Source organism: Perissodus microlepis, chromosome 2 (genome assembly GCF_051167445.1).
Source record: "Perissodus microlepis isolate ML-2025 ecotype Zambia chromosome 2, ASM5116744v1, whole genome shotgun sequence".
NCBI lineage: Eukaryota > Metazoa > Chordata > Actinopteri > Cichliformes > Cichlidae > Perissodus > Perissodus microlepis.
In genome coordinates, this window is record NC_140462.1 from 22,508,486 (window position 1) to 22,633,012 (window position 124,527).

Sequence of the window (124,527 nt, forward strand, 5' to 3'; positions counted from 1 at the left end):
AATAAATCAGGAAGGTAGAAGAAGTGTGGTTAATGCTCTTGAAGTGGAATATTTGAACCCTGACCCAGTGATCTCTCTCCTTGCTAAACCCAGATGCTTCCAAAATCTCAAAGTTTGTGGCAGGAAGCCCCGAGGGCAAATTTCTCCCATTGGCACAAGAAAACATAAATCCCTTAACCCCCCCACCACCACCACCACCACAGATCCACGAAAAGGACTCATGTAAGGAGGTGCTCCAACAGGTCATTTACAACAGCACTCATCTCTGATTCTGAGCACAACTTTTCGTATCTTAAATTCACAAAGTGACCCATTTTACTCTGAGCTGATTTTTAGGAACTGAGATGTTCTTCCAGGGAGTGTAGAGAGGTGAATATCCAGGCCACAGACAAGAGGAGAAAGAAGGCATGAGTAACATTAGTGGCCCACAGATGGGCGAAGGTTTTCACAATCTGCGGGACTAATGCAGTGTTTTACTTAATCACACACAGATTTGACTGAACTAATCATCTTAGACATGGGAACAATGATGGAATCACCTCGCTTCACAGAGATGAGACCAAAAATGTAATCATGTTTTTTCAGATGAAGTGGAAGAAAAAAGATGGACTCATTAAAAACACATCAGCTGCTGCCGTGCTGCACCTGCTCTGTGGCCAAATTCATTGTCATCCGGCTTCTTACATGAGCAGGAAATGTGCTTCTCATCTTCAGTCATCTTTGTTTGTTTGGAAAGACGTCAGAGAAAAATTCCAGCGTCATGCGGTCGATTGCTCGTCTTTAGCGTCGTGCTGGTTTGTTTTTGTCTTTTCTGTGTTTGAGTCATCCACTTTCAGACAGTTGTGTCTCAAACACCGGTTCCTGCTCTGTCCCGTCTGTGTTTCCTTTGTTTCTACTACATTTTGTATTCTAAGCTATACTGATTGGAGTTTCTGTCCTGATGTTCTGACCTCTTACACCGTCTCCACGTAAGCTTCCTATTTTGGTTGCACTTGCTCCAAATTTGAGAAAAGTTGGCTGAGCGTGTGCTCTGTCAGGTTTCCTTCTGCAGACAGACTTATTTTGCATATTTAGATTTGTGCAGGTTTTGAAAGGTGAGTCCATCATTTTTTCTTGATATGGCAAATAGTGTGTCGTTCAGTAATGTAATAAAACATGTTTGGTGTGTTTAATGAGGCCAGGATGCTCGGCTGTTAAACACACATAGTTTGTGCTGTATCTGTCATATCTCCATATGCTGAATAAGAAGGGGAACGAATAGCAGAGGGGAGATGAACATGACTCCATTAAATGTGCTGAGTGATGTTTGATTTTTAAAAATCTTTTACCAAAGAATGCCCACATTATAAGTTAGAAATCTCACAAAGAAATGACAGAGTGGGTGAAGCTCCGTGTCATGGCGGTGCTTCACTTCCTGTAACTTCCTGTAAGCTGTCACAGTCGCCAAAATGAACAAAGAGTTCCAAATTTAACTTTGGAGTATAAAAAAAGATTTGGGGTGACAGCTGTTTGTGAAACATGTAGCTACAGGCCTCATTTCCTGATTTTGATGAAAAATCTGCTGCTGAGCTTCTGAAGTACCAAAATATTCTCTATATTTTTATCTTCATGCAGAAGATTAGAATGCATTCCCATCCATAATTATCCTGCGTTCACAAGATAAAAATAATTTGTCTTCCTTAGAGGATTTGGTATGCCCACACATCATCCCGCTGCTGCTGCTGCTGCTAAGCCCAAACATGGATGAAAGCTGGATTACTCAGATCTATGTTCCATCCCTGGTCACTCCATCTAAAATCAGTCCAACCTGACCACCTCAGAATCCGCTGATTTCTTTGTTATACAGTCTCTCCACCAAATCCTCCCGTTAACAATTAAAAAATTCAGAGACACAGGGAATCATGTCTGGATGATGTAAAAACTTTAACAGAGCTTAAATGTTTCTCACTCCCAAAGATTTCATGTAGATATCTTGTGAAATCCTCATGAAGATCTGAGGGAAGAAACAGTGAAACTGGAGCCATGCCTGTGAACTTCAACAGCCTCTGAAAGCATTCACAGTATGAAGGTAAAAAAATGTACGTGGCTTCTTTAACAAAATGATCCTTGTGAGCGCCACGTGCTCCGGTCAGAGACGTTATGAGCAGAGATGGGCAGTAACGTGTTACTTGTAATGCGTTACTGTAATCCGATTACTTTTTTCAAGTAACGAGTAAAGTAAGGGATTACTATTGCAAAAACGGTAATTAGATTACTGTTACTTTCCCGTAGGAACGCTGCGTTACTAAAACCATGATTTTTTTGAGAGAATGTCTCATGACAGTGACGTAAGCAAGTGCGACGTTCGTCACAACAGCTGTGTGCAGATCAACAATGGATAATATATCGAGTGCGGGAGAGAGTATGAGCATGCAGCGTTTAAAGCGTGGAAATACTGACCTTACTTTGAGTTTGATTCCATAAAAAGTGACAAAAACATTAGTGTCCGTTGTGCGTGGGAAGAAAACGTAGCACAGAGTGTGCTACCACGTAATGGGAAATTCACAGAGAAACTCATGGATTCTTCAACTCACCGCTGCGGCACACCTGCACCAGGGTAAACCTCTGCCTACCCCACTCCTGCTTTACAGGTGAAAATAGAGCAACAGGACCGCTAGTCTTTGATTTTATTTATTTTCTGCTGTGGTTTACTTGCATCTATTTGAAAGAGTGGGTGTAAACCAGGGGCGATTCTAGGATCAGAGCTTTGGGGGTGCTGAGCACCCAGAGAGCTGCCCATCCAGGCAAGGTAAACTTTAGTCGTCACGATGAGACTTCTTCCCTGTCTCTGTCAGTCCCTGCATCCTTAAATGTCTCCCGTTGTTCCCTCTGACTGTCCCCTTGGTGCATTTAAACCCCTGGTCCTCCCTGTCCTCGTCCTCTGTTGTCTTCATTTCCATTATCAGTCATCATAATTTTACCATCTCTGTGCAAGTCTGCAAATTTCTTTATTAAATCATAAGATTCTTAAATTCATCAAGTCTCTCTGTGCCTGGGTCCTCGTCACAAAACATGACATCACTGTTTTGTACATTTTAAAACAATTTAATCCCCACATTTGTGAAAGAAAAGCAAAACACTTTTTTGAAAAGTCTGTAACAAACCCATCAAATCTGATCAAGGTTATTTAAATGCTGCAAAAGAAGAATGGATTGGAATTTAAAAAAAATACATATACTAATAATGGATTGCATTTATATAGCGCTTTCCGGGGCCCTCAAAGCGCTTTACAATTCCACTATTCATTCACTCTCACATTCACACACTGGTGGAGGCAGCTACAGTTGTTGACAGAAGCGAGGCTGCCATATCACACCATCGGCCCCTCTGGCCATCAACAGTAGGCGGCAGGTGAAGTGTCTTGCCCAAGGACACAACGACCGAGACTGTCCGAGCCGGGGGCTCGAACCGACAACCTTCCGGTTACAAGACGAACTGCCACGATCTTTGAGCCACGATCGCAGTTTCCTAACCTTAATTACTGGGAAGAATAATGAATGATGCTCACTGTGAGTAAAAAGTAAGCTGGGTGCATTTTTGGACAGAGATTCACTTTTAAAGTGTATGTATAATACAATACAGATACATAAAAATACACTCCAAAAATAGAAGAGTCCTTGAAATGTACAAAATATTATTAAAAAATGTAAAAAACTGAGACACCTTAGCCTCTGGTACAATGTATACAATGTATGAAAAGATCTTTACTGCAGATACTAATATGGCTCTGCAGATTTTTTCTTTTCTTTTATCCTATGTCGCCTCAGCTTGAGGTTGGTAAATCTGTCTATCACATTTTGGTGTTCAAGTCTCTCAAGCATCTCTTTCTCAACTGACATCACAGCCAGGTGCTGGAGTCTGCTTTGACCCATGGTCCTTCTCAGCCAGGTATGGAGCTGACTCAAGACACTAAAAGACCTCTCACAGCTCCAGCTGCTAACTGGGTTTGTTAGGGCAACCTGAATAACAGTTTTCAGTTTGGGGAAGATCTGATTATCCAGAAGATTGTGCAATGTTAACATATCTGGGATGGCACCAGCCTCACTCTTGAGCTTCAAAAAGTCTCTGGCAACCATGACTTCCTCTGACTGAAGCTCAATATGGTAATGCAGTGCCAGGGCTGACAACCCAGTTTGTTTTGCAGACTGTGTATAGCAGCTTTAATATAGGGACAACACAACTTCCAGATTGTACGAGTAAAATTAGTTGTGTTTTTTTTCTTTGCCAGTTTAACAGTTTCTGTTGTGCCTGTTAGTACTCCCTGTCTGTTTTCTTACCTGGTTCTTCCTGACCTTGTACTTTCTCCTCATGTTCTCCTCTTTCCTCTCTCCCTCTTTGGACTGACAATCATACACAAATAGATTGTATTCAATTAGATTAAAAAATACTATTAAGATCACTAATAAAAAAACTCCTCTCTCAGTTTACTTTTAACCAAAAGGCAAACATTATCCTTTATTGATGGATCATTTGATTTTACACTTTTACCTGAATGTGGCTCCTTTTTTTGAAAAACCTACCTCATATCCATTATGAACCTGGCTGTCTCTCTGTACACAAACAAACACACACACACACACACACACACACACACACACACACACAACAGGAGTTATAAGGTTAATGGGCATCCAGTCAGTTAGCTAGTTAGTACCTTGGGTTCAATATCGGCACATATGACAAAATAACCAGTTTCTCTCATTACATTTAAAACAGGACGGTGGTAACAACAGTAGGCTGCGGACAATGTTACGTTTTAGATTTTAAATAGGCTGCATACATTTAAATGGGAGCAACAGGACGGTCAAATGTCGCTGATTTTACTACAGAGCAGGACGGATTGTAGGGTAGCAAACATAGTCGGAAAACACGTTTTCAACACTGCAGGTTACCTGGTGTAATATTTTTCAGCTAAAAAGAAACATGGCCTGACTCCTACCTAACTATATAAAGAGTAACTGAAGGTTAAATGCAGCTAATATGTCCTGTTTTAAGCCAGACACTTCCACCTCTGCTCCGCTGCGTCTCAGCCACCATCGCTCTGGCAGCAACGGCGCTAGAGTCAGAGCAGGGGAGAGCTGGAACAAACCACTTTGGGAGGGGTTATCTATACTTTTGTTGTTAAAATGTTCCATCTCAATTATGTACTGTATGCTTTTTATATTTTTAGTAGTGTGTCCCACAAACAGCAAATATTGTCAAAAAAGTAAGAAATCTTTGGGGGTGCTTTGAAAAAATGGGCTAAAATCGCCCCTGGTGTAAACACAAAAAAATTATTTTATTTTATGTGCTGGAATGTGCAGAAAATAGGTTTAAATGTTAAACTAATTTCTTCCAGTCAGAGAATGTTGCATATAATTAAAATTTTGCTTGATGCATAAAGTTAAAAGATTAAAACTAATAAAACAAGTTTTAAAAAGAGACTTTTCCATTTGATTACATTTTGTATGATGGATTATGCAGAAAAAGTAGAATTGGACTCTAAGATCTATCGCTTTATCACCTATTCAGGTTGTAAATCGTGTTTTTAAAAAGTAACTAAGTAACTAAGTAATTAATTACTTTTGAAAATAAGTAATCAGTAAAGTAACAGGATTACTTTTTTGGGGAAGTAATCAGTAATTAGTTACTGATTACTTTTTTCAAGTAACTTGACCAACACTGGTTATGAGTGATATAATTATTGTAGAGGTTGAGGGATTTATCATTGTTTTGCTGTTTATTTGCTCTGATTAGTTTGCCAAGCTCTGGACGGTCTTCTGTAACTGCTAACTATTGTGTAACTAATAGTCAAACGGCTAATGCTAACATGTGCACTGGCCAGCTTAGCATTTATGTAACTGTTTGATACTTCAGTGTCATTGATAAAGGACATTTGCTTCCTCCTAAAATGTTGTTCGGTGTTATGAGCGTTAACGACTTCAGCTGTTAGTGAGGGGAGGAGCTGTGTGTCTGTGTGAAGCTTTGCCTGTCATGGTCCGGAGTTTGTGACTCAGTGTTTATGTTTCAGTTTATTATTATTCTGGGTTTTTGTGTTCCTTTTTCACGTTTCATGTTCCTATGTTCTGAGTCCCCCAGTCTGTGTTAAGCTTGTGTGTTGTGTCATTACGTGTATGTGTTTCCTGTTTTATTGTGAAGTTCTGGGTCTTATGTGAGTGTTTTCAGTTTGCCTCCCTGGTCTCGTCACGTTAATCACTCCCAGCTGTGTCCCTGTGTAATCTCCCTGTGTTTCTCTGAGTGTATTTAAATTGTGTCTTCTGTCTTAGTAGTTGCTGGTTCGTCTGTGTTGTTCGGCTCAAAGAGACTCCTGTAATTAAAAGAACCCCTGGAAACAAGGTGCCTACCTGTGATAAGTGCAATGTGATTTATCATAGATCCACTTTCCTGAAACAAGAAAGCCTTTTGACTTGAAACGGTCAATCAGACATGAGTCTGAACAAACTGATTGTTGGATGATATTTTTTTCCAAGGTTATATTTGTAGTTGTTTGCATATTGTTATGAATGTGTTACCCTGGAGAGATGTGATGGCACTTCTTATTTCTTCTTACCGAGCAGCTCTTACTTTGTGCAGACCAGTGTTGGGTAAGTTACTTTAAAAAAGTAATTAATTACTATTACTCAGTAGCGGTTTTAGATACGGGCGACACGGGCGGTTGCACGGGGCGGCATCACGGGCATCGGCAAAAAAAAAAAAAATGCTCGTACTCATGCTGCCCCGACGTTAGCCAGCGCATATTGTGACTGGCATAGGCACCGATCGGTTTTCTATCGCCCATTTGCTGGGAGTAAGGGCGCCCTTCGTTTGTGAGGTGCGCCTGCTGCTTGCGGCGCAGGGAGGAGAGGGCGGGGCGGCGGGGGATTCTCTGACCGGCTGGAGCTACATCTAATAACCAACTCGCAAAATAAAACAAAATAAAAACAAACCAACAAACACAAAAACACCAGACATTATAATACAGACTTATAATTTGCACCGATGGTTTTTTGAAATTCTATAAAGTGAGCGCGAGAGCCCTCGGTGCACCTGCTTGCTGCTGAAGTCAAAGTAAACTTTATTGTCATCTCCGCTACAGTCCAGTATATAGAGAGACAAGACGATGAGGCTCCAGTTACAGCAGTGCAAGTAAACAAACAATATATATAAGAAGACTAAGAAAATAAATATACACTTTAGGGCTAGGGGTAAAGGGATCAATAACAATTTAAAATTTACAGTTTGATGATTTAAAGTCTCACACACAACCCGTCGAAAGGGGAGGGGGGCCCTGCTGCTTCCAAATAGAGCACATTCCATTCATAATGCTGTAAATCCAAGTCCATTATGTATTCATGATTTGAATCCTGGGTTGTGTGAAATCTCAGAAATGCACCCTAGACAAAGTGAATCTGTGAACTAAGGTGTAGGTCTATTAGGTTATGTTGTGGTGATCCTCGAGTTGAGGGATGGGTGTTCGTACTGGAGTGCAAAATTAAAACCAATGGAAGATGGACAAGAAAAGTTCAAAGCCATCAGGTCCTCAGTTTAGAAAAAAGAGAAAAGAAGAGGAAGAGAAACGAGCAAAAGATACAGTAAGTAAAGTAAAATAAAATTTTATTTATATAGCACCTTTCAAGATAAAATCACAAAGTGCTTTACAGAGGCAGAAAACAGATATGACTGAGTCCACAGATCTCAAACTCAAAGGGAGCGAGTTCCAGAGTCTGGGAGCCACTGATACAAACAGCTCTGTCACCTTTTGTTTTTAACCTTGTATGCGGGACAACCAGCCCTGGTCACAAGAGCCAATGCAGCTGAATCAGCAGGGGAGTGGCATGGGAGTATTTGTGATGCTTTGTCAGAAGCCTAGCAGCAGCATTCTGAACACCCTGCAGTCGTTCCAGGGAGGCATTACTTAAGCAAGTAAACAAGGAATTACAATAGTCTAAGCGAGATGAAACAAAAACATGAATAATCATTTCCAATTCGGAACGTGACACAATGGGACTCAGCTTAGCGATATTTCTTAAATGGTAAAAACAAGAGCGAACCAAAGATTTAACGTGTGTGTCCAGCGTCAGAGCTGGATCAAATGTAACACCAAGGTTCCTAATGGATGATTTAATATAAGAAGCAAGAGGGCCTAGATTTTTAACCACGAGGGGAACAAATTTCTCAGGAGCAAAAATAATGACTTCCGTTTTATCAGCATTTAGTTGAAGGTAATTACCAGCCAGCCAATCTCTAACGGAATCTAAGCAGGACTGCAGGATTTGGAGCTTAGAAACATCAGGTGGCCTAAAAGAGATATATAACTGAATATCATCTGCATAACAATGATATGAAATATCAGAGTACGAGCTAAGAAGTTGCAGAAGAGGGAGTAAATACAACAAAAACAATACTGGTCCCAAGACAGAGCCCTGAGGTACCCCATAGGCAAGAGAGCTGACGGAGGATCTGAACTTAGAGGTAGCCACAGAGAAAGATCAATTTGACAAATAGGATTTAAACCATTCCAATGCGGTACCCAATACACCCACCCAGTGTTTTAATCTATCTAACAAAATAAGATGATCAACAGTGTCAAAAGCAGAGGTCAGATCCAGCAACATCAAAACAGTGCACTCTCCAGCATCATAATTCATCAAAATATCATTAGACACTCTAAGAAGTGCAGTTTCGGTAGAGTGAGCCTTACGAAAGCCAGATTGAAATTTATCAAGAATGTTATGTTCACCTAGAACAACTGTGAGTTGCTTGGCCACAACCTTTTCTAAAATCAATAAAAGGCAATTTTGAGATGGGTCTGTAGCTGGAAAGCAAAGAAGGATCAAGTTTAGGTTTTTTAAAAGTGGGTGAATGACAGCCCTTTTACAGTAAACAGGGACCTGACCAGAGAGTAGAGATGCATTAAGAATTTTAAGAACACTAGGACCAATAGACTCAAAAACATTTTTAAGTAAAGACCCAGATAAAATATCAAGGATCTCATTGAAGTGACCAGCTTCAACAACTCAGGTAAAGACACTGGTGAAAATCTTTCAAATCTGACAGGCTTAATAATAATAATGGATTGGATTTATATAGCGCTTTTCAAGGCACCCAAAGTGCTTTACAATGCCACTATTCATTCACTCTCACACTGGTGGAGGCAAGCTACAGTTGTACCCACAGCTGCCCTGGGGCAGACTGACAGAAGCGAGGCTGCCATATCGCGCCATCGGCCTCTCTGGCCAACACCAGTAGGCGGTAAGTGTCTTGCCCAAGGACACAACGACAGGACAGAGAGCCCGGGGATCGAACCAGCGACCTTCCAGTTACAGATGCGCTTCCCAACCCCCTTAGCCACAGTCGCTCACTTAAGTTAAGGAAAGAACATTTTCACAGTCTTCATTCAAAGAAATAGGGACAGCAGCAGAAGCCAGAAGAATCTTATGCTGTCGTTTATCAGGTAAGCAGATGTGTCATTGGACAATGGCATATATCCTGAAACAATCAGAATCAGAATACTTTATTAATCCCTGAGGAAATTATGTCTGTTACAGTTGCTCCAAGAAGAAATGGTAAAAATAGCAACAGTAACAGACTAAACTGCAAACAATACATTATGTTACAGATTTTAATATTAATTAGTCATTGTCAATTGTTGATTTGTCCTGTTCTCATTGTATGACGAATTATGATGGCTGTTTGTTAGCCGTTTGCATACTATGCATACTCTCTCTCTCTTCATATGTGTGTGTGTGTACAACAGTGTTATGTTAATGTACAATCCTTAATATGTTTTGTCTGTGTGTGTGTGGGGGGGGGGGGGCGCCAGAGGGAGTGTTCGCCCAGGGCGCCAAACAGGCTAGGACCGCCACTGCTATTACTAATTACTTAATCAATATTGTATTTAAAATACTTATCTAATTACTGTGTCTGAAAAGTAACTTAATTACTCAATAAGTAATTTAACTAAATACTTATTAAAATCCCCATAAACCTTGAGTGGACAAACAATAGAAATTAAACTCTTTAAATAATAAATAATTTAAAAAAAAAATAAGAGTCAACATGAAATAGTTTAGCCTTTTTGCTTCCTGAATCATCTTTATTACATTCTACAAAAAAAAACATTCTTTAATAATTACATTTTTTAGTAAGGAATGTAACTTTCTTTAGCTAAGAAACACAATTCCAGAATAACAAATATATTTTTCTGCAATATATCTGAATAACAAAAAAGCTTAACTTAAAAAATGTTAAACATGACATATTTCACGCAATAAACATTAAATTTTTTACATTTTCAAAGCAATGAGTAACATATTCCTACATAATGTATGTAATCATGTCATGTGATTCAACAAAGTGAAGTTAACTCTGAACTTTGGTTAACAAACAGAATTCCTCTGAAACTTCCTCAAACCAATGAGCACCATATTTCCTGCATGCTGTATGCACTCGTGTTTTCCAAAACATTTTTTGTACTACTTAGCTGTGTTGTTTTTGAAAAAGTTGTTGTATCTCATTAATGTAAGTCTCTCAAAGCGTTCACTTGACAGTCTGTTCCTTCTGGGTGTAAGCACAAGATTGCCAAGGCTAAAAAGCCTTTCGACTGGTGCGCTTGATGGTGTGGCTGTGTTGTACCTCAGTGAAATGGCCTTAATCCTGGGAAACTGGCTAAGAACACCCAGCTCAGACCCAGCAGATTTCAAATATTCCATCACCTTTGTTTCAGCAGAGTAGGTACAGTCGTCCTCCTCAAATGAAAAAAGTCATCAGTGGAGTTAGCAGGGTTCTTGTGATCTTGAGCAGGTTGTTGGTCTTCAAGAGACAACCCATGGCACTCTGTAGTAAGCATTGCCCTAACCATGTCTTTTTTCTCTTCTTCTCTGATCCAGCGTAACTTAAATTTAGGCAAAGTGACTGCAGCCAGGAGAGCTTCTTTATTGTCCATCATTGAGGAAAAGCGCACCTTGATCACCTATGAGAAAAAAATACATCAGACACTTCACATAAGAGCATGATAAATAAAACAAAAATTTATTTTAGGGTAAGGCTATATATAGATTACCATAACAATGATATCAGGGAGGGATGCTGTCAGCTTAAGCTCGTCCTGCAGTGCCAGCGTCCTGGACATTAGAATCTCCAGAGTTGGAAGAAGGATTCCAAAATAGCAGTTCTCTTCTCCTTGCAATATGTCTAGTGCAACAGTGAGTGGCTTCATCACGATACAATATTCCTTTAGGAACAGATACTCCCGATCAGTGAAGCATTTGATTCCAAACTGAGTACAGACAGCATTTAATTCAGCAAGGGGAATGTCAGTGATCCTGGACAGAGCGTCGTGAAATGAATTCCATCGTGTTGAAACAGGTACCACGAGTTTTTTCTTGAAAAAATTATCTGCCAACTCTGAAGCAACAGAAGAACGGTTTGCTTTTGTCCAAATTGCAGAACACTTTGAAGTTGCACTTCTGTAGATGAATTTTGCCTCATTTGCTTGAAGCCATTTATCAACATCATGAAAAATTAAGTTCAGTGTGTGTGATGCACACCTTAAGTGTGGAGGGAGAGAAAACTGTCCTTCAGATTCTGTGGAGAGGGTCTGCTCAACAGCTCAACATCAGTAAATGTCACCTCTTCATCAGAGTCCGATTCCTCATCAGAGTCTGATTTTTGGAACATTCTAAAAGCTTTGATAAAATTGGACCCGTTGTCTGTCACGGTGGCTGTCACTTTAGAGTTCAGTCCATAAGCCGAATGTACTTGCTCGATTTCATTGCCGATGACATCATATGTGTGTCTCCCTCGAACTCTTTTACATGCTAGCGCTGCATGTCCTCGTACAAAAGTAGAAGGATCAATCCAGTGTGCCGTCATTCCGAGAAAACTTTTGTTAGGGCTGGTCCAAATGTCAGCAGTCGTGGAAATATATTCCAAACTCTCGAATGTCTCTTTAAGCTCCATTTCCATGTCAGCATAACACTTATCTAAGTAAGTAGAAAACGTTTTTCGATCATGCAGTGCTGCTTTTTTGCCACACACAGGTATTTTGTTTAATATGCACCTAAAAGACGGAGACTCTACAGTACGCAGCGGTAGCATCTCTTCCACAACGTAGCCTGCAATCATTTTCTTAAGCTCACCTTCAGACACTTTCTGTGTTGCTGAAGTGAAATCAAGTTTCGTCTGCTTAGCAGGAGTTGCCGCGGTGTTATCCATGGATGATGAAGATGGCTCACTCAGAAGGCTTTGTCTGTGCTGCCGTGTCAGGTGCTTCAGCAGATTACTCGTGCTATTGACAGCGGCCAATAATTTTTTCTCCCCAGGACATAGCTTACATATTACTGCTTGTTTTAGAAAAGTGAAGTGACGGGAATATTTCCATTTCATAAAACAGGCCCTCGCTTCAGCCGAGTCCGACATCTTCCGCTGTAGAATACGACTATGCGGCAAACTGGCGCGAAATGACATACAGCTGCACTACAGCGATGTTAAAGCGGCAGAGTTTATTTTTACCTTTAGAAGATAAATTATTGAAATTAAATAATGATTTTCAGCGAGTTTAGTTATTTTACAATGTAACGCAAGTACATTGTAAGTAACTGTATTTAAAATACCTAAAAATGAACAGTAATTAGTTACTCTACTTTTTCAGTGGAAAAGTAATTTAAATACAGTAACGCGTTACTAAGTGTTACACCAGTGTTACACCCAACACTGGTGCAGACTGAATATAAAGGACCAGAAGCAAAAACAAAAGCTCACCTGTTTTTGAATGAAGTACAGTACGGACTGAATGAGGAGACAGATCTAGATCATGCGCCTTCCCCCAAAACAAGAGCAGAGGAAGAAGAAGGTGGAGGCTGAGGTGTGAGAAGACAAGATGGCACCCTGAGAATCTGAATCTTTCATTTCCACATCAAACATAACGCTCACTAAGTCTTTGGATTTTCATCCAAACAGGCCAAATACTCGTCTGCCTCATCTCACATGCACTTTGTTGGTGCCCGAGTCTCCACTGTGAATAATGTGATTCAGTGCTTTTGATGCACACACACACACACACACGCTATGTATGCAAATACACCTGCATCTTTGAGATGATAGCTGGAGCATGCTTTATACTGTACATTATTATTGATGAGCGAGAGTCGCTCTGCTGTACGAGGCACAGAAAGCCTCATATGTCAAGAAAAACACAGAAAAAGAGATACAAACAGCGACCAGTTGCTTCTTATTTACATCTTCTACGCACAAATTCCTGTCAGTGATTTCAGGGCGCATTTATTCAGACCCCGAGGCATCCGCTCGCCAAATTCAATCAAGAAGAAGCACAGAAGCACACCTGGAAATAAGGAATTTATGCATGATGACCAGCAGGCGGGGGGGGGGGGGGGGGAAGCAACAAATGTCTGGGCCAATTGTAAAATCTACTCTCAGGTCAAGGAATGAAAAAAATTAATCTGCTGAGTCACTCTGAGTGCCTGCAGAGCAGAGAAATTTCTCATGAATGCCCACTCAGGTCAGAAAAACAACTCGTACAGATCATACAGAACTGGTTTCATCTGCGTGATGAAAGCAAATATTTAGCTGCAAACAAGCATCAGCAGCCACGGCTGAAGCCTGAGGCACCCAAACCTCCTACAGAGGCAGCACTGAGCCAGTCCCATAGACTCCCAGGAGGGAGCATGTTCACAGCCTGATATAAAAACTGCTTTGGTCTCCAAATATCGTTCATTATATTAAGGCTTAAAGTTTGCATTATTAGGGGTGTGGCCTCTTTGACTGGCAGATGGATGGTGACAATTTACTTTTTATTCGTTAAAAATGTTCGACTTGAGTTTAGGTTTTAGAGTTGCTGTGTCAGTCATAAGCGCTCATCCGAGAGGCTCTTTAATCCGTCACCATGGAGGAGGTCACTCACTGACCCACCCTGTCACCGTCTGGATTGGAAAAGGTTGCCTGAGCTGAGGTATGAATCCTCACACCCTGGCATCAGCAGGTAATCACTGTATTTGTGAGTACTATATGCTCTTTCTCAGTCCCAACTCCTCATCTCCATATCAAACCTGCAGCAGCCGTCGTAAAGACACTTTTAAATACACAATGATCTTTCTGGCATTAAAATGAAATGTGTAGCTCTCAAATGGTTTGTTCTCTATATTCCGATGTGGGCTTTCCGAGCCTTTTCTTGCTGAACGGTCCCCTGCTGTGGTTGAAAATTACAACACCAAGTAAACAACAAAGGGCTGAAACTTACTGTAAAACTCCATAAAGCCTCAGGAGGTGGAAGATTAAGGCAATCATTTATTTTCTGTACTAACAGCAATGAACGATTAAATAAGCAGTTCCACAAACATTCAGTAATAGTGCTCTATTTAAAATTACTTCTGTGGCTTATTATATGTGAGTTGTGCAGGGTTGAAGCTTTGCTCACAACTGAGTGGAATCTTGGAGTCATTTTGGGGTCCATCTCTAAGGTCAGATGTCTGAGTGGAGACGTTTCAGTGAAAGTCTGCTGACTCCAGCGCTGACTTGTTCTTCATTGCCATCAATGTTTTTCTGCATCACGTGCTCCATAAAGCAGCACAGGTGTGTGTATCTCTGGGACGTTTGTGCTACTCCTCAGCTGTTCAACTCGCTGCTCATAAAAAAAAAACCACACACACACACCCTCTCACACTGGTTGTAGATAATGAGAATGACACCCGAGGTGCTGAAATAATTGAAGATGTTTGATGTCTTTCCAAACACACACACACACACAAACACACGCACACCTGTGCACATAAATATGAACTCCCTATATGTTTGATCCTTGATTCTAAAATCCAGCAGGCCACCGCCTAATATGGTTGTGTGTGTGTGTGTGTGTGTGTGTGTGTGCAGACTATGGCAGGTTTGCTCTGCTGGGGTTTACACCTTTGCCCTGTTTGCAGTGATTCACCGTAAACTGAATCACTGCAAGAGTGTGTGTGAGCCGTAGCCTCAGTTTCCTGTTCTTACTAACAGCAGTGACACCGACGTGGTCTTCTGCTGCTGTAACCAGTAGTTGTTGACACACAGCGGTCTCCACTGGATGTTTTTTCATTTTGAGACGTTCTTTTGAACTTCAGCAGGTTGCCTTCATCACATCTTCAAAGCAAGTCATCTGTCTCCATTCATCCTATCCCAGCCTCCTCTGCATGTCCTGCTTCACTAAATCCAGAGGCTGGACTGATCTAATCTGTATTTTTATAATGACAGGCCCTGTAGCGCACACTCCAAACACGGGAACCAGCAGTGTTATTTCTCCCCTCTGTGACTTTCTCATCTGTCTAACATCCATCTGACAGCACAGGCAGCTTCACAGCTGAGGTCTAAAGGCAGGAAGTAGCACTGCACACTTCCTGTGTGTGAGTGGTGGTCTGGTCCCTTCCTATTCCAACATGACTTCACACCAGTGAACAAAGCATGGGCCATAAAGACTGTAAGTGAAGGTAGACAAGCAAATACTCTTATTATAATATAATACATAAAATAATAAAATACTTTTGGCAGTATAGTGTATATGATTTTGTTTCCACACACATGCTCATACAGTCATGTGACAGAGAGTTTGTACCTCACTCCGGGCAGAAAAGAGTCCACCCCATGATAAGTTCAGTGATGTTTCCAGTCTGTTGCTTCACTGTGGAGGAACTTTGGTCACTGTTCTTTACATTACTTCGATTCATTGAGGTTTTTAGGTGTTGATCCATTGGTAATACCTCAAGTCTCCACTAGAGGGATTCAATACAGACGAGTGAAAGCGAAAGCTGTGTGTCAAGTATGTTCATTTATCACCCCCCCCCCCACTACTATTTCTCCTGTTTAAGGTTATTACAATGCACAAAACTCGTGTTACTTTTAGTCCGTCATCATTGTTCATTGTAAAAGATGAACTGTGCGCTGTTTATTTTGCTGTGTAAGCTAGCTTTCGCTATCGTCCCACCATATTGCATGATGGTTATTTTGTCAGTATACTCAAAGTATTATTTCAGTACTGTGAAAAGTGTCAGCCAAAATACATACATTAGGAAGATGTGTTTCATGTTGCTGTAGGAGAGTTCTCGTCAGTTAAAACAGAAAAGAAGAATAACTTAGTTAAGAAACTTCAGTCCAGAGCCTGAGTGTATCCATGCAGAGAGGGCACATCTCCTCCTCACGGTGAGTTAGCGGGACATCACTCTTTTGTCTGGTCATTTAAAAAAAAAAAAATGGAATAAAAAATTAAAAACTCAGTGACTACAGTAGAAACTGATGGGACCAAATGTAAGAACGTATCGACACAAAGTTATCACCGATTGTGTCTGTGCTCTTTTCCAGTGCTGTCGGTCCAGCTCAGAGGAAGATTCAGAGCTGTTGCTGGTCCTTTAATAATGCTCTAATAATGCTTCTTATGAGTTATTGATCACCGCAGCTCAAATATGTGAATTTCTTTCCAACTTAACCATGAAAAGTGAAGTGATGTGGATCGTTGACTAAATCCCATCATTCTTCTCTCTACATGTTACCTCCCCTTGCCCGGGCCCGTCACACTTCCACAGTCAGTGTATTTCACCAGCTCAAAGCTGTGATTCGTAGCTGAGAAACTAGAGAAGCATCTGGCTAACCTACCTGGCTGACATATTTTTACTGGCTCTGGGTCATATGTCCACCGGTTATGTCTTTCTACAAGACATATAATATAAAATTTTAACCAGCAGATTTTCAGCATTTTTACCTCCTCTCACATTGCTGCACTGTTCAGGAACAATCAGCCTATTCCCAGGTTTCCTGCAGTGTCCTGTGCAGGAAGGGTGTGACCTTCCTCACCAGGAATAAAGGAATAATGAGAGTCATATTCTTATATGAAGTATTATATCGCACTCATTATGCTAAGGAAGCAGGGTAAATTGTTGGCTGAGGAGATGCTTAGTCATTAGCAAGTGTTTCAGGGTCTGTGTGATTTGGCGCTGAAACATCATCATTGTAATCAGTCAGATCATGTCAGGCTGTCAGGATGATGACATAATCAGGAAACTGTGGGCATCAAACAGCTGGTGGGAAAGCCTCTGCTGCACTGCAGACGGAGCAGCTTGATGTTTGGAGGTTAAATGTAAGATTACTCTTTGTAGAAAGAATTAACCACTGAAATAAAACCTTCCACAGAATGCAGCTGCTGTGATTTGTGCAGTCTGCCCTGAGTATAGAGGGATGGATGGACAGATGGACTGACTGACGGGTGGAAGGACTTAATAACAGATGGATGGACGGATGGACTGATTGAATGATTGATGGATGGATGGGCGGACGGATAGAAGAATTGACAGATGAATGGATGGGTGGATTGACGAATGGATGGATGGATGGACAGATTGAATGATGGATGGACAGACAGATAGACGATAGATGGACAGTTGGATGGATGGACGGACAGATGGATTAAATGATGGATAGACGGACGGGCAGATGGATGATGGACAGACTGATGGACGGATAAATGGACGGACGGATAGACGGATTGACAGATGGATGGATGGATGGATGGGTGGACAGATTGAATGATGAATGGATGGACAGACAGATAGACGATAGATGGACAGTTGGATGGATGGACGGACATTGGATGAATGAATGGAAGATTGGATTGATGGATGGACGGTTGGATGAATGGATGGACAGATGGATTAAATGATGGATGGACGGACGGGCAGATGGATGATGGACAGACTGATGGACGGATAGATGGATGGACGGATAAATGGACGGACGGATAGACTGATTGACAGATGGATGGAAAGTTGGATAGATGGACGGCTGGAAGGATGGTTGGATGAATGGACATTGGATGGATGGACGGACGTTGGATGAATGGATGGACGGTTGGATTGATGGATGGACGGACTGTTGGATGGATGGATGGATGGATGGACAGACAGATTAAATGATGGATGGATGGATGGATGGACAGACGGACGGACGGATGGACAGACATAGATGGATAATGAGTGCACACAATATCAGCTGAAGTTTCACCTGTAGTTTTAGAAAACAGGAGTCACTAACTTGAAGTGGAAGTAGCCGAAAGCAGGTTCACCCAAAACAGACACACCTTATCAGGTAATGTCAAGACTCGGCCAGATAAGAGCATTTCTTTTAAAAGGGGAGTTTAAAACATGCACACGCTGTCTTGCATTTATCTCTCACGTGCTGTCGTCCCATCACACTCTCACAGCCTCAGTCTGCAGACGAAAGTGCTCGTATCTCGTTTTCTCTTCACTACATGTCTTTAATCATTTCAGGAACATGACTGAGTCTGTGGGGAATCATTCATCATCATCATATTGCAGCTTCTGCTTGTTTTTGCAGCGTTTCATGTCTTTAAACACGCTCCACTAACAATCTAGATGAATGCACTTTTCATTCCGGGAAACTGCTCTAATTCTTCACAAAGCGAGCCCTGTTGCATTTTCTTCTTTGGTGTGTGACGCCTCCATGAGGAATATGATTGGATGTGCTGGGCGATGGTTCCTGTAGGTGAACCTGTGAAGAGCACCTTCTTCTAAGCAAACTGCAGGCAGTCCATGATCCCTCCACAGGTTCAACTAGAGAAACTGACAGTTCTGCTTCCTGTGCAGTGATCTTGTTTATCTAAAGCTGGGCCTACACTGCAATTTTTTTAGTCACGTTATTCAGCTCCTGCTCAAACTGTACGACTGAATCGCAGGGGTTAGAAGTTCATAGGTCACAATGCATAGTCTCATACTATACGGCCTGATGCTCTGACGTGACCTGATTGCTCACTCTGTGCGTCCATAATAACATGAAGTGGTAACATGAAGTGTTACAAAATCTTATAACACAAAATCTGTCTCTCGTTCTCCCTCTCTGTCTTTCACTCACACAGACATACACACTCACACCACCAACTTTGCTAAACTGCTAAGGAAAAACATTGACCAGGCAGCTGCAATCGAGCAGCAATTATGTGGCGGGGTGTGAACAGCGGTGCCGCTGCAGGGTAGGCGTACGCACCTGCAGGGCATCCGTAACCATGGCTTGCTGGGTTAAAAGGCTGAACTGAGTCCTATCATGTTGTTGTTATTGATGTGTGTGGCTGGCAGCGGGAGAACTGCAGCCGAGTGTGCACAGCATCTGTGAGAAAAGTGTAAATAGTGTGTGTCTGTGAAGGTTCTCAGTCATCCAGGTCATCGTACCTCTCTGAGAGGTGAAACGTCTTCAAGCAACTTAAAGAAGTCCAGACGCTTTTCTTTGCAAGCTCCTTTGACTAAATAGTGTGTGCAATAAGGTGATGCTTAAAAGCATGTTCATGTTGTTGGGTCTGCCGTGGTCATTACAATCATCCATCCAACTCTTTTCACGGTTGTTGCAGTCGTGATAATTTTGTGAGACCACATCAAAAAGGCACGGATGAGCTTGCCAAAGTTCTACAAGTTGGGCCTCCATCGATTGTGTCCAGATCACACGCTGCACTGCCGTGCTACTCCATCTTTCTCACTTCCATTTCTGTGTTTGCGCATTCACAGCGTGAGAGGTTGTGTTAAATCGGCTCATGGCACTGCTTTAACAGTGCGATGCCCTCACGAGGGGCACCCAGGATTTCAAACAGGTTTGATTTTCTTATGACCGTACAATTGCTGATTGGGAGCTGGTCGTGAGGTGTTAATCGCTTCTCATTACCCCATGTATACTACACAATGCACGACACATGATTAAGGCAAAACTCAGGCCGATCCCCAAAATGGTCGCATGACTGAAAAATGTCTCAAAATGGGCCACAAATCGCACAGTGTATGCCCAGCTTTAGTCATCTTGGCTCAAGCTGAACTGAACAGGTATTTCACAAACTGTTGAGAGACAATTAGGTTTTCGCACTGATCAAAGCCCGTTGATCATTGTCCATGAGTGACATTCACAGAGAGTTGGGGAATGGCTGCAATCACAGCATTGTGACAGATGGTGACAGATGTACCCTTAGGCCTCCTCCTCAATTCAGTCTTTCCCTTTTCCCGTAAATGCCCTTGACTCCCCACTCAAACCAGCGTTCCTCAGCGTTGGTCTTTGATCAGTGGTTGTTGATCAATGGTCATGACAATTTGCATATTAATGATCATGGAAATGACCTCCCAGCCCATTGTTCATTCAGTGGTGCTAGTTTAGTCATTGTGCAAAAGTACTGTTTATAAGGTTGGGGAAAACTGCAGTCAGCTGAGACTGAAGAAGTCACCTGGACGAGTGACGAAATGTTTCTCCCACTGAAAACGTCCAGATGAACAGAATCAACCTTTTGGGATTTCCTTACCTGGATGATTGAGCATGCATCAGGATATTATTGAGACTTTACCCTACATTATAAAGTCATTATAAAGTCCCTTAAGACAACTGGTGTTGCAATTTGCTGCTATTTAAACAAAATATAATTGAACTGATAACTTGACTACAGGTTTAAGGTCCTAAAACAGACCTCTGGGGGACACCACTTGCCCTGTTAAAGAGGAATGGGGAGATTTTAGTAGTTTTAACAGTAAAAGTTTATCATCGTGCTGCATTCCAGATGTGAAGATCAAATTCCTGTGATAACACTAATCCTGTCTGATGAGGGCTGTTTTTCCACCTGGCCTGTTCTGACTGGAACAGAGCGTGATATGGTCGGTGTTTACAGAAGATAATATCTTTATTCATATTCTCTTTACAATATTGGAAAACAAATGGACAGACAGCATCTTAATAAAATCTCTCAGAGAAAAACATCAAGGCAAAACATGGGGATGCCCACATTGGTACAAAAATAAACTTTATGGATGAAATGAATACAAACAACACATGTCAATACATTCAAGTGATTCATATTCAGCACAGCAACACACAGGCACAGACTGTACAGCACGACACGAGCGGATTATGGGATCTCTTTTGTACAAAGGACTCAAAACAAAGGGAAAGAGCTCACAGTGGAACCACCAGTGAGAGAAGGATCGTGTCCATAACACATCTACACACACATCCTCAGCCTTAGTCACGGCTGGCCCTTAGGTTGCCCCTGGTTTTTGTGCACAACATAAACAAAAATTTTGAGACAATCACACTGTGGTAGCCATGTCTCTGTTTCAACCCGAATTCTTCCAAAAGCCAAAGCTCAGCAGGAGTAATATGTAATCATATGTGGAGTGTGCGTGCTTTGATTTGGCAATTTGACATTATGGTGCCAAATGGGACAGGTTGGACAGTCAGGACATTAAGAACCAGCCCTGCCCGAATCACCGTCTGCTAACGCCTTCACGTTACTACAAATGCCGTGTTCCAGATACAAGTGCTGCTCTCGTGCACTGTTTATCTCCCCAGCCTCCGAGAGCTCACCACATATGCCGCTTATGCAGGCTTTGATTTTTACATCTGCAGCCTTGGCACGTTTTGGAGGCAGCGGTAAACACAGCGCTCATATTCAGCCGGCACTTCATCGTTTACAGAAACATGAACTGACCAAACAGCAGCCAGATCGACTCAGTGTCCCAGATCTGATCTTCTGTCCTGGAATCCACAAACCGCCTGGAGGAGCTCATTGAAAAAAACTTCAGGCTTGGACATCGTTTAACCTGCTCTACTCTGTCCTTCCATCCCTGAAATCAAACAAAAGATCCAGATTCTTTCAGCTCCAATAAAATGATCCGTGAGGATCTTCTTCCAGCTGTCGCAACAAAGTAAGCTCGCCTTTTCTGAAGCCTTCAAATATTTGGTCTCTGGGACACCATGAGCTCCCCGTGTGCTGTAGGTACACTGTGAGTTTTTAAAACCTTAGCTTACAGACACACTGCACAGAGCTGAGAGGAGAGGCTGAGGATGACCACTTAGGAGTTTTGGGGATCAAAGAACTGGTCGGTGCACCAGCAGGTAGCAGGAGGACAGTGCGAATCCTGAGAGCTTTATCTTCACAAAGTGCCACGGCTACCACAGAGTTGAAAACTAAGCAGAAACACTGAAACAACCAGTCTGTGAGTCACAATTAACAATTATTTCAGCTTTTAACTGAAGCTGCTCACATCCAAATATTCCTCTGTAATTTCCTGCAGTTCAGATCATAACCTTCTTCACACGTAATTTGGCAGGAGGGAGTTTGACAATGAACTGACCAACTCTATGTGTTATTAGAAACAAGTCGTCTCTGCTCAGTTCTTTGGGAAAAAGAAAAGGTCAAACTGTTGATTTGACAAAACTAAACTAAACATCGACTCTTCACTATCTAACAATCACTTATAAAAACGCTGCATCCTGCACTCCGAGCTTCTCTGCTCATTCAATCCATTTAAAATGGCTGCATGGACGATTCTCTCCTGCTGCACTTTAAGAGTTCCCTTTATCATGCAGGGCAGCGATACACAAACACGGAAAATACTGTCATCAAATTCACTCATTGAAATCCACAAAGAGATGTTTACAGAGTTCTTACAGCTAAAAATACAAAGTCCACTTCACAATAACGTCACTTTTTTATCGCTTTCATGTTTCTAACGAGGATCCAGCCCTCTGAATGCTAACAACAAACACCGACACCTTTCTCCTGTATGAAATGTGCTTTAATACGCTGAGATTTGAAATCCTTAGACATACCATAAACCTGTTTCTGCACTTTTAGGAGCAGATATGAGCGAACACACCCAGCAGGATGTGCTGTCCGTGTTCAGCACAGCTCCAGCTGTGTGGCTGATCAGACGAGTGTGTGTGACCGGTGAAATGTGGGAGGTGTGTTCGGAGTGCAGAGAGGCAGACTTTTCCGCTTTGAAGCTTTCAAAAGTCTGAGCAGTTCACAGCCCGCTGGGTAATATTGTCCATGATTTCACAGCCCTGTCGAGACAGCGAACACCCTGGGTGGTGTCCCAACAACAGAAGATGAACTTGTGCTGAACTTGTTCTGCGGAGGTGAGCGAGCCATCCTGAGATGCTCTGTCTAATCTGGCGCAGCAAGACTGCAACACTTTAAAGAGTCTAACAAATCAGAGGTGTGTGAAGAATCATTCCACATGCTGTGATCATCTTCCACAGAGCGACGAAGAGATCTGATCTCTTCTGATTGCCGTGTGAGGACCACGCCCACACGTCACCACCTTAAAACATCACCTCCTCGCAGCTCCCGTAGTCACTCTCCACCATGCTTGACCCGTCGCAGCTGCGTGGGTTCTGTCGTGCTTTTCGGGTTTGAGGCTGGGCCTGGTTCAGGTTCGGTGCCGGCGGCGGGCTGGCCTGCTCAGCGTATGAGGGCATGGCGACGCTGAGGCGCATGCTGAGTCTTTTGTAGCCCGTGACGTTGTCGAGGCTGCGGGTGTGCTGGGTCGGGTAGTAGCTGATGGCGGTGTACTCGTTGGGGCACTGAGAGCTTGGAAGAGGAAGACCGTCTGGACCCAGGAAGTCATCCAGGTTCTGGTTGCTGTAGCACGGTGGCAGGGGTGCGCGGCGGTCGCAGCGGTCCAGCGGGAACGGGAAGCCACCAAACCTAGAGTTCCTGCGGGAGTCCATGGTGGAGGTGGAGTAAGTGTCTTCTACGATGTCAAACTGAGGGAAATCCTGGACCGCCGGACGGCCGTAATAGTCCGGGTCTGCGGGGTAGACTGAGGACAGGAAGCAGAGGAAGAGCACTGGTTACTAATGGTTTCGCACTCAAATTATCAGCTCAGAAATTCATCACTTACTTCAAACTTTCACCTAAAATGTCCCAGGCAAACACTACCCAGGCCACTCCTGCTCTTACATTTGATTTACTGCAATGTCGTCTATCATCAGCGACAGCAACTCGCTGGAAACGAGGGATGGAAAATCCCCACCCACCGGGATGGAGTCAGAACTTTACTACGCTAAAATCAAAGTGAAACTTCTCCACATCTACTGACACTGAACACAGGGCTGAAAGTGGGTTTCAAAAGCTTTAACAATCTGCATATTAAACACTCAGTGGGTGTGTGTGAGAATAGCTTGGCGTCCCCAGGTCACCGTATTTCACTTAGAGGCAGGCGACTGATCCAGAAACATGTCTAATGACTTCCTTAGTAGAATAATCCTCCTTCCTTCTCTATGGCCAAGATTAAAACAATTCAAGGGTAACCTTAAAGATTAGCTCCTCCATCTTTCTGCACTGTAATCTCAAGCTATGTCTCAACCTTGAAATACTAATTTGGTGATTTCAGGTTGCTCATCCCAAGCAAAAGTGACCGTCAGGAGGATTTTTAATCACGTGCAGCAGCTGCTTCAGACTTTAGTTATTAAACAAGCAGGAAGTCGGTGAGGAGAGAGGAAAACGTGCCGCTTACGTAACCTTAGTGGTGACTCGGTGACGTTTAATCTGTCATGTCAGAGGTCACCGCTCTGAACACACATCTGGTTATGAGCACACGCACGGTGTCACTTCCACAAAGAGGAGTTCACTCATCAGAGCATCACAGACATAGTCATATGTGTAAAAAGCATTTTATAATTCAGCTACGAAACACCGCCCTCAAACCTCATATTTATTATTAATTATAATATTATCACATAATTATCATTTTTAATATTAAATATCAATAATAATAATTATCATCATCAATAATAATAATTACCGTAAAAACTAAAAGTCTGTAAAATTCATAAAAATCTGTTGTAGCTCTGGATGTGCTCTGCGTTTTTACAGTAATCATTGATAAGTTTTTAAAAGTTGTAACTTGAATTTGATCATTAATTCAACAATAAATAATAAAAACATGTTATTATTAATTTTAATAAAAAAGTTCATTAAGGTTAACATTTTACAAGAAAGAGCTCAACTCATTAGAAAAAATAAAATAATAAGTAAATAGCCATAAAATGGGACACTAAAAATAGAAAAAAATAAAAATCAATATGATGCAATAATTATTTTCTTGTGTCCTTACTCACATACAGACACACAGTGAAATAGACTACAGAGTACATATTAATTAAATTTGCTTACACATAATAATAGTATAAATGTATCATATAATGAATTAAAGAGTTGCAGCTCTTATTTACTTTTTTTGCCTGACCTTTGACCTTTACCCCTAAACATGACTGACATTTTACAGCTGCCGTGATATCATCCCGACACCAGTGACATCAGCAAAGCCGCCGTGACATCACGTTTATTGATTTGAAAGCTGATTGATGACAGCTAAAATAGCCCACACTGTCAGATGTGACAGTGCTGCCATCAAACGGGCTCTTGATCCCGGGTTTCTGAGCCTCGCTGGATGAAGCCTTCAGCAGATGCTTGGGCCCATACTGTCATACAATACGAAAAATGAGAAAATATCAAAGAACACAAACTCAACAGGGCTGCTTTTGAGCTTTCTAATTAGCTTAAAACAGTTCAGATTGATCTGAGCCACCTTTGAAATCCTTGTTTCATGATCTGTGAATCTAAGCTATGGATTTAAAATTGTTCCCAGAAGCTCAAACTCACTCGCCTCCATATGAACTGGATCTTAAAAACTTAAGATAACTCAAAAAATTCAGCAAGACAGAATAAAACTGGCTTACTCATCATTCAGTGTTATTTAGCCCATTATTCGAAGAAACGTGTCCGATTATCTGCTAATTAAATCAAATTGCATTCAGCTAAGAGCAGAGAATTCAGAATCCTTACAGTCATGAAAACAGGTAGAAAATCATCCCTTTGCAGTCAAGTGGAAACCTGTAAAGCCAGTCTGTGCCTAAAACCTACGAACAGTGATACCAACACACTAATAATCATCATCATCATGAGGAAATGGTCCCAAAACGTCCCAGACCAGACCCCCACAGACTCGAGGGCTCAGCAGAAAACAAAGTTGCTTCCCGAGGATTATCACTTCATATTCCTGCCCTTCATCCCCAAATCTCAAAGTAACAGAGCAGACGTGTTCGGCACTTTGCTCAGACAAACTTTAGAGGATTTCCTGCTGTTAGTTTGGTCTCTGAGAATACCAAGCAGACTCCCGGCCGCTTGACATGGAGACACAGAGACAAAATGAGAAAAAGAGGAGCGAGGGAAATGCATAGGAGACAAAAGGGAAACGCTGGAGAGAAGCCGAGGAGATGAGGGGGAAAGGGGGCGGAAGATGAAATGAAAAGGACAGATGGAAGGAGAGAGAGGAGAGACGTGACTGATGAGAGGATGAAGTAAACACAGCTCTGCGATGAAAGCCTGACAGCATCTTTAACGGTTCACCCACACCAACAGCCTTTGTTCAGAAACTCCGATCGGTGGCTCAGGCTAACAGCACGAGCTGCTCCGAAGGGCCTGGGATTTGTAGAAACTGAAACAATGTCTGTATGTATAAAGATAAACAGGATGGTTCACACGGATGACTTTCTGAATTTTAGGATGCTTACTGACAAATTAATAAATGATGTTGTATTTAGACGGCAGGTCACTTTAAATCTCCCTCTTTGTTTTTCTGTTTCCTACTAAGGTAGAATTAGAGGAAGCTTTCTATCTGAAAATGTTTTCAGACTAAAGTCCTGTTGGGGAGTTGCATCATTTTTCTTTACACATGTGTGATGAAAGTCCAGAGCCTCTGGGCCTTATTTATAATCAGTGAAGTGACGTGTAAAAGCAAAAATTGTAATTGGTGTTGGAATTCACCGCCATGGGTATTTGTGCCTGAAGTGGGCAGATCATGTTGGTTTAGGGTTAGCTGCTGCTGAGCTGGAAAGATTCGAGAACTGGGGACAAAAAGTTTCCCTGTAGCTGTTTTTGTAAAGTCTGATATTCAAACAGCCTTGAAAAGACCATTAAAAGTAATGAAATTCCCCTTTGGAGGCTTTCTGTGAGGCTTCCAAATCACACAAATGTTTAAGAAAGGCTGACCAAGGGCAAGGCGGTAATCCCATCTCAGGGCTGAATGGGCTGCCATCTACCACTGTGTGCATGATTTAACTACAGATCAGTGTTGCTGGAAACTTTCACTGATAGATTTTATCCAATAATTCATCCAGAAACACAGAAAACAAATGAAAACATCAAATATCAGCAGCGAGCTCATGATGTTTGGAAGATTACGGCGCTGTGTTCACACCAGCAGTGGCGGCTTTAATCCTCATTCAAGCATAAAATCTTGATGGAGAATTAAAATGAAGTATCAACTTGAACATTAGTGCTGCTTAAACCTGAAGCAGTTCTCGCGAACACATGCTGACCATCTTTAGGACCAGACTGGACTCTTACCCCTTAAAGACAACATTCGATGACCTCTCCGGCACCCTTAATGATGAGCTCTGACACCTCAGTATATGCCCATAAAGTCGTGGTTTGATGATCATTACAACAATTTCCAGGTTTTTCCAAAGGTGAGGCAGAGACCTCCCTCACGGATGCACAGCCAGTCCTTTTTTTCTAAAGCCAGGCCTGACTCAGTTCAGAAATCATGTTATCATCCCGTGAAGAGTTTGATATGGAGGTCACTCGGCAGCCTCGGGTGGCGTCACCATTAACAATAAGTCTTACAACGAATGAAGCGACTCACACAGAAACGTGTCCTTTCCTGTGCTCGTAAGGTTGAACAGACGAACGACCTGCCAGCCGGGTGCTGCCTGAAGAGCGATGGCATGACAAACACCCAATCTGCCTCTTCATCTGTCTGAGCAACACGACCACGGACGCAGGACCCACAGCTCGGTGGTATGGATCGCTTACAGACAGATGAGCACGACAGCAGGAGAGGGAGACAAACATGGAGGCAGACGTTGGCCTCACACAGGAGCGTTATCTTATCGGCCAGCCTCACGGCGACAAAGCAGGAAAATAAAGACCTGCACTGCTCTTAGGAAAATCCTTTTCATAGTAGAATAAAGGCCACCTGTTTGAGCTGTTCACAGGCTGAATTACTCAAACTGCTTCATGAAAAAGTTCAGAAGAGGACAACGACAGCTCCACACCTGAGCTCAGGTGTGCAAACGGGACAGAACCAACGCGGACTCTCTGAACTGAGACCAGGCGCAGATTAAACATCATCGAATATCAGTCTGTGTGACACTGATGGTGGGGTTAAGTTGGCACATCACATCTTCATGTGATTTCCACTTAGACTGGTCGTCAAACATCACTCAGAAACAGATACCTGCTAATCAATAACATCCAAATAAAATCCTGAAACTGGAGCTGCTCGGACCACACAGCAGCTATTTTATATGATTATTTATATTCCATATAAACCAGTAAGCAGAACAACGTGCAGGAGTTACATTTAACTGTTGTTGAGGAATTTAATGTTAAGTTCTTTTTTATGATTGTTAATAGAATTTATTTCTGAGGAAACACCACTTTTGGGTTCATGCTGTGTTGCTAAAGTTGAACCATAACTGCAGCTCATCAGTGTCGTCAGTGACAGCAGCTGATTGGACGAGGAGAGAACGTCCTTCATTTTGCTTGAGCTCATAAATGTTGCTGCCTGCGAGCTCCAGGTCGCCGATGAAACGCTGTTCAGTATTTGCTAGCAGTAGATAGCATTTAACATGGCGTTCTATTGTGGATGCTCTTTGTTACTTCGTTTTTCAGCAGCTTGGTGGAAACACAGCTCCGTGTTTAATGTGCACGTATGACGTTTGCTCGGAGAAACCCCCGGGACAGCTGTAGAGATTTAGGGAGCCTGAGAGGTGCGAACTGAAGGAAGAGTACTAACGAGAATGAGGCGTGGAGACAATGAGGAGGCAGATGTGACGTGATCACAGCAGTGAAACAGAAAAATCGCTTCCCGATGTTATCACTTCCTGTCGCCTCATTGAATGTTTCATCTCCCAGAGTTTAATCAGTGCCGTGTACTGACAGACAGTGCACGTTTCACATGATGCACTGCACATCACAATTAACTGCGTCTTTACGGCGACACCGAGTGACTACAGCATCTCTTCTGACCTTCTATATGTCAGGACTGAAAATGCTGCTGTGACTTAGATGGCATCTCTCCAAACGATTTTCCAGTCGGATTATTTGAAACTCCAACGCCGTCTTATTAAAGAGTCAGAGCTTTAATTATTGCCCTGAGGACAAGTCTTCTTTAAAACAGACTCCATGCTTCCCTGGATTGATCACAGCAAGGATGCCGGTGTTATCTGCATGCCTGTCCAAACGCCTTCTCTCGTACATTTATGTTGTCTTTTTGTTTCCTCTATCAACAAAATCCAACACACCTTCAGACCAAAGCTGCATGATGTCCATGCTGCATGATGTAAAGTGCAGCACTGTTAAAATCCCCAAAGTGTATTGTGGGTAAACGTTCATGGATCACATCAGCAGGCGGGACAGGTGGCTGCTCAAAAAGACCTTTTGCTTCCATCTGATACCAGGATCATCTCATAGCCCTGCTTCCTCCTTTTTTTTAATGCACTCAGTGTTTGGCTGTCTGAATGCGGCTCACAGCTGTGAAACGCAGAACAGTTCACCTGTTCGGTGGAAGAGTTTGCAAACATCTCACACTTTAGGTCCTGAAGGAGTTTTTGAAAATGTTTGAAGGGTCTGGATCACAGACGAAACTGAATTTTAGTGGAGTCATCCTTCTGTCTATTCGTGTTGAGCTAGATGAATCACTGCGATAAACCCCAGGAGCGTCGGATCTAATGACATTCTGCGCTGCATGAGTGCTGCTGATAGTCCTGCTTTATTCTCATTATTAATGCTCACAATCAGATGTCCAAGAGCATGCTGAGGTTTCATCAGAAAGTCTCCCAGCCCCCCAATTCAAACCAACACTCACCCTCATAGTCCAGGTCCCAGTGGTTTTTCCTGATGGAGTCGTTATCAGAGCTCGATGGCGGCCTGACAGGAAGATTGGGAGCAACGCTGCACACGACCGGCCCCTGCGTCTTTGGAGACCCACCCGCCGACGAACCGATCTGGCTGCGTGGCCGTAGCGATCTGAACGGTGTGTGGTCGAGGTCATTGGTTGGACCAACTAGCGAGCTCATCTCAATGGGGTTGACTTCCTGGGAGTTTGCTTTGAGGCTCTTGGCCAGACTGGACTGTAAGTACCTGCAGGTGAAGCAGCTGACGTTAGAGATTTAATAAGATCTGATGGAATATGTTGATGAATAACTTCAGAAATAAAAACTCTTACCCGTTGGAGTCCTGGACGCAGACAGGTTTTTTCTTCTTCTGCTGAACATGTCGTTTCCTGATGCAAACAAAGACGCCGACCAAGAAGACTAATCCGAGCACACCGGCACCAATCTGTATGATCTCCACGTATCCAAACGATGGATTGACCTGAAGGACGGGAAAATGATTAAAGTTTGATCTGCTGCCACTAAAGAAGAAAGAACGTTAAGGTCATGTGTGTCTGTCGTCATGACTGACCAGAGGCAGTGGCTCGCAGTAGATGGCACCATTAGTGACTTTACAGCCGAACCCTTGAGGACACTCGTTGGGTGAACAGCCTGTGTCCTGGCACCTAAAAGGTTAAAGGGAGGAACATTAAAGCACTTTCAGAGGATGGAAAACTAAAATATTCCAAAAAACAACAAACTGTGAGTGAAAAGAACCAAAACTCTCATTTAAACTTTGCACACCTCACATTCAGTTTCGTCTGCTCGGGCACCTCTGGACTGATTTTCAGTCCCGTTCTGATCTCTTACATCCCAAAAGCTCACAGAGCAAATATCAGCTTTAGTTTCAGAAGGACCTGAATTTCATGTGACTGTGTCCACAGTTTTTAACTTTGTAAAAAGAATTTATGTTGGAAATGAAATGGAAAAAATGATAAAAGATTCCGGTGATAGCCGCACACACAGCAGCTCCTGTCCCTTCTCAGTTGGACTTCTCTGCTGATGAGACTGCCCAAACTCCAGAGGTTACTCTTTGGTCCTGAAGCCTGTCTGAACAAGCGCTCGTTAGCAGAGAGGAGCACAGAGGTGAAGGTTAAATCAGTGATGATCCTATAAGCTTCAAAGCTGGCATGGGCACGAAATACCACCCTGAGACCCTGCTGGCACAGATCTGATTGCTGAGTGCTGGAGCGGAAGCACTCACACAAAGCCGGCACTCTGTTTTCCATAAATGTGCCCGCAGCTCAGTTTATTTCCCCGGTGCTCAGGTCCCCCGCTTTACTTCACTCAGAGTGTATCCCGGCAGCGCTTTGCAGAGAAAAACATGTTTCCTGTTATTATCTGAAGGAAGACTTTGCTTTGGAGACCAGAGGAACGTTTCTGAATGACTTTGGACACTCTAAATAAAATGTCCTCTTGTGTGCTGCTGTCCACCACACACGCTGGTGACAGCTTGATAAAATATCTCTGCATGTTTTCCTAAAGCAAAAGTACGCCGCCTGCAACTACCATCCGGCAGTAGCCATTTTTCATTCAGTGAATTAAACCAAACCCACCTGGAAGAGGGACGGTGGCTCAGAGCCGCGGGGATCGAAGCAGCTTTAATGAAAGGAAGGAGATGCAAATATGGCCGTAACTCTGTGGGGGGGGGGGGGGGGGTGAGCTTGTGTGTGCGTCAGACTGGGTTTTTTGGTTCGTGTTTATATCTTTAGGTTCAGTTTTCCCTCAAAATGTCAATTTTAGTTTGTTTTTGTTTTTTTTATTAGTTTCACTGCTCTATAAAAAAAAAATAGCCCAGAAGTAGATCCGATGGCCCGGTGGGAGGCGACTTGTCTCCAAACAGTTGCAGTGTGACTGCAGTCGTTCTCAGACAGATTGGCAAATTTGAAGGTTTGCAAATAATCATCATCTAACTTATAAATGCAGACATTTACCAACATGTTGCAGTCAGTCTGCACCCCGTCGCAATGCAATCAGGGGTTCGACTCAGCGGGTTGCAGACTGGGTGTAACCTGATTGAACTCGAGGGTAAAAATGAAGGTCTCGATGCACCGAAGTCACTTTGAAGACGGCGGCTGACTGTGACTGGTTGCAGACCTGGTCTCCAACTCTGAAGTGACCATTCCAAAGGTTTAGTTTTCAGTTTAGTTTCAGTGACTTGCTGTGTGACAACATTGGTTTGTTATCACTGGAGCATATATCACCCAAAACACAATGCTTTTTGCACAGTGGCACATGTGCAGCAGCAGCTCTCTAAAGCAAATATCTAATCAGCCAATCACGTTTTAATGCTCAAAGAGCTTGTTGCCATGGTCTCAGGACCTTGATGTTGAATTTTCTCTTTCCTCTTCTGGATTATTGTTGCAGGATCTTAGTTCATGCACTTGAGTCTTGGTCTCTCTTTTTGGTTTCCACCCTTTGTCTGACTTAAGTAGTTATCACTTTTGCCTGTTTGTTTGGTCTTTGAGGACATTTTTAGTTTGGTCAGTCCTTAAAAGTCAAGTAGATGATCACAAACCTGCACACTATAAAGAGGATGATGCGACAGGAATGGATCTCCATCACTCAGGGCTGGGGCCAGATGAAGAAGTTATGAAGAATAAGGATACACTCTGTGCTTACATTGATTTGAACGGCAAAGGCAGGCTCCACTGTACCTAATAAAGTGGCTGTGATGGTTAAAAGCATCGGTGAATGAGGTGTGTGTGTGGACATGTGCCTACCTTGCCTCAGGGTTCTCACGCGAGCAGTTGCACAGGTAACCTTGATCCATGGGCATGCACACCCTGCCGTGGGTGCACGGCTGGGAGGCGCATGGGTTGTCGGTCAGCCCGCATCGGGCGCCGTGGAAGAGTCCTGCACACCTGCAGCGCGGCTCTGCAGAGCAAATAAAACACACCCAGACATCTGAGACAAGAGCAACTGATCAAAGGCACAGCGAGTCTCCCCTACAGGCACGAAATAATCAAAGCAAAGGTCAGCAAGGTCCGGCCGGAGAGTGCAGCACCTTGTTGATGTTTAAAGGGAAAAATCGTGCAAGATTTATTCTCCCACGGATAACTGGCAGAAAATAGCACGTGGAATTGAGTCAGGCAGCAAAAATCATGTTTCATCAGCCAGAATCAGAGAGGGAAGCCACCAGGATGAGGAAGCAGGGATCAAGGACACAGGCTGAGATCACAACTCTTCCATTATCATGTCATAATCTACAATCTAAACTGACTTCTGCACATACACCTGTATTTGTCTTAATCTGCGAGTCATAAAAATAAAGCTTTCCTGATTTGTAAAGGACAGGAAGCAGGGGAGGATTTAGGGTGGGGCTATGCTATGATTGACATGTTGATACACTCATTTTTACCCAACCAGTCTCTCAGATGGGGTCACCTGATTGTTGGGGTTTTCTCCTTAATGTTGTGTTTACCTTACAATATAAAGTGCCTTGAGACGACTGTTGCTACGACGCTGTGAGATGGGGACAGAAAAATAAATCATATTCGTTTCAACAGTTTCATAAAATATTGCAAACTGAACGTTGCCCTGCAGCTGTACTGAGGCTGATTCTTCATTAAAAGCTTAACTTCCACCACCTGCAGGCACTAAATTTTTGTTTTTTCCTCCTAGTGATGAGATAAAAATGACTGCAGGGGCAAAAACAGCAACTTTTTTAAGTTTAATTTTTTAAATCTGAGATTTTGCCTTCGGCCGTTCGAATCCTCCTCGGAGGAGGAGCAGAGGAGGACACATGGAGCTGAACCTCCTGAGGAGGACCTCAGCTCCAATGGGTGTGGGTTCCTGCTGAATCCGTCACGTCGGTCCATCTCCTCCTCCTGTGGTACTTCACTTGTTCTCCTTTAGTACTTTAGTTACTGAGCTCACATTGTTTGTTTGTTTTAATCTAATTTTATTAAGTCATCATAACAAAAACTCTAATTAAACTATGAGTTTTTCTGGCTCTCATACTTGGTTATGTGCTACCAGGTACTCATAAAAATAAAGGAACACACGCTGTGTGGTATTTCCTTATGTTTTGGCACATTTTTCCTGCTTTTATTTTGGCGGGCTAAACTGGAGGCTGAGAGGAAACTAAATGATGTAAGAGCCCTGAGCTGGACTTGGGACTTTGGCCCTGAAGTGTGGACATTTGTCTGTTTCAGGAAGTTCTGTGCACAATCTTGAAATCTCTGTTTTATTTTTTTACTTTCAATAAAATCTAGTTTTTGGCGACTCACCCCCCGTGGCGTCCTCCTCACAGACACCTCCGTTCTTGCAAGGGCTGCTGTCGCAGGCTCCTCCCACGCTGCAGCACTGGTACACCCCAAACACCCTCCTGCTCCCTGACCCCCTCCACTCCGCCGAGTCGCCTGTTCTGATTGGCTCCCCATTGAGCTCCAGGCCCTCAAGGCAGCCGCTGAAATTATGCGGCTGTTGGTGGAGCTCTGGAGGAGAACCAAAGAGCAACGCTCCATGGGAGCGCAGCATCCGGCACGGCTCAACTGAGGAGGCGGACACCGGATGCTGCCCGTCAAGGGTCAGCCTCAGCGAGGAGGAGTTGACCTCCAGCAGGACGCTGTGCCAGCGACCGTCCGACACCATATGAGAGCCAATCGGCAGTGAGGCAGGGGTGGTGGTTCCACATCTGTACCTGAAGAGCAGGTCTCCGCCGACCAACTGAGGGAGGAAGACAAAGGTCAGTGAGACACATGCACGAAAACCAGAGAAGAATACGTCCGACTCCGTTTCTGAGTGTAAGTCTTTGACTCTTATTATTTTCTTTCTTTCTGGGGAGAAGAAACTGTTAAATGAACAAACAATATTATTAAACATTATTTAACCACCGACATCCTGCTTGGAAGCAGCTCTGACGTTTAATGCTCCTTTCAGATTCGTTTCAGTGGTTCCATCACTTAGTGTTTTGTAGTTTGTTAGAAAAAAATCTCAAAATGCTTTAAATTCATCTTCATTCATTTAGACACTCGTGCTGTGACTTATGTTTCAGATTTTGAATGAATGCCAAAAATGTCTCTAAGTTTAGACAGATGGGGTCAAAGGTCCTTCACTGTGTCATGCTGTGCACTCAGCGTCCTCTCAGAGTTTCTGCACGCTCAGCGTTCCCAAAGCCAGGTCATGTTTTCTACATTTAACAACACGCTACTCCAACTTCCAAGGAGCATGGATGTTTTGGCCTCGCTGGTCGCCGGAGGCATTATTGATAGCTGCTGTGTCTGTTTCGGCGTGCTCCTGTCTTTATTTGCAGCCCTCTAGAGCGTTCAGGCCGTCCTCTGGGTGATGCTGCACTGCTCTCTATCGCTGCCACATGTTCTCTCTGCTTTCTTGTGGCAGTAAAAAGCTTCAGCAGTGATTCATATCGGAGGGGCCTGCAGGACTCTTCTCATGGATCAATGACAGCCCACGGGGCTGAAGGAGGGAGCTGAGGGCTGAATTGTGCTGCTCGTCTTTATTCTGTATCACGTACGTTCCTGTGACTCTGGGTGTGATTTATGGCAGCCGTGTGAGGGAGATGATGCACTCGGGCTTTTACAGCATCAGCGCAGCATAAGTCGAATCCCGCTCCTCAGAGACTTCAGCTCTGCAGCATCAGTGCTTCACGCCTCTATAAATCACATCCTGTCAGTGCTGCTGGTAAACTGGAGAGTGCCCACAGCGTGTGATGTGTGTTGCGACTGCACGCAGGCAAACTACAGCGCTGGTGTCAAACCGAGACAGAGAGGGAGAAGGCCGAGCTCAGGCCAAAGAAGGAAAACTCAGCAATCTGACACGCTTCAAACATTAAAATAGAAGTTTCCAATTTTAAAAAAAGGAAAAACCCTTTGACACGCCCCTTTCCCTGTATGGTTCTTCCTTCCCACAGTCGCCAAGTGCTTGCTGAAAGGGGGTGGTCTGATTGTGGAGGTTTTGTGTAGTATTGTGGGGTCTTTAACTTACAATACAAAGTGCCTTGAGATGACTGATGTTGTGATTTGGTGCTATGTTAATTAAAGTGAGTGAATTGGGGCTGGATTTCAGCTTTGCTCACACTTCTGATCCTGCATGTCGTCACTTGGACGGGGACAACAGAGGTATGTAAAAAACTCAAAGAGGCTCCTTGCATCAGGACTGACTCTGGGCTTTGAGAAGAGCTGCACAGCCAGGAAACTGCATACCTGTCCAATTGAGCTACTTGACAGAGAGTGTGCATCCTCACATCCTGGATATAAATCCAGTGTTTTTAAGGAACGCTGGTCTTTAACAGTCTGCAGATTGCAGGTGATGTTTCAGCACTTGGGAGAGAATTTTGGGAGAATGAAAGGCAGCAGTTCAGACTGCTCAGCATCAGGCTGGCTAAACGGGCCAAGAGTCTGAGAGGCTAAATGCTGATGTCACTAACGCGATGTTTATCAGGAGCAATGCTCTCACATTTAGCATAAAAGCGCATTAACTTTTGTTTACTCTATTTGGGGATAAATAGATAAATAGATAATTCATCACTGTCTGCCCTGCACCTGATCAAAATTCAGCAGCACTGAGAAAAAGCTGCAAACTCCTCCTGAGGGAGACGCGACTGTTTTCCAAATATGAAAATTAATAATCATCCATTCAGTGTTCGTGAGCATTTGCTCAAACACTAAAACACACTAAGACCATCCAAGCAAGAGCTCCCACCGACTGTTAAAATAAACACGTTTACAGCACGACAGAGAAACTGTTCTGGTCCCTGTTAATAGTTTCCCCCTTCATAACAGTTCCCTCTTTGCCTGACAGCTGGGTGGCGGCACTTCCATCCAGCTCCTCTGGGCAGCTGTCCCTACACCTACTTACTCACGCATGTGTGTGTGTGTGTGTGTGTGTGTCTTTGTGATGAAATGGACAAAGACACACATAAACCAGGACACCCCACGGATGTTTTCTGTGGCCTGTCTTTCCTCCTCCCATGCACTGATGTTGATCTTCCTTAAAGAAGGATTTTCAGTCCCGTTGCTTCCTCACCGTAAGAAGTCCTTAGTCTTCAGTGTGAAGGTCCTCCTTCTAAACCAAGCCTCCTCAATGTTTCCGTAGGAATTTGGGTTTTATGGGGTAGGCTTGCTAACCCTACATCACAGCCGTCTCAATTCTCAGTTGTTCCTAAATAAATATAATCTCCCCAGAGTTTCCTAGGCATGGCCCAGGCTCCTCCCAGCTGGACAGAAAACACCTCGCCTAAGAGGCTCCAGAGTGATCAAATGCCGCCTTTCTCCTGTGTTTAAAGCTGAGCCCAGCTGCCCGTCAGGGAATTCCATGTCTGCCACCACCAGCTCATTCTGCAGGTTGGAACGCAGACAGCTTAGCTCTCCTTTTCTTCAGTTCTGTCAATCACCTCCTCCGCTCTGATTGTGGAGCAAAGTGAGCAACAGAAACCCCAGAGCCTCGCCCGCCGCAGACCCACACTGGTAGAATTTAATAAAACAAAGGGACGACTGCTGGATGAGACTGTGAGCAGGATTCCCTGCTGCTCTCTCACCGCGATAAAAGCCTAAACTGACATTTCAGGCATTTTGTGTCACTGCAGAAACACCAACTGTGTATGGAGTGCGTTCACTGACACTCCTCATCACACGGGAGTGACAAATCACCTCTTCCTGTTCTACACTTCTCACCCTGGCAGCTTTTCATCCACACGCTCACACATTTTCATTTCAAAGGAGCCGATTCCAAGCGCATGCATGCAGAAGCAAAGAAATTAATGGCAGCAAACAGGTCTGAAGGTGAGCACGTGTTTCCTGTCCCACAGGTGTGAAAGCTGACAGAGAATACTGATGAGGTGTTTTATGAGTACACTCATACAGTCCGCTCAGTCCTCCTGGGTAATCAGGTGTATGAATAGCGCCTCATATGTTCAGGAAGTTTCTCTGAACCAAACCCAGGTGAGGGAGCTCTCGCTACTCAGAAATTCCTTTTGAAGCCATTTCTGCTCATAATGAAGCGGGCAGGGACCGAGATCCAAAGCCCAGGAGGGAGAACCCTGGGAAAGGCTGAATAGTGCTTTTGAAATTTCCTGAGAATCAGAGCGAGTGAATATTGAGCTTGAGAGCTCATAGAGGAGGAAAGCCCAGGAGGGGAAATGTCATCAAACCAGGTTTGGGTCATGAGTTATCTGTTCAGGTCTCATTCTTTTCGGTCAGCTTAATAAAGCTTCCTGTACTGCTCCACGAAACGACGCAATAAATGTTGGAGATTTTTCTTTTTTTAAGTTCAGAAACTTACAGCCTGTGAAACTCTGCAGGTTTATGGTGTTATTTTTGTGCCACTATTCTGAGCGCACGTAAAAAAAGGTTTGCAGGTGCAAGTGTTGCATTTTGAGGAGACATTTATTTTGAGCAAAGAAAAGCTAAATTTGACTGAACAAAATTCATTGCTGCGTGCAAAAATGTATTTCAGTGTTTGCTATTATCCATACACACACACAATAGCAGCCCCTGTCGCTCGGTTTTTGCATTTGCGCTTGCTCGCAATGTGTTGCTTGCGCTCTCAACATTTCTGCCCGTGCGAGCTCAACTCTTTCTGTACACCGTTATATTTGTGCCACAAAGCCAGCCAATCACAGATTTGGATGCAAAAAAATCTGGCTGTTTTGGTCTCCAATCAGCTCGAAATGACGAAATGCAACATCCCAGAATCCATTTCGTCCAAAACTCAAACGAGGCAGTGGCGGAGGAACGCAGAGTGGCGGAGTTTGAAATATTACTCTTTCTGGGTCACAAAATAAACTTTTAAGATATTTTCATGCGAGAATGTAGCTGTGTAAACTTCAAATATCTGCTCGATTTATCAAGACATCACATATTTGCAAAAGTGCTCTGACGTTTTCGGAGATGCCTGTTACCCACCAGCTGACCGGGTGGTCACTCGGGTTAAACATAATATATAAGGCTGAACTGACAAAACCACCACCAGGTATTACAGGAAAAACCATAAAGCCTTTGAACTAAAACAAACGCTGTTGTGACAGTGACGTACACTGTCTTGTTGGTATATATGTATGATTTGTATCACCTTCATGTTTCCCTCTCACCACATATCCAAACCGATAATCATGACCAGCAGCTTATACAGCTGTGGCTCCAGCAAACATCAGCTGATACTAGAAAGTAATATTAAATAAATTATAACAACAGCTGATCAAGCTTGAACGTGCTGCTGTTGTTTAGCACAACATCCGCTGGTTTCCTGTTTCTGGCGCAAAGTGGGCGATAAACAAACAAGAGAGACGATCAGCTGATCATTGATCAGTTTCATGATTGAAGTAGCAACAGGAGAGAGAGGGGAGAGAATGAGAGAAGAAGAAGCAGCTGTGCAGCAAAGACTCCAGCTTTGTGTCTTTTTTTCATTCTAGCTAACGAATCGCGTTCCTTTTCCCCTCAATACGGATGTATTGTAATTGGTCCAGCCCAGATTTGATCATGACCAATTGGGTAATCCACCACCTTTCATTGTTTATACATTTACAAAAACAAACAAACATAAAAATGAAAAATCACCATCGGCCCACCGGGCAAATGCCCAACGGCCAGTCCAGCTATGCGGTCAGCTGATGGGTAACAGACATCTCCGAAAACATTAGAGCACTTTTGCAAATATGTGATGTCTTGATAAATCGAGCAGATATTTGAAGTTTACACAGCTACATTCTCGCATGAAAATATCTTAAAAGTTTATTTTGTGACCCAGAAAGAGTAATATTTCAAACTCTGCCACTCTGTGTTCCTCCGTCACTGCCTCGTTTGAGTTTTGGACGAAATGGATTCTGGGAAATTGCATTTCGTCATTTCAAGCTGATTGGAGACCAAAACAGCCAATCAGATTTTTTTGCATCCAAATCTGTGATTGGCTGGCTTTGTGGCACAAATATAACGGTGTACAGAAAGAGTTGAGCGCGCACGGGCAGAAATGTTGAGAGCGCAAGCAACACATTGCGAATGAGCGCAAATGCAAAAACTGAGCGAGAGGGGCTGCTATTGTGTGTGTGGATAATAGCAAACACTGAAATACATTTTTGCACGCAGCAATGAATTTTGTTCAGTCAAATTTAGCTTTTCTTTGCTCAAAATAAATGTCTCCTCAAAATGCAACACTTGCACCTGCAAACGTTTTTTACATGCGCTCAAATTTTTTTTTACGTGCGCTCAGAATAGTGGCACAAAAATAACGCCATACTGGTCGGAGGACAAAATATCACCTTACTCCATCCTCTTATCCTTGTCGGGGTCAATCCTGGCTACCAAATAGGACTGGGCGATATATCGAGTTTTTTAAAAATATCTTTATATTTTTATATTAGATATAAGATGTGACAATATCGTTTATATCGATATAGTATATGCTACGTTATAATTATACTTGTGGAGCCGCAAGTTTGCCTCTCTTTCGTTCACTTTTGTCTCTACGCAACGTTACTCGGCCTCGCCTCTCCTTCACTGAACACAACTCCCCCTCCCCCATCGCTTCACCTGCAGGCAACGACAAGATGGACACGGCAAATCTCCGTTAACGAGTTACCGCGGATCGCCCCGTGCGTGGGGCTGGACGGTGTCAACATGTTAACGAGCTAATTGCGCTAACGAGCTAACCGCGCTAACAATATGCAGCCCCTGATTTTAGGCCATGCAGCGCCTAAAATCCTTTCATTTTCTCAAAAATCGACAGTGCGCCTTATGTATGAATTCTGGTTGTGCTTACTGACCGCGAACCGATTTTATGTGGTACACGGCGCTCAGCAATCTGTCAAAAAAAATGTTTTAGTACGACTTTGCAGCTGCACCGCTTGATGGATTGTCGGAGCATTACGGCTACCGTAGTCTGGAGCCTCGCAGAGTGATACGTACTGTGCTTCAACGTAATATTACCATATTGTGTGTATATGGACCACAAATGGCACCTGTAAGAGACATGGTTGCAAAGAGGATTTCAAACTCCAGGCTGTCAGTCACGCAGTAGAACTTTTGGGAACAGAGCAGCTGTGAAATCTGCCTTTGTTATTATGCTCAGCGTCTGTTAGTTTACATTTTGACTGCACAGTTGTGAGCTTTTTGTTATGCACAAAAACAACGTTGTTTTATTTTATTTATGCAGCATTATTATTTAATAAATGCTGATAATTTATTTTTGAGTAATTTCTTCATGTACATCTACGCTGTATGTTAATAAAAGTGCCTGTGTGACATCTGGGACACAGCTTTGACTAAGAACTCTCTTTTTGTTCTTACTTTATGGCTTTAAAACAAATATCGAGATATATATCGTATATCGCCATCCAGCTAAAAAATATTGAGATATGAATTTTGGGTCATATCGCCCAGCCCTACTACCAAAGGTCTAGGGTACACCCTGGACAGGTCACTAGTCTGTCACAGAGACAGACAACCACTCGCACCTATCCTATCCTCACTAACTGTATGTCTTTGGACTGTGAGAGGAAGCCTGAGTACCTGGAGAGAACCCATGAATAGCTTCCGGGATTTTCCAAACTAAGGACTCCAAAGGGTCAAAACATACATTTTTTCTCCCCACTGTCACCAAGCGCCAGCTCATAGGGGCTGATTATTACTTTACAGTGTAGAGTTACCCAAGGTGAGTATTGTTGTGATCTGGATGTGAACTGGATCCACGTTTGGACCATGGTTCCTGCTCCACACTCACACATCGAGATGAAATACAGTTCCTACACAGACGTGCACGATAAGCAGCGTGCTCGCATTTTCCTCTTTTACAAAGTCAAGCAGGTAAGAAGACGTGTGTCTCTATTGCTGCTGTCCTGAGACACAAAGAAAGAAAACTGCAGCATTTGGCGGAACAAGGATTTCTGATTCCTTCATTCACAGGAAGTTTCCCCTGAGCTGGGCATCTCAACTGGCAAATGTTTAATAACGTTGTTTGACACTAATTTATCAGCAGATTTACAAAAAGGGAGAGCCGCTGAGTTGATTTAAGGCGGGTCTCTGTGGGGAGCGTCGAGTGAGGCTTTTCATCCCAAAATGTTTCTGTCATGGTCCGACAGCCCTCGCCTGGATGCCTGCCCATGTGTTATTGTGTGCATGTCGCTCCCTTCCCCTCTCTCCCACTCTCTCTCTCTCGTAACGGGATTGTTTACCTCCGAGCGGTGACGAGCATTCCCGAGGGTGTTCCCGCGCAGAGACTGGCCACACCTGTTGTTGATCGGAGCCGACCAGCTGTAGCCAATTATTCGCCATCTCCCGGGCTGCCTTCTTAACAGGGCGATCGGTCAGCGCTGGATCATTGTGTGAAGCACGGTAGAGCAGCACGGATGGTTTTTGTGGCAGTTTACGTTGATCTGAGGATTGTTTAGTTACTCCGTGTGTGTTTGTGTATTTGCCACCAGGAGAGAAACGGAGAGAGAGATCACGGGAGCTGGACCGCCACTCGGGATTACTGTTTGGAAGGAGTCACTACGTGTGTTTTCACTTCACGGCCACGAGCACTGCTAGGAGGAAAAGGAGGAGACCACACCTGGGCACCCATCACTATATATGTATACAATTGAACTGTTGCACCTTTACTGCACTGTAAATACCTCCACTGTCTTCTCCCAAAGGAGTCCTGCATACGAGTCCTCTTTTCTACACCTACCCTGACAGTTTCCAGCTATGATTCACAGATATGACCTGGTGCTTCACTTCATCCCCACTCACATCATCGTAAATACCGATATTTGATTTGTTCCTGTTTGCCGGCCGCCATGTGTGTGTGTGTGAAGTATCTGATACCCGCCGAGCTGCTGGTCTGTGTTCTTCTCACTGCGGTGAATCTGGGTCAGTCCGCCTGTTTTTAGACGACGCTGCCTTCTTCGGTGTGAAATTCCAGCGATGTCCCGGACCTCTGTGAGCTGACGAGGCAGGCCAGCGTGAGAGTGGAGTTTGTTATAGAGATGTTCAGCTTTCTTTAGTCACTGCTTTGAAATAAAACTCCTCACCATCATGCTGGTTCTCCCGACAAATCGAGAGCATATCAGGTATTCCTTTCTTGTATCTCTGCATGACAGGTACTTTCACATGGTCATGTCCTAAATGCCTGATTGAATTTCAGAAGCGGTCCTGAATCGCAGACCTGCATGAAGCTTCTACGCTGGCTGAGGAGGCGCGTGACACAGGTCCCGGTTTGATCCGGTCATGTGACCCCTCTAATCCGCTGCAATGACTTTAGTGTATTTAACGAAGCCACTCAAGCCTTCTGTGAGCTTCTCTCAGAGTCGGAATAAACTGGAACAAAGTGCATTCTGGGTAACCTCTCACACAAACCCCTACACTGCAACAGCGTTCAACAGGATCAGGCAGACATAGTTCATCGCACACTTCTGAAACAGTGAGAGCTCTGATGTGTTCTCAGGAAAACTACATCAGTTGTAAAACCAAAGATGTCCAGCTCTCTGATGACAGCGCCGCAGATGCATCCATACATCCATTAAAGCCTTTCATTCATTCATTCATTCATTCATTCATTCACCTGTAAAGCTCCCCAGCCGGTGCTGCTGTTGGTGGACACAATGACACCCTGCTTCTCGATCGTCTTGAACCTCAGTGACAGTTTGAAGTCCTGGTTGTCCTCGTCCTTACGGTGAAGGTACCTCAGGTAGGACCTACTGTCGAACCTCAGCGCCGACTCTGAGACACAAACAGAGGAAACACAAGCAGAGGTCACACACAGAAGAATGAGCTGGCCAGGCGTTTGCCTGGTTTATCCTCTCCTGAGTAAATGTGCTAATCATCTGATTTTTATTTTTGGATGACTTCTACATCTTTTGTCTTTCGGACTTTAACCGCGTCAACCATGAGGGTGCCACCGCGGCGAGCTTCTGAGATCAGAAATCTTATGTTTGTCTCACTAAATACCTGCAGAGCAGTTCTCACCAAATCAGCTCAGCATCCACTTATCTTTAATAATCCTAATCTGTGTTAAAAGGCGCGGCTCTTTCGATGTTTTTACACCTTCAGATGAAACGAGGTGGTAACCTGATTGTAATGTGTGATCTCTGATCTGAGAGAAAATTTATTTGATGTTGTTACTGGAAAAGGAAAAAAACGGAGCAAAGAGTCAGGCACAGACGCCTACCAGCAACCACAAGTCCAGCGGCAGCAACCCAGAGCAAATAAGAGTCATGAGCAAATTTCTCTTCTGCTTTTGTTTTTTAGTTGTTCTAAGATTAAACTTTGATGGAAAACCCCCTGCAGCAATAACCCATACAGGAATGCCTGCACAAATCCCAATGTGGCCCGATGAGGGAATACTGACAGCCATTTATGAAATCCGGGGATTTACTCCCTCAGTTCAGTTTGTGTAACCGCAGGGAGGTTAACCTGAACGACATGATGCACCAGAACAGGCTGACACTGGTGAGAATATTTACCCTCCTCATCCTCAGATCTCAGGAAGAAAAGGACGAAACTCCAGCTGCACACACTGAAGCATGAAAAGATCATTTTCTCTGCAGCTCTTTGAATATGGAGTGACTTCAGGGGTTAGGTCAGTGTACTCGTCATCATAACACAGCATGTAAGCATGCAGTATATATAGTTTTCCAGGTAGAGACCCTACAACAATGTTCACTTTAAAGTCACCAGCCTCCACGAACAGAAAGCTCGCTTAGAAGCCTAGTCCTACACGTGTGACAGAGGACTCGATAAAGAGCTGAACCGGCCTCATGTCAGGTTCGCTCAGTTACACCACAGCTGAATAACCCAGGTGGATGCTGTGCCCTCTGTGGATGTTCAGTCACATGACTCTACTGCAGCACACTTATCCTGCAAACCTGCAGGTCTGAACTTTTCGATTCAAACATGCTGCTCTTCAGAAGATGTCAGAAACAGCTGCTGCACCCTGTCAGCTCACTCATACGCACATACACTCTGAGTACAGACAGACAGGTGGACGTACGGTTGCAGGGGCAGGCGCTCTCCCAGGTGTGCTGCGGGGTGATGTAAGCAGCTCTGGCGGTGGTGAAATGGCCCAGCCTCTCTCCCGACAGCCGCACGGAGTTCCTGCAGCCTCGCGGTGGGCAGCCGCTGCCCAGGCAGCCGTTGTGACTCACCCTGAGGATGCTGAGGCCCAGAGAGTCCTCGATGTCCGATATAATGCCTGCACCAAAGAGTCCAACATGTCAGATGGCACACATACTGAACACTGACCTCACTGACCACGTGTGATCATGCAGCACGCTCACCTGCGAGCCTGCTGGTGGGCAGGGGCCGAACGGGGCCGCCCTGAGGCCTCCAGATGAGCAGGGCCTCCAGGGCCCGGGGGTCAGGCTGCTGCTGTAGGCTGGCCAGGTGGAGCTCCTGCCGGGGGAGATCCAGCTCTTGTCCCAGGCTGCGCTGGAGGCCTCTCCAGTGATCGCCCAGGAACTCCTCCGGCGACATCCCGACCAGCTGCAGCGTCAGTCCAGAGTCCAACGCTTGCTGAGTGGCCACCCACACGTGAACTTTGACCCCGGTCCAGACGGTGAACTTCCCGTCGCTCACGCTGACATTGAGCGCGTACGAGCCCTCCTCCAGGTGTTCGTCTGCCCAGATTTTGCCGTCAGCCTGGTCTATGGAGAAGCTCCTGTCGTCGGGACTCTGCGAGACCAGGCTGTAGGTCAGGACGTCCTGTACATCCTGGTCTGAGGCGTGGAGCCTGCCGACAACCCGGTTTGCAAACAGTCCTCCGGAGGTGGTGATGGAGACCTCAAGCGGCACCACAGACGGAGGATACTTGCTCTCCTCGGTGACATTGATGTTGACCACGCAGATGGAGGACAGGGGAGGGTGGCCGCTGTCTGTCACCTGGGCAAAGGTGGAGCACAAAAAATTAAATGATTTGATTTGTTCTTATGAAATATAATTGAAATGTAAAAGCCGGGACAGGTAACATGTCTGTTTCTCCTTATGCATTTACAGGTGTGCAGGTGCGTGTCTCCCTCCTCTCTAATGCTTTCTAATAAACTTTTTTCTCACTTGCAATCAAAGCAAAAACATTTGTATTTCACATTTCATATTGATCTTTTTGTTTCTTTGTTGTGATCAACCAAACGCTGTCCAACCACTGTGATTTATTTTTTTTCTCCCTCTGACAGCAGAGAACAAAATGAAAAATGGAGCATTTTGGACTAAAGTATCATCTCTCAGCATCCCAAAATATATTTGTTCCAGCCAACAAAATCCATACAGTGCAGGACACGAATATGCACCATCAGCTGCAACCTGAAACAGCCTGAACCCTCAGAATAACCCCTTCTGTAAATGGATTATAGTGAAGAGTTGAAGCAGGGTCATTCTTCTGACTTTCATTTTTCCAGCTTAAATAATTCCTGTACTTAAACTCAGTCATCGTTACTGGGTGTGCAGGGTCAGTCTTGACAGTTCAGAACCACAGAAAACCATAAAGACGACTTTGTTCTAACTTTTCTTCACCTCTCCGGACAGCACAGCGGATGAGGCCGGGAGCGACGCTCAGCACCTCCAAAGCTGAGACAAACTTTCTAAGATGTCTTTCCTGCAGTGAGAGTTTGTGAGAGAAAGACAAGAGAAGAGAACAGAAAAGTGGAGGGATGGCGACCTGAAGCTTCTCACCTGTATCTTGAGCTGATGGTGAGCTTTCACCTTCTTCCTGAGCGGAGCAGAGAGCGACAGCAGGCCGCCTTGGTCCACATGGAAACGGCGGTCCTCGTTCCCGCTGACAATGTGGAAGGAGAAAGGCGGGCCGTTCCTTGGGGTGTCTTTGTCCGTCACCACCAGCTGGAGGATGCTGCTGCCGACCGCCTCGCCCTCCTGCGGGACACATTTTTATTCAGTTTTGTTGCTCTGCCTATTTCATGACATCAAGCATGTGATGGGAGATACACTGCAACATCATCCAGCTCATTCTGCAGGATTTAATCTGAGAGTTAGAAATGTTCTGTCTGCAGGAACATGTGAAGCATTGATTATACTCAAACACACTCGGCTCACATCCACTTCACTCACACTGGCCTGTTTAGGCTCAGTGACTGGTGGGTGAATGGATGGATAGATGGATGGATAAATGAATGATTGAATGATTGGTGGATTGATAGCGTGGTGGGTGGATGGATGGATGTCAAATATCTTATGTGTGCTGCACAGAGCCACACTGATCCCACTCTTCCTGTTTAGCACTCCATCCGTGTTTACTGGTCATTTAAAGAACAGCTGGCATGTCCGTACAGCTCAGAGACACTTCGGCGTCGTTTCATGGAAGCTGTTTGTAGAGTGACTCCCTCCTGTTTCCACTGACTGTGCCAGAAAATAATGAAGACCTTCAGCTGTTTGCTGTGATGGATTACCTACCATCTCAACTAATTTAAGAGGCTTTGCATGCTGATTTTCATATTGTAGGGAATTAATAGAAACCAGAGCTTCCTGGAAAAATAGGTTATCAATCTAAAAACATGCGGCGTGCTGTGAGAGAGGACGCATCAGAGTTAATGGACTAAAATGTGCAACACCTCCGGGAGAGGACTTTTAAACTTCCAACTACAGCACGCCTCACAGGACGCAGGAGAGACGAAGCTCAGCTTCATGATAGCGAGATCAATGTGCAGGTGGAACGTGCAATTATCTTAAAGCTGCATTCTTTCTCACGTCCTGCAGGGGGTGACTCCTCGGGCTGGTTTAAAATGGAGATTCTGAGAGCCAGGACATATTCTACACTGGATCCATGCTCCTCCACTTTACAGACTGGGAGCTGCTTTCACCTGTGTGTGTGTGTGTGTATTTGGTGCTACAAGAATCAAAGTGAGTTGAATGTAGGGGTGAAGCATGTTCACTGGGGTTGATGGCTGTATTGGCTGTTTTCAGGAGCTACAGTCCATCAGCAGCTGCTGCAGCCTCTGAGGAAGCTCTGCAAACATCATGAATGACCTGCACCACTTGTCTGAGAAACACTGACAGCATCCATCTGCTGGGCAGAGTTTCTCCATCAGGCAGAGCTGGCTGCGGAGCTGTCGGCAGATGGGACGATAACCCAGAGTCTGGATTTGTCCTCACACTGGGTTTGGCAGTGTTTCGGTCCTGGATCAGTGACTCGATGGAAGTTTGCGAGCTGGCGGGGGAAACAGTAACTGTCAGTGAGGCGCTGCGATGGGACTGCCAGCAGCGTGAATTCATGTCCACGCACGCAGGCATGCGGGCATCCACATCCCAATGAAGCATCCAAAAATACACACTGGAGCGAAAGCTTTGACTTTGCAACGTAATTAGGAGTTTCAGGTGAGAGGTGAGAGCAAAACGCTGACGTCTTTCTGCTGCTTTGATCCCTGAAAGCTCAGAAACCGCTCTGATGACGGAGCAGCATATATCCACCTGTCACAGAGAGGGCTGACAGGTGGATAAACGGTCACCTGTAGTGAGCTCTCTTTAATTACCTGCAGCCGTCAGGTCATCTGTCTCCATTATCACCTTGTTAGGCCGAGCAGCTGCTTTACGGGGACACCTTAACCGCTTGTCTCTGTCTGTGTTTATCCACAGGTGTCAAAAGTCACACAGGACTGTAACTGTGGCGTCCTCCCTGAGGACAGCCGAGCTTATTAATGACAGGTGATTCATTCTGGCCGGTTCTGGGTACACACACGTATTTCTTCCCCTCGACATAACTCTCTTTTTCCTGACGCAGGCGTGTGGTGCAGTCATGATTGTGTCTTTTTAAAGCTGCAGAGGCACAAACCTAATCTTCCTGCCTTACCTGTGATGTGCTCAGCTATCAAATCCGTTTATGATCCAGGATTCATTAGGACAGAAACTATCCTAAAGCCCACATTACATATCTGCAGGGTGACAGAGTGATTAGAAACCTGGGCATGAGGCGGGGGAATATATGGACCACTGAGCTTGGATCAAAAAACAACAAATGTACAAAAAAATGGGGATGTTTTTCTTAGAAAGTTATACATAAGGGATAAAACAGCGGAGAACTTCTCCAAGATTAAAATCACTACTTAAGAAGCAAACCTTTGACCTGAGAATATAAAGTCTGAATATTTACAGAACATGGTGAGAATCTCTCATTACCCCTCAAATGTGGTGTGTTGGGCTCATTGCAGCTCATTTTAAAGCTTGTTTTCTAGGTCAACTCGAACAGCAGCAGGAACACGAGTTGGAATCTGGGGAATATCTGTCAGCATAATAATAACATTAATAATTTAAATGAATAAAGGCTTCCAGCCTGCGTGGGTGACACTCGGGTCGTTGTACCTGCAGCAGCAGACTGTGGTTGACCTGAGAGAAGACGGGCGGGTTGTCGTTGACGTCGGTGACGGTGATGGCGACGAAGACGGCCGAGGACAGAGGCGGGCTGCCTTCGTCTGCTGCCTGCACCGTTAGGGAGTAGTGAGGGATCTGCAGATGAGGAGAGAGTTTTCACGTGACCTGCTGCTTCTTTAGTGCGACGCAGCTCACATTGCTCCTGAGCACGCTCACCTCCTCTCTGTCCAGCGCAGTGCGGACAGTGATGTCACCGCTGCGAGCGTCGATGGAGAACTGCTGCAGAAGGTCGCCACTCACAATCGAGTAGCGCAGCAGGTTATTGACTGGGCCGTCCTCATCTGTGGCAGTTACCTGGACATGGAGAAAAAGAAAGGATGAAAATCGGGAGAGGAATAACTGCGCCTACCTCTTTGGAGGTCAGGGGTCACACAAAACATCCCCATGACACACCGACAAGTTGAGTTGCGAGCGGGTCAAAGGTCACTGTGCGAAGGTCTGAATGTGGCTCCTTGGCTGGAGGACTCTTCACATCCAGCCTCTCAAGCTTTCAGCAGCTGCGTCCGCACAGCGTGCATCTTCCTCACAACAGCACACTCGTTCTCACCTTCATTTAAATGCAGCATTAGATTGGACTTGGATTTTTGCCTCTTCAGCTTCAGTATCATTATCATGCTTTTGTCCTCTCTAACATAATAACTTCAATGAGTCATCCAGTTAATCTGGGTTGGTTAGACTGTAACATTATTATTAAAAGTCAAAACTTGATAATAGATTAAAAAAAGACTGAAAATGAATAATGCCGTGTTTTGAAGTTGTCCCGCCCGACTTCTCCTCTTCTGTGACTGCAACTAACTAATCCTTTCATTCCGCTAACAGAACCTCTGTCTTGTTATTTAAAGGTGAGCCTGACGACGTGGGAACAAATGACAAGAAAAACGAGGAGGAGAGAATCACGCAGCCCAGCTGTGACCGTCAGGAGGCGGTGAGCTGTGTCACTGCTGTGTTATCTCTGCTGCTGGCCTGACAGGTTGACACTGACGTGCTGCTGAATAACTGCATGTGTGTGCGTGCTCCTCCCGTGCTGTTATTAATGTGTGTGAATGATGTTTTTCATCACTTGTTTTCTTTACATTAGCACGTACACGTGTTATGAGATCATCAGCTTGCATGACCACTAAATACATGCAGATCGCCCCTCAGCTGTGAAGCTGTCAGTGCGTCTCTGTGTACGACCTGGGGAACATTGTTAATTAAAAGTCTGAGCATGTACTACATAAACCCAGCATGCGGACTCCATACAGAACAACGACCGACCTCGTGTGAGTCACACCTCTCACCTTCATCACTAGGCGCCCAGGTGACAGATCCTCCGACACCTCAGCACTGTAGTCACTGCGCCCAAACACCGGCGGGTTGTCGTTCACGTCTGTCACGTTAATGATGACCGTGGCGATGTCACTGAGTGGCGACTTCCCACGGCTCCCCTCCACAGACAGGTAGTACTCCCGGGAAACCTCAAAATCCAGAGGGGCCACGAGGGTCACGAGGCCTGCATGAAGGGAAACGGCTGGTTTGATCACGTGCTCCGACACTGGTGCTAAATTTGCTCAAAATTCCGTCCTCGCCTCGAGAAGCAGGAGACACGGGACAGGAGAGAAGAGTTGAGCTCAGTAAATCAGAGCGCCCTCGCTTCCTTCCTCTTTCCCTGCAGTACAAACTTCCCTCCTGTGTATGGTTTCATGTGACACGCCTCTGTGCGTTCTCACCTGGACAGTAAGTCCACTGCACAGCTTTTATCACCACTCAGCAGCTCTGCAGCCAATGTGTTAAAGCAATAAGCTGAATGCCTTGCTTAAGAGCGCTGATCGTAGCTGATAGTGGAGAAGTGAACACCTCGTACATTAGATCAAACACTGCTCATATTTCTGAGGGTTTCGCGGAGGCACGCACACTGTGCAGTTACAAACACATTACAGGAAAACGCTCACAAGTGGTTACAAGACCGAAACCGGCACATGAATTCTTTCATAATTACTGTTTTGATAAGCCCATCAGCCAATCAGAAACTGGGGATGGTAGGCATTTTTAATGGTGCTGCCAAAAGGCAGATAAAGTAAACTGGACTCAACCTTTTTACATGTCTTTAAATTTTAATTAAGTGGTGCAGGTAACTGAGTCACATCACCTGGATGGAGCCCTCACTCTCCTCACTGGTGATCTGTTGTATCCGGTGGCTCAGAGCAGGTGGCCTGCTAATCAGAAGCTTGCTTTGTGAGCTCGACTTCCCACGATTCAGTGTGGCACTGGTCCCCGGAACAAATGTTTGACACCCGTGATTTAAAAGCTTAAACTGATGACTTTAATAAAATAAACCAAGCTTCTTTGTGAAAAATGAAATCTTTACAATTATGAATTTTGTTCACAGCAAAAAGCAGAAAAACCATGAAGAATGTGAGAGCGTGACAGCAGCTCCTGACGGGTTGATTCACATCTGCGCTAATGTGCGCTGGTGTGTGTGGGCTCATAGAAAATAATCAGAGAGCCAAGACATCACGTCCAGGCTAGCCTGCTTTTGACGAGTCCTGTCATTCACGACTCGTTTCACTGGAAGCTGCCACGGTGCGTCTCCCTCTTCATTAACATCTCTGATCTCACCCACATGATTTGGTGACACAAATGACCTCTGGGCGTAATGGCGCATTACCGGCAAATGTCAAAGGAGGGATTTTGGAGCGTTTTCAGCTCACACATTCCTCAAGTTCGCAGCCTGTGGAAGATCAGTAACGTTCAGAGAAGTAACAGAAACACATTTTACAAACTTGGCAGGAAGTCCGCGATTTCACTTTTTACTCTGCAGATTTACTATTTTTTTCCTCCCTTTGTGTCACCGCTGCAATTCTGTGCCATTAACTAAGTTTCAGTGCATGGTAATGTTTCCCAACAACTACTAAAAAAGACATAAAGTCTAAGAGGAAATGTGCGGAACACTAACAGAGCAGCCCGCCTCGAAGCCTTGGTTTCAGATCTCCACCCACATTACTGAGCACAGCCCTGAAAGACAAACGCTGCTAAACATTAAAGCCTCTGGAAAATTCTTGGATCATCCGGAATCAGGTTAAAGGCAGCTCGGATCATCGGGGCTTTCTACAGCAGCTTTTCTCGCACTGTTGGAAGCAGCAAGCTCAGCTTCAAGCTCAGTAGAGTCTTCATTCTGGTCCCAGACTGGACAATGAAGAAAACCCCCAACAACTCGGCCACGAAGCATCAAAAGATGCTGATCACGAGCGTCTCCATGGAGGGCAGAGTCAACTCATATATTTATCAGAAGGTGGAGGAGGCCCTAGAAATCCTAAAAGTCAGGCAAACAAGACAAAAGTACAAGAAAATAAAGAAAATAAAGTAAAGAAAATAAAGACCAATAGATCCATTCATCCATTTTCTTTCACTTATCATCTGGGCCCTGAGCAGCGAAGCCCTCCCTCTCCCCCATCACCTCCCCATACTGCCAGGGAAGCCTGAGTGCTCTAAACACTCTTTAGATTAGGATTACATCACAGAGAGGAAGCTGTTAGAACGTCTGTTTATAATGGTCAGCCAATCAGAACAAAGCCAGCTTCAAGGGCTTAAACAGCTTGTTTCAGACAGAGGATGAACTGAGGTCCAGTGCGAGAAAAAGAAGGATTATTTTGAACTGTGACTCATGTGAAGCTGCTCTAATCCAGCCCAAGAATCAAACTGTGATGCTATAAACTGTTCATCTCAAATCCTATAACTGAAACGATGATGCATGGAAGACTTTTGTTTCCAGCTTGACGTTGTGTTTTTGCGCCTGAGCAGAAGCGTGAAGTGACACGTCACTGAGGTTTTCCTCATTTGTGTGATGGCGCTGTCTTTTGGTTCTCGAGCTTACACAGCTCGCAGAGATTTGTGCGCTCTGGCTCACAGTACAGAGCTGCAGTAAGAGAGACAAAGTGCTGCGTGTCCGGTGTGTGAAAAACAGCATTTGATCCAGGGGCGATTCTAGGATCAGAGCTTTGGGGGTGCTGAGCACCCAGAGAGCTGCCCATCCAGGCAAGGTAAACTTTAGTCGTCACGATGAGACTTCTTCCCTGTCTCTGTCAGTCCCTGCATCCTTAAATGTCTCCCGTTGTTCCCTCTGACTGTCCCCTTGGTGCATTTAAACCCCTGGTCCTCCCTGTCCTCGTCCTCTGTTGTCTTCATTTCCATTATCAGTCATCATAATTTTACCATCTCTGTGCAAGTCTGCAAATTTCTTTATTAAATCATAAGATTCTTAAATTCATCAAGTCTCTCTGTGCCTGGGTCCTCGTCACAAAACATGACATCACTGTTTTGTACATTTTAACACAATTTAATCCCCACATTTGTGAAAGAAAAGCAAAACACTTTTTTGAAAAGTCTGTAACAAACCCATCAAATCTGATCAAGGTTATTTAAATGCTGCAAAAGAAGAATGGATTGGAATTTTAAAAAAATACATATACTAATAATGGATTGCATTTATATAGCGCTTTCCGGGGCCCTCAAAGCGCTTTACAATTCCACTATTCATTCACTCTCACATTCACACACTGGTGGAGGCAGCTACAGTTGTAGACAGAAGCGAGGCTGCCATATCGCACCATCGGCCCCTCTGGCCATCAACAGTAGGCGGCAGGTGAAGTGTCTTGCCCAAGGACACAACGACCGAGACTGTCCGAGCCGGGGGCTGGAACCGACAACCTTCCGGTTACAAGACGAACTGCCATGATCTTTGAGCCACGATCGCAGTTTCCTAACCTTAATTACTGGGAAGAATAATGAATGATGCTCACTGTGAGTAAAAAGTAAGCTGGGTGCATTTTCTGGACAGAGATTCACTTTTAAAGTGTATGTGTAATACAATACAGATACATAAAAATACACTCCAAAAATAGAAGAGTCCTTGAAATGTACAAAATATTATTAAAAAATGTAAAAAACTGAGACACCTTAGCCTCTGGTACAATGTATACAATGTATGAAAAGATCTTTACTGCAGATACTAATATGGCTCTGCAGATTTTTTCTTTTCTTTTATCCTATGTCGCCTCAGCTTGAGGTTGGTAAATCTGTCTATCACATTTTGGTGTTCAAGTCTCTCAAGCATCTCTTTCTCAACTGACATCCCAGCCAGGTGCTGGAGTCTGCTTTGACCCATGGTCCTTCTCAGCCAGGTATGGAGCTGACTCAAGACACTAAAAGACCTCTCACAGCTCCAGCTGCTAACTGGGTTTGTTAGGGCAACCTGAATAACAGTTTTCAGTTTGGGGAAGATCTGATTATCCAGAAGATTGTGCAATGTTAACATATCTGGGATGGCACCAGCCTCACTCTTGAGCTTCAAAAAGTCTCTGGCAACCGTGACTTCCTCTGACTGAAGCTCAATATGGTAATGCAGTGCCAGGGCTGACAACCCAGTTTGTTTTGCAGACTGTGTATAGCAGCTTTAATATAGGGACAACACAACTTCCAGATTGTACGAGTAAAATTAGTTGTGTTTTTTTTCTTTGCCAGTTTAACAGTTTCTGTTGTGCCTGTTAGTACTCCCTGTCTGTTTTCTTACCTGGTTCTTCCTGACCTTGTACTTTCTCCTCATGTTCTCCTCTTTCCTCTCTCCCTCTTTGGACTGACAATCATACACAAATAGATTGTATTCAATTAGATTAAAAAATACTATTAAGATCACTAATAAAAAAAGTCCTCTCTCAGTTTACTTTTAACCAAAAGGCAAACATTATCCTTTATTGATGGATCATTTGATTTTACACTTTTATCTAAATGTGGCTCCTTTTTTTGAAAAACCTACCTCATATCCATTATGAACCTGGCTGTCTCTCTGTACACAAACAAACACACACACACACACACACACACACACAAACAACAGGAGTTATAAGGTTAATGGGCATCCAGTCAGTTAGCTAGTTAGTACCTTGGGTTCAATATCGGCACATATGACAAAATAACCAGTTTCTCTCATTACATTTAAAACAGGACGGTGGTAACAACAGTAGGCTGCGGACAATGTTACGTTTTAGATTTTAAATAGGCTGCATACATTTAAATGGGAGCAACAGGACGGTCAAATGTCGCTGATTTTACTACAGAGCAGGACGGATTGTAGGGTAGCAAACATAGTCGGAAAACACGTTTTCAACACTGCAGGTTACCTGGTGTAATGTTTTTCAGCTAAAAAGAAACATGGCCTGACTCCTACCTAACTATATAAAGAGTAACTGAAGGTTAAAGGCAGCTAACATGTCCTGTTTTAAGCCAGACACTTCCACCTCTGCTCCGCTGCGTCTCAGCCACCATTGCTCTGGCAGCAACGGCGCTAGAGTCAGAGCAGGGGAGAGCTGGAACAAACCACTTTGGGAGGGGGGGGAGGGGTTATCTATACTTTTGTTGTTAAAATGTTCCATCTCAATTACGTACTGTATGCTGAAGCACCCCCAAAAATGGGCTAAAAAAATGGGCTAAAATCGCCCCTGATTTGATCAGAGGCCGGAGGGAGATTTACTATTTACAACCTCGTACTCCACAGTATGCTCGGAGATGTTTATGGATGATGCACAGGATCAATAATTGATTCAATTCTGAATCATTCTGCAGACATCAAAAAACTCAAATCATAAATTATCCACAAGCCAGTGAGTCACTCATCTCTAATCGTGCCGTGGATGGACGAGTATTGATTGGAAATTAACTTTGAGAAAAACAGGAGAAACTGGAGCTTCTGCTGTTTGTGAATCATCTCAGACAGAAAGCTGAACTTTTCCTGTTGGCGAGTCCCGCCTGAGGCGTGCTAGCTTCCGACACACAAACAGCACTCCCTCTTCTGCAGGGGGAAGGATCCATTCATAAAACACACGATTCAGGTCAAACACAACCCGCTCGCCAGGAATTCTTCACTGACACAGCATCGACCAGCTCAAAGTTCACCAAACTAAAAAAAACTATGCTGACCAATCATATTCTCACATCCTGTATGCTGGGTAAATACGAAACTAGTGTCAGCCGGCTGTTAAAAAAACAAAACAATCCTAACGGGACGACACACAGAACTATTTCTGCTGTCCAGAGAGCAGCTGCATGAAGGACCGTCACCCACTCATGCAAGCGTGAGTGTGTGCTGCAGGCTGACAGCGCTTCAAACTGAGAGTAAGTAAAGACATCTGAGTTAGTGACCTGCGTTGTTGCAGAGGCTGCATCGATCAGTGAAATCGCTAAACTGCTGGAACTGTGGTGCTGCTCGCTGGTCTCTTTGCTCTGGTGTGCAGGCCGAGCCAACAGTTTCACACTTTTCCATTTCAGCTTTAAAGTGTCATACGAACCAAAAATAACCTGCAATCTCAGTGAATCCCATCTAGTTGAGATTCTGATCGTCTTGTCTTTTCAAAATAAACAGATGAGTGCACCTCTTCTGGCCTTTAATGATTTATTGGCAACGAGCTGTGTGATAGTCCCACACTGCAGTTCAGCCCGACTGTTAAACCCAGCAGAGGGTGAAGCTCGCGAGCGCTCGCTGCTCCACCTGCAGCATTAATAAAGCCTCTCTGCACCAGGCAACAGTCTTAATCCTTTTTAAAAACATCTGCAGGTAGAAAAACTTAAACCTTGTGATTATTTGTCCAAAATGATTAAACTGTTTAAATTCAGACTGAGCCCAAAGCATTTCCTTTACCTGAATATTAATGCAGAGGAAATATTACCGTTGTCATGAATTTAAATACTCAGCTAATTAGTGAGCCTCTAGTCACCCTTAGCAGTAAAAGTTGTATATCGTTTTGTTGTAAAGTAACAAAAGTGGAGAAAACTCTTTGTCACAATAAATGAATCTCCACCAACGGTCCCATTTTCTCTTTGTGCTTTTATTCTGAAATCCTTTTTGTGTCTATATTTACTGTTAGTGAGTGGTCACCTGATCTTTGGTTTAGCATCTTTCAGTTCTTTGTTTTGGCTTGTCTGTTTTCAGCTGATTAACCCTCACTCATTATTTCTGCTGCTGTTTTCTTTTCTCCAGCTGAAAGGACCTATACAATAATAATAATAATAACAATTATTATTATTATTATTATTATTGTTGTTGTTGTTGTTGTTGTGATTATTATTGTTGTTATTATTATTATTATTATTATTCGATATGTGGCTTGTTTCTGGGGGGCCGGGTAAATGCCGCTCAGGTGTAAAGCTCACCTGTACCTGTACGCCTAATAATAATAATAATAATGGATTACATTTATATAGCGCTTTTCGAGACCCTCAAAGCGCTTTACAATTCCACTATTCACTATTGCCTAAGTGCAATAATGAAACGCCGAGTGTTTCGTGTAATCAGCTGTTCTGACCTGTTCGTGAGTCCAGCTGGAAGCGGCCGTCCTCGTTCCCAGAGATGATACGGTACACGATGGGATCCGGGGAGCTGCTGTCTCTGGTGAGCGCAGACACGCTCAGCACCTCCGACCCGACCGCCGAGGACTCTGGGAGCTGGGCGGTGTACTCGGAGCTCATGAAGACGGGCTGGTAGTCGTCCAGAGAGACTACATCCACTGTCACCGTGGCAACAGAGTGGAGGTGACGAGGCAGGCCGCGGTCGGTGGCCTTCACCTTTAGCTCGAATGTGGTCGGAGTTTCAGGGTTCAGAGGTCGTTCCAGCCGCAGGATCCCCGAAAACTCGTCCAGAGAGAAGTAGCCGTCATCGCCGGACAGGAGGGAGTACTTCACCTCGGAGTTTATACCTGAGCACAGGAACACGGACAGGTAAGGTGTGTGAGGATGTCTCACCTGCTTCTCTGCATCAGGTCATCACTTTTAATAGCGACCTTATCCTGCTCAGGTTAGAATCATAAAGACTAAAGCAGTGAAATCTCTTCTAGAGACAGACTGTATAAGCAGACGGCTTTAATCAATATGTTAATATAAATAAATGTAACTATATAAATAAATATACTCAGGTCATCAAGAAACAAATACGTCTCCATTTTACTGTCAGCCGATCCCAGCTGTGATTGGCTGACAGTAAATGAGGCCGTGAGCCAATGAACAGAAGCTGTTCTCCCCTTGAGTTCAGGTGTTTTGGATCCACTGAAGGTGTTTCAGGAACTTTGTGAAACCCCAGATGACGGGACTTTGATTTTGCAGAGATGAAAGTCCAACATGTTTGTTTTGAGTTATCCAAAATTGTTTCGAGAGTGTAACTGGAGGCCATCCAGAGTCAGGTTATTACTTTGGTTTGTTGGGTGTGATTGATCCTTTTATCCAAACAGAAAAATATGAATTAGCCATGAAACTGTTATCTAAGCCACATCTGGATTTCCACATAGCGCCAATTAAAAGAATCAAAAGAAAGAATAATCACTGCACACTTTGAACTCTCCAGGCTGTAAACATGAAAAAACACGAAGCATCCAGGAGATCCCACTGTTTCTGCACAGTTACACATTTACAGTGGGAGTGTGTGGGTGAAAAGCCCAGCGTGTGTGTTTCTAATGAAAACCACTGATGATAAAAATGACCCTCCCCATGAGGAGGCTCGTTAACCACTAACTCCAGAGCAATAAGAAGAACATTCAGATTCCCGCAGAGCTCGTGAAATAACGCCTCTATTTTTCTCACTTTTTTTATTCGTTGTCTTCTCTCCTGCTGATTTTCACGCTGCAATTATTCAGGTGAAAACAACGACATGTCTACGAGGTCACGAGCTAAAACTTTGGATAACGGTTAATTGACAGGTCAGTGTTTTAAAGCTTGCGCAAACAGCAGCTTTAGGAGGAAAACACATTTTCATGCTGAACAGACTAAGCAGCCTAAAGATGTCACTACGGGTAAAGGTCAAACACTTTGTGTTGGTTTTTCAGAGGATTAGCACTTCAACTACGGTTATTTTCTGTCTGCTGCTCGAGCTCTGCTGCACAGTTTCACCGTCACATGTGACTCCACATCTCTGTTTTGATGCCTGCAGTTTTTTCTCTGCGTGCTGAAGTGGTTTTATCCATTTATCTGGCAAATAAAGCATTAAAAAATAGAAACATGTGCGTGAGTCACTGGCATCTGTGAGAAAGTCGTCAGCACTGAGAAAGAGGACATGCCGCTGCACATCTGAAGGCGTAGCCAGCCTGTTGGGGCTGTGTGTGTCCTACCTGTCTGAATCTGTCCACCTTTGTACAAACTAATGTGTGTGTGCAGTCCCACTGTGATCCACCATTTGAATGACACATCGAAAACCACACACACCTGCACAAACCGAGCTCTTTCCTTTAATGTGACTTCACCCATGCAGCACTCAAACTAATTAATAAGGTGTTTACGACTGCACTGGCAATCTGCAGCAAAGTGTGGCCGCTCGCCTCAGTAAGAGAGGGCTGGGGTACATCAGTGATACGTGTGCTGATTACAAAACCCAGGGCTTTACATGAATTACAGGAAGGAGGAGCAGCACAAAGGAAACCACAAAGACAGAAGTGAACATGCAGCTCCACCTCTGCACAAATAATACCAACCAATGTGAAACACTGGCTGCTTCTTACTCTTCTTATCGGGATTTAGAGCAAGGGGCCTAGAAGTGTAGCATTAACAGATTTTTGAAATGAATAATATTTAAAAATGGTTTGACAAAAATAAATCATCATGAAGAAGACCAAATTTGTGGTATTTGGTAAAAAAAAATACAAATAGAAGGTTTAACAAAGAAAGAGTCTTTACTCGTGTTCAAGATAAACTCTGTAACTCTTTGATTTCGTAGAGCTGAAAAAAGCACAGCTGATGTCTGAAGTTCATTCATTTGTTGCCAGAAAGTATTCTGAATATTGTGTGAGACGGACACCAGTGGGCCTACAGTTTAAGGCTGCGATGAATCTAAAGATGCAAAAAGTGTTTCTGTATTCATACGTGTGTAACTGTTCACACAGAGATATTACTAATGTTACTATGTTATTTTGTATTTTTTTTTTTTTATATTTACATGTTGGAAATAAAAAGCAGTGAAACTTTTGTGACAAACTTTTGCATGCGACTCGTAAACAGCAGCGTCAATGCAGAAATGCCATTAAAGTTTCAAGTGATGCATGAATATGCGTTCACACTTTAAATGTTTAAGAAACTCTGATGACGTCACCGAGCCATCAGCCTGCAGCTGGTTCTGAAAAATAAGCGTCTTTCGTTTCATGTCCAACCTTTTCCCGCTACACTCACAAATTACACATCAAAGCAGAGGCGTGTTTGCCCTCCATCCCCCGAAACCCCCCACCCCACAGACACTGATCAGAGCTCTCACACAGACGTTGGCTGTCCTTAAAATAACTACAAAAACTGCATATAAAACTACTTTTTATCATTAACATGTGTCTTATTAAAGTTTTCTCTAGATTTAATTTTGAAAATGTCATTTTAAAAAGGTAAAGCAACACCTGTAAATAAAAAAGGCAGTGTTTACAGTAATTCCGGACTACCCACACTGCATGAAATAATAACAGACGTCCAAATGTGACACCAAAGCCAAGTTAAACGGCTTTTATGGCTGACATTATTTTTAGCTGCTTTTGTAGTGGGCTTTGGTTTTGCTTTGTCATTAAGGCACACCCACACATTTCACACATTAACGAGGACACACAGACACACAACAGTCTGCAGGAAGCGCGGCAGCTCTGATGTCATGTTTAAAAGCAGAAATGTGGCAGTAAAAATCTAAAGGGTGAAAGTTCAGGTTTGAAATGCAGACTCTAATGAAAACAGATTAATTAGGATTCTTTGTTTTAGAGCACAATGTTTTTAGAAAGAGTTCAGTTATAACTGAAGCTAAAAATGTAAAATGAGTGAGGTGCTCATGCTGCAGGGGTCAAAGGTTAAAAGCTACGTGATGCAGATAATTCCCATCACAGCTGGAACAACACAGCAAAGGTGAACTTCAGGTGGGTGTTTCATGGATGGCTTTGCCTTTATTATGTTTGGGATCAGTCAAACCACACATACACACACACACACACACACACACACACACACACACACACACACACACACACACACACACACACACACACACACACACAGGCACGCCTGAGCATCAGGCTTTAAGGTGTAAAAAGGGCCGATGATACCAGAATGAAGGGTTTGTCCCAACATGTTCGGACCTGACATAAACAACTCCGTGTTCACTTTGTCTAGTTACTCCACCTTCGCTGCACCCACAGCGACACGTCAAACTCAGCAGCAGCAGCTCACCTGTGTCAGGATCCTTGGCATACACCACAGCGACCGGCGTGCGGACCGTGGTGTTGTCGAACACGGTGACCTCGTAGTGGCTGGACGAGAAGCGGGGCGGGTTGTCGTTCATGTCCTGGACCATGAGCAGGATGTCGGCCTGACAGGATCGACCCCCGCCATCCGTCGCCTTCGCCACCAGGTTGAACTCCACGTTCCTCTCACGGTCCAGCACGGCCAGCGTGAAGAGCTCACCTGGGACAGGTGTACGACACACAACCATCAAACCGCGGAACACAAACATCCCCAAAACAAGGCCAACACATTTCCACACTAAAGACTATTTTAGCACGTTGGTGATGCACATGCAGATGATGACGTATGTCTTATAATTAAAGTATCAGCAGTCATCTTCAGGTCAGATGTAGCGTGTTGAGGTGAATATTGTGAGGTGTTATTTTAATATTTGAGGTGTGAGCAGGTGAGCATGGTGTTTCCTGCTTAAAACTGATAGTCACTCCCTCCAAAAAGACAAAGTCCAACTGGTCTGCATGGAGTCAGATAAGTCAGACTGCTTTGCCTCACTAAACAAAAGTGTCTGCATGTCCTGTTCTTTATGAACATTTGATAAGCAATAAAATATTCAGGAAATACCCCAGCCACGAAGGACAGGCCTCCCCTAACGAGCAGCTTAAAGAGGCCGCACACATTATTCAACATTATTTCTCTTTTTATTAAACATCGTGTGACTGTGGTGCTGCTCATTTACAGGTGACAGTTTTAGGCCCGAGTATTATAAACTTATATTACTCAGTCAAATGTTAAAACTTTTTGGTGTTTTGTCGTGGGAACAGCAGGATGCTAAACTCCAGCGGAACCTAAACACATCACCAGCTTGTCCCCGTCGGTGTTTCAGTGTTTCATGCACACCTTGCTGAAGTTTGGCTCCTGTGGAGGTGTGAGCATGTCTCTTTGATTATTTTGGATTCTATTTTGCTGCAGGTATCACAGCTTGTAAAGACTTTACAGGGAACGGAGAGTCTTTGAATTCCTGCTTTAGGATTTTTGGGCACATTCTCATCTTCATGGGCTTTACGGCGTTAAGGCGCGCCTCTTTTGAAGTCTAGGTTTTCAATGCTAATGCCTTCAGCTTGGCCTCGGGTTGAGCCCGTTGTGTTTTTTTAGTCTGCAGTGGATGCTAAGGTGTGTTTAGGATCACTGTGCTCTGCTACGAGCCATCCACTTATGGAGGCTTTCCATTTCTTCCTGATGCACCCCCACAGAGAGGAGTTCTTTTCATAGATCCTGTACTCTTTGTTCTCCAAACATCTTTCTAACAAAAACTTTTTTTTGAAAATGTTTCACGAAGGCACCGGGATCCTTCTGATGTTCAGACTTCCAGAGGAAAGCTTTTCTTCTGATGACTCTTCCATGAAGTTTGATTTGATTTGCCTTCAAGCCCAACCAAGAACTTTCTGTGGAAGTGTTCTTGCTTTTCTGAACTTTAAAAGCTCCACTTGGAACATTCATTTCTTTATTACATTATATATATATTTTAAATGATCTAAGTATCCACACGAGGTGGACACTTAGAGGAGGATTGTTTGGACAAGATTTGAACAGTCTGTACAGTCTGGGGCTGTAAGTGCCCAAATTTCAAATCATGATACAATCAACTTTCAATCTAAAGCAGCTTTGACCTTTTGGAAATCCATGCACGTGTTACTTTTCTATATTCATGTATAAAATCAGCCTCTAGTTTTACACACAATATGACAAGAGCGGCTTTTGACCTGTGAGTGGGTCAAAAGATTGACTGATGTCTCAGCAGGTGGTGAAGATATCAGGTGATGGATGTCAGTTCATGCTATTGCACCCTCAAACTCGCGCTGACAGGGATGCCGTGCACTGACGTCAAACACACACCATCATACCTGTCCTGTGTTCTAGGTGGAACTTGTCGGCATCTGGCCCGTGGAGTGTGTAGGAAATCTGGCCATTAGTGCCCACGTCTGGATCGGAAGCTGAAACCTTGAGCACAAACACGCTGGAGGGCGAGTTTTCCATCACCACCTCTTTGTACACCAGCTGCAGCAGGAGGATAATAACAATAATCAGGCCTGCATTTACTGGGTGGGTTTCAGTTAAGCTACTCAGCGTTGGATTAAAGAGAAAAAACAGGAAGCAGCAGAAACACACCTGCAGAGCTGAGAAAAAAAAAGGTCACGTTAAGTAAGTTGTTACTTACATCTGAACTCTGACACCATAACGTACGGCACAAGGAGGGAGGGAGGGACAGATGGACTGACGGATGTATCGATGGATGGATGTATCGATGGATGGATGGATGGATGTATACATGGATAAGTGGATGAGTGGATGTATGTATAAGTGGATGTATGCATGATGGATGGGTGAGTGGATGGGTGGATGCATGGATGGGTGGATGGATGTATACATGGATGGGTGGATGCATGGATGGATGGATGGATGTATACATGGACGAAAGGATGGATGGATAAGTGGATGGATGGATGGATGGATGGATGGATGTATACATGGACGAAAGGATGGATGGATGGATGGGTGGATGGATGTTTACATGGATGGGTGGATGCATGGATGGATGTATACATGAATGGGTGGAAGGGTGGATGCATGGATGGATGGATGGATGTATACATGGAGGGGTGGATGGATGGATTTATGTCACAATTAACTGTTTAATATACATGTTACAAACCTACCACAAACCTTCCAAGTGTAATAAATAAATTTTTTTTTACTTATTAACTGCTTATGATGCAATACTCCATAAAGTCTTGTTTTAAGAAGACTTTGTGTCAAAGCCAGTTTTATAACTGGCTTATAAAGACTTAGAAGTACTTTATTAACTGTTAAGTAAAGATTATTCATGCAAATGTTATTTACCTGGTTTCAGTTAAACAATATGTTATTATGATAGAGATATTTCTCCTGGCTGCTGGATGATAAGTGATCTATGATGGTGAACATTTCATGCATCTGTCTCCATTAAACTCTAGTAATGACTGTGAGGAAACAGACAGGGAGAAATACTGGCTTTATACTGAAACCGTCTTTAATATTAAATGTTACATGAAGTCAAGACTAATCTTTTTTTTAATAGCTCAGTTTCATAAATTAGCCTCGGGGGCTTTACAGCCTGTACAGGAAGCAGCAGCTTTTGTCTTTACTCGTAATGTGGAGATTTTCCCAGAAGCACCTTTAACCTCCTAAGACCCGAACTCTTCCACGGCATGCATTTTTAATTTCTCTTTGATATGTGGTCACATTGGGGCCTGATGAATGTAAAAACAAAGAATTACCAGATTTTTTTTTTTTTACTTATTTTTGTTTTTAATAAAAATAAGAGCCACATATGAGGATATTCATTTTAAATTGTGATAGAACAGTAGCAGTATAATGTCCTCATAAGTGGATATCAGGCCCTTGTAGAGCAAAATTCAGTATTTTGGTCTAAATAACCCAAAATGTGATGTCCACATATGTGGATGCCAGGTTCAAGGAGGTTAAAGGAAAAACAAACGCTTTAAAAAATAAAGGTTCAAAAACAGCCCAGCGTCCACTTCCCCTTACCATTTTCACTCTGAGTGGCTTCCATGCATCTAACTGCAGAGCTGAAGTCACCTGTACTCACCTGCTCACACAGCGGGCTGTTGTCATTGATGTCCAGCACATGGACGTCCACGCTGATGGGAGCCTCAAACTTGCCGTCGGTGGCCGTGACTCTCAAGGCGTATCTGTCTCTGGCCTCTCGGTCCAGACTCTCCTTCACAATCAAACCCCACTGGCCCTCGTCCACCTGCACGATGGCGAACTGGCCCAGCGGGTCTCCGGCTGCAGGAGCAAGAAGGACTTGAATGACAGCAGAGAGGCAGGGCGTCATGCTCTCAGAGGTAGAAAGCCGTGAGCGCTGTTGCTTTAAGCTTCTACCAGAAAAGCTTGCTTTGTCCTTCAATCTGCTGAAGCATCAGACGTGTGATCACATTAATGAGCGTGAATTCAGCTTTTCTCTTCTGATCTTTTCTTTTGTGACTCAAACTTTTGGATAAATGTTCATCGGTTGACTCTGGAAGGGGTCGACATGGTCAGCATGGATGAATTTTGACTAACCTGTCCCATTTTGAACCTTATCAGATCAGTCAGACCCTCCTGTGTATCCCTGTTTACAGTTTGGTGTGAAGGAAAATCAACTTTTAATTCTTTCCTGACTCCCTGTAGCTGAAGTTTGAATATTTATTTCATTTCTGATTTGATTCCTTTTATTTCTTTTCCAGTCTTTTTATTTTAATCGTGTTTTTATGCTGTTTGACCTCAGTCTTCACTCTTACTTCAGTCTAATACGTCCTGCTGCATTTTTAATCTGTTGTTCTCATTTAAGTTTAACTTTTTAATATATTTTATCCGAGTCCTGTTTATTTTTATACCCTCTGCTGTGACTTGAAGGCACCTCGGGTCAGCTTGTTGTTTTTAAATGTTCTGCATTAATATTAAGTATCTGTAACTCAGTCAAAAAAAAAAAAAATCCCCTCCACTCACGCATCAAATACTCAGAGCAATCCCCCAAAATATTAAATATATGATAATGTGAGAGTAGCAACACTTTTACAGACAGAACCTAAAAACACAGACACACTCTGCTCTGAAAACTTTTTCCTGATGTTTATGGGTCAGCGTTTTAGTCTGAAGATAAAAGTGTTAGACTTCATGTTATGGATTTGAGAAACAACCACCTGGCTCTGTCTCCACCAGTGTTGGGACTAACGCGTTATTAAGTAACGCGTTACAGTAACTACGTTATTATTGTGGTAACGAGCACAGTAACTAGGTATTATGCCAAAATCAGGAACGCATTAATCGTTACTGGGATTTAGATAGGGTCGTTATTCGTTACTTCATGTGGTGGCTATCGTGGAGTTCCACAGATTCAGTAACATTAGCAAGTGTTGGAGGCCAGCAGGTGGATGAGGGAAAGGGGAGGCAAGAGGAGTCTGCAGTCTATCTGGGTCAGATATAAACCAAGTTTAGGTGTAGATTATTTTCGTTATGCTGACTTTTTCGTACTGGGTACTCGCTAGCATGACGGAGTTTCTAATTGCCAACCATCCCGTAAAAAATGGAATCGTCTCGTATTCAGAGAAAATATTACGCGTTTCATATTGAGCTGAAAAGGAACACAGTTTGTCCCGTACTTCAGCTACAATGGAAAAGACACAAAGCTGGAGTTATTCTGTGTCTTTGCTGCACAGCTGCCTCTTCTTCTCTCATTCTCTCCCCTCCCTCTCCTGTTCCTACTTCAATCATGAAACTGATCAGTGATCAGCTGATCGGCTTTTCTCTCTCGTTTGTTTATCTCCCACTTTGCGCCAGAAAGATGCGCGCTAAACAACAGCAGCACGTTTAAGCTTGATCAGCTGTTGTTAGAATTTATTTAATATTACTTTCTAGTATCAGCTGATGTTTGCTGGAGCCACAGCTGTAAAAGCTGCTACTCATGATATCGGTTTGGTTATCTGGTGAGAGGGAAACATGAAGATGAAACCAGGAGATGTCCTTACTGAATCATCAGAGCTGAACAGGTGATGGAGAAACAGGTTTACCTTTTAGGTGACATGAATGAGTTGAAGGGAAGTTATGAACTGTTTCTGAGAGACAAATAACACCAGGATCCTTTTCTAAGTAGCTGACAGCTGGTAACTGTGCAGGGGCGGATCTAGCAAAGTTTTGCCTGGGGGGCAGGTAGGGCATTAACAGGGAAAGGGGGGCACAAAGAAATACTTTTCTTTCTTATTCTCATTTAAAATGTCTCGCTTTTAAAAAATAATTATCTGAATCTTACAACAAACGATTGATAGATTGATACATATATACCATCAGAAGAGTGAACATCACTGTCACAACAGCGTTTGTTTTCATTCAAAGTCTTTATGATTTTTCCTATAATGGTGGGCCGGTCAGTCAAAACGCCCGGGCCGATTTTTTGTCACAGTCCAGCCCTGTATGCAGCTCATCTGCAGTTTGGCGTTACCTACATCTTCCTATTCAGAAGGCAGAATTTCCGAGTTCTGAGCACAATCGAAAGCACCACGACTGCAGCTTTTGTGTTGGATGTAAAAAGTGCACATGACGCTGTGACGTAGGCTAGAATCATGGCGGCGGACAACGATGGTCCAGGCGTGGGATTTCTCTCGTGGAAATATGCACATTATTTTTTCCTTTCTATTGGTAGGTGGCACAGTGCACTTGTGGCAAGTAAGCAAGCTAGAAGAGTGGCAGTCTGGCTGGGTATCCAGTTACAGAAGCAACACATTAACAAGAGAATTCTGAGTAAAACCAAAGTTACTTTTTCCTAGTAACTAGTTACTTTGAAAGTAATGAGTAACTTGAAGTAACTGAGTTACTTTTGATAGAAGTAACTAGTAATGTAACTAAGTTACTAATTTAAAGTAACTTACCCAACACTGGTTTCCACACAGCTGACTAATAAAGAGTTTAAATTAATCTTCTGATGTTTTTGTTTCTGTATTTGGAAAATAATCTGTGCACTATTTTGGCAGAAATTCAGCACCAACTCATATTTTTGTCACTTTTTTTTAAAGAAACAGAAGTGAAGAAAGGTTTGCTCTATATCGTTCTTCTTTTCATTATATATTTTTTATTTTTATTATTTAGTACTGGTAAAACTCTTTGGACAGATGAAAAGAGGATGAAGATGAAGCAGAATGATGGAGAGAAAAGTGCATGCATCCAAATCCTCTGTCTAACATGGCGGAGGCGGTGTTATGGCCTGGGCCTGTATGGCTGCAGTGGAGCTGGCTCTCTGGTGATTTATGATGATCTCACTGCTAATAGAAACAGCAGGATGAAGTGTGACGTGTACAGACTTCTGCACAGCTTCACAGCAGAACAGATGATAATTACCCAAAGTAAACTGCAAAAGCAACCTGAGAGCATCTCAACACAGAGGAATGGGGTATTCTTCGAGGTGTTCATGAGAGAGACTGCAGGGGGAAAAAATTCCTAACATTTAAAATGATTTTACAATAAAGAGGGAGGAACTCTGTCACTCCTGAACAGTTAGTATTTAGTTAACCTGCTTGAACTAAAGCTGAGAGTCTGCACTGCTGCTGAGGACGCTGAAGTCATGTCCTCATTACACAGGACGTTCTTTATGGCTTTTGCTGCCTTCACTGGGAGCCAGATTAGCATTTTTACAGCGTGAAGCGTCTCAAACAGCCCCCAGAACAACAATGTGAATGTTTGTGTAATTGCAAAGTTAAAGGAATTAAATATAGGAGGAAAAAACAAACAGAATAGAAAATCGTCTTATGGTGATGGGAGTAAAATCCTCCCATCAATCACAGCAGAGGTGGGCAGGCTTTGTTTCTGTTTTCGCTTCATAGAGCAGAGCAAATGTCAGCATCAGACAAACCTTCTATTATAAATTATTCCAAAGCAAATACTCGTCTGTTAGGAAAACCGCAGTGTGACAGAGAGCTCCTTTAGAACGGTTTAACTGTCTGGGGGAAAACAGGATTTGCATTAATTCGAGGCTTTGTTTTGTTGTTAGCTGCAGGGCAACCTGTTGGTATTCTCCCCTCGTTAGCTGGCAGTGCAGTGCGATTAATCTGAGGCTCAATAATATTAACTCTCTGCTGGGGGTGATTAACACATAACTCATTTCACCTCATTAACGTCTTCGTAACAGAGCGGCCACTCTTTCGACGGGACGCTGATAAACACGCAAACACGGACAAAACAACACTGCTGACACACGCACACAAACGTAATGCCCAGACACGCAAGAGCAAAACAAACAGGCTCAAATCTACGAACACACACACCCATGAACACACCTGTGATGTAACACGTGATGAGGCGGTTCTCCAACGACACATCAGCGTCCGTGGTCGTCATGTAGACAATGGGTTCGTAGGGAGTGCTGTTCTCCACCACTGAGCCGCGGTACACTTCCTCTGTGAACTTTGGCGGGTTGTCGTTCTCGTCCGTCACCATCACCTCCACCAGGACGCTGGATGACAGTTTTGCGTTGCCGCCGTGGTCAGTGGCGACGACGTTGAACCTGTACACCCTGGTCGCCTCGCAGTCGGTCTCCCGCAGCGTGGTGATCCAGCCGCTCTCCCCGTCGATGGAGAACACCTCAGTAATGTCCAACGCAGTGTCATCGGGCAGCGGCTCCAAGGTGTAGGTCACCACACCGTTGGTGTCTGTGTCCGGGTCGTTGGCCGTTACCTAAAGGTGGATACGTGCAGAGAGTTGTGCTGAGACTGTATCTGAACATGGGATGCTGTTGCAGAATCCAGGTGTTTCTTTAGCTCACGCACTGCTGCAGGATTTCACTAAGCTAAGCTAATGCTTAAATAAACAGAAAACCAGGGAAACATCCATAATTCAGCATTTTCAGAGGTATGCACTGAGTTTACCTGTCATCACAGCTACTGTAAACTCCAAATCAGCTTCTTTTGATGTAACTGAAAAAAACTGACACCCGAAGTGCCAAAACCTGCAGTTTCTCTGGCATCCAGCAGATGATCCAGTCCCACAGACTCCCATGTTGGAATAAACATGTTTACAGTCTGATGCTCAAACTATAATGGTCTCTATAGATAATTTCTCCCACCACAACACGGGGGGAAAATTATTCTATAACTGACCTGATTAAATTGGATTAAGGCTTACTGTCTGCATTATTAGGGGCATGGCCTCTTTAGTCGTGTCCAAATTCATAGGCTGCATCCTCCTGAGGACCCAGCCTCAGGAGGATGCAGTCTATGTGGGCTAGGTCCCCCGAAGGCCGTGTAGCCCAGAAGTGAGCAGCTGTGAAATTGGACGGTGTAGCCTTCAGATTTGTGTCACGAGCTGTCTCGGTGTAGTTTAATCAACTCAGCTGTCTGCTCCTTGCTATCTAAAATATAACAGGACACTGGCGTAAATTCTCAACCATCTCACACTTCTGTTTAATCCGTTTTCTGTTTGATGTTTATTCAGCTGTGTGAAAACTATAACTTTAATCTCAGCCAAACCGATTTACTCAGAAACAAATAAAACACGGAAAATACCCAAACAATAACATTTTTAAGTTATCTAAGTGACCTGTATATCATGGTTAACCTGAGTAGCGAAAGACCGTGGGGGTTTGAAAACGATGTGCCGGGAGTCCGCTGTTTTCAACGGCTCTAATGAGCCGGCTAGCTATCAATCTGGTGGGTAACAGACATTTCTGAAAACGTCATAGCACAGGGATAGGTTGGGCCACGAAGGATACACCCGACCCATCCTCAAATCTGGGGAAAAGGAGGACGCATTTGTCGGCCGCATTTGGAGGAGTCTACAAATTTGGACAGCCTTCGTCGCGTCACTGTGAGGTAATCGGCGTACAAATGCGGCTTCATGCAACCTATGAATTTGGACATCCCCTTTGACTGACAGGTGACACACGCAGTTGTAACAGCTAGCTGTCTGCCTGAACTAGACCTCTGGACCATGTTTTTGTGCTGATGGAGCCTTTTCAATGACATTATCTGACCAATGGTATGTCTGTGGGGAGGTTACTGTACTCTGTCTGAGCTCCAGGCTTGGTGCACAGTGAAATTCTCGCATTTTATTTGGATGTAATGAACACTGATTAGCAGGTATCTGAATCTATGCTAATGTGCATTTTTTGGCACTGCCAGTAGAAAAATACTCCATGTTTACTATGTTGTATGTGTTATATTTGAAGCACCAACTGCTTTTCTCTGAACTTATGAACCAGCCTAAACACATCATGGATTCATTTGTGTGTTGAACAGTTTAAGGAACTTTGATTCTCACAAACTCCTGTCCTGGTTGTTTCTTAGAGGGGGCAGTTGCTCCAGTACATGGTGTATTATTTGGATTTCCACACTGTAGAAGTCCTGGGAAAGTAAGATAACCCAAGGTATCCAAAGTGTGATAGTCTTGCATCCGTGCCTAAATGTCATCCTCTGTAAAAATTGAGAACAAAGCCTCGGCTTTGTCTTGACTCCAGTGGCTTTAAAATCTCTTGGGCTGCTCAACTCTATTATTGAAAGAGCAAACCAATAATGACACCATTTCTACTCAGTCTGCTCTACGCCCAAAAATCACAGGTGATGTTTCCCTTACATTTTTCAATAATGTATTGAAAGGGCTAGTTTAAATAGATGAATAGTATGAAATCTGAAAATGATCCGCTGTGAGAGCAGCTGGAAGAAGGAGTATTAAATTTTAATTGCTACATGTGTGGAATATATTTATACATGCATTGATGCAGTTGTTGCACTGAAAGCAGAGTCTAACTTTCCTGAACCTTCGGTAAATATTTCCGCCTAAAGCAGCTTCGTTGGGTGTAAGACCATCCTCAGCAACCTAATGTTGATCTGCTACAAAAACAGGTAAGGAAAATCCCTGCTGGAAACTCCCTGTTTACCCAAGGATATCAGAGGAAACAGTCCTTTCTCAGACAGAACATATAATACACTGCAGTCTGGTAACTAGAGTGGATGGGCGAGTTTATAGTGCATTTTTCAGTGTGTATAACAGTTCAGACTTTTATACACACTTTGCTTAAACCATGACGGGTATCAAATGAAGCTTCCTGTGTCTCACCTGAATAACAGTGGTTCCAGCAGGCATGTTTTCAGCCAGGAAAGCTCTGTATGGACTTGCATCAAACACTGGCTGGTTGTCGTTGACATCCTGGACTTGGATGCTGACAGAAACCAAAGATGCCACGTCCGTCCCGTTGTGATTCCCCTGGGCAATCACATCTATCTGGTACCACTTTGTCTTTTCATGGTCAATGCTCTTCTGCAACAACAAAGTTCCACTTTCCTGGTCCAAGCTGAACACTTTGTCTTTGTTGCTTTCAACGGTGTTCCCATTCACCAGGCTGTAAATGAGGGGCATGTCGGAGTCCGCCCTCACAGCGCCGATTTCCGTCCCTATGGGAATGTCCTCTGCAGCCGAGAAGGTGTAAAGTGGCTCGGAGAACTTCGGAAGAGGAACCTCTGGCGGAACAACCTTCACCTGGACGGGGACTGTGGAGTTATAAAAAGGAAGGCTGCCATCACGAGCCTTGACTTTGAAGTTGAAGATCTTGTTCTCCATGCCCACAAGGCTCTCTTTGACACTCACAACTCCGGTGAAAGGGTTTATCTCAATAATGTCTTCGGTCACTTCTTCCGCTTCATCCACCAGGTAGGTGACGTCTGCATTTTTGCCATCATCTGCGTCATAAGCCATGATTTGAATGACTGGGGAGCCTTTATTAACTGTCGACTGGATTGAAACCTGGTATTCAGATGCTTTGAACTGCGGTACGTTATCATTCTCATCTGTAAGGATAATCTTGACAGTGCAAAACGCCACTTTACCACCTCCATCTTTAGCCATGACTTTGATTGCTATGACCCTCTGGGAGGGGTTTTCTCTGTCCAGTGGCTGAGTTGTGACAATCTGCCCATCTTTGCTGATTGCAAATTTCTCATCAGCAAGTTTGTTTATGATGGTGTAGTCAACGCTACCGTACGGCCCATCATCTGGGTCGATGGCAGCTAGCCGGATCACGCGAGTTCCCGCCTCTGCATTTTCGGCCAGCTCTGCTTCATAGACGCTCTGCTTGAAGTATGGATTGTGCCTGTTGCTGTTTATCATATCGATACTGACGGGGGCAGTTTTCTGAAACACGCCATCAGAAACCGCCACAGTCAGGTTATAGTGAGGATCGAGATTCCTCCTGCAGACATTAGAAAAGGAGATGATACCCGAGGATTCGTTTATATTGAAGTACCGGCCTTCATTCCCTGAGAGAATTTTGTACTTGAGGTTATTCAGGTCACCAGTGTCGGGGTCTGAAGCCTGGATTTTGATGACAATGTGGCCACACTTTGCCATTTCATCAAGTGTGGCTTTATACCGGGAGCTGTCAAAGTCCGGAGGGTTATCGTTGACATCGGTGACATTTATAGTCACAAAAGTCTCGCTGCTGAGAGGGATGGTCCCATTGTCTGTGGCTTTGATTTTTAAATTAAAATGTTTCCTGCTTTCATAATCCAGCACCTGTTTTGTAACAATCAACCCAGTCTGAGAGTTTATTTTAAAGAAATCACTCTCATCTCCGTGTGTTTTCACCATGTGGAAGGTCAAATCTTTATTTCTACCAGAGTCTTTATCAGAGGCAGAAAGCTTGATCACAGAGGTGTCAACTGGGAGCCCCTCCGCGATATTCACATTGTGCATTAGCTTAGAGAAAACCGGGGCATTATCATTGACATCCTCCACTTCTATTTCAATCGAGGCCTCTGAGAAAGCTCCGGTCACTGAGTCAGTAGCTCTGACTGTCAGCACATGCATGGTCTGGCTCTCATAGTCGAGGGGGTTGGTGACTGTCAGCACACCAGTTTTGAAATCAATGTGAAAGTGTTTTGAAGCGTTTTCCTCTTCAAGATTGTAGATGAGCCTGTAACCCTCGGGGTTCCTCGCCTGGACGTGCAGGATGGTGGTGAATGGAGGCACATCTTCAGGGACTTTTAGCGGATACAGAAGAGTCTGGAAGACTGGATTGGTTCGATTCCTCACCTGAATGCTGAGCTGAGCCATGGTGCTGTGACTGGGCTCGCCCTCATCTATAGCTGACACCGTTAGTACGTACTTATTCAGGGCATTAAAATCCAGAGGTCTTTGAAGGGACACGTCGCCAATGTCTGGATCTATTCTGAAGAGGCCATAGTCTTCCTCCAGATTGTACACGATGGCTCCGTTTTCTCCCAGATCTCTGTCGATGGCGGTCACTTGATACAAAACATCTCCTGGTTCCGCGTCTTCGGAAATCATCATTGAAAAAGGCAAGTTTAAAAACTGTGGCAAGTTGTCATTGACATCATCTATGAAAACCTTGACCTTGGTGATGGCTGTTCTCGGTGGGGTTCTCATGTCCTGCACTTTAACCACAACGTCATAAACGTCTTGTTCTTCCCGGTCAAAAGGGACTCCTGTGGTTTCGAGTAGGCCTGCTGTTGGGCAGATTGTGAACCTGCCTGCTGGGTTTAGGACAGAGTATAAAAGAGGTTCGTTTAAAAAGCATCCTGTGACTTTGAGCGCTGCTAAAGTTTTGACAGTCTTTATGTTTTCAGAAACGCTCGCTGAATAGACTTTGTGCTCATATCTGAGGTCACTCTCCGTTAGGTTTGTTACGCTTACGTTGACAATAGCTAAATCTCTGTAGAGGCCGTCAAAGGCTTTGACACGCAGCTGATAAAATGGCCTGAAGTCAGACACGTTGTTCACAGTGATGAGTCCGGTATTGGGGTGAATTGAAAAGGCATTATGAAGATTTCCCTCGGTGATGCTGTATGACACTGTCGAGTCAGCATCATGAGCTGTGATGCACACCACCTCTGCATCTCTGACAGCTGGGAGGATGATGGATGACTCATACACAGAGGCAGTGAATTGTGGTGGGCAGTCATTCAGGTCCAGGATGCGAACAGTGACCTTGGCCGGCTCTGCCGCATACAGCGATGGCTCCCCTGAGTCCTTCACCTGTACCGTGAAGTGATACTCAGCCTTGGTTTCAAAGTCCAGCAGTGAAATTAAGGAGATGGTCCCCATACTCGAGTCTATTCTAAAGACTTTCAGGGCCTGTGGTTCAAGGATTTGATAAGTCAGCAAGGAATTTGAATCTCGATCTGAATCCGAGGCCCGAATGACCAGGGGGGTGTTTCTTTCTCCCATCACCATGCTGTTTATGTGAGCGGACTCACCTATTTGCCCCTGGTACTCCCTCTGCTCAAACACAGGAGCGTTATCATTCTCATCAACCACGTAGATGTGAACGACCGTCCTGGACACGGCTCCAGCTGTGGTGGAAGCTGTAACTCTCAGCTTGTACGAATCGCAGGTCTCATAATCGAGGCGCCCCTGTGTGGAAATCAACCCCGTGTAGGAGTTGATGTAAAATGTTCCGTTCCGGTTACCGCTTTCTATCTCATAATGCACCGCAGCTGGGCTCGAGGCTGACACGGTGACAACGGGAGTACCAATGGCGCTCAGCTCGCTGATCTCCGTCAGGTAATCATCTGAGAGGAAAGTGGGTGGGGTTTGTTCAGAGACCCGGACGTGGATGTGGACAGAGCAGAGGTCGCTGCGCTGAGGAAAACCCTGATCTGTGGCCTTCACAGTCAGGTGGAACAGGTCCTGAGGCTGCAGATCCAAAGATTTGGAGACGCTTATGGATCCCAAGTCTGGATCTATGTTGAAAACGCTGTCGATGTTACCTGCAGGGACACAGAAAAGGAAGTTTGACACAAAAAAAATATCCCACTGGTAAAATACCTCAAAAATACCTTTCATTGTTGCCAATCCAAAAAATCAAATCAGCTCCATGCCTTTTATTACTGAGCTTTCAAAATGATGTTCTTTATCTGAAACAGTTCATCCTCTGTCTGAAACAAGATCTTTTAGCCCCTTCCTCTTTAAGAAAGTTTTCTTCTGATTGGCTGTTCCTCTTAAACGGAGCAGTTTGCCTGAGATGACCATGATGTACTCAGATCCAAATGATCATTATTAGAAACTCAGGAAAAAAGGAAAAGCCATTCAGGTTTAACAAATTTAAGACTGTTATCAATCTAGATATCAAGATATTGAACACACTTCTCTCATATAAACTCCTCTGTTTCAAAAACAGGTGGGCGAACAACAGCTAAAGTATTCAATGTGAAATTACCTTTGTTTGTTTCCACGATCTACTTTTAGGAAGATTTTCAAAGAATTTGAATTAAAGAGGGATTTTCTTGGATCTGCTGCAGTGATTTAAGCAGGAGAAGCTCCTCTGGGAGACTTTTGTCTTGCCCAGTGCCCATTTTTTTAAAGACAAAAGAAGTGTTGAAAGCTGAATCTGAGACAGAACACTTGTAAAGATGGATGTTCTCTGCTGTCTGAAACACAGCGAGCAGGCATAAAGTATTTCACTGCAGCAACTCGGGTCGAGCACCATGCTCTGAACATAACCGCTCTGAACACACACGATAAGCATCAGGAAAAAACCTACAGAGCAGGCCGAGAGCAGGCTTCAGCTGTGAGGTAAGAAAAGATCGAAGAGGAGGAATTGCAGCTGTGAATGCCCGAGACGCTCTCTCGGATATCTCGCTGTACCCTTAAACCTTTCGCTTCAAGTGTCTGACACTCAGAGGCTTCCAGCTTTCAAAATGAGAAAAGGGAGCACCATGAATAAAAAGAGAGGCCTGCTCACCAGAGTGCAGCGAGTAGCTGATGTGGGCGTTGCTTCCCATGTCCTTGTCTAGGGCCTTGACCCGGAGGACCTCGGTGCCCGCGTGGGCCAGGTTAGAGACACCGACCTCATAGCGAGGGCTGAGGAAAGCCGGCGAGTGGTCGTTGCAGTCCTCCACGTGAACCACCACCTTTGCAAAGTTCCTCTTCACTGGTATCCCCTGGTCCCGCACCTGCGGACGAGCGAGGAGATAATGAACTGCTGGAGGAACAAAGAAACTGAAGGGTTGAATAAAGACAAATAAAAGTCTTACTTTACTGTTCTGATCAGACGAAGAGATTATTTTCTTATTATTCTAATAACATCAGCATTCAAAGTTCACACTGTTAGACATTATGGAAAACACAATCTGAGTTTCTTCTTCCATAAACACGTTTGTGGTAATAAATCAGCAGTTTTCAATACCATGACGGTGAGCGTATGAACGGCGATCTTCTCGTAGTCCAGCTCCTCCGTCATCACCAGCACTCCGCTCTTCGGGTCCAGGTGGAAGAGCTTGGTGCTGTCCGGGTGGAGGCTGCTGTGGATGGAGTAAACCAGCTTGCTGTTGGTGTCACCATCCTGAGCGCTGATCTGTAGGATGTCCTTCCATGGGGAGGTGTCCTCAGGAACCCTCACCTTAAACCCACAGAGAACATTTGGAGGCTGATTACTGTGACCGACAAACAACTGAGAGAAAGAGGACTTCCAAAACATTTTACTGTGAGACTTCATAACCAGCTATTATCGAGCGAATCCAGAGAAGCCTGACATTTTAGTCAGTAGGAACAAATATTCAGCGCAGTGAGAGTTTTTTAAACACACTAAAATAAAATGTAAAGTAAATGCAAGTTGGGCCATCACTGTTGGGCCAAAACCACAGATTGGATGAAATTTCATCCAAACTCACAGAATAAGTATTTTAAACACATTTCAAAATGTTCACGTGACTTTCTGACGTCATCATCAGGACTCCAAACGCTAACTGGTTCCAGTATGCTTGAATCTATTCTCATTAGGGCTGGGCCATATTATACTGTTCATGGTAATACCGGTACAATGTTAGGCAACGATAAGAAAATGTAATATCGCGATAGAAGATGGGTAAAACGCGCATACGCAGTGCCTTTGTTTTCATACGCACATGGCCAAAAAAGCATGGCGGCAACGGAGAATGAGAAGGGAGAAAGCGGAAAGCAGTGATGTGGAACTGGTTTGGTGTTTGTCCGTCAGATACACAACAAAGCACAGTTTTTTGTAGAACATGCAAGCGGGCTGTCGTGTCTCTCACCTCGTACAGCGGCTCCAGGAAGACGGGCCGATGCTCATTGATGTTCAGCACCTGGACGTAGACCTGCAGTTGGGACACACAGGGTTTGAGAAAATGGATTCTCAGCATGAACAATATCAAATGTGAAAGGTCAAGCTTCAAAACGGCTGATCTGTGACTGCCCGCAGGATCTTGAGTTAGATTCTACAGCAACCCTGAGACTGAAAATGAAGGCACAAATGGAGTTGTAGGATGTTTGTATGTGTTGCTGCCACAGCGTGCTGCCATCAGACACGCCGTTTGTTTCCTCTGATGTCAGAAACAGGGAGAAAATGACGTTTGGACGCTTTGATGTATTTGTTTAAGTTCGACTAAACAAGTGGTTTAAACTGTGGCTTCACAAACACAGAAATCTATAAATTCACATGAAAAGTGGCTCGTTGTCTCAGTGCTTTATTTGTCTCATTAAATGAAAAACAGCTGTGAGTTACTGTCACTGTGAGTCAGCCCAGACTCCATTTGTGTGAAGTGCCTCCTTAACAGACAAGGATTATTTTTAGAAGACTAAATGAGATGAACTGACCCTTTAAATAAACGGCAGACCCAAACTGTTAATTCAGTATCAGCCAAAAGTGGCATGTTCCTCACAAAGTACAGCATCAGGTATCAGAGGGGGCTGTTAAACTGGGTGTTAATGAAATTAAGACCAGGGGTAACAAGGAGACAACCCCCAAAAACACCCACATGTGATGTTTGGGGTGAATTCTGTAAGCTGATTGATGTGGCTCCTTTGGTTCCTCAGTACAGATATTCAGCAGAAGCTGTTGAGATCTGATGTGTTTCGAAGTGTAACTTTTTAACAGTATACTTTTATAATTATAATGAAACTAAAAACTTTGTAGGCCTAACTGAGCCTAATAATTAGCTGGCCTCATTATCTCTTTCTTGCAAACAGCTTCCAAATGTGTGATGTGAGTGCGGTGAGGCAGATTTAGTCGCAGGATTTCCTGACGCTAAACATCAAACTATATAAATATCTAATAGCAGTAAACAGAAAAGACAAAGCTCGTCACTTGTTTCAAACACAGGCAGGTAAAAACAATCGAATTCTGCCCTCCAGCCGTTGGTAATGAGTGGAACAACCTTTTTTTTATTCACCATCTCATCTCCTGTGTCCACACACCAACACTAACATCTGTTTGTTAGTGAAGAAGAAGACACTCGTGTTCCTAACCTGTGTAATGGCGCTGTGGTGCCCGTCTGTGACCCGCACCGTCAGGTTGTAGATGGAGCGCCGGGCCGCATCGAGCTGGCGGGCGATGGAGAGCCTCCCAGTGTTTTTCTGGATGTCAAAGTCTTTTTCCTCATCCCCACCTGAGAGACGAGAGGGGGACAGGTTTGAGTTATTACCAGTTAGGCTGATTGTGACGGGTTGCCACGGTGATGCTGGTTGGCATTGTTAACACAGATTCACTTTGTAATCTGTGTTAACAATGATTTCTAGGGGGGGCATTCAGGGTCGGTGCTGCTGCTTTTCATTTACATGTAATTACACATACAGCCAGTTATGAACCATTATGATATCACCATTATGATGACATCATGTGACCCACACTGAGGCAGCGTGCAGACCGGGTCACATGACTTTCTACTTGAAACAAATGTGTGTCAGACACTCTTGCGCTGGTAAGGCGGGACACACAGACTCATACCAGAGTCCACAGCACAACTCTGTGACGGCTTCTTATTGGTCCACTGAGCCACTCACCTGTCTGCACCACTTGTCCGAGATCTCTGTTTGTTTCCTGTCAACAGCAGCGGTAGATGTTGGATTTGTGGAGGAGCATGCAGTTCGATATTAAAGCAACGATTGCTCATGTGAACCTCTCCGATGCATCGCTCCCCTTTGATGGTGACCTTTGGTTTGCTTAAACTGAAGCTTGTTTCAAGTTCAAACAGAGCAGAAACTGGTTCGTCTGCTCTCGCGTCCACGCCGGAAAACAGCTGGATGTGCTGCAGTGGCTCATGGTCTGAGGCATGAAATATGATCCACAGAGTTCAGTCTCACTTACAGATAAAGGATTAGAGGCTGAAACACTGTGTGTCTGTTTATAACAAAGATAGGATTGTGAAACCATTTCCTCATCATAATCACGAAGCTAGAAGGATAATGTGTTGCTCAAATAACACCATTCCAAGTATTCCCAGTTGATTACTTTGTAGTATCACCTCTGGTTCGGTAAACAGTAAAAGGAGGGTTCTTATGTGCTTCTCTACTCCACCGCAGCACTCCAAGCTTGCCTCATTCACAGAAGCACTTTGTTCTTTCTATCTAACACTCACATACAACTCAGGGTTCACAATCTCGCCCCAGGATACTTTGGCAGGCAAACTGAAGCAGCCAGGGTTGGACGCACCAATGAACTGATGCATTGCTGCACCTAATGAGCTACAGCCAAATCTGAAAACACTAGGTCACCTATTTCTTGAGATATCGTGTCCACAAGACTTTCAGAAAACTTGTCCGAAAACTTCAAACCCATCAAAAAGACTTTTAGTAGGTGTACCTCCACCCATCCACCCTGCGGGCAATGGCAGCACCCTCCCAGGGTAAAAAGGACACAATCAGCTGATTATTGCTGGAATATGACACGGATATATGGCACACTACAGCTGTGACCAATCACAGCTTTCCATCTTTTCATGCACCACGAGAACAGTAAGGGGGCATCTGTAATTAACCTTCATCTCTCTTCCTCCTGGTGTTCGATGTCACAGACGCATAGCCATTGACAATAGGCTGAAGGGAATAAAATTCCTCTCAGACTGGACTGCTTTCACACCAACACCGTTCAGTTTGAGTATCTCCAGGAGTTTTATTTTGCCCTTTTTCAGCCTAACGACAGCGTTCTTCACTGGTATTAATGTCTTTTGGGGCCTCATTCTTTGAGTTGGAGTGAAAAGCTACTAAACTGCACTTCAGTCCCATCTTTATCTTTTGATTTTACAGAGGAACACAGACCAGATATTTAAGGTTTTAACTCTGTATGAACCTTATGAGCTGTAGCATTGATGGTTACTCTGCGGTGAAGAGGAAACTTTAGCGTGTTTGTCCTTCTAATCTGTGCACCTGAATCCCATTGTCCGTGGTTATCCAATGAGTTTTCTTGACTTTTTTGTCACAAATCACTGAACTATGACACATACAGTGATGTACCTGTGCATTTGCTCACTGAGCCCCTCCCACCATCTGTTTATTGCTCTTTTCATACACTTCCTCCCTTTTATCCTTCCTTCCTTCTCTGTCTCTCTTTCTCAGCAGGTTCTGTGGATGTACGTGAGAAAGGTAAGCCTCATGCCTGCTCAGCCAGATGGTGTTTATTAAGATATGCTCGTTTCACATGCATGCACGCACACACACACACTGATATTACTGTGTATAATGATGACCGAGGCAGTGCAGTGTTATTTTTGCACTAAGCCTTCGATGTCCTCTTGTTCTTTTTTACTTCTTCATCGCACACACACAGTCTCTCATTGGCGTTTGTTCCTGATCGATAGATAATCGGGTCAAGCAATTCACTTTACTGATCATCTCCAGGGAAAAAAATGATATGATCCCTGCGGACACTGGAGGCTTCTTTAAGAAAAGAATGACCCACAGAAGAAAAAGAGCTTCATCTCAGGAATTTATCTCCGTCTACATAACCTGTGAATGTCGACCAGGGCAAGGTGCTAGTGGCCAGAAGGCCAAGCTTTTTTTCTAGGATTTTGAGCCCTCATATCTCATTAGTACTGCAGACCTCCCAAATCCCACCCCAGCCCTCCAAGAGCAAACTAAAGACTAAATCTGCTCTTGTTCAGACCGATGAATCCATCGGTCTAAACGAATTGAAGCAGTTTCATGTCTGTAACGTAGAGGAGACAAACCAGCGCTGAAACTTCACATGCATTCTGGGTAGCATGTCAGACAGGTGAGTAACACCTGAGCTTCTTACATCTGAGCCCTGCCTCTCTGTTCAGAAAGCAAAGATTTAACACCTGACATGCGAATGTCTCTGCGTGTCTTCCTTTCCTGTGTTTCAGGTGTGAAGTGTTGGACAGGTAAGCCTGCTTCTGAACGTCCTGCAGGGCCTCAGTGGTAGTTGATATGTCATCCCTACATCACCATATAAATGTCTGAGTAATGACTGCCTGTGGGCACTGCGGCAGAGCTGCAGCCACCGCCTATTCAGGGCGAATCGAGGAGGAAGAGTTAACATGACCGGCAACAGACGTCCTGCTGCGCTTTCCCCGTCTAACTGTTCCCAGGCACAAACCTGGAAGTTTTCATTTCTCAACTCGGCCGCCAGCTTCCTTGTTCTCCTGACCTGGCCGAGCCGCCGCAGAGGGGGTCAGGTCAGCTACCCCACCAGGAAAAGCTCATTTTCTCACATCTCCTGCTGCACGCCTCGAGTCACTGGCCGAGGGTCAGAAAACGAAGATGAACTGTCTTCACTCCTGCGGCGCCGCAGACATACAGCAAATCAGATTCATGACTTACAGGAGCGCGCAAACACACAGCGAGAGAAGCGTCGTTATCGGCAGAGTTAAAGTTCAACAGCTCACCAACACGTGACTGTGAGCAGCAGGCCGCTGAAGCAAAGGCATCAGTGAGGAGTTCCTCCATTCATGAACATCAACACGCATTAAAATCAGGTGTTTTAAGACCAGAACGAGCTGCGTGTTGCCGATGTTACTGTCACTAAATGAAGCTGTCGCTCTGCTGGCTGTACGTCTTTATTAACGTTCATATTCAGACTTTAAACTAAAGTAATCTCACTGCTGCAAACGTCTCAGTTTGTGTACCTGACGTGATCCTGCAGAGAACTGCTGAGCTGTTTGTGCTCTACAGTTTCCTTCATCTCTGCGCACAGCGCTCTGCTTGCTGTAAAACAACCTCCTGCAGACACGTCCTCCCGCCCACACTGCACATCAACTTCAGCCCAAATTATCAGCTGTGCTCAGAAACATGTGGGGCTCAGGGTGAAGACCTGCAGGACAGAGCAAGACCTGAGCTTGTTCTGATGACGTCTGTCACTCCAAAAACAATGAACACTCGTAGCTTAAAGCTTAAAACCACATCAGGAGCAAAGTAGTAAATCACATGTGCACGATTTATTTCAGACTTAAATCCTGCAAAAGCATCGACAATAAGCCGCTAACAGCTGTGTGAGCACATCTTTAACCTCTAACATGACATGACTGGATTTTTACTGCATATGTGGTTTTCTTTTTTCATTCCTCCTAAGCCTGATCAGTGAAACATGTCTTGGGTTAAATGTCACCTTTCGAGATAAACATTTTATAAACTACTCTGTCTGAACAGAAGCTCGAGCCTCATCCTAACGCACCCGCTGGGACCCGATCCAGGACCCAGCTCTCAGATCAGTGCCCTGTGAACCTGCAGGGCGCCACATCCATCCACAAACAGCCGGGCTGCATTCCTCGCCTGCTATCCAACATCCCACTGCTGCCGTTTCCACTTGGCCCTTAACACAGCGCAGCGATAGACATCTGATGGGGGGAGGGCAAATCAGAGGAATAAATACCTGATGATATCTGTCTGAGAGAGTCCCATCACATATCAGCACCCATGTGCCAAACAGTAAAATAAGAGAAGAAGATGGAACCCTGCAAACACAGGAGGAGGAGGCACAGGGTGAAGATTATAAAGATTATCAGTTTTTTTCAGACAAAATGACTCTTACAATTTTAATTTGTGCGTACAAGCTCCTCCATCACAATAAATGTGAGAATGAGCAGACCCGAGCGCCTCCTCTGGGACGCACAGGGTCACGCCCGGGCTCTGGCTCAGACCGAGCTCGGCGCAGCCAGCCGAGCAGGAGGAAGCTCGGTCTTTCTCTGCACGCGTCGCCCCGCCTGGCAGGAAACACTTGGCAAAACCCTGATGTGTTTTCCTGCAAGCCTCAAAGGGAACAGCCAGCGATGACTTCCACTTGAATGTGATGTCATGCCTCTCATGGATTTCTGTAAAGCTGTCCGTGGCGGCCTCCTGAGAGGAGGGAGGAGGCAGAGGAGGAAAGGCCAGTTGTCCCTGCAGTGGGGATCTGGCAGGTGATGAGAGGAGCTCTGCTGTGTCCTGCTCACAGAGAGAAACGTCCTGCTGATACCGCTGACACCAAGACCTTTTTTTTCCTCTCCTCCATCCTTTCCCCCTCTTCAGGCAGCGCCAGCCTTTTGCATTATTTATCCGCTGCTAGTTTTTCTACCTGTTTTCTGAAAGCACTGCAGATTTTTCACTTGTGCACAGACAGAAGCCTGAGATGCCGCCAGGCAAATGTCAGTATGTAACAGCATAATTTCACATGTTGATTCACTGATTACATGACTGACGAATCAGAAAAGGGAGGATGAATCTGTCCTACTGAGTCACATCTAACTCCTGGGATTTTTTAAACAGAAAACACACAGGTTGAATTGAAAGTAAGCTGCTGATTGGTGGAAGTCCAGCACAAAAGGAGGGGGAAAACTGAGAAGCACAGACTTTGTTTGATTTAATCACCAGGAACATCTTTCTACATTCTGACTTCTGTCCTCACTGCAGCAGCTCATCTGAAGGACCGACGACGTAAACCTGACCCCACACCATCTCTAACACTGGCCCCTGGTGATGACATCCAGCTGCAGTGTCATCACAAACATCTGACAAACGCACACATGAGATAAAAGCCATGCCAACACTGGAGCTGACACCTCGCCACCTGCTGGAATCATTCATGCAATCTTTGTATTGATCGATGAAATAAACCCTGAACATCGGCGATCAAGAGAAGAGGGAGAAGCTGAAAACATTATCCCACAGATGCCTCGCTCCGGGGTCTCTCATCTCGCTGAGCGAACACAGGTCACGGCTCTGGGACCAGTTCACCGTGCCTCAGTTATCAATCAAATGTTTTCACGTAAAAAAAACGCCTGCATCAATTTTCTTTATTGCAATAACGTGACTGTAGTAATAAACATCGTGACTGGATCTCTTGAGTCAGGTTCAGTTCGACTGTCACTCTGAGTTTTTCAAGCGATGAGCCCGTTCGCTCACTTTTCTGCTCATGCGGGTCGAGTTATGTCGCGCGGGAATGTCGGCCTTTCAGTGAAGCCGACACACTTCTGGGGCACTTCTGGCTGAAGCCGAGCAGACACATTTAGGAAAATTACATAAATCACCAACATCTAAACATTTCCCTCCTCCAGTGCTCTCGTCCTGCGCGGGCTGCATTATCATTGGCTGACCTTTAGAAAATCACACTTCTTCAGCTCATCTGGAAACTCACGAGGATTGATTGTAAAATGATGAGACCCTGTTAGCTGTGAGCCACCCTCTCCGAGTCAGCACTCTGGGCTAAGTGGAAATATGGCGAACGTCAAATATCATTTCCTTGGCCGCAGAGTTTAGCGGGAGGAGCGGAGACAGAGAAACTCTGAATCATTACTATGAGCTCAGCCAGCTCTGATGCAGGTGATTCCTCTAATTTGTTTTCTTTGTGGAAGTGGGCGCTCTGCAGGCGTGAATGCGACCAGCACTTCTCCCCATCATTTGTCTTACTTTCGAGGTCATTACAGCAATTTGTGTGACGCTCGGCTTCCATCAAAGGTCAAACCTCAGAGAGTGTGTGTGTGTGTGTGTGTGTGTGTGTGTGTGTGTGTGTGGTTCCACTCACCCACGATATCGAACCACTTCTCCCGATGCGGCTCTGTCAAGATGACGCCCACCATCTGAGCGACGCGGTCTGTTTCTATGACAGCAAAGTTTATGTGTGGCTCGACAAACACGATTGGTTCCGCAGAGGCAGGCGGGAGGGCGATCCACTCGATGTTGAGTCGAGCGGTGGATGAATAGGACGGGCTGCCCTGGTCTGTAGCTTTAATCTGGAATAAACAGAGAAACTAAACAGGAAGCTGTGACACACCTGCACATCCAGTCCAGCAGGTAACTGCAAACACTTCCAGCTCACGTCCAGATGTTTTCTTGAGATTCACCAAAAATGACGATTACACCGTCACTCATGTCGCCGCGTCAGATGAACTAACAGCTGAAGGCCTGGACTCACTGGTTACCTATGGTAACTATGGTAACAGTCGTGCCACATACAATAACAATCACATACTGCTTATGTCATTTTGACTCTAGGGGGCGCTCTGACTGAGTCAGGATCAACACATAGATGCTGACAGACTGAAGGTGTTGCACAACGAGCGCATTCTGAAAAATAAAAAAGACACGAAATTCCAAATTTTTGGGACACAAATCGCAAGTGTGTTTAAAAAAAATCCTTAAATAACGACGGTGAAAAAAAGCGATGATGAGATCCTGACGTCCTGATTTAAGGATGTCAGAGGTGCAAACACATCTGAGGAAACGGAAGAATCCGTTCAGAGAGCCGACTGAGCCGGAGCAGAGGTAACCTGCGATTATTTTACTATTTCCATATTGTGAGTGCACTTATTGCCAAATGCAGTGGTCTGATTGGTCAGATCTGTTTGCATCACAAAACACTGGAAAAATTGAGCTTGATCCAAAATCGTAAACGCAGTAAATTCATCCACTGAGTAAACGCTGCGTTAACAACAGGTTTGTAACAGCTTCAGATTCATCAGCCGTATGAAACGTTGACGGGACAAGTAAACTTGCTGTGGTGAAAATTTCTGCAGCACCTACTGTGAGAATATTGTAGCTTTCGGGCAAGAAGTCGCCGTGCGATGTGACCACGCCCGTCACTGGGTCGATTTCAAACTGCTCGTCCACGTTTTCCTGCAGACTGTAGGTTACTGCCGCGTTCGGGCCCTCGTCGTTATCCTGAGCGAGTATCCTGCAGACTTCCTGTTTGCCACCGTCGTGACGCTGTTCAGGCAGCTTGACGTCAAAACGTTTTTCCATGAACTTGGGAGGGTTGTCGTTGGCATCTAGAACCTGGATCACAACGGTGGCGGTGGAGCTCAGAGCCGGAGATCCGTTATCTGACACGATAACCTGAAGGTGAAAAAATGTTGGAGGGTCAACATCAGAATAATAAAAGCACGATTGATCTTTATATTTACTTTGACTTAATTTTAAAGCACTAAATGAATTTCTTGGGGTTTTAAAGCTAGGCAAAGATTGCTGGAGGCGGGGGTATTTTTGTGTTGCTGCTAAGAGTTTTCCTTTATTAGGAGTGGGGGAGGTTGGGGATGGAGATGTTCTCCACGTGGTCATGCACCTGTCTGTATTTAATCATTAGTTATTATTCATCTCTGGCTCTCTTCCTCAGCTTGTCTTTGTCCCACCTTCCTCCCCTCACACCCAACCCGTCTGACCCTCCCTGAGCCTGGTTCTGTTGGAGGTTTCTTCCTGTTAAAAGGGAGTTTTTCCTTCCCGCTGTCGCCAAAGCGCTTGCTCATAGGGGGGTTATCTGCCTGTTGTTGTTTTCTCTGTAGTATCATTACAAAAAAATGGAGAAGGCTGAGAAGGCTGTTGTTCTAATTTGGAGCTCTATACATAAAACTGATTTGAATAGATAATATCAGAAAAAATAAAAATGGTCTCAGATGGACGGCTCAAATCTCTGAAACTTTGGGTCTGTCCTGAAATGTCACACCAGTTAAGGAAGATTAATTTCCAAGCAGCTGAGATACATTTCTTTTAGTCGGTAGCCAGAAATGTGGTTTGATTTTCTGATGTCGAAATATCTGAACCAGCATCTAAATGTTACCAGTCACATACCTTTTCTTTCTGCTTTTATCTCATTACACACCTCCGATTGTCCACATAACAACAACATAATTAAATGTAATGACTGTGCACTGATTCCCATTTCTGTGGAAGTTTTAAAGTGGAGCTTCCAACTGAAGTAAAGCTTGTTTCCCTGAGGAAGAATTCCAGTTTTCATGCTCTCAGCCTCATGCACTCTTAGTTACATGGTTCATTTATGCCATGCATTATTTTTTTTAACCATATATATCTTAAATATTTAACATGAGCCAACAACACAAACCAACAGAGACACACTAAAAGATGAACTATTGGCCTTTAAAAAAAAATATTGGAAATAAATAAATAATAATGATCACAACACATTCGGACGGGGCAAAAAAACCTTTTTCACTTTTATTTGTTCGTCTGAAAACTTCCTCGAAAAAATCGTTATGTGTGGGGGGTTGTGCTATTTCCTGACTCACAGGTCAGCGATTGACTGAATGATCACTAAAATTATAGCATTAAAAAAAGAGCAGCTTCCACACTGACGTCACGTTTGGTGCTCGTTACCCGTGTCAGTAAAGCAGCGAGCACTGCTGTGTATTCTGGATTTATGGGAACGTCGGCGATTCACAGCAGAGCCGGATTTGTGTTCCTGCTTCTGCATCGATCTGACGGGAAGAGAAAATGTTGTTTGTCAGAGTCTCACCTCAATACTGTGCTCCGGTTTATCCTCTCGATCCAAAGCTGAGACAGTGCTGATAACACCTGCAAACACAAACACACACACCAAACACAGGTTCTGTTAGCAGGAAGTGAGAGGGCAGGTTACACATAAACAAACAGAGTTGGGAGTTTTTGTGTGTGTGTGTGTTGTGGCGGTTGGGAATGGGGGCGGGTGTCCCTGAGTAGTAACAGAAGAAAACACACTGTATTTTACAGCTCTTGATGTTGTTTCTGTTGTTTTTGTTTTTGAGGGTCACTCAATGTTTGTTTATGTCGCTATAAAAAATTACAACAAACAGCTAAAAAAAAAGATGATGATGATGATGGCGGTGTGATGCAGTGCTGAGGTGAAGTCGACCTGAATAAAGACTGATACAGATATCAAACAGGGACAGAGCGAGTGATGAATCGCGTGATAAACTTCTGAAGCAGAGCTGCCTTCAACACGACAGAGATCGCATCGAGGAGCTTTGCAAACGTCGCCTCCTACATGGAGATCAGGACTTCTGTTTGTCTAAATAAAAACCGGCATCCATTTTTGTTGCATTGTTTAACATCAAGAATAAACTTTCAGAAGACATTAAAGAACCTCCATTTCCTTCCGCTCTCCACTTCAATGTCGTGGGGGTGGGGGCTGGAGCCCTTCCCGCTGCCACCAGACAAAGGCTGGGGCGTCCGGACCCGATCGTTTTCTCACAGAAACTGGAGCTGTCGGTACTGATGCTGACAGAACAGGAAAAAACTGGAGGCCCATAAACTCAAAATAACCAACAGGAGACAGAAGCATAGAGGGGCTGCTCATAAGGGGAGGGCATCACCTTCAGCATGGCTGGGAGATACGGGAAGCACCTGTGTCACATTACAGGATCAGTGGAATTTACTGTTGAAAGACAAAACCACTATTTTGTCATCCAAAGCCGCTCTACAGTTGGAAATTAGCAATTTGGGTCACCTTACACTCAGAGCACAACACTGACTCATCAGTGGGAGGAGAGGTCACTCACAGCCAATCAAATGCTTCCGCCGCATCCACCTGAGCTCAGTCGGCCTCTGAACTGTGTGACAGGTGATTATCAGACACGGCGAGGGAAACCGCGGCTGACAGTTTGCTGAATCAGCGTGTTTAAGTGTCTGCAGCTGCTGGGAGAAGCGTCCTAGACACACAGCAACAGGCTGAGAAAATGCAAGTCTCTGTGTCTCCAACCAAAAGAGGTGTGGGAGCTGCAGACAGAGGAGGGGGTCGTAAGTGCAGCAAAAGAGGCCCCACTGAGCATCATCGAGTCCTTTTATGACAGAGCAAACAAGCCCTGCTGGGAGGGACAGGTGGGAACGTTAGAAAGTGTGTTCCTGTCATTAGTGCAGACGTGGGAATCACAGCTAAAGCCTCGTCCCTCCCCACCGCCTGTTTTCACTCAGCCATCCAGGACGCCTGTCAAAACCACACGAGGACAAACAGCTGTTTCTGCGTCAGGGGCCGTTCATTCCTTTTTCGCAGGATTCACATCACATTTTTACGTCTCTTCTTTTTTGAACGTGGACTCGTTTCACTTGCTTTTTAATTCAGACATCGCAAATTTCTGAGAACTATTTCAGAAATGCCAATGAGAAAAAAGTTTGAGAATTTTTGTTTGTATGCTACTGAGGGGTAATTAGCAGGTATCTGTGTCTGTGTGATATTCCCACTGAGTTTGTGGTTTCAGCTTGATAACAAGGTCGGTGGAGCCTTGGCACTCCAACCTCTCATCCACATACAGTCACTCCTGCCTCCAAAAAGCCAACATGGCAATGGCCAAAACACATTAAGGCTTCAAAGCTGGGCTTTTGGCTACATCCTTCCTTTACACTGTGTATCATTCCCGTCTCAATAGACGTAATAATTCAGTCTCAGGCTCTGAGACTGAGAATGTGCTACCCGAGACAGATTTCATATAAAAGTTGGTCTCAGGTTTTGGACGCTTTTTCATGTAAATTTGTTAAGAGTAAGAAAAATATCATACATCTTGGTGAGTGCTTTGTGTATATCAAGTATATAAAAGACACAATCGCATCATATCACTTTTTGAATCATCAACAGCCTGCAGCCATTTGAGGAATTTGCTGTTGCAAAATGCTAATGAAGTGGGCACATTCCTGACTTGCCTGGCCTTGTCAACAAACAAACACATTATGAAGTGTTCCACAACGAGATGCTTTTTCTCAAAACACGCACGACAATGTTTCATTTGCATTTCTGCATTAAAGCACGAAGCTTCCTCGATTCTTCTCGCCTGAAACGGACACAGCGCTGTGGTCATGAGTCACTTTCATCCTGTCAAGGCACGAGTGGTTTCACCCTCATATTACTAATAGGAGGTTCATTTGTTAACAGTAAGACAAGGTGGGTCATGTTCCAAAGAGGAACAGGTTCCAGGTAACATGATCTCCCTCCACTTACGCCGTTTTTCTAATCTATATAAGCTAGTACACGATATTTCTTTGATTCTTTGTTGTCAAAGGATTTTAAGGACAGCTCAGTTTGCTGTCTACAAGTAAAAGTCAGAGAGGATGTCAGCACATCCTAAAAGTCTGTTTGATTTAAGCTATGACAGCCTGTGCTCCGACATGGCTCCAGGAGTGTTAGTGAGCACTGAAGGCAGAAGATGAGGTCCCAGTTTGAGTCCAGTTCATCCCGTATGAGCTGAAAGAAGCTGAGGTCAGAGCTCTAGAGGCCACAAACTGGCAACTAGGTTTCCTGTTGATTTGGACTTCAGTGAACCACAAAAAACAGTTGCAGACCTCGAAGTCAAAAAGCATAAAGCCTGTTTAGCTTTTGTTCTGATGTTTACTGGACCTGTGCGATTTAATGTAAAAACTATTAGCAAGAGCTCCAACAGCACAAATGTGGTCCACAGTAGGGGTGGGTTTTTATAATTGATTTATCGATTAAAATCGATTCTGGCTTGGATAACGTGAAATCGATTCATTAAAATCCTGAAACGATTTTTTAATATAAATTTATTTTGCCCGAAATGCCAGAATCTCAGGTGAAACCTCACAAAATTTCAACAACCACCAAACAGCTAAGACAGTAAATGAGAGCAGGAACACGGATTCTGCACAAAGACTTAAACACACAGCGCAACCCGCGAATCAGTTAGATGTCGCCTTTCTCACAGTCGGGGCTGAAAGCCGACAGCTCGCTGATTCTGATCTGTCGGCGGGTCCGCGCTTTGTGTTCACGCCCTTTATGCGCTGATTCTAAAGCTGTTAGTTTGATGTCTCTCCAAACAATATTGACCGAACCAGCAGCAAAAGAAGATCCAAACTAGCTTCACATAAACATCGTCATGTATTCACTCTTACTTTTACTGTTTTGCTTTGACCACGATGCACAGCTCTCTCTCTCTGTACTTCAAGAACAGTTTTTCTTCATTATTCGCTTGCTTGTTACGCACAAGTCTGCCGTTGTTTACAGCGCTGTCAGCCGACGTTTTTTTTTTCTTTCGTTTTATATACTTCCAAAAAGAAAACCTAATTTCTGCTGTTCAATACTGAACAAATTTAAACTTTTTAAAATTATGCAAAATGCAAAACACTTAGCCGTGTCTCTAATAAAACCATTGTAACTTCAGAGGTAATGTTCATATGTTGATTAATGGTTTTCTTTCGTTTTTGATGTACTGCAGAATATTTTTATAAAATCCCATGCCAGCAAAATCACCTTCATGTTTTACTGTGTTTTATCCTCAGCTACTTTGACACAAAGGCATCTGCTGTGATGCACACACTTTTGATAAAGTCGTGTGTCAGCTTCCTTTTTATAGATACAAAAAAATATGTAAATGTACTGATCTGAATTATAATATTTTTGACTGTCAAAATTTCCCAGATTCAAATCGAATTGAATCGACCTTGTGAATCGGAATTGAATCGATTCTAGAAATCAGTGACGATACCCAGCCCTAGTCCACAGGTCCAGTTCAGGAACTCCAGCTAGCTGAGGAGAAGCCTAGCAGGCAGCTAGCAGCTACAGCCACCTGTGTCACCAGCCACCCGTCAGTCAAAGAGACCACAGCCCTAATAATGCACGTTTATTTTTGCACGTTTATTATCACTGCTGGAGCCTCTGCTGGATGTTAGAGGAACTTCAGGTTTTAGGAGTTTTTTTACCTTAATTTTTTTTTTAGTTTGCAGCACAGGGATAAAAAAAAAATAAAACTTCAGTCAGTTCTGCAAGAATTTGGGTCAGTGTCAGTCAGCTGTCTTCAGCCTGCAGCCTCAGAATACAAAAAGGTTCACAGAGATTTAATAACCCCTTTTCAGCAAAACACTATTCATCCTGTGGTTCTATGCATGAGTAAATGGATACCAAATACACCTGCATTTATAGAAAAATACTTGTTTGAATGTGACACACTCCAGCTGGCAGCAAACCTTTGCCCCGTCTCTGAGCGACATCTCTGTAATCCCTCGGTACACTGGCCTCGGGGCGTGGACAAACAGCATGTTAGAGGACGAGGACAGGGCTTGTAGCGGCTGGTAGCATCACAGCTAATGCTGTGCTCAATAGCTTTAACTTCAAAGTCCTCGCCAGGTGATTCAGCTTCAACTGTCAGCGAGGAAGGCAGAGATGTTTAGGCTTCCTCATTGTTCCCGTCATGCTAACTCAGTTTTTATTTCAGGTCGGACATGACTGACTCTGTGAGTGACTCTCAGGGAGCTCCCTGTTGTATAGGTATAGGCAGACCTAGCTTCCGCAGCACATACTGCACTCATGCTTGCAACACTGCATTTGCAAGCATGCATATGCTTGTTAGCTTTTCACCCATGAATCAAAATGTAACACGTACAGATATACCAAAACACTCTGCAACAGAGGCCTGCCAGATGTCCTGCACACACAAAGGGAGTTTGAATCAAGATGTAAATCAATTGCAATGAGAGCATGAAGTCTTTTTTTCTGCTCAAGCTGCTCGTGAAATGCCAGAATGATGCTGAGCAACTTGATCCAATTACATCCCAGAGTTCCTGTATTTTTGCCTGCACATATGCTCCTCACTGAATGCTTCAATACCATGATTCAGAGGTGAGAAATGTTTAAGTGGGAGGGAGGAGACGTGAGCCAAAGCTGGAAAACTGGAAAATTGCAAGCTCTTTTGTACTATATTCTAATAATAAATTCAATAACAAAATAATTATAGCTGCAATTAAAAACACAATGTCTACCTGTTGGATGGAATAAGTGCTAGGTCTGGAAATTATTTTTCAATCTTATGAAGGTTTAGGAACTTTAAGGGCAGAGTTCAGAGTACTGACCATGTTTTTATTGGTGAGTACTCATAATTAAGGTTAAACACTCTTTGTACAGCTGGGGGCAGTTTGGCCTTTCTCCATGTACTCACGCTTCCTCTCACAGTCCAAAGACATACACCAGGGGTGTCCAACTCCAGTCTTTGTTCCGACACACCTGAATCACATGAATGGCTTGTTATCAGGCCTTTGCCAAAATTGATGGCATACTGAAGAGGTAATCCAACCATTTTATTCAGCTGTGTTGGAGTAGGAATGCATCTAAAAGCTGCAGGACAGTAGCTCTCAAGTTGGACACCCCTGACGTTAAATAAACTGTTGAGGTTAAATTGACTGTAGGTGTGAATGTGACTGTGAGAGGGTGTGTGTGTCTCTCTGTGGGACAGACTAGCAAAGTGTCCAGAGTGTATTCTGCCGCTCGCCCTGTGACGCTGCAGCCTTGAATTGGACAAGTTAAAGAAAAAGGTCTGGATGGATAAGAAATTCTCCAGGTTAGCTTGCCATTCAAAACTTGGTGTTAAAATGTTGTGCCTCAGTTTGCAACTGAGATAACTCACATGATATCACCTTGTTTTACCTTTCTGAGCCAGGAAAACTTTCTGTGACATGTTGAAATTCATCAAGGTCTCCTTTGATTATATTTTTTATTGAAGAGTATTCACCTGTCTTAGGATCGATGTCAAAGTGCAATCGGTGAGATTCCAGCATCTGGAAGGAAAGCTTCCCCTCAGAGGACGTGTCCACATCTGTGGCCGACACCTGGATGACGGATTCGACCGTGTCCACGTTCTCTGGGACAGATGCAAAATACATCGGCTGGGAAAGTTCGGGAGCATTGTCATTAATGTCCAGAACCTCGATGAAGACGTGAGTCCAGGTGATCAGAGGCTCAGTCCCCAGATCGGTGGCGTAGACGGAGAGCCAGTAATGAGGCGCCGTCTCGCGGTCCAGCATCTCTGTCATACGAATCACACCTAAACACACCAACGGTACAGTTAAATCATTGTTGTCTACACTGGTATTCACATGTTTCAAACATGCTGCCCTGCCTCAGGAATGAATCACTTATCCATCTAATCTGTTCATGCTTAATAACTGTACAGCCCGGGAGGAACTAGCAGCCACTTGGGCCGTCACTGAGCTTAAGGTGTCTCTTTGCATTTAAAAAAAAATCTGGAAAGGAGCCCAGACGTGGGTTGTGAAATTTTAAGTAATTCCCTGCACAGCAAAATGTGTGACATATTTGTGTTAGCTTAATATGCTAGAAAAGAGGCCCGCACAGAGACGCTGCAGAGCCTGAACACAATGGAAATGTACTCCTCTGCACAGTGGCCTGAAGAGGCTGTTTAAATGTTGATGCCCCAAGTGAGAGATAATGAAGCAGCAACGTGGAGACAAAGACATATTTCAGCATAACTCTATTGTCACAGTGAACGCCATTCAGTCTGATTTTATTTGAGTCTTAAGGGCAGCAGCAGGCCAATGGAATACATTGTGATACGCTGCAAGGTCGCAGGGTATCCTCTGCAAAGGATATGCTGATGGAAAAATATACAAACTACAGACGGAAGAACTGCTTCTTCAAGCAAGTACACGTCCCTTTCTATCAGAGTGAGCACATGAGCATACAGCTGTAAAGTTCAATGCAGCACGAGGCGTGTCAGAGAGGTGGAAAAGACAAATGTTACCATGCAACACTTGTGCCGTTTAATTTATGCTGCAGTGCTAATTACTGTTTACAGAGCACAACAGTTCTGACCTTTGACCTTTCTACTGGGAACTAGTCTATAATCTTTACCCTTCACTGAAGAAACACTCTGCTAAACAGTGCTTCATTTAGCAGGTGGTTAGCTTTGGCTTTCAGTCAGATTGGTTCTTAGCTCCTAAACTTTGTTTCTATATGGAAACCTAGTGTGTTACCAGGTGAGATTTAATGGTGCAACCTTTGGAGAGGACAAAGGCCTTTTCCCAGTCTTTCTGCTAAGCTAAACTATGAGAGCGAGATCAGGCTTCACATCTGACTAAAAATTGCTAACATTGCTTTTCTACTTTTTAGATAAAAACATCACAACAACAAAAATTGAATCACCAAGTGTTAGTTACCTGTTTCCTCATCAATGGTGAACACTCCTAAGCCAGAGCCATCATGGATGTGGTACCTGACAACCCCGTCTCTGCCCAGGTCTTTGTCTGAAGCCGTGAGAGTTACCACAGATGTCCCTACGGCTGAGTCCTCCTTTACCAGAGCTTCATAGACGAACTCTGAGAACACCGGCCGGTGGAGGTTCTCATTGACATCCAGAACCTCGATCTCCACGAAGCATGACGATGACAAGGAGCGAGGGAAGCCGTGGTCGACTGCCCAGACTGTGAGATTGTAAGATGGCCGCCTCTCAAAGTCCAGCTCTCTCTCGAGGGTGAGGGCGCCGGTGGAGGAGTCGAGATGGAAGATCCCACTCTCTGTGTTTTTGAGGTTATAGGTGACAAGGCCTCCACTGCCCAGATCCAAGTCAATGCTGTCCACCCAGACAAGCAGCGTGCCCACAGGAACATCTTCTGGAACTTTTATTTTATGCACTTTGGGCACAAATTTGGGTGGGTTGTCATTTATATCCTGCAAAATCACCACCAGGTTGACAGTGGAGAACAGCTGAGGGCCGACTGTAGCCTGGTCTCTTGCTTCAATCAGGAGATCATGCTTGGGTGAGCTTTCTCGATCCAGTCTACCCGTCACAATCAGCTCTCCGGTGAATTCATCCATCCTGAACATGTCGGTCATTGTCAGGAGGGAATACTGGACTTTACCACTCATATCTGAGTCCAGGTCTGCTGCGCGACATGTAAAAATAACCGAATTCACCTCTTTGTTTTCAGGCAAGTGGATCACATACCTGGGCTGATCGAAAACAGGAGGATTGTCATTGACATCCATGACGTTAACGGCAATGAATTTCCACGCAGAAGTTTGCGGTATTCCCAAGTCATAAACAGTGATGTTCAAAATGTAGAACCCCTTTCTCTCTCTGTCAAGTGGACAAACTAGCCGAAGATCACCAGAGAACGTATCAATGGAGAAACAGCCATCTTCATTCCCACTCGAGATGGCGTACACAAGCTTACTATTAAACCCAGAGTCGTTGTCTGTTGCTTTGAACTGAACAATGGTTGAATTTAATGGATGGTTCTCGACGAGATCAATCGAACTGGGAATGCTTGTGTCAAACTTGGGAGAATGTCGATTGGTGATGTGGATATCTGAGAATGTGTCCTCCTCCTGATTGATTAAAATGGGTTTGATTGACTTGATTAGTTTATCTGTGACCTGTTTGGCAATGCCAGTTTCCTTGCAGTGCAGCGTTCGATCTTCACCTCGGTTAGTAATGGTTATCCTGACAACCGATGCTTCAGAGTGATGCTTCCCATCGGTGGCTACAACTCTCAGAGTGAATGAACCCTGCAGCAGAGGGATAGGTTGTTTCAGGGCAATGACTCCAGTCACAGAGTTGATCCCGAACACTTGGAGCTCGTTCCCTGACTCGATGACATACCTCAGCTGCTGCAGCTCATCTAAATCAATAGCTGACAGCTTGGCGACTTCGTGTCCCACAGGTAAATCCAGAGGTACAGTAACATTGCAGCCCACCTGCTCGAACAGAGGGATGTTATCGTTGATGTTGTTCAGAGTTATTGTCACAGGGCTTTCGCTGACCTGACTGAAGGGGCCGCCGCTGTCCGACGCCCAAACTCTCAGGTGATACCGCCGTTTCATCAGTTCGTAGTCCAAGTGTTCGGAGGTAGAGATGATGCCCGTGAATGGATCTATTGTAAAAGGCAAAGGGCCTGAATTTGCAATCGCGTAAGTCACAAAGCCGTTTTTGCCTTTGTCTTTGTCTGAAGCTGCTACTTTCAACACGCTGCTGCCAACAGGGCTGTTTTCATCCAGCGTGGCCTGATAGGATGTCTGTGTGAACTCTGGGCTGTTGTCGTTTTCATCCGTTATCTCCACCACGATGTGAGTTTCAGCTTCACCGTGATTGGCCATTACATCAAACTCATATCGATCTTTCCTCTCATAATCAAATTTCCCTGTAGTTATGATAATCCCAGTTTTAGGATTGATCTTAAAGTTAGAGGTGTCTGGATTGTTCTTGATACTAAAGGTAACGTTAAAGGGAACTGAGGTGACAGAAACCTTAAGTACATGAGTCTGTGGGGGTGAAAACTCACTCAGAGTCACAATGTAGGTGTCCTCCAAAAATGCCAGTGGGCTGTAATGATAGGCTGGAATGTGGATTTGTGTGATTGGAGAGAGGAAACTTGGCAAGCTCCTGTCTTTAGCTTGCAGCGAAAGATTCAACCCAAAACGAGTCTGAGACCAGATAATCCTCTTTGTAGAGATCACTTGGAAGTCACTGCCCTGCACACCTGAGGGGATTACCTCAAACCACTTGTGGGGATCCCCTCCAATGATATTGAGGGATTCCACTGGCTTAACTCCTTCCTCCACATGGACATTGATATTTATTTTTCCATCTGCAGACACTGTAGCTTCAGGGGGCGGTGTGATAACTGGAGATGCCATGGTCATCTTTTGTATGTTTACAGTGACCCTGGCGACATTCCCAAATTTCTGAACACCGGATATCTTTTTTGTCCTGTCCTCTGCTAATACGGTGAGGTCGTAGCGCTGTGCGCGAGTGTGATTGAGCCTCTTGATGAGGCTCACCGTGCCCGTGAAAGGGTCAACAACAAACGGATGAGCTCTGCTGGTGAACGAATAATAAAACTCAGCATTGCTCCCAATGTCGGCATCTGTAGCGCTGACTTTGGTGACACTTGACTTTAGAGGAGCGTCCTCCCTGATGGCCACATTGTACGATGCCGGGTAGAAGAGAGGCTTTAAGTCGTTGGTGTCAAGCACCTGGACGAAGACCTTCGTCATTGCCTCGAAGCCAAAAGTGCTTTCCTTTGCCTCCACAGTGAGAGTGTACGAGTCTCGGACCTCCCTGTTGAGGAGAGCCGAGTTGCTGCTGCGCGTCTTGATCCTGAGAAAGCAGAAATTTCCGACTTTGACTGCCTCTGCTTTGAAGAAGCTGTCATCGTCACCTGAGACGATGTTGTACTTGATGTCCCACAGCGGATCTGTCACTTCAATGCCCATCTTCACCTGCGTCTCAACGTACATCCGCGGGGCTGAGTTCTCGTTGATGGCAGCGTTGTAGAGGTGGTGTGTAAACAGCAGAGGAGAACTGCCTTTTCCCAGTCTATAACTACCTTCACATCTTGTCACACATGTGAGGACTGAGGCAAAAACAAGAAGGATTGCTCCTGAAGCTGCCATCATAATCCCCTTTTTGAACATTTTCACATCTGTAAAAAAGACAGAAAAGAGAAGAATAAAAGTCATGTAAGAAAAGCCTTTAGGGAGAGACAACAGCTGCCTGTATCACACGACAAGACATGAAATGTACACTCCAAGCTATTTTGTAAATAGACCAATCACTTCCCTGAAGCTCGAGCACAAAGAGTACAACAGAGAAAGCATATTGACACAACAGCCGAGTTAGGACTCTTGTCCTAACTTGTCTTGACAAAACGTAAAACCAGTAAAACGCTGGATTGTTTCAGGCCAACAAGCTTTTTCAGAAAGTTGGCAGCCCAAACGCCCCCTAATCATTTCTCTGAGGCTGAATATCAGCAGCGCAGAGTTGTCCCAATAATCGCCTTCTGTCATTGCAACGATGTGTGGAGGAGTCTACAGTTGCATGACCTGGTAGGTGATGGTGGGTGGCTCAGAGACTGAGAGCACTTATCCGTGGAGGCATGAGTCATTAAACTGCTGCACCCATAACCTTTTACAGGGAAGACCTGATCAAAAAGTTAAACAGATAAAACCAACAATCACTACCTGCAGCCCACATTCATGTCCAACTCTACGAAGCTCACATGTGTGTTTTGTCTTTTTTTCTTCCAGTTTAACAGCATCTTTTATTATAAGTTGTTCTGAAAGACAATGCTTTTTAATCAGATTCAATTCATGCGCCAGCTGCAGCGAGAAATAACAGACCTGTTTAACAGACCTACAGTGTCTGTTGGGAGGTTGGAGGCATATGGTGCAGTTATAATTCCTTTTTTTACTTTCTCTTTGACTTCCTGGGAAACTTCAGACTCTAAACCGGGTTAGCCTTAGGGAAAGACAGTGGTTTTAACCTGTTTACACTTTCTGCATAAATGAGTCACAGCAGCAGCAGCTGAACATGTTCTGAAAAGATGGACTTGGACCAAACCTGATGATGATGACGATGATCATGCTAAAAAAATCAAAAGATTTTTACCATTTTTGCTACATTCATTATTTTGTCCAATGTATTGCTCACAATTTGTTTATACAAACGAAATCATTTAAGGGGGTTAGGATGAAAACATCCCCCTGATGATGTAGAGGCCTAAAACTCAAATCTGATGAAGACATGCATCAAAAATTATTGCTCGGTTAAGGATGTCACTGCCAGTGTTGTCTTACACTTTAAAGTTTCTCTTTCAAAATCATAACCCCCAATATCCTTCTGAACCTAATCCATGTTTCCATACATCAGCATTGTAGCATAACTCTTCAGCATCTCTGGAATCGCCATATCTACCTATGCTAATGTTTTCCTGTGGTTCATGTCCATGTGGTCCAAGCCTCTGATTGATGGCGTGTACACGGCGTGCTGGCAGAAAGATCAACCCCGTCAGGACACAAAAAGCTAAAAGTAACTCACAAACGACCTAAAGCCATGAATCACACAACTGCTTTAAAAGTGAAGCTCACTTTGTTCAGAGGAGTGCAAAGAGTCTGATGTGCCCAAGGAATCTGGAAAATAATGAGGATGCCCACACCATGCTAGCTGGAATTGAGAGCAGCTGGAGGTCGAGACACTTGGGTCCTCACTGCGTCTCTGACAGTTCATCCAATCATAGGAATCTGGAAGGAAGAAACTCCTTTTCCCAAGATCAGAGGCATGAAAAGTTCTCCCTCCTACCTCCAGTTCCTCCACAAAAATAAACCATTTCAAATAGAATATCTCCGCACCTTCACACCAACCATTCGGTTTCAGTTGTCTAAACAAATCTGAACACACAAAAGGGCAAGACAAAAGATGCCTTATTGTGCCAGAAAGTTATGAATACCAGTATCTCACACGATCTCACGCTCATGTGGGTTTAGGAAAACACCTCTCCCGGACGCGCTGATGGTTTGGTCCCGAGTCTCCAGGTAGGCTGGCGCTGGAGCTTTCACTGGACGGTGACAGGTATGAGGGGTGTTATCTCCACTCACATGGTGACAGTTGATCAGATTACAAACGCCAACGTCACAGCTTGGATTTCAAAAGAGAGGCAAGGTGTTTTGTAATTTAGCCAGGCTTTCTGCACCATCACTTCTTTCTGGTGCTCATGTCTATTTTGTGACCGGCACATTTTAGATGCACTACTTCAGGGTTTGACTTGACATTTTTAGGACACCTCACAGATTGCTGATCTCTCCACCGAGAATATTTATGCTGCCTGGAAATGTGGACATTTTTACATCTTTATTTTTATATTCACAGTCCAAATGTCTCTTTTCCTGTAAAAGCGTGCTTATAATGTAAAACTGGGAAATATTGTTACGCAAGCGCCAAAACTTACTTACTTAAAACCTGACTTTTTACCTCCTTATTTAAATGGTCTTACCTTTAACTATTTGTAAGTAAATATAATTACATAAATTACAGGAGAATTAAGCCCTTAGTCGGAGCAGTATTATAAAGTGTTACCTGCTCAGCTGAGGTGAAAGCAGACGTGCCCATTTCACTGCTTTAGTTTCTAAGATAAGTTTTAAGGAGAAGCCTGAATCTGATGGCCCGTCATGTGCCTGACTCTTCTTCAGTGTTTGTTTTTTCTATTTAATTTCTCCTGTATTATTAAAAGGCCCTTGAACATCTCACTATACACACGCATAATGTCTTTATATATATTATTATTTTTTATCTTCACATCAAAGCAAAGCGTTGTGTTCTCAGACAAAGCTGTTTGATTCAGCCTCATGTATGGTCAGTCAGTCAAATCTAAACATTTACATGTTCATTTAGTCCAGTTTGAATATTTCAAGGTTAAAGCAATCTTATCAAATAAATATATAATATAATTTTTTAGTATAAGATAAAACAAGATAAGTCTTATATTTACCATTTGTACAGCAGCACTTAGAAACAGTCAAATACAAATAGATATACAAATGTAAACCACGTGCACGGGGACGTAGAGTAACGTGTTTTTTAAAGAGGAATTTTGAGCATAAAAGAGGAATTCCCTGATCATGCAGATTTAGGTTCAAGCATGTCCTCTAATAGGATTTGATTTTTAACATTTTTTTGGAGAAACTAGTAGGCCAGGTATTCTATTAAAAATTAGTTATTAAAGAGTGATTAATAAACACGTCTTGTTGAAGGAGTTTACGTACGACTGTAGTCTGCTCTGTGCCAGTCTGCACCTGCATATTGATATTACTGCATATTAGAGTATTGAACACAGTTTGGGAACATAAAAAGTCACAGGAGGACTCTAATCCTTCTTCATCTAGTGGTGAAATAAAAAGGACCAAAGCAGGGAGACGAAGATGGATTCGACCTTCGCTGGGAAACTGGAAAACATTATGAAATCCATTTGAATCTAATGAGCTTTGAGCCAGCCTGTAATGAACCTCACAAATCAGGATGATTTGTTTCATCAGCACGCGTTCATACAAAGTGCTCAGAGGGCTGCAGTGGCGCTGGTGCTCTGTTTTATCAAACGCTGGATAAAAGGACCACCGTGTGGGCCTTAGGATGCCATAAACTGTAAATGTTTAACGTACATTTTGCCCTGCGAAGGATAGCGTGCACGCTGGATCTGCAGTGCATTCTGGGCTGATGATTTAAGCTGTCTTATTTCTAACAGGCTAAGGTTTAAAAAACACAAGGAGTGCTTTTGGTTGGAATTTACAGGCAAAGGAAATGAAGGAATACATGTCATCCTTCACAGAAGTGCAGATCAGGGAGAAGGGCAAATGCATGAGGAGGACCACAAGTTCTCAGCTCTTCGATCAGTAAGAACACCTCAGGTACAATTTAATTCCACGTGGAGTCAAAATCCTAGCAGAACTTGAGCGAAAATCACTTAAAGAAACGTGAGAGATGATCTGCTCTGATAGCTAACGGCCCCATTGCACAGGAAATGGCAAACTGTCCGTTCAGTGAGCTCAGCGCTTCCCCCTCAGAGCTCATTTTGGGGCACAAACCTCCACTGCCGCTGAGGTCTGTCACACACAGCTCCAGGTGGAAACCTGCAGCTAAATGCATGGCTCACATTTCCACATCACCCCTATGGCTCAGGGCTCAAACAGAGCAGCATCTGCATCCTGGTCCCGCCCCGTCAGTCAGTGCGAGCTGGATGGGGTCAAAGACAGCTTCCTGTCTTTAATGGTCGCCGCCTCTGTGCAGCACTTTTAGCACAGAGGCCTGATGTGCATCTTATCTGCAGTGTCTAAGTTCAACACAGGTGTGCATGCTGGTACATTTTTTCAGCAATCTTTAAGATCTTTGTTATTTTTTCCCGACTTTGCTGTGTCTCGGTTTTTATTTTTAGCATAATCTTTTCATTTCATCTTAAATTTCCTCACATTTTATCAGGTGTAAACTTCCTGGCAACACAGTATAAAACAAAAAAAAAATCAATTGATCAACAACGTTTGCTCAGTTAAACTGACGCGAACACTTCTTAAAACTCAAACTGGGCAACCTTTCAACACGCCGATTTAAAATCGGAATAATTTGCATTCATGTAAAAAACTCTGAGTCCCAGTGGTTCATGCTGACGTTAACATGTTTCTGATGATGTGCTGTAATACAAACACTCATTTTATCACTCCAAGCTCTGGATGATGTCACATAGAGCAGGTTTCTCTAATGTGGTCTCGTCACCTACCTGCTGTTTAAAACTTCTGTTAGCATGGGGCAGCCAATCAGAGCTTAAAGAGCTTTATTAATAATGAGGAGGAGCAGTGGGGCACAAAGAAGGATTATTTTGAACTATTAATCATGCAAAGCTGCCTTGGAAAAGTCATAGAAAGAAATAAGAGATCCACTTTGAGGGCATTTTGTAGAAAACTCAGTTAAAGGTTTCAGCTGCATGTCAGAGTGAAAAGTTCCTGAAACCAGATGACTTCCTCCACACCATCAGACACAAGGAAGCTGGCGGGTCTTATCACTGTATCTGGATTCATAGAACTGCCACAGGCCTCTGGGAAAAATCCACATATACTTTTTTAAAAAATGTGGGCAGAGGGAGCGTGAGAGGAACAAAGTGTCATCACATGGAGATTATCTCCTCGTGAACTGATCACGACCGTCTCAGACTCATTCAAAATTAAAAATGAAATTAAAAATTAAATCTGACTCATCTGTTCAAGGAAAGAAAAAAACTGCATGAGGCCTCATCCTTGAAATACGTCACACTTTTCTCTTTTTCAGGCCTCATTTTGCTTTGAAAAGTGATACGTTTTTAAAAATGGTTTATTCTTATAGTCTGACTTCCTGCATAAAGTGGAACCCTCCTCCAGCCTGCTCTGTCTAGTTCAGGTTCATTATAAATTAAGCCTTTTGCTCTTATGTTCTTACTCATCCATGCTACGAGGAGCTGAACATGAGTCACTTCACTGAGCGTGAAGGTAGTAGTTTGTTTCCTGTGTGACGACTCCTGCAACAAGTTGAATCATGGATCCGCAGAGCTGCCAGTCTGGCTGTGAAAACCTGAGGGTATTTTATAAAAGGAGGGCAGGGCACATTGTTTCAGCCTGAAGAGCACAATAATTACGGCCATATGTTTGTACAAAAGCTTCTTCTCCAGGAAACTGCAGTGAAACGCCGAGCGAGTGAAAGGATCTCAGGGTTTTCCTTTTGTCACTGGAAACTATCTGGCATTATTCTTCCTCCTGCTCCCTCTGTGAGTGTATTAATTCCACCAACCCACTTCCTGCTTTTTGTCAATGATTACACCCCCATTCTGAAAAAAGCAAGCAGAGACGAGGGCCCTGAAATTTAATATCCCAGTCTTCACATAAAGGAGTTGCTGAGGTGTAGGTGTTTCACAGAGCTGAGGTTCACTTCCATAAATGAAAACAGTGTTTTATTTATTTCTCTAACAGCTAAATCATCCATTTATACTACAAACCCAGGTACACATAGAGCTTTAGTCTCACTGCATGCACAGCACAGGAGCCTTTTTAGCTGACTTTAGGCCCATAATAAGCAGATCTACGATCATTTCTAGTGTTGAATTAACATAAGTAAAGTTAGATATTAAAGCTCCTGTGGAGGTTTGTTAATTCATCCAGGAAGTTTAAACAGACACAAAGTTCAGACGAACCTATCGCTGCCATACCGTATCTAAAAGCGGATCCAGTGTTGGTTATGGTGAGTCGACCTGTTCGGTCCAGGTGTGCGATGTCTGCTAATGGTGCACGGAGGAAATGGACAGAGAGGCTCAGCTGGTTGGAGGTTTGTCCTGCTCAGACCCCGACAGGATGCATTTTCAGAAATACACACAAAACCGTGTATTTAAGTCTGGGAACAGTTCCCATCAGCAGTTTTTACCTGATTTATGTTGTACCTGTTTACATATAAATACGAGGCCATGACAAGTGCACAAATTCAGGATGAGAAATCAGTGAAAGCTTCACAAAGCAAACGCTGTGTTAAAGCTAAAAATGATCGTTCTTATTATTGACAAACAGCTGAGCTCTGTGCAGAGCAAACTCGGCACAGCCGAAAGCTCAGGCAGGAAGCTGGAGACAGTTCAAACTGAAGCTTAAGCTTGATTGGCTCACGTTATTTCACCTGTGCCACCAATCAGTAATTAGCTGAGTACAAATCACTTACTGACACTAATCACCCAGTGTCCCAGCATGCCCACAGCTGCACATCAGTGAGCCGGTAACGTGGCGGCCTTTTTCTTCTGAAGCCACAAAACACTAAGAATGCGGTTTGAAGTTTTTATCCTTTAATGCGCTCAGTCGTCTGGGCCGAGGCACGGCGGTATGTTTTCCTCTGCCAGAAACTCAACTTACTTTCAGACTTTCATCTTCATTTGCATAATTGCAGAGTTCAATTTCCTTGGTAGCCATTAAAAAGAACAACAGAGGGTCGTTACACTGGGACAATCTCACACAGTAATGAGTCTGGGCTGCAGCGCCGGACCGTGATGGATGGGGAGGCTTCGCCCGCTGCCACTTTATTAAGTACTCATTTTTGTTTTAAGGTGAAAAAAACACCTAAGATCTGATGACTGCAAAGCGTGAAGAATGTCTTCCTCCTCCTTTAAGAGCAAAATCAGCCCCAAATGTCAAATTTGACAATGAGGTGCTCCAGCAGCTGCTCGCCTTCAGACGAAAGGTCGCTTTATGCTCTGTGACACGTGCAGCTCTGCAGCACATGGTTGCAGCTTAATGCTAGAAAGAGTTGTAAAAATGATGAAGAACAGCAATCAGAGCGCACTACATGAAACAAGAAGATGTCTCATGAATCATAAGTTACATTTAAAATAACATCGACGCCAGGTCCAGTTTCCTCAGAGGGGATTCAATGTCTTCTTATTAATCCTGAAGAGTTGCCCATTATAATCCCCGCTAATCCCTGTATTGGTGCACTGTTTGCAAATTGTCAGCAGCCATTTGAAATGCCTGCTGTCTGCAGAACATCTATGCACAGTGTGTGTCCCTCACACAATCATTTCATAGTTTCTGATGTGAAAACACAGACAGGCTCATCTCAGATAGATTAGTGAGGTGATTTCAGAGGAATCGTCTAGGTATGGATCTGTCACAGTTCACAGGCTACTGCTGTAAAAATGATGAACGCCATCTTGAACATGACCATCGCCGAGAGTGATTGTTGTTAGTCGTGGATGGACGGATGACGGGAAAGGCTCTTGCCGACTCTGGCTGGCAGTTTCAGTTTAATTCAGTTTTATTTCAATCACAACAGCAGTTGCACCAAAGCACGTTATTCTGTAAGGTAAAGACCTAGAGTAATACAGAGAGAACCCCAACAATCAGGGAAAAACCATAGGTTATTATTGATTAACTGTTCTGAAAAGTGAAAATGTGCAGCTTGGTTCACGTTTACATTGATGGAGCAGTAGACAGCAGAGCGACCACTGGCTCGTGGCTTTAAATAAACCTCCAGAAGCTTGGACCGTGGCCCAGAATGAGGCCGACACTCAGACGCTGCAAAGCTAGTCCTAACTGTAATGTTGGATTCAATGAAGCCAAACCTGTTGGAACTTGAAACTGACTATGAAGAAGAGCGAATACCAGCCAACCCCACAGTGATCAGTGATTATCAACAAGGCAGAACTTCCACAGCCACCCTGTCGGCCACGTACAGCTGCAGTTTATCTGTTTGCCGTCTCAGTAACGTGCAGCATTATTGGTGCTTTCATGCATACGCTGTGTTTTCTCATGAAGTCATGCCCCGTCTTTACACGCGATCGCTTTCTGTCTTTCACCTGCATCCTCTCTGCTGTTCAGACATCTCAGTTTCCTGAAACAGTCCGACTGATCGAGACTCTACCAGCACACAGTGCAGACTCTGTCAGTGTGACACATTTGGTCAACTGGATTTATTCCTCAGAGGACCAAACCAGAACAGAGATCCCTCCATCATGTAGATCTGTAAAGACCTCGGGTTAAGTTCAGGGACCAACCAGGTGCAGGATGGCTCCACGTGTCAGGTTAGGAGGGCTTTAAACTCTACATGGTGTTAAGTGTCAGTCAGCTTTTTTCTTTTACAGCCAGAGGTCTGCAGAGTGTTTTTGGACCTTCACAGGAGAAGTGAAACGTGCTCTGCTGTTTGAGGGCTGTGGAGGTATGAAGTGAAAAAACACTCAAATAAGAACAGACAGCTGCTCTTGTATGCGCTCCTACTTCCAGGTACCAATTAAAATCGGGCTCTTGGGGATCTGCCAGTCGGAGGTATGACTGACTGACTCCCCACCCCCATGACTTCTTCTTTTTGATGGAAGCTGCCTCACAGCTCTGCTCTCGCTTTATAGCTTTTTTCCTGCGTGATCATTAGCAGAGCTCAATGACTGTGACCCCTGACCCCTGCACGGTCAGCTCCAGTCACCATCCCAAATTCACCTGTTCTCATATATAAATTAGTGCTTCGGGGCTTTATTAGGGGGACTTTATAATGAGGCTGAGAGTAACATTACTCTGTGAGCTTTGTGGCAGGGAAGCTTGTTTTTTTATTTGAGCTGAAAGTCCAGCTTCCTCACAGTAATCTGATGAAAATCAGCAGTCTGGGCCTTTCTGGGGTGTGTTTAACTTAAAAAGCAGATGTTAAGCCCTTTAAGCAGCTTTCACAGCTGAAATTCAGATGCTGGATTTTGTCAGGGTGAGGTTACAATGGTGACCTCTGTCTGGAAAGGTCGTGGCCTCCAAACTAACCCCACTCACACCCAGAGTGAAGCTGGAGTGTGGAGGCCTTAAGCTGAACGGGTATATACAGTGGTAGGACTTAACCCGGCCTCGATGACTGACATCTGTGAGTGAAACCTCAATCGGAGAGTCCGTCAGAAATAAAGAGTTGAGGAAAGAGTGAGTGAAATGATTTAATGTTCTGGGTTTGATCAGAAATGTGTCCGACCTTTACTCTGAGCTCTGCTCTACAACAAAAGCAGAGACACTAACCTCAGCAGGGGGTTTCAAAGAGAAACGTCCAATCTACCCCGGTTCAGCGTACACGTGGGACTCCTCACCGTTCTGAGTCATAGGTGATCGTGAACGAAGGCAGATGAGAGCTGCGGTCCGGACATCAGCCTCGGCCTGCCATACCGGGCAAAGTAAGGTGGCCTGGCCCGCTGCGCGGAGACAGTTCTCTGTGAGAGAGACACTAAACAGGCTGAATGTGGAAAATCTGAGCTCTACTGTTCAGTTTTATAACTGGTGGTTTGTCTGGTTTTAGTGGTCAGGATCATGCAACGTCAAACTGGGCTGTGTGTGTCCACCAAATCAAATGAGCTTTATTCAAGTACACACACACACGTGTGGTCACAGTGCGCTGACACGGCCAGAGAAGTTCAAAGATCGATAAATCAACCAGAGCTTCCCCACCTGACCTACACTATCTTTAACATATTTAATGAAGCCATGCAAACTTTTACCTCCAAATCTTTTTACTGTTTGGAGTCTTTGAAGGTTTTATTTTTATTTTTGAGCATTCGTAACTTAATGAGGGTTCATGGATAACAGCTGCTATCATGTGTAGGTAAAAATTAACCTTTTTCAGACACCTATCCCACTGAACATGACCCCTCAAAGTTTACCCAGAATGCATTATTTTGCCTTAAGAAAACAATCAAAAGGCAGGCTGTCCAGGATGTACACATCTGTACATCTGTCTAGGAGAGTCAAGGAGGCCTTTTACGTGAAAAGGGAAAGACCATCTCTGAATCGAGGAGGGGGCCTAAGGGTACATCTTTCACCATCTTACAGTGCTGTGATTGCAGCCATTCCCCAACTCTCTGTGAATGGTACTCATGGCCATTGATCAGTGGTCATTGATCAGTGGTTGTTGATCAATGGTCATGAGAATTTGCATAATTATGATGAAGGTGACCTCCCAGCCCATTGTTCCTTCAGTGGGCTGGTTTCAGTCATTATGCACATGTACTGTTTTGGGGATTGGGGAAACCTGCAGTCAGCTGAGACTGAAGAAGTCACTTGGATGAGTGACGAAACGTTTCTCCCACTGAAAATGCTACGTCCAGATGAACAGAATCAACCTTTGGAGAAAATGCAGTCTGACTAAACTATAGCAGTACCTGCAATTTTCACCGTTTTTTTCAGCTATCTGCTGTGCTGATGACTCAAAAATCATGTGATTGACACTCCACCAGCCCCCACGACTGTGTGCACTTTTATTTAATTTGCCAAAAATCTGCCCCAAGTACACTAACCTGTTTTTTTTCCTTTAAACTGTACGTTACTGCAGCGTTGCACAATCACACGTTTTTCCTTCATGTCCTTTTCCGTGTGCAGACTAACAACGTCTGTGATCAAAATAAGACATTTTTCCTTGTTTAGGAGCAGCTCCCCTCCCACCCACGCCAGACAGCCACAGCTTTTACATGCTGCTGTGAAACTCTGTTCGAGCTCTGTTTTACAATCAAAGCTTTTACTGTTGGAGCATCTGTGAGAGATGTGGCGCTGCACCACTGAAGGCCCTCATAAAAACTCTCACGTCACAGATATGTGTGTGTGTGTGTGTCTTACAGTGGCTGTGAGAGACATTTTTAACCCCTTTACACCCAGCGTTTACCAAAACAGATCACCTGAACAGGTACAAAGCCACTGTGTGCAGGTATGAGTCATGTGATGTGAGGTTGCGGGACTGTTTAAAACACACAGGGTCACTCTGGCCTCACAGCACTGTATTTACAGAAGTTCCACAAGATGCTAACAGGCAGCAGCTATCAGTCAATCAGGCTCGTTTGGACTTGGTGAGGAAGAGGAGGAGGAGGAGAAGTGTGTCGCTGCTCTGGTAGGCATGTGTGTGTTTGAATCAGGGTGCATGTAACCTCATTTTGCCCTCTCAGCACTGGTTTTTGATCCTGTGTAATCTTCTGTGAGACATTAGCTCAGTCCCATCAAGAGCCCAGCAGGCTGGACTAATAGCTCCCAGCTAACCATCCATCTCTCATTTATGGCGGGTAGTTTCAGCCACCCTTCCAGCTACATCTTTATCTCAACAAGTCATTACGACCGTGTTATCAACGCTGTCATTAAATGGCCCTGGACAAATGACCCATTGGTCCAGACGGAGCACTTGGCTTTGAAATACCAGCAGAACATCCACCCTTAAAAAACATGAAACTCCATTTACTAGATTTCTAGTAAATCTATTACATCCCATCAGAGATGTGGCATCTGGTTACTCCACCTCTGACGGGATCACCAGCTAACATACACCATGTGCCTGCCTCCAGGTGTATCCAGGGTAAAATCCTTACCAAGTCAAACATGCCGACCAGAGAACGGGCAGACAAGCTACTGTTACAACTCCGCTAAGGCATCGAACAAAAGAAGAACAAGAACAAGAAGGAGATACGGCTGTTCTCCAGGGTCACGGCAGCCAAATTACAACTGGACACAACACAGACTCTGTGAGGTCACACCAGGTTCAGGGCAAAAGGGAAAGTGTGCTTTTAGAGAAGTTATGTGTTTTTGTCTTTAAAGGTTATCTCGCCTCCATCGGTTTCACACACCATGACTCAGTTTGCAGGCAGACCCTGCAGGCGGACACGGGAGCACCTCAGCGCCTTCTAACCCTTATTTCAAAACCATCAAATTATTAGCGCTCTGCAGAGGCTGATCATATGATTTAACTGCTCATACAGTAAATCAGCTTGAGGACAAATATGAAGACAAGGCCGAGAAACTTTGGCTGAAGCTCAGGACGTCAGCCTGCATGCGCTGACATGTGCTCCTTCACTCTCCTCCCATACAAACGCTCGGAGCGAAACCTGTCAGATCACACACTTCACACACTCACACTTTTATCTTTTTTCAAAAACGTGTCATTTATTCTCTGTGTTAAACCTCAGACATCCTCCCGAGGAGAGATGCTGCCCTCGGAGAAAACCTACATGTGCTTTAAAACTAAAGCAAAAACTGAACTTTTCTCACATGTGAGTTTGTAGTGAGGTCATGTGAGTCATGTAGTTTTCAGTTCCTCTGTCCTGTTTAAAGCTCCTCCTGGCTATTGTTTTGTGACACTGAGGTGCTAAATAGTGGTATTATTCTTCACAATAAACAGCAAGCAGCATGGAAACCTTACCTGACGTCCAGTTAGACGTCTTTTCCAGGAATTCCTCTTTCTCCTCTCCCGTCACGCTTCGGGAACTTTAAAAGAAATCCTTTGCTCGCGTGGCGACAGCCGCCGTCTTCCCATCACAGTTTGGTGCAAAGTTCATGAGAAAAAGAAGACGAGTGTACAAACATGCAGAGTTACAGGAGTGAGTCTCAGCCTGAGCGCCTTCAGAGGATCTGCACCAGACACACACCTCAGCACTCCCTCAGGATCTCATCTCCACCCACTTCTTGCACTGTCCCTCCTCTCTGTCAGTGCAACACACACACACACACACACACACACACACACACACACACCCTCCATGTGCCCAGATCGTGGGCTGCCCCCCCTTTCTTTGCCTGTGGGTTCAGGCCTTTGGGCCTCAGCCAGCACTGAGCCTCTGTGGTGAGTGCATATGTGTGTGTTTCTGATCCTGTACATCCAGTCTCTTCATTTTTAACATTTTTCTTATTGCAAATATGATTTTTCCTGAAGGGCAAAAACAAATCTGAGGACAGAGCTCACAGACCTTCAGCCAAACCCAGAGTTCAATAAAACATTTCGATAACACTTTCTGTTTAATCCACAGATCTGAGACACTGATCACGTGACCTCAGTGACCTGCTGAGGAGGTTTGGATGTAAAAGCTCATTGATGTACTCTGGTGATTGTCCATGCAGAGGTCTGAAAGTCAATAGCAGAATCTTAAAGTGGACTTGATGGGTTGATGGGCAGCAAGTGTGAATGTGAGCACTCTGAACAACCTGGGAGGTTGGTAAAGACAACACAATGATTAACTATAATCCAGATGTGATTAAATAAAGGCACCAATAATAATCTCCACCTCAGAGCCTGACACAGAGGAACTCAGCTTGGTAAAAAGTGATAAAACAAGAGTGAACCAGAGATCTAATGTGAGCACAGTCAAAGAGTCCTTTGTTGCCTAAACCATCATTGTTTGTGATATAGTTCAAACTGCCCAGCAATACATGGGTAGTAAAAATCCAATAATGTGTTTGATTTTTACATAATGAGAACATTTTACAGGTGCTTTTTCCTTCAGTGGAACAATGGAGCTTCAGGAGGTGCAGGGGAATCAAACGGCCCCTGGCTATGTCCAGATGTTGCAGAGAGCATGTCCTCATGACTGAGGACCCTCACCTGTGTGGTAACCTCTGGGTTTTTCAGCAGGACAACGCTACAGTACACAATGCCCGCAGGACAAAAGACTTCTTCCATGTCAATAATATCACTCTTTTGGACCATCCTGCTTGTTCCCCTGACTAAATCCAATTGAGAACATTTGGGGATGGATGGCAAGGGACGTTTACAAAAATGGACAACAGTTCCAAACAGTAGATGCCCTTCATGCGGCCGTCTTCAACATTTAGAGAAATGTTCCCACTCACCTCATGAAAATGCTTGCATCAACAACTTTGTGAACAGTAACGGTGGAGCTACTCATTACTGAGTTCATGTTTGGAACTTTGATTTCTGTTTTGGGGGGTTTACAGGGTTTTTTTTTTGGCAGTGTGGTCCTAAACTTTTGATCAGCTATAAAATCTGTTGTAGTTTAAGTGTTGTTTTCATTAAACTGCATGCTCAAAAAATGTTCTGTGTCACTCCCATTTCTTCTTGTTGCATATTGAAGCTCTACTTTGAACCTTGTTAAGATCCAACCATGCAAATTATGTTTTTTGCCATTTTTCAAGTGGTCTTAAACTTTCGATCGGAACTGTATAAGCAGGATTACATATTTTACTTTAGTACAATATTTTTGCAAAACACAAAATTATGTTTAAACTGTTGTGCAGCTCCACTCCTTCCACATGATAAAGCTGTAATGCAACACGGGGCTGCACGTGAGCCTGACAATCATAACCAAATATTCTGATTTCCTGATGAATAGTTAGCTGCTCAGCAAATTTCACTGAATTATGACAGATTCATACTACAGCTGTTATTAGTTGTCTGATTGACTGTAAGCAGAGGTCCTCTGCATCCCTCTTGTTGCACTGTAAAGTACATAGACTGCAATTGTGTAAATAGGCTTTTAGAATGTTTATAACACCTAATTATTTTCTTTTTCATGGCTCAGGATTTAATTTAGTTTTACCACCGATTCCTTCTCGTTACTACAAAACTAACAAAGTTGACTGTGACTCTGTTGCCTTGCTGATAGTGGTGGGTGAGACTAACAGTTGAGTCATTGTGGTCTTCAGTTGGAGCAGAGAATCGGCGGGCTTTGTGTTACTGCTGTGCAAACACTACAAATAATCTGAGTGCATACAGATCCAAACGTCTGGCCCCGGGCCATTAATGGCTGGAAATGAAACAGAGAACAATCAGGGCTGTGGGGGTGGTATCTGCTCTGTGCTACATGAGTGAATAAAGACGTATTAAGTCTCTCCTGTCATATAAACTCTGAAAAATGGAAAAGGGCTTACCGTGGCCTGTGAGGGACACAAATCACACTTATCTGTCAGCACAGGTCGACTCCAGTACAACTTATTACAGAGAGGTATAATACAGTAATGATAACACTATCAGCAATAATGATCCTCTGTAGTTTTCTTTTTGAAGTCAAAATAGTTGGAAGGAGAAGTCACAAAGAGGGATCATTGTGTGAGCCAAATAAACCTGTGCTTTATGCAGTTTGTTTGCTATAATTCATCTCTCCGAAGGAAAAGATTTGACTGTGACAGAAATCATTTCAGGTAAGCAGAACAAACAGCTACCATATGGCAGATTGCATGGGCTCCACGACCCTTAAGCAGAAGAGAATGGGTGGATGGAGAGCAAACAGAAGTACTGAGCCATTCTGAGACCAGAATAAAACATTGCTGCATGCTTTGACGCCTGAGCGCCCGGCGTGTACAGCTACAATGATGAGAAAGTTGATGTGACAACGCCATCTACACAGGCGGTGTAGCTAAGCTAGCTGGCTCTCTGTTAAATGCAGAATCAAATTTAAAATCCTTCTCTTCACATTCAAGCTCTTATAATAATCCCATCTTGACCATGACCTCATAATCACTGTATCACCCCAACAGAGCGCTTCACTCTCAGCCTGCTGGTTTAGATCCAATTTATTGTTGTGTTCTCTTTATTAATGTCCCACATAGTAAAATTGGTATGGCCCAGATCTGGCCCACACAATGTGCTTACACATGGCCCACATACCGCAAAGAATGATGGCCCTTTGGTGGCCCAGATCTGGTTTGCCAAATGTGGCCCACACATGGGCCAACACAAGGCCAGTTGCAGACACACTGGTGGTCCTGTGCTGGCCCATGTGTGGATTACCTCTGGCAAACCAGATCTGGACCACCATAAGGCCGTCATTCTTTGCGGTATGTGGGCAATGTGTAAGTTGTGTGCAACCACGGGTCAGTTGCAGACACACTGCTGGCCCTGTGCTGGCCCAGAACAGTTTCAGCTCTGGCCCCAGATGTCAGCCTAATGTGTACCTTAATTAAGCCATGTAATAACAACATGTGCGTAATAGTGCAAAAGTAACATGACAAAACTCTGTTTAGACAGTGAATGGACTGATTCCTTTAATAGCGCTTTTCTCAAAAGTACTCAAAGTGCTCTATACAACATGCCACATTCACCCAAACACACACTTTCTCTAATCTGAGTGCTTCCTAGCTACATTCACACTCTTGCAGACTGCAGGAGCCAGGGATCGAACCACTAACCTTCCAATCAGTAGGTGACCTGCTCTACCGCCTGAGCTACAGCCACCCACTAGCAAAGATGAGTAAACCCTCACTAGGTTTTGGATAAAGTGTACACTCACAAACCTGTCAAACATGCATTTGAAACGTTGGCTACCATAGCAGTATAGTATTGCAACATGGCATTTGGGTCTTCTAACTAAAATAGTTAAATAGGAGCATAAATAGTATCATCATTGCCAGACCTGGCCCACATCTGGTTGACATACACTCTGCCATGACACCAGTCAGTCGGAAGTGCCAGCTTGATGCCAGATCCGGGCCAGGCCTGTTTTCTATGAGCCTGGGCCACATAAACCAAACCACAATCAAGCCAGGTGTGGCATGCCACCACATAGACAGTGCCATCTATGCCAGGCCTGGCTCATATCTGGATGACATACGTCTTATCGTGCCAGAAGTCAGCCAGCAGTGCCGGCTTGATACCAGATCCGGGCCAGACCAGCTTGCTATGTGGGGTAGGTCTTTACAATATGCTGATGTTACTGAAAAACTAGTTCATGCATTTATTACTTCCAGGCTGGACTACTGCAATTCATTATTATCAGGATGTCCAAAAAACTCGCTAAAAAGCCTTCAGTTAATCCAAAATGTTGCAGCAAGAGTACTGACAGGGACTAGAAAGAGAGAGCAGATTTCTCCTTTTTTGGCTTCCCTTCATTGGCTTCCTGTTAAATCCAGAATTGAATTCAAAATCCTGCTCCTCACAGACAAGGTCTTAAATAATCAGGCCCCATCTTATCTTAATGACCTTGTAGTACCATATCACCCCATTAGAGCACTTCGCTCTCACACTGCAGGCCTACTTGTTGTTCCTAGGGTATTTAAAAGTAGAATGGGAGGCAGAGCCTTCAGTTTTCAGGCCCCTCTTCTGTGGAACCAGCTTCCAGTTTGGATTCGGGAGACAGACACTATCTCTACTTTCAAGATTAGGCTTAAAACTTCCCTTTTTGCTAAAGCATTTAGTTAGGGCTGGACCAGGTGACCCTGAATCCTCCCTTAGTTATGCTGCAATAGACGTAGGCTGCTGGGGGATTCCCATGATGCATTGAGTTTTTCCTTTCCAGTCACCTTTCTCACTCACTATGTGTTAATAGACCTCTCTGCATTTAATCATATCTGTTATTAACCTCTGTCTCTCTTCCACAGCATGTCTTTAGCCTGTTTTCCTTCTCTCACCCCAACCGGTCGCAGCAGATGGCCCCGCCCCTCCCTGAGCCTGGTTCTGCCGGAGGTTTCTTCCTGTTCAAAGGGAGTTTTTCCTTCCCACTGTCGCCAAAGTGCTTACTCATAGGGGGTCATATGATTGTTGGGTTTTTCTCTGTATCTGCTGTACAATATAAAGCGCCTTGAGGTGACTTTTGTTGTGATCTGGCACTATATAAATAAAATTGAATTGAATTGATATGATTTGGTGCTTTATAAATAAAACAAAATTTTAACTGAAGTCTGTGTTCCAGTCTGTGCTGTGCCGGTTCTATGCTGATATTAGTGATTAATAGACTAAATTGTTTGGGCTAATTTAAGTTAGTGTTGCTCACTATTGGTGCGCATATACATGTATATGTATATACAGAGCTTTGTACTACTGTCCTCGCTTTAGTGCTGCATCAGAAGGTGAGCAGAAGTTTCCCCGGGGCCATGTCCAGGATTTCCAGGCCAAGGTTGGACAGACTGAAGAAACACCGAAGTGATGAGGTAACAGAGGATAAAGTTGGAGAAGGAGAAAAAAGAGCGTCAAAGGTGAGATAGAGAAATGAAAAAAAAGATGGCAGCAGGGGGAGGAAGGTAAACAATGTGTGGAACAAATGCCAATGAGGAAAGAGTGACAGTGAGAAATGTGAGCAGGGAGTTAGAAAGCAAAGAGAGAATGGAAAACAGGTCACAGAGGGGAGAAAGGGCTGGTGACGGAGGGACAAAATGAATGAGATCGAAAATGTGAACTACGAAGAGGTGAAGGTGGAGATGGAGGGGGCGACGAGTCGGAGGAAAGGCAAGGAAGACAGATGAACAGAGGAGAAAAGGAGGGAGGAGGTCTGAGCTAGAAATAAACACCAACAGAAGGTGGGCAGGAAGCCACTGGCAGCAGGTGAAGCTGGACAGAGGGCAGGAGAGCCTGGAGGAAATGAAAGCTCAGATCCACCTTATGCATCCCGCTGCCATCTCACGCTGTTCAGTCCACCACTTTAACGTTTACATATTCATCCTGAGACAAGTATCAGTATCACAGCCTCATCACTCGTGGCCACATTTAAGACACCATCTCCAGTTCTGTTTGGTGCACTGATGGAAAACCCACTCGGCCTTTACAACAGCCCATCCCTGAGCCTGCCCTGTAACAGTGTAGTGCGGGCGTCTGCTGTGGCTCGCTGCACATCTCTTTGAAGCTGGTCACTTGTACCTGTTGCCTGGGTAACATCTAATGTATTTCCTATCGTATTTCATCAACAGCATCCTGGCAGTTTAGAGGAGTTTATCTCAGGTCCCACCAATGTTCCCTCTAAGCTGCGCACATGCGCAATTGCGCACTGCTGGCACGGTCTCTGCACAGAAAATCTGCGTTGCGCACAAAAAAAAAATCAAACCTGAATTGAAATTAAAATTAATACGTCAACAATTCTGTTTTGCAGATTTGCGACGCTTAGCACAGATCTTGTGTAGTTAGTGTGTATATATATATATATATATATATATATATATATATATATATATATATATATATATATATATGTATATATATATATATATATATATGTACTTTACTGATTACTTATTTTCAAAAGTAATTGCTTAGTTACTTAGTTACTTTTTAAAAAGACGATTTACAACCTGAATAGGTGATAAAGTGATAGATCTTTCAGCCCAATTCTACTTTTTCTGCATAATGCATCATACAAAATGTAATCAAATGGAAAAGTCCCTTTTTAAAACTTGTTTTATTACTTTTAATATTTTAGCTTTATGCATCAAGCAAAAATTTTATTATATGCAACATTATCTGACTGGAAGAAATTTGTTTAACATTTAAACCTATTTTCTGCACATTCCAGCACATAAAATAAAATATTTTTTTCTGTTTACACTCACTCTTTCAAATAGATGCACGTAAAACACAGCAGAAAATAAATAAAGTCAAAGACTAGTGCTCCTGTTATTCTGTCTATTTTCACCTGTAAAGCAGTAGTAGGGTAGGCGGAGGTTTGCCCTGGTGCAGGTGTGCCGCAGCGGTCATTTGAAGAATCCACGAATTTCTCTGTGAATTTTCCATTACGTGGTAGCGCACTCGGTGCTTGCTTGGAAGTTTAGGGGTTTTTTCGCTGTAAAAAGAAGTTTTCTTCCCACGCACAATGGACGCTAATGTTTTTGTCACTTTTTATGGAATCAAACTCAAAGTAAGGTCAGTACTTCCACGCTTTAAACGCTGCATGCTCATACTCTCTACCGCACTCGATATATTATCCATTGTTGATCTGCACACAGCTGTTGTCACGAACGTCGCACTCGCTTACGTCACTCTCATGAGACACTCTCGCAAAAAAATCACGGTTTTAGTAACGCAGTAACGCAGCATGCTTACAGGAAAGTAACGGTAATCTAATTACCGTTTTTGCAATAGTAATCCCTTACTTTACTCGTTACTTGAAAAAAGTAATCGGATTACAGTAACGCGTTACTGCCCATCTCTGGTCCCACCCATTTTTTGTCATGTTTTGTCAAGTATTAAGTTCATTGATGCAGTATATCGAAGTCATATGTAATCATAAAGTCAATGTCCTGTAGGTGGAACATGAATCTTGTGTTAAACTGTAACTGTAATGTAACATTTTAATGTAAACTAAACCGTCAGACATTAGACAGCAGGAATGTCTCATTTACAGATGCAGATGTTTTCAGCCATATTTATTGAGGACATCAGACTAAACTGGGCCAGAAATGTTTTTAACTTTTACATGAACAAAGCATTTTTATCACCTTTTTATTAAACTCATCTGCTGTCTGTACCATTGGTACCTGATTGAAAATAAACCCAGAGGAAAAAAAAACTCACCTGAAAAGTCACCTTTACTATTTTGTCCCTGTTTACGTTCCACCAGTGTGACAGATCGAGTCATTTGAGGTTAAGCAGACACATCTTGGTGGAGTTCACACTTCTGCAGGCTGTTGGTGTAGAACATGCGTCATTTGCCTTTCCTCCAATATTTACCATATCAACGTGTCTGCCAGGAGTGGAGTGACATTCGTTTTCAGAGCTACTGTATTTACCCGTGCATACTGAGGCCTCTGCACAGAAACACGCATTCACTCAATCACACAGCAGTGTCAACATGTCTGAAGTTTCATGTTTCAGGCTGGAGTTTAGGTTGTAATTTTGCAACCATGACTAAAATATGTGTAAAAAAAAAATTTTTCAGGCTCTGGATCAGCGATGAGAGCGTCTGACTGATTTAGATACAGAAAGAGAGGGACACATATTTAACAGAGACTCACGTCTCTGCACTCCAGCATGTTAACATCCACACATTCATTTTAAAATAAGCCTGTGTCCTAGCCCCAAACACCAAAACTTTAATGTGTTACTGTGAGTCTTAGTGGCTTTTATTTTGAAAAAAAGTGAAATTTACATGAAAAAAAGGCTAAATTATTATTATTTTTTTTTTAAAACAACAGATTTTTGAGAAAAAAGACACTTTCATGAAAAAAAACAAGCAAGCTTACAAGAAAAAAAATCATCATGGCTTCTTTTTTTGGGAATAAATGCACAAATTTAAAATTCTGGGGTGAAAACTCATACCCCGTCCCCTCATATCCACTAACACCTCTGGACTGTTTGCAGGGAGCGTCCACAAAGTGCAGCACTGAATGTTCAGCTGTCCCTGTGACTGTTTTCTTACAGCAGGCTTCTGCTCCTGGTTTCAGTCTGGTTTGTGGCTTTTTTCCCGCCTCCCTCATTTCTGTCTTTTCAGTCTTCACCTTTGGCGTCTTTGTCTTTTTGTCTTTTTGTGTTCCATTGTGTCTCTTCCTGTTTTATTTTGGTAAGCGTTTCTTCTTGTGTCTGTAGCTGTGTTCCCCACCTGTTCCCACGTCCCTCATTATCTTTGGGATATATGGTCTCCCGTTGTTGACTCGTCCCACTAAGCTGTGTGCCTGTGACTTTTCCCGTCCTGACTGTTTTGGACTTTTGTGGCTTCACAGTATTAAAGCTGTTTCTCAGTTGAGTCCCATTTCTCGAATCCTGCATTTGGGTCCACATCCCTCCTCCTGAGATCAGCTTCGCTCACACAGAGTCACCAGGCAGCATTTTCATTGACACACTGAAGGAAGTTTCTGTTAGCTGGAGCTGAGTCTAACCACAGTTGGTTGATGAGCTGCTACGCTGAGCCGAACGAGGCTAAAAAATACTCAAAGTCTGTGTGTGCTCATAGTATGAAGGTAAATGAAACATTTAAAGCTGTATATGAAAATCAGCTGATTCTGGGGAGCTCAGGCTAATTTTTCATGGAGTGACACTTTTGCTTATTGACTATTCTTTATTTGGTTTTGCATGCTTTGCTTTTTTTCTATACATTCGACATTGTTTCTAAAATAGAAGATTAGGTCCACATTAAGGGAAAATGAAGGAATTCTTGTAAAAAACAAAAAACAAAGATGAAATGCTGAGAATGAGGAAGAGGTCCTTTTTCTCACATCTAAAGAAAATGTTTCAGAGAAAAGTCAAAGAGACTAAAATTAAAGTCGTTTCCTCCTCATGTGTTCTCCTTAATGTGGCCCCAACACTGTCGTAACGTTTAGTCCCAGCTTTGCTGCACTGCAATTACTCGGATTCACTTTAATCTGTGAAAGATTTTCTGAGTGCAGTTTGACTCTAAACCTTTGATCCTCTGGAAATGCACTGAAAAAACACAGCTGAGCCTGTGTGTGTGTGTGTGTGTGTGTGTGTTCATCCACAGAATGAGCTCAGTGTCTCAGGCTTGTCTCGGTCATTTGTTGTTTAGTAGCAACAATACACACACTTGATGTAATGTGTGTGTGTGACCATACTCTATCACCATGTCCAGTATAAGCAGTGTAAACCTGTCACAGTCTGCCAGCCAGACCATGGGGATATGGGGGAATGAGGACCCAAAACCTCTCCGACAACACCACTAAACAACAAAAACTCAGGTCTTTAGTCCAACCCCTGCCCTAATGGCAGCAAACGTAGTTCTGGCGGCCAACCCGGTGAGCGGCAAAACAGGTGAGACCCGCTGTGGGTAGGCAGAAGCCGACAACAGTTCAGGAGGCCTACCTCTAGTCCATCGGTGGGAACGCTGGATCTCTGGCGGATGGCCATTGGTCCGGCAGCAGCGACGAAGCGGTTCTGGGGGCCTGCCACTAATCCAGTGCCGGCGGTGCTGCATCTCTGGTGGCCTACCAAGCGTCCAGAGGTTACGGCGCTGCAACTCCGGCGGGCGGCCACGGGTCCGGCGGGCGGCCACGGGTCCGGCGGCGGCGGCGCTGCTGCTCCGGCGGGCGGCTATGCGTCCGGCAGCCACGGCGAAACGGTCCCGGCGGGCGGCCACGGGTCCGGCGGCATGGCAGCTGCGGCGGGCGGCCACGGGTCCGGCGGCGTGGCAGCTGCGGCGGGCGGCCACGCGGGCGGCCACGGGTCCGGCGGCGGCGGCGTAGCTCCGACGAGCAACCGCGAGGTGTGGCACCTGATCTACGATGTGCGGGTTGCGGTCGTGCGGGTCGCGTTCGTGCTGACCCCTCCGGCTCTCCAAGGTCTTGCGTGGGCAGCACGGGCTCCTCCTGCCCGCTGAGCTCCTCCGGTGGCAGCGCGGGCTCCACAGGCTCGCTGAGCTCCAGCTCCGGCTGCAGCGCGGGTTGCTCCGGCTTGCTCCGGCTCGTCCCGCTCCTTCCGCTCGCAGAGCTCCTCCGGCTCGCCGAGCTCCTCGGCTAGCGGCGCTGGCTCCTCCGGCTCGCCGAGCTCCTCGGCTAGCGGCGCATGGTTCCTCCGGCTGCGGCGCGGGCTCCCCCCGCTCGCTGAGCTGCTCACCTGGTGGTGACGATGGCGACACGGCAGCAGCAGGCGGTGGATGTGGTGGTAGAGCAGTGGACGTGGAAGGTGGAACAGATGACGACTGAGTGACTAGCTGGGCAGCTAATTGAAGTGAGGGTGATATGGCTATCATGAAGGGTGGAGAGGATGAAAATGATACAGCTGGCTCAACAAATACCAGGGGTCCAGAGGCAGCTGAGGCTTCCAGTTCGGCCTCTGGGGAAGCCCTGGGGAGAACCTCCGTCTCCATGTGGCCAGACTGGGCCAAAACGTCATCTGGGTCTGCATGCTCTGAGCTCCCTAGCTCCAGGCTCACAGTCTCAAAGTGAACATTTTCAGAGTTTTGGGAGGTAAAGCAAACAGTTTCTGACCCCACCGACTCTGAGCTAACGACTTCAGGGCTGTCTATGCAAGATTCTGCCCCAGAATTAGCACTCAGACCACATTTGTCTGTCAGTGGTCCAAAGGTCTCCACTGGGGGTTCAGTTACACCTTCTACAGTTTTTCCATTGCTAATTGCCGTAGCGGCTATAGTCTCTATTTCCATGTTCACAGGGAGGGAATTTACAACACCGGCAGAGTCCATTTTACTCACTGTGGCATCCAGAGCCGCTGGTCCTGAGTCTTCAACAAGCACAGGAGTGAGTGTAGACGAGGCTGAACGCTGCTTGCGAGGACGCCTTCTCCTCCGTGAAGGCGGGGCCGTGTGCATGGAAATCTGCTGTTCATCTGTGTTTTGATTTTCAATGACAGGATTTATTGAAACAATTGAGTCTGGTTTACTCACTGCGGTAATGAGTGCTGTCGGACCGTCGCCAGCTGACCGGGCTGAAACCGCAGGAGTGGGTTGAGGTGTAATGGGGTGATGATGGCGAAGGCGATATCCCTTCTGTAATGGAGGGTCAAACAATTGTGCCGCAAGCATCGACGGGAAAGCCCTCCGCCGATGCGTGAAAAATCAAGCGGCTAGAGCCTCTAGGAGAGCAGCCGAACTTTCCTTGCTCGGGCCACCCAAGCCAAATAATTCAAAACTTGAGCTCTCCCTTAAACTAGTGACCAATTGCTTAAGTTTGTTAATGTCCAAAAAGTTCATGGTGAAGGTAGTGGATGAGAGATAATTGTCAAAGAACACTACCTGTATATGTCTCTTGTGTGGGTCTACAGCCTGGATTACGCTCCGGCAGTAATCCCATAGCTGCGCGAGCGATCTCTCCTCCGTGGCAACTCTTGAGTTTGCTGGGTCCATGGTGGTTGGCGGGATCATTCTGTCACGGTCTGGCTGGCAGACCATGGGGATATGGGGGAATGAGGACCCAAAACGCATGGTTCTGCGATGCAAACAGTGCACTTTATTTACAGTGAAGGTAACAGATGCACAATAAATCCCCTTTGCTCCCTAGACTCCCATGTGTGTGTTCCCCTCCGATGTCCGTGCTCGTGCTCCCGGCAGTTGTGTTTCTGCACACCCTGTGCGTGCTGCCCTTCTGGTCCCTCGTTCCACCTGCAGGACAATACAGAAGCAGCCGTTAAACACTGAACCCGCGCGCACACACACGATCCGCACTTCCTAGTACTACACACTGACTTGGAGTCTTAGCTTAATGATCCCGCGCCGGTGGGAGCTCCAACACTCTCCTAAGTAGCTCCCCCGACGAGCCCTGATCACCAACAGGTGTGTGGCAGGAACTTCAGGTGTGGCCAGTCCTCCTGCAGGGCCACACCCATCAGGCCTGCATGTGGCTGTTCTCCATCCTCCAGCCACACATGTACACACCCTGCCTATACATATGAGTGGAACACCGAACACAGCATAGTGCAGAAAAACACATCCCCAAATAACAACAACAACACTAATAATAATAATAATAATAATAATAATAATAATAATAATCCATCCTGCTCACGGACCCCCGAGTCCTCCAGAGCCAGGTCCGTGACAAAACCATACATATATTTTAATGTTAACCTATGAATTTATCAGAGTAGATGAGCAGATGAAGGAATAAAATTGGTTTGTAAATTACTTCAGTGAATCTCGTGCTGCAGCCATGGGTTAAACTGTCGTGTTATGTCGTGTTATGAAAGACTCATCTGATCTCTGGGACAGCTCCGAGTTCATAGGTTCAGTTCCTTGCCGTTGCCTCCAGATCGGTGAGTTGTGAAAGGAAAGCCGTTGCCACAAA

At 44.3% G+C, this 124,527-nt stretch overlaps 1 protein-coding gene across 1 annotated transcript; it reads right to left on the reverse strand.

The window, feature by feature from the left end:
* Positions 1–20,694: 20,694 nt before the first annotated feature.
* fat2 (FAT atypical cadherin 2) lies at positions 20,695–111,789 on the reverse strand. The gene is made up of 29 exons (XM_084952778.1): positions 111,548–111,789; positions 95,751–99,017; positions 94,310–94,621; positions 88,342–88,400; positions 86,619–86,930; positions 85,621–85,828; positions 79,137–79,276; positions 77,924–77,986; positions 77,059–77,271; positions 76,615–76,825; positions 71,973–75,640; positions 69,200–69,596; positions 64,981–65,180; positions 63,236–63,389; positions 61,323–61,556; positions 57,455–57,844; positions 50,402–50,613; positions 49,278–49,415; positions 49,053–49,196; positions 46,416–46,613; positions 45,029–45,629; positions 44,743–44,943; positions 43,315–43,472; positions 34,053–34,491; positions 32,544–32,697; positions 30,353–30,446; positions 30,114–30,262; positions 29,754–30,028; positions 20,695–23,639 (listed from the first exon to the last, which is right to left on the reverse strand). The coding sequence occupies exons 2-29, from the start codon at positions 99,007–99,009 to the stop codon at positions 23,140–23,142; spliced, it is 13,083 nt and encodes a 4,360-aa protein (XP_084808904.1). The 5' UTR covers positions 99,010–99,017; positions 111,548–111,789; the 3' UTR covers positions 20,695–23,139.
* Positions 111,790–124,527: the final 12,738 nt, after the last annotated feature.

Coding starts and splice junctions, on each gene's coding strand:
- fat2 (XM_084952778.1), bottom strand. CDS start 99,009: ATGTTCAAAAAGGGGATTATGATGGCAGCTTCAGGAGCAATCCTTCTT. Junction 88,401..94,309: donor TGACATCGATCCTAAGACAG/GTGAATACTCTT, acceptor TTGTGTTTGCAG/GTGTTATCAGCACTGTCTCA. Junction 76,826..77,058: donor TTCATACGCTCACCGTCATG/GTATTGAAAACT, acceptor GCTCGTCCGCAG/GTGCGGGACCAGGGGATACC.